The following is a 141,796-nucleotide window of genomic DNA, read 5'->3' as shown; positions in this document are numbered from 1 at the left end:
CAGTGGAGAGAGGTAAATAGCATTTTCCCCAAAGATCTGTGCTGGGACCAGTGCTGTTCACCATATTCATAATGGATCTGAAAAGGGGGTAAACAGTGAGGGGGCAAAATGTGCAGATATACAAAAGTATTTAAGATAGTTAAGTCCAAAGCTGACTGCAATGAGTTATAAAGGGATCTCACAAAACTGGGTGACTGGGCAACATGATTGATTTTATCAACATTGAATTTCAACTGACAAGTAATGCTGTGACATTTCCCAGGGTACAATCTGGACTGATGGACAGCTGTGTTCCCTCAATTTACCAACCTAGGGTGCCTCTCACACTGCTTCGCTGTGAGAGCAACCACTCCTGGTCTGCTCTCACACAGCCTCCAGCATGTAAATCACTCCTAGCTATATTGTATGAGTGCTATGGCCAGCCACTTATGAATTATACTGCAGAGCCACACCAGCAAATTCCCAGGCCCAGACTTCCCCCAGAAATGTGCATCTTGTACTGCCCAGTACCCTCCTGGACAACACAAGCTCATATAAAGTCTGTCATTTCATTAATATGCACAAATCTTCATATCCCAAATGGAGTTTTCCAAACACTTCAACCCAACCACATTGGTTTATCTAAACCAATAAAACAAGTTTATTAACTACAAAAAGTTAGATTTTAAGTGATTATAAGTAATGAGGCATAAAAGTCAGAATTGGTTACAAAGAAATAAAAAGTATAATACAACACACACCTAATTTAACAAGCTAAGCAAATTCAAAGCAAAGTTTCTCTCACCACATGGTCTAGTAGTCTTACTGTCTGGAATCCTTTCAGCCAGGATCTTCCCCCAATCTAATGATGCTTCCTTTGTCCTTCACGTGTTGTTGACACGGTGAGTAGAGATGATTTGGGGCCGCTGTTCCTCATTTTGATCCTTTTCCTCTTCTTTGAGAATCATCTCCAGCTGGGGTTCAGGAGACAAAGTCAGGGGAGATGGGAACTTCCAACTGCTTTTTTGCCAAGATGTAAACAATCACTCACACCCTTTTTCCTGCCAAAGAATGTCCGCTTAATCAGGTGATAGTCCATTGGATTTTGTTGACACCTGGCTGAGGCATCAGTTTGTCTTTTAGAAAACAGCTTTTCTAAACTTTGAATATATCTCAGTGTCATACAGTAAAATCTTATCACTTTACATACAATGTTGCCACACATTTTATCAGGATAACAAATATCGGCAAATTATTTGTTTTCAAAGGATACCTCAAAAGTAGGGCCTACCAAATTCATAGCCATGGAAAATGTGTCACGGACAATGAAATCTGGTCTTTTGTGTGCTTTTACCCTATACTATACAGATTTCACAGGAGAGACCAGCATTTCTCAAATTGAGGGTCCTGACCCAAAAGGGAGTTGCAGGGGGTCACAAGGTTATTTTTAGGGGGGTAGCAGTATTGCCATCCTTACTTCTGTGCTGCCTTCAGAGCTGGGTTGCCAGAGAGCGGCAGCTGTTGGCAGGGTGCCCAGATCTGAAGGCAGCGCCCCGCCAGCAGCAGCACAGAAGTAAGGGTGGCAATACCATACCATACCATGCTACCTTTACTTCTGCACTGCTGCCTTCTGTGCTGGGCGGCCAAAGAGTGGTGGCTGCTGACTGAGGGCCAGCTCTGCAGGCAGCAGCGCAGAAGTAAGGGTTTCAATACCATACTGTCCTATCCTTACTTCTGCGCTGCTGCTGGCAGCGGCTCTGCCTTCAGAGGTGGGCACCTGGCCAGCAGCTACCGCTTTCCAGATGCCCAGCTCTGAAGGCAGCACTGCCGCCAGCAGCAGCACAGAAGCAAGGGCAGCAATACTGCAACCTCCCCTACAATAACCCTGTGACCACCCCCACAACTCATTTTTGGGTCAGGACCCTTACAATTACAACACCATGAAATTTCAGATTTAAATAGCTGAAATCATGAAATTTACAATTTTTAAAATCCTATGACCGTGAAATTGACCAAAATGGACTGTGAATTTGGTAGGGCACTACTCACAAGACATACTTTGTGCAAAATCCATGATAGTTTTATTAAAAGGGTGAGTATAGGGATACAGACTGTAACAAATGCACATTAGAAAACATAATCCCAACTATACATAAAAAATGATGGGGTCTAAATTAGCTGTTACCACTTAGGAAAGAGATTTTGGAGTCATCATGTATAGCTCTCTGAAAACATCTGCCCAATGTGCGATGGCAGTCAAAAAAGTAAACAGAATGTTAGAAACCATTAGGAAAGGAATAGATAAGACAAAAAAACCATAATGCCGCTATATAAAGCCATAGTACGCTCACATCTTGACTACAGTATGCAGTTCTGGCTGCCCCATCTCAAAGATTTACTAGAATTGGAAAAAGTACAAAGAAGGGCAACAAAATTGATAAGGGGCATGGAACAGCTTCTATTTGAGGAGACATTAAAAAGACAGACTGTTCAGCTTAGAAAAGAGATGACTAAGGGGGGATATGATAGAGGTCTATAAAATCATGAATAGTGCGGAGAAAATGAATAAGGACGTGTTATTTACCCATTCACATAAGACAAGAACCAAGGGTCCCCCAATAAAATTAATAGGCAGCAGGTTTAAAACAACCAGAAGGAAGTACTACTTCACACAATGCATAGTCAACTTTTGGAATTCATCGCCAGGGGATGTTGTGAAGGCCACAAGTATAACTGGGTTCAAAAAAGAATTAGATAAGTTTGTGAAGATAGGTTCATCAATGGCTATTAGCCAAGACAGTCAGGGTTGTAACCCCATGCTCTGGGTGTCCCTAGCCTCTGACTGACAGAAGCTAGGAGTGGATGACAGGGGATGAATCACTCTATAATTGCCCTGTTCTGTTCATTCCTTCTGAAGCATTTGGCATTGGTGACTGTGGGAAGACAGAATACTGGGCTAGATGAACCATTGGTCTGACCCACTATGGCCATTCTTATGCAATACTTACCTAGAGGCTGGCTACTTTGCTATCGTATTTGTTGGGGTGGGAGGGGAAGTGTGTCCATTGAAAGGACTGGAAAATTCTTCACACTGAGGGCACTAATTTAAAAAAAAAAAATCCAATCAAATTCAGACCACAGGTGGAATCCTGGCCCCATTGAGCTCAATGGGAGTTTTTCCATTAACTTCAGTGGAGCTATGTGTAGGTAGGTGCAATTCCATTGACATCCTTTGTTATTTTCACTTTCTATGTTTGTCTGCTGTAGTTTATATTATCTTGAAGGCAGGTACTTTTTTATCTCTGTAAAATATACAAAGTTCTAGCATTTTATAAATACTTAATTGTAATATCAACCCAAGCGCTGACGCTGACTCACAATGAGACTGTGCAAAAGTTACTTCAACTTTTCTGTGCCTCTGTTTCTCCATCAGTAAAATGGAGATAATACTAATCCACTTCATAGGGTGTGATGAGTCTTTTTAATATATTGTGACAAAGTTCCTCCTCTATCTTGGTGGGTCCTGCGCTTATTGGCGGATTTTCTTGCCTCAGAGATTCACCATGTGGGTTGGGGAACAGCCCAGAGGCCTTCCCCTCTGGAAGAACCCACAGTCCAGGTCAATTGGGAGGAACCCAGGCCCGCCCTCTACTCCGGGTTCCAGCCCAGGGCCCTGTGGACTGCAGCTGTCTATAGTGCCTCCTGTAACAGCTGCATGACAGCTACAACTCCCTGGGCTACTTCCCCATGGCCTCCTCCAAACACCTTCCTTATTCTCACCACAGGACCTTTCTCCTGGTGTTTGATAATGCTTGTGCTCCTCAGTCCTCCAGCAGCACACCCTCTCACTCTCAGGTCCTTGCGCCTCTTGCTCCCAGCTCCTCACACTCGCACCACAAACTGAAGTGAGCTCCTTTTAAAACCCAGGTGCCCTGATTAGCCTGCCTTAATTGATTCTAGCAGCTTCTTCTTAATTGGCTCCAGGTGTCCTAATTAGCCTGCCTGCCTTAACTGGTTCTAGCAGGTTCCTGATTACTCTAGTGCAGCCCCTGCTCTGGTCACTCAGGGAACAGAAAACTACTCATCCAGTGACCAGTATATTTGCCCTCTACCAGACTCCTGTACCCCACTGGTCTGGGTCTGTCACAATATATAAAAGGTTTTGAGGGCCTCCAATGGAAAGCTCTGTCTGAGTGCTAAGTATTATTCACATTGTAACATGAACATTTAAATTAAGAACAAAATAACTTAACTTTGTTTGATATTTGATTGTTTTTATCTGAATTCTGTGACCAAGCATGTGGTGACATCACTGGTACCTGCAGTGAGATGGCTGCTTGTTGGATCGCTCTGCGGCCCCTTTGAGGGAGTACCGATGGCCTATACACGGTACAGCATACACATGAGAATGAGGGAGTTTGCACACACACAGAGGGAAATGAGTGTCTTGAACCTTAAGCTGAGGTTCTTGCTTGGGAAGTTCCTACATAAAAATAGCACCTTTTGAGTCAGGAGAGCTACTCCTAAGGGATGACGCACCTACACTTTTTGCAGCACACCGTACTGCTACATACTTTACTCAGCCGGAGCACTCAGGAGCACAGCTCCACATCTGCTCAGAAGAGAGGCAGCCCTCAGGGCTCCGTGGAAGGAAAATGTCAAACAGTGGGAAACACAGCAAAACGTGAAAGACTTGAGGGGGAGCAGGCAGAGAAAAGGTAGAAAAAAAATGAAAGAATGATAAACAACAGAAGAAAAAATGATTTGGAAAAAAGAAGAAAAAACACAGAAGGAAAAATGAAATAAAAAAAAACAACACAGAAAGCAAGAAAATTTCACTGATTCAAATTTCTATATTTATTGTTTTTCCAGTATTGCCAACCAGAAACATTAAAAAATCATGAGTTAGGTCCCAAGGATTCATTAGGTTGGCCTAAAATTCATGAGGGTTTTTTTAACTGTTATTTTGTTTGTCTTTTGGTTTTTGAGCCTTTGGAGGTATTCAGGGCATATTTTCAAGCTTTTCTCAGTAACCAGGCTGGCCAGAACCCACCCCCGCTTTCTTTTTTTTTTTTTTTTTTTACGTGAAAGCTGGGATTCTAATGAAACTGCTTGTTTTACCTAAAGCCCCTGCTTCTGAAGACATCAAACACTGCAAGACTCAAAGTACAATTTTGAGAGTTGGCAACACTGCATTTTCCTGGCAGACTAAGTCAGGGGAAAGGAGGAAATAGTTGATCTTGGGCTTCTGACCAGTTGCATCTGTAAGCATGAGTCCTCACCTCTAGGTGCCCCTTTCTGCCTGGATGCACTATTGTGAGGGACTTCATCTCTTCACCCATGGTGGCCAGTTCCTTGGCCTGCAATGATCTCTCTCAGCCTGCATCCTCTCCCAATTCCTCCTGTGGGTGTTCTATGGTTTGGCCCTCCTCCGATCAAGTCACATAAAAGTCTAAAACCCATCTGGGCATGTGGGGATGTAAAGTTCCATGAGAGGGTAAGGGTCACGATGGGACACTTGCCTGGCAATAAATCATGGCCTTATGTAAGGCCCCCTGGTGGTTATATAAGATAAGGCCTTATGTAAGCCCCCCTGGTGGTTATATAAGATGAGGCCTTATGTAAGGCCCCTGGTGGTTATATAAGATGAGGCCTTATGTAAGGCCCCCTGGTGGTTATATAAGATGAGGCCTTATGTAAGGAACAATTGAACCAATCGGTGTGGGGCTATACATGTGGTGAGCACATGATTCTCCTTCTTGTCCAATCGGTAGATGTGTAATTATAGCCTAATTATGTTATGTAATGTTAAGAAAGACTATAAAAAGAAAGCTTGTAATAAACAGAGTTGGAGTCAGCTTGCAACCACATTGGTCGTGTGCTTCATCCGCTCCCCACAAATGGTGACCCCGACGTGATTCGGCTTGGACATCAAGGCAGCCGATTAAAGCCTAAGAAAGAAAAGGAAGGTACTGAAGATGAAAATGAGGAAACTTCCAAAAGCAATAATGCAAAGAGGAAAAAGAAGAAGAAAAAGCATGAGAGGAATAATACAGCTCGGGTGGAAATAAATGGAAATGGTAATCATAATGAAGAAGAAAAACAAACACATATAAAGAAACAAAAATGTAAACATGCAGAAGAACCTTACACCAGAACAAAAAGAATGAAATATATAAAAACATCTGCAGCCACAGAAACTGAAAAAAGTGAGGATGCAGCCATGGAAACTAAAGAAATTGGGGATGCAAATAAGGACTGTCCAAATTCTCCTATCACGTATGCAAACACAGCCGACTGAAGCGTTCGGTGAGAAAAGGCGGAGGTGGCAGCCGCGGCAGGAGGTACCGGAGGATACCGGCTCCTGGTCGTCCGAGAGAGACGTTCGTGAGCTCACAGGTGAGCGGCTGCATTCGATGGCAGCCGCGGCAGGAGGTACCGGAGGATACCGGCTCCTGGTCGTCCGAGAGAGACGTTCGTGAGCTCACAGGTGAGCGGCTGCATTCCACAAAATGGGCTCTGCTTTGTCTGCAGAGGAGGAGACGGTGCATGATTTTATTATGCATCGCTGAAAAAAAAAGGGAGAGAAGCTTCCCTCTGACGCTTTGTCCCGTTTACTGAAATGGGGACAAAGACGCGGGTTTTTGTTATACCAGCAACTTATGAAGTGTATCTTGTAACAAATTTAATGGGTGCTGACTTGAATAACATTGTAAAGTGCCAGAAGCTAACAGATGACCATATACAGTTTCTCATCTACCAGTTAATTCACCAACCCGTTTGCCCCGAAGCCTCCGGCATACTCTTCGAACTATATCCCGGGCGGCTCGGGCCCCCCGGACCCCGTAAGGCGTTGGCACGAACTTATTAGGGAAGCCCATATAGATGGGAAATTTGCGCCCGAGGCTTATCCAGTAGTGACACCAGACCTGCACTTATTGTTTGTCACAGCCTAGACACCTAATAATGCTGTACTTCCTTATTTAAGAAAAAGGGGGGAGGTGTGGGGATGTAAAGTTCCATGAGAGGGTAAGGGTCACGATGGGACACTTGCCTGGCAATAAATCATGGCCTTATGTAAGGCCCCCTGGTGGTTATATAAGATGAGGCCTTATGTAAGGCCCCCTGGTGGTTATATAAGATGAGGCCTTATGTAAGGCCCCCTGGTGGTTATATAAGATGAGGCCTTATGTAAGGAACAATTGAACCAATCGGTGTGTGGCTATACATGTGGTGAGCACATGATTCTCCTTCTTGTCCAATCGGTGGATGGGTGATTGTAGCCTAATTGTGTTGTGTAATGTTTAGAAAGACTATAAAAGAAAGCTTGTAATAAACAGATTCAGAGTTCAGCTTGCAACCACATTGGTCGTGTGCTTTATCCGTTCCCCACATGGGCATAGCACAAACAAATCCTTAATGAAAGTCCAAGTTAATCGTCAAACTAATAGACCTTCTGCCCTTCTCAGGCTTCACTAAAGTTCCCTTACTGGCCCTACCTCTGGGCTTCCCCTACAGGAGCCTAACTTGCTGCTGTAGTGTTCTTTCTCCATTGTATCCAGCCTATTAAACCCTATTCCCGAGCTTCTCTCTGCGAGAGACATCTGTCTCCTCTTATCTCCCCCCACTTAGCTCCCTCGGTCGACTTATAAGGTTTAGCTGCACATCCTCTGGCCAGGAGACAATTGGTTAGTCATCCCCCAGGTGTAGAGCATGACTAAGTGGGTTCTTTCCTTTGCCTTGTAGATGATGGGGAATTAAAACCCACTAGAGAATCCTTTTGGATATGAATGGGAGAGCCTTATTTTTCTTCTCAAACCACGTACTTAAAGGAAATTCTTAGAAATGGCAACCATCAATTCCAAGGGAGAAATCTCACAGCTCAACAGCAGAACTCACTAGTATGCCTTCAAGAGAGAGAACAGGAGTAAAGACATTAAATGAAATCCTGAGGGGAGGGGGACATCACATGAGAAAGAGCACATATTCAGACCTACTGCATTAGAAGCTGTTCATAAAGGTAGCATGATACGAGACACTCATTAGTCAAGTAGCCTGCCCCACTACTTCTGAGTTTTGAAAGTCAAGCCTAAGTGAAAATATTTCTAACATCACAAACCATATCTTAGTCTCTGCCTTTTGGAGCTTGCATCAGCAAAACAGCCATTGTAACACAAGCAAAACAACCAGAAATAACAGTAATATTGTTCTTGGACATTAGAGATTAGGATCACAGTTTGTATCTCAGGCTATGTCTACACTACCGTGGTAAGTCGACCTACGCTACGCAACTCCAGCTACGTGAATAACGTAGCTGGAGTTGACGTACCTTAGGTCGAGTTACCGCGGGGTCGACGGAAGAAAATCTCCTGTTGACTTACCTTACTCTTCTCATCGGGGGTAGAGTACAGGGGTCAACAGGAGAGCGATCTGCAGTCGATTTGGTGGGTCTTTATTAAACCCGCTAAATAGACCTGGTGGATCGATGCGCGCATCAATCCCCGCTGTAGTGTAGACCTGCACTCAGTTTCCCCAGCTAGAATATGGAGATAGAACTCCTCTGAGGTAGAGAAGAATTATGAGGGCTAGTTTGTTTGTTTTAGCCTTTTGAAGATGTAAAGCTCTATTTATGTGCTAACTATATTTATTATTACATTGTAAGCTCTTTGGGGCAGGAACAGTTTCTTACTATGTGTCTGTACAGCACCCAACATGCTAAGGGCCCCTATCTCAGTTGCGGGCCCTTTATGTGCAATCACAACATTGATAAATAATCACGTACACAACGGATTCAGAAGTTATTGAGCTTGATGCAAAAATCACTGGGTGAAATTCTAGGGTCACTGTTATGCAGCTGAGACAAGGTGATCAAGATGGTTTCTTCTGTCTTTGAAATCTATGAATCTACAAAGTCTGTTCTCTTGGAACAAATGCTCAATATCTGAAGGTGGATTTTAACTGGGATTCTGATCTCTAGGTTACTCTAGTAACTGAGATCAGAATCTAGATCTTTTATTTTTACAACTTGACCAACGCTTCCTGCATGGGTTCAACCCAAGTCACAATTTTGGATCAAATCCCAGCCCCTAAGATTTCACCCCTAGGCTCTAGCATCTGCTTCCTGACCAGATCACAAATATCAGAGATTCAGCCATAGTTATCCAAGGAAAAACAGAAAGTGCCATGATACTAACAATAAATTAATAACTACAAATATATAATAAATAGGATATTGAATATTTAACCTACCTGAAGCTACTAATGTAATGCTAAGTTCCTTGCATCTTATATGCTGATGTGTGAGATGTTTTTAGTAAGTATCTCCAAAGGTACTCTTCCAAAGGTATGTGGATGCTATTACATAGAATACTTCAACTTCCTCAAAAATAAAAAAGCTCCCTATCCTGTTTCTAAAGGCAGATAACTTACAATCACATTTACAGATGCTAAACATGTATGCCAGAAAGACATATTCTTTGTTGTTTTATAGCAGTGTTAAGACCTTACAATCAAATATACTGAGCAAATACTGTAAAACAGCTAAAAAGGAGGCAAGCAAATTACCTCTACAGTATATGAAGAAACATGGCCTACATTTTCAAGTGATGAGATTCATAGTTCCTCAATTTTTGAGTTGTCCAATCTGAGACACATTAAAAAAGAGACTCATTTTCAGAAGGTGGCTACTCAACACTTCTGAAAAATCAAGCCACCTTTAAAGTCTGGCAAGTTCAATATCCAAAATCATTAAATTACTCTTGAAAATTTAGACCCACAGCACACTAGAATCTGAGTGTCTGGCTATGTCTACACTGCACACTAGCAGTGGTGGCAGCATATAGAGTATGTTTAGCTACATGAACCAGTGAAAAGCAAAATGCATCCACACTGCAGTGTGTAACTACATACGTCAGTGAAGGGCTCTGGTAGGGTGAGGCAGTGGGGAAAGCCTTCAATAGCTCCCCCCTCCCAGAGCCTCTCTCTGCTGCTGAAGTCTTTCCCACAGTGGGAAAAGGCTCCTGGAGCGGGGAGGCAGACGAGACACTGCCCTGCTAAAAGTAGCAGTGTAGATGGAGAGGCACTGCTTGAGGGAGTACAAAGCAGTGTAGGGTATATACACGGGTACGTACCCACAGGCTTCAGGCATGTCTTTACTATACTCATCTAAACTGTGCCTCACCTTCTAGGCTGCTATTTATAACTATGGTAGGGTGGCTACCCATGTATGTACTCCTCTACATGCTGCCAAAAGTAGTATGCATTGTAGACATACCTTCTGTGTGACTATCTAAGTTATATCTGTTTGGCAGTTCCTCACAAGACACTAGACCTGCATGTTAGGTTAGGGTGAAAAGTGACAAGGTAACAGATCAAAATAGTTTTCAAATTCAGATTGATATTTTCTGTATAAATATACACACATTCTTTCTCCTATGACATTTTAAAACATGGCCTTTTTCAGCCACACAAACAAGGCACAGTAGTTGGATAAAATAATTTCTACAAAGTCACTGCACATGATTGAAAATCTATGCTGCATTAGTTTCAGCATCCTCACTTAATTGTTTAGGTTATAGTGACATCTCATGGTAGTTTTATTGTTCTCTATTGAAGTCACAGAATATTCTGAAACAGAACATGTCATTGTTTCCCAGATTCAATAACTATCATTAAGGAACAGGTCTTTGTGCTTTTGAAAAGCTTTTGTTTTAAGATGACTCAAAAATGTGGTCTCATTCTGGTTTCTTCAGAATTGCCTACGATTTCTGTTTCACCCTCACCCTGGGGAAATGTTTCAAAGGGAAAATAGTCTTCCATACTGACGTCTGCCCATGATTATTAGAAAATTTATTTTAAGTAATGCAGGTGTAGTCCTCAATTCAAACCTACCCATAGCTGCTATTTGAAAATACAGGAAGTCAATTGAATGATTCACCAACCCCCTGTATATTAGTTCACTGTGTTCCTCCAATCCCAGATCTGGGTCTTTTAAAGTGTATATCATTGCAACAGCTATTGTAAAGCATCCATGTGATTTGAATGCTAGAGAAAAGAAAACCGTGATACACTCAAACAAAATCCCCAAACCAGCTATTGCATAAGGAAGTACGGCTAGCCCCAGGGTTAGGAAGTTTTATTGCAGTGAGACATTGTGGTTTGAATCCTGAACTGGCACCAAAACATAGTTTATAATGGAGGATTAAACTCAATGTTGTGTTAACAAATATGCTCCAGTTCACCCACACATTAAAATTGATACAGCAATCACTGGGTGAAATTCTATGCCGGGGTTCTGCAGGCAATCAGACTAGATCACCATCATGGTCTCATCTAGCCTTAAAAAAATCTAAGTACCATTGCAGAGTCTTTTGTTTGTGCAGCTCTGAAGCTATTCCTGGGCCAAGTTAGAAGTGGCACCGACTCTCCAAAAGGAGTATTAATCTAGTTCTTTTTCATTAAGGGAGTTCATAATGACAGGGGCTGAAGGTGGATTTAAAAAAAAATTTTTTTTTAAAATCAATGAGATTTTTTCATTTTATTTTTAATTTAAATTAAATACATTTCTCTTTTAAAAATCAGGCTATTGAAAATGAAATTTTAAATTCTGACAACCTATGTTAAGGCCTAAACTTATTATAATCTATCACAATCATTTAAATTAAACACAAAAAGTGAATATTCATGTGTGTCAGAGCCACAGGATCTGTGCTATGCCCCAGCATTGGAACAGTCTTTTGGAGGAACCCTTTTAGTGTGCCAGACTGCCAAGGGATCTCACTGTTACTTCAGGGTAGGCCACACAGCCTCACTGCCGCCTACATTGAGCTACTGGGCTCAAACGCTCCTGCTTCACATCATCAGCTCTCCTCAGCAAGTCCAACTGAGAGAATCTCCTGGTAGAGACTTGTACATTCTTCAGGGACTAATGGTCCCCAGGCAGTATTTGCAGCGACAACCCAAACATCATTTTCAAAACAGTAGGACTTACTGGTCAAGTGGAACACAGCAGTGGAATTCCTTAGGTTAGCCTAGAGTAATAAAGGTTAAGCACAGACCGTTCTGGTCAAGCCACAATTCACCAACCAAGTTGTAATGAACTTATTTTCAGGCTCTAGGCTTCTCTACACTTAAAACGCTGTGGCACAGCTGTAGTGCTTCAGTGAAGGCATTACATATGCCAACAAGAGGCCTCCTGAAGGCGTAGGTACCCCACCTCCTTGAGAGGCAATAGCTAAGTTGAAGGGAGAATTATCCTGTCATCTTAGTGCTGTCTACACTGGGGGTTGGGTCGGTTTATTAACTGCATTGCTCAGGAGTGTGGATTTTTCACATCCCTGAGCAACGTAGTTATAGTGACCTAATTACCTAGTGTAGACCAGGCCTCTGTGTCTCTCTGACTTTCTTCCTTAGGCCATGTCTACACTAACACTTATGTCGGCAAAATTTATGTCGCTCAGGAGTGTGAAAAACCCACACCCCTGAGCGACATAGTGACACTGGCATAAGTGGCAGTGTACACAGCTTCTCCTGCCGACATAGCTACTGCTGCTCATTGGTGGTTGTTTAATAATGTCGACAGGAGAGCTCTTGGCATAGAGCAGCTACATGAGAGATCTTACAGTGGTGCAGCTGCATTATGATAGCTGCGCCACTGTACGCTCTCTAGTGTAGACATAGCCTTAGTCGGTTTCCAGGTGAGAGAGCTCCCGCTTCTTCCAGAGCTCACACTTTATTCCCCCACCTTCACACCTCTCAGGCCCTTTTTCTCAAATTGGTGTCCCTGCTCAGCTTCCCTGCTGAGCATGTCAATCAATGAGTCATTAGAGCCTGCATTGTCTCTCTGGACCCCTTGTTAATCGGTTTCAGCCAGTTTTATTTATTCTATTAATTCCAACCAGACAGGGAAGTGACACACACATCTAGGTCTCTTAGACTTTGTCTACACTATGCACTGTTTAGCGACACAGCTGTGCTGCCAAAAGCCACGCAGTGTAGCCGCTGTTTGTCAGGAGGAGAGAGCTCTCCCACTGACAAAAATCTTCCACCGCCCAACTAGCAGCAGTAGCTTTGTTGGCAAGTGAGCACTCCTGCCGACAAAGCGCTGTTCACACCGGCACTTTTCGTTGGCAAAACTTTTGTCTTTCAGGGGGGCAGGGGTGTTTTATTCAGACCTCTGGATGACAAAAGTTTTGTCATTCAGTTGCCAGTGTAGACAAAGTCTTAGTCTGCCTTGAGAGCAAACCTGCCCCCCACCCCCACAACTGGGTTGCAATGCAAAGAGTAGGGGGAAACTGAAGCAAATGTAGGCCTCAAAAATAATATTAAAAATTCCCCACTTCATCACATCAAATAGCATATGTTTGCTGCCAAAATTTTAAAGAAAGTCAAACCATTAAACTGATGGAAGTCACTAGCTAAGCACCTAGAACCAGAGTTTGTTGAAGTGCTAAACCAGCTTTTGACAGCAGTAGTCTCTTCTGCAAGTGCAGAGAATATTTTCTTCATTTCAGTTTATTCAATTAGTTCAGTTCAAAGCCATGTCTACACTACAGAGTTAAATTGACTTAAGTTACATCAACGATCATAAACCACTGTAATCATATCACTTATGCATGTTCACACAACACTCCTTGTGTTGGCGGAGTGCGTCCACAGTTGGTGACCTTGCACTGACGGAGAGAGCAGTGCACCATGGGTAGCTATCCCACCGTGGAAATCGCCACCTTCCCCCACTAGGAGTTCTAGGAATGGATCACAGTGCATCATGGGGGCAGGATCACCGCCCCATGATGCAGTTTTATCTGTCCCATAATTCCAAGAGCCTCTGTGTTTTGTGCCATTTTTCAACTGCCCCTGTAAACTTTGTGCCTGCTATCTCTACCCAAAAGCATGGATCTTGCACTGCTCTCCAGTCCTATGATGAGTGTTATGAACACAATGCAGCTGATCCTGCAGTATTTCATGAGCTGCGAATCTGAACAGGAATCAACGGTGCCTGCCCTGCTGTGTACCATGGAAAGAAACAATGGTTGGCATTCATGGAGCAGCTGCACACGGTGGACCATCACTATTGGGCTTGGGAAACAAGCACTGAGTGGTGGGATCAGATTGTGATGCAGGTATGGGATGATGAGCAGTGGCTGCAGAACTTTTGTATGTGCGAAGCCACCTTCCTTGAACTCTATGTGGCGTTTGCCCCTGACCTGTGGTGCAAGGACACCAGAATGAGAGTTGGTCTAATGGTGGAGAAGTGAGTCCACTGGGGGAGTTGCGGTGATGCAAGTGTTCAGGGCCGTTAATCATTTTCTGCTACAAAGGACTGTGACTCTGGGCTATGTGAGGAAAACAGTGGATGGCTTTGAGGCAATGGGATTCCTTAACTGCAGTGAGGCGATAGATGGGGCACACATCCCAATTCTGGCCCCAGACCATCTTGCAACGGAGCACATCAACAGAAAGGGCTTTACAGCACTGCAGGCACTCATAAATCACTGGGGTCATTTCACTGACATGAATGCAGGGTAACCAGGGAAGGTGCATGATGCATCTTCAGGAACAGTGGCCTGTACAGAGAGCTGCATGCAGGGACTTTCTTTCCAGACCAGAAGATTCCAATAGGGGATGTGGAAATGTCCATAGTGATCCAAGGAGACCACCCTACCCCTTACTCTCCCAGCTCATGAATAAAGCTGAGTTTGCCATGGAGACCACCGAAGTCATGCACTGGCAGTGCCCCCGGAGCCCTCCCCACAGCACCTCCAGCACCCCCTGGGCCACCCGCTGAGCATTCACCCCCCCCACACACACACACACAGCACCGCCCAGGCCACCCACCCAAACACCCGCGGCACTCCCAAGATTTAGTCAGGGGTATAGTACAAGCCATGGACAGGTCACAGGCTGTGAATTTTTGTTTACTGCCTGTGACCTGTCCATGACTTTTACTAAAAATACCTGTGACTAAAACATGAAGCCTTACTCATGAAGCCTTACTCTGGAAACCTTGACAGCAGCAAGGAGCGCTTCAACAATAGGCTCAGCAGGTGCAGAATGATCATAGAATGTGTTTGGCAGATTAAAGGGTCACTGGCACTGCCTTTTTGGCAGGTCAGACCTCAGTGAGGAAAATATTCCCATGGCCATAGCAGCCTGCTGTGCTCTGCACAACATTTGTGAAGCCAAGGGGAAAAAGTATCCCCAGGGGTGGAGCATTGAGGTCGGTCGCCTGGTGGGAGATTTTGAGCAGCCAGACACCAGTGCTATTAGGGGGGGGTCAGTTGGGGGGGCTTATTCAAATCAGGGAGGCTTTGAAGCAGCATTTTGACAATAAGCCCCAGTAATGTGTTTTTCTGTAATGAATTGAGTCAGGCATTGTTTACTTGCCACATTGAAAGACCACTGTAATGATTCCTGCCTGAGCATTAATTGTAGTCAGCAAATGTGCCGACTGTCACTGTGTATGAATTTCTGTTGCAACCACCCTGTATAGGTCACAAATAAAGATTCACTGTCTTCATAAGACACAATTTTTATTAAAAAGCAATACACAGATTAACATTTCTTACAAGAGACATGACAGTGAGCAGCACTTGCTGAAGTGAGGCTCTCACAGCTGTGTGTAAGTTCAGTTGTTATGGAAAATGTCCCTGGGGTGAGTGCAAAGGGTACTGCGATGGGCCAGGAACATGAGAGGAATGTGTGTGGGGATCAGTACAAGCGTCTAGGGACACTATTCTGAATACTGGCACCGTTTTCCACAGTCGGGGTAATCAAAACTGAAATCACACTAGTCAGGGTAACTGAAGATGCAAGGGTGCATATCCTGCATGCATGTGGCTTCAGACCAGGTCCATATGCTGCTCGCTTGTGTGCTGCTTTGGTTCCTGCAGAAGTAATTGCTTATTGGTGGGGCAGTTTCCTACAATGGGGGAAGAAACAAAGCTGCTCTGCCAAGGAACCTTTGGCAGAGGATTGGAGAGTATCTGCAGGAAAGTTTCCTAGAGATCTCTGCAGGATTCTCGGAAGAGTTCAGTGTGCATTAATAAATTTTTCCGAAGGGCCTCCACTGTGTAGCTGCACGTGAACGTGAAGCAGACGCAAACAGTACCTAGTGTTGTTAATTTCAATCTCTTCTCCGACGTGCACCATGCAAACAAAATAAAGGACACTGCTACCTTATGCAACCGTGCACTATCAAAGCAAAATGAATACTTACCAGAGCTCCCCTCTCCTGCTTCAGTTATGCCAGAGACAGACTGCTGGCACTGGCTAGACCCCTCCGGAGTCAAAAAGATGTCCTGGCTTGCCATGCCACCGGACGAGACCGTCGCCTGTCCCACATCCTCCTCCAACTTGACCTCCTCTTTCACCACTTCGTCCTCGGGGTTGATTCTGCTGGCCACTGCCTCCAGACCCTCCCTCCCCCCGAAGTATCCACAGTGCTCTTGGCGGTGTAGGTGGGGGTCACTGCTGAGGATGGCGTGCTGCTCCTTGTAGAAGTGGCATGTTTTCAATGCCACACCAGAGCGACAGTTGGCTTCCCTTGTCTTCTGGTATGCCTGCCTCAGCTCCTTGATCTTAGCATAGTACTGCTGCATGTCCCTTTCAGGCCCCTTCTCATCCAAGCACTGAGCAATCTGCTCGAAGTTCCTACAGCTAGATTGGCATGGTCAGCTGGGAAGATGCAATGTGAGCTGTCCATGCCAAGCAAACAGGAAGTGGAATTTCAAAAATTCACAGGGCTTTAAAGTGGGAGGGGCACATGCCTGTGTACCTGGCTGCAGGGCAGGGGAGTAGAGTAGAAACTGCTTACCAGAGCGGTCATGATAGGTATTGTGGGATGTCTCCTGGAGACCACTTAGTAGTGTCTACATTGACACTGCATCACTCTGTCGCAAAAAAAACTCTATGCTGCTTGTTGATGTGGTTTATTATGTAGACGTAGCAGGAGCGTTAAAGCGGCAGGAGGAGTAGTGTGTGTGTATATATCTCCACTGTTTTGTCAATGAAACCTGACTTTTGTCAACAAAACTATGCAGCGTAGACAGGCCTAATTCATTTGAAGTTAAGAAACCAATCAGGAAGTTGAAAAGGCAGGAAAGCTTATTTTCCTCTTTCAATCTATGAATAAAAATGAGGTGGAGATGATGAGATCTATTAGTTCTAAAATCTTGAATGTCAGGGTGACCAGAAACCATTCACTTTACTAGAGCTAGGCAATATTTTTCAGCAAATAGTACTGAAACTATTCACAAATTCAAGTTGAACACAGCAAATAGTTTCTGTCACAAAGAACAGAAAACAAAAATTTCAGAAAATGTCAAAACAAACAGTTTGTTTTGACATTTTGATTTGGAAATTTTGGAAATTAAATGACTGAATTCACATTTTGAAATGTCAGTTCAAAAGTGACGTTCTAAATGTTTTGTTCAACTTGAACAAAGTGTTTTTGTTATTCAAAACACCCCACACTAAAAAATTCAGTTTTGGTTGTAAACTAACCAAATTTTCTCTCAGATTTTTAAAATCAATTATTTGCTTAGCTCTATGAACTACAGTTAATATTTCCTTTGGTTAATAAATCAATTAATTTTGAATGCAAAACATGGTTTAATAAACTTACTTCTCCCCCTTATATATCCAGCGCATTTAAGATAGTATTTCATAGTTTTATTAAATAAATCTATGAAATACTGTTATGTGCATTTTAATTTTAATCCAATTTCTATCCAACTGCAGCTGGACACAAAACATGCATAAAAAATTACTCATCTAGCAAATAAGAAATGTGTAATTCTCCTAACATAATAAATGTAAAAATTAGGAATTTGAATAAATATGTTAAGAAACATAATTGCTTACATAAATAGATCATAGAATCATAGGGTTGGAAGGGACCTCAGGAGGTCATCTAGTTCAACCCCCTGCTCAAAGCAGGACCAATCCCCAGACAGATTTTTACCCCAGTTTCCTAAATGGCCTCCTCAAGGATTGAACTCATAACCCTGGGTTGAGCAGGCCAATGCTCAAACCACTGAGCCATCCCTCCGCTATAATGCATCCCTCTGGTGAGCAGAAACTACCAAATTTAGTTTTTATGGTTACCAATCATTAAGAATCAACAATTCTTCAGAAATCTAACTACAAACAAGATTAAAATTGGTGATTTAAATCAATCCACCCTTCATGGGACATCAATGAAAGAAGTCCTCTATTATTGAGAGCACACAAAACCCAGAAACTGCATTTAATAAGAGTATACTTCAATTACAAAGATTAAAAATAAATAAATAAATAATAATAATAATAAAAAAAAATCAAGGGAATCATTTTGGCCAGGACATATAGCTCTTTATATGGCCAATGCCTACTATGTATCAGGAGCTTTACTGAATAACCCCATTTACCACCCACTAGTGGTTCTGATTCAGTAGGAATGTCTACACAACAAGCATTACAGCAGCACAGTTGCAGCTATGCCACCATAGCGCAGTAGCGTAGACACAACAACCAGGGAAGGGGGCTTTCCATTGTTGTCATAAATCCACCTCTGAGATACGTGCTAGTTAGGTCAGTGGAAAAATTCTTCTGTCAACCTAGCTGCACCTACAATGGGGATTTGTTTGACCAAACTCAGTCACACAGGGTGCAAAATTTTTCCACATCCTGAGCAATGTAGCTAGGTCGATAAAACGGTTACCTACCTTTTGTAACTGTTGTTCTTTGAGATGTGTTGCTCATGTCCATTTCATTCTAGGTGTGTGTACGCCCATGTGCACAGTCAGAGATTTTTGCCTTAGAAGTATTCATAGGGTCGGCTGTGGCACCCTCAAGTGCCACGCTCATGTGTCGATATAATAGGCACCACCAGTCCTGTACCCTCTCAGTTCCTTCTTGCTGGTAACTCCGACAGAGGGGCAGGATGGCAGGTAATGGAACGGACATGAGCAACACATCTCAAAGAACAACAGATGCAAAAGGTAGGTAACCGTTTTTTCTTCTTCGAGTGCTTGGTCATGTCTATTCCATTGTAGGTGACTCACAAGCAGTATCCCTCAAGGTGGGCTCAGAGTTCACGGTCACGTGGCTTGTAACTCTGCTGTACCCAAGCCAGCATAGTCTTGGGCCTGCTGGATAAGCGCATAATGAGACGTAATCAAACTATTTACAAGGCCCTAAGGCTTGAAGACCAGATAGAAAGAACCGCTAACCCTTGCTAGGCAAGGGAAAAGGTGCTCTGACCAACCACCACTGGTGGTAAGAAGGAACTGAGAGGGTGAAGGGCCGGCGGTGCCTAATATACTGACGCATGAGCGTGGCACTCAAGAGGGTGCCACAGCCAACCATATGGATACCACAAAGGCAAAAAACTCTTACGACTGCACACATGGGTGCACACACACCTAGAATAGAATCGACATGAGCAAGGACTCAAAGAACTAATATTTAGGTGTAGATTCCAAGGCCAGAAGGGGACCATTATGATCATCAATCCAGGGGTTCTCAAACTTCATTGCACCGTGACCCCCTTCTGACAATGAAAATTACTATATGACCCCAGGAGAGGGATCAAAGCCTGAGCCCTGCCACTCAGGGCTGAAGCCCTGGGGTAGTGGGGCTGGGGCTTGAGTCCCTGGCCCCAGCAAGTTTAACACCAGTCTTGGAGACTCCATTAAAACGAGGACACTATCCACAGTTTGAGAACCACTGAGTAGTCTGATTGCCTGCATAACACAGGCCATAGAACTTTTCCGAAATACTTCCTAGAGCATATCCTTTAGAAAAACATCTAATGTCGATTTAAAAACTGAGTGATGGAGAGTCCACCATGATTCTTGGAAAATTGTTGCAACGGTTAATTACCCTCACTTAAAAATTTACAGCTGATTTCCCATCTGAATTTGTCTAGCTTCAACTTCCAGCCATTGGATTGTTATAGATTGAAGACCCCATTATCAAGTAGTTTCCCCCATGTAGGCACTTATAACCTGTAATGAAGTCACCCCTTAAACTTTCTCCTTGTTAAGCTAAATAGATTGAATTTACTGAGTCTCTACTAAGCATGTTTTCTAATCCAATTTATTAACATCCTTCTTGAATTGCGAACATCAGAGTTGAACACAATATACCAGCAGTGGTTGCAGCTGTATGTGTAGACAATCCCTAAATAACAGGAGAAGAGAGGTTTTTCCTGAGGGCTGATTGCAAAGCCAGGGATTGTATACATGAGAAGCAGAGAGCCACCAGAAAAAGCCAGGAGACAGCCAGAGAAGCCCTGGGAGGAAGCTGCTGAGTGAGATTTTATTAGTCTGGAAAGAGACTTGGAATTGTAAGCAAGCAAATGGGCTCTTGTTTGTTTCTGCTGTGTTTAGGGAAATAGGACTTCGTTGGTGCAATCCTGTTATTTATAAAGAATATACTCAAATACCTGGACTTTCATTAATTTCTCCTGATAACAGAAAGAACCCCCAAGGACCCAAATACTGGCTACCTGCTCAGATCAAAAGGAGCAACAATATCAATAGAAATTTTGCATTGGGAAGACAGATGACAGAATATGGCTCTTATTAATATGCAGTGATGGCGAGAGGAGACAGAAAAATTAAATGCTAATTTTAAAGTTTTAATATTCGTGAATGTTTTCCAAAGATTGGCTGTGATTCTTCAAACTTCTCTGGCTCTTTGCTGCATCTCATGATGTCCGTTCTGTGCATGTGTGCAACATGTGCTCCAAATCCACAGATGCCTCAGCAGCAACCACTTGAAGGAAAACTGAATCCAGGACTAATCATCATTCCGTGGTTGTATTATGCCCTTCTTATTGGATCAATTGCAGTGCAAACAGAAGTGTGATAATTAAAGTTTTCAACACAGGTTAGCATTGCTTGCTTTTATGGAATGCTGGGAATAAAAATATTCACTTTTACTTCCAACATGAAAATATGAAAATTCATTTATTTTAGTAAGCAACCTCGTTCAGATTTCAAAACTACACCATTTTCATTCACAGTACAAAGTGGTATGAATTTCTTTAAACTCTCATTGTGCATTTTACATTTTTTTAAGATTACCAATCTAAAAGTTGATACAAGAATAAATTTATTGTTGAAGAACTGTGATGGCCAATAAACCAAAATACAATGTCATGCTATGACAGTTCTGCTGATCGTGAATTGCAGCTGACACTATAGTAACATCACTTTACACACTTCATGAGAATTTTAATGCTTTACAGTCTAAACATAAAACTGACACTAAATACAGACTGTACAATTAGACAAGTAAACAAATACTCTATTAAATATCCTGCCCAAGGCCCGAGTTCACTATAATACATTAAAGCAGTTTTGATTTACAACTTCAAGCCTGAAGATCTGTACAGTGGTTAGAACTGCCTGAATTTTAGCACTTATGAGAACAAACCACTTCCAATTCAATATCAGGGACCCATTTATTCTATTGATTTTTGTTGCAAGGACTGGAACGTTAAGGGGACTTGGGGGTACTAATCCTAGTCTCTAATGTCTCATGTGACTTCCTTGTACATCAGTCAAATCCTATTGGAATGAGAGGTACAAAGCAGAATCTCACTGCAAACCAGATAGTTTGGGAGAATTTACCCGGAAAGCTGTTTCAAAACAGAAATGATCAGTAAATAAAATGAATCTCACACTGCAGAGAACAAACATAAAATGGACACAGGGTTACAAACACACAAACATTTTTACAGGGCATTTCTTTAACCTTGAACTGCACAAGCCAATCAACTCAAAAACACCCACAAAGAAGTTACTTCTCAAGTCCAAGACTGAGATCAAGCGTTCATAAGCTTATTTTAGGAAGAAACTCTATTCCCTTTCTTCTGCAATTCAGGTAGATATTGGCATACTAAACACATTTACACACACAAATCGTAACACAGAGAAAGAAAATCATCCTTTTTTTTACCTGGAAGATGGGTGAAATTTGACTTCAATCTATACTCTCACATTTCATTTTTGATCTCACTGTGAAATGTAACCAAGACAAGTGGTATCATGGCATCTAAATACACGTACGTACAAAGTATGATACAAAATCATCAGCAAATGCATCTTTCCCTTGCCATATTTTCATTTCTTACTTAAAAAGACAAATGCAGTATTTAAGAAAGCTCCAAAATAATAACGTGTCACAACAGTGTAGGTCGCTAGGAAGACAAGACTTTAAAGAAAAAAAAAACCTGTGTTTCAATACAGAAATTGAAATATTTGACACCTATTTGTCCAAAGACCAAGCCTGCTGAGCCTCAGTATAAAGTACCTGTACTGTCAAACCCCTCAAGACCCAAGGACACACCTGTTTTGTTCACATTACCACATCTTCCCTCCCTCACAACAGCCAACTGTGCCCCCAATAGTCAACTGATACCCTACCCACTCCCCCAGTTAAATTTGCCCTCCTTTTCAATAATGGATGCTCAGTACCTTTCTGCAAGGCTCCTCTGATGCTACTACCCTTCTACATATGCAAGAGGTCCTTGGTCTTCCACATAGGCAGCTCCACTCCATAACCCCCACCCTTAGGGGAAAAGCAGCAGCAGCTCTATTCCCCACCTCCACTCTTGGATTCCAGAAAAAGATATCAGCTCAGGAGCTACTCAGCTCCCTCCCTCCCTCCCAGGAAAGGAGTCGGCAGTTCCATGGCCCCCACTCAGCTCACTTGCCCAGGCAAACTTTCTACCAGTCCTAGTCGAGCAAGTTCTTCAAGCCGTTAAATACTGTGGCCCCATTTAAAAGGCTAATTTGTTTTACTGATTTTGTTTGTTTTTCACAGAATTCTCCAGAGTACAAAAGGGTCTGAACCAGAAGCCTATGAATAGGCTTATAGTCACTAATTTATACTGCATGGCAGAACAGCAGGAGGATATCTAATGCTCGCACACAGAGGAAATGCATCTATATTTCCCCAGTGTTTATATTTTGTCTTTTACACTAAAAAAGTGGCAGTGAAGTGGATCAAAAGGAAACTTGCTTCCTCATCCCTTTTTTGCTTTGATATATTCAGTCCAGTTTTCAGTTCTAACAAATACGAGTTACGACACACCTGGACTGCAATCCTCGACTAAGGGCAGGTCTACACTAACCCCCTAATTCGAACTAAGGTACGCAACTTCAGCTACGTGAATAACGTAGCTGAAGTTCGAAGTACCTTAGTTCGAACTTACCTCGGTCCACACGCGGCAGGCAGGCTCCCCCGTCGACTCCGCGGTACTCCTCTCGTCTAGCTGGAGTACCGCAGTCGACGGCGAGCACTTCCTGGTTCGACTTATCGCGTCCAGACAAGACGCGATAAGTCGAACCCAGAAGTTCGATCGCTCGCTGCCGAACTACCGGGTAAGCGTAGACCTACCCTAAGAGCCAGACCCATGCAGAACTCTATTGCAGTCAATGGAGGTCTGATCGCACAGATTTAAGTGCAGGATTGGGGAGTTACATAAACAAATGTACTTGATGCACGCAATGTTTGCACATATTTTTTAAGTTCATTTCAGTGTGAAGGGCAGAAATGTAAAACCTGGATTAATTGTTCAAGGCAACACAACACCAGTGCATGATTATTTTGGTGAAACAAATATGAATATTTTCTACACATTGCCTAGAGCTAATATCAATTTCAAAGCAAATTTCCATTCTATTTGAGGGCTAAATGCATGGAGAGAGAGAGAGAGAGAGAGAAAAAAGCAGATACAGAAAATAAAGAAGGGGCAGTATAGGTGTGACCCATCTTCCCAACTTACCTTTGAACCATGGAAGTCCCTCCTTCACTAGGAAAATGGCAGGCCTGAGGCATGGCCATCTTCTGTAACATTGTCTCTGTATTTCTCCCCTATCCCTTCCTAATACCTCTGTGGATTCCAGATATATATGTTATTGCTGATCTAGTAGTATTAACTTAGACTGCATGCTATACTACTGTCTGCAGTTCAACCCATCATTGTGGCTTGGGGGTGAGCAAAAGCAGCTGGAGATAGAGTCAGCTTCGTAAACAATCCCTGTTACAGAGCGCAAGAAGCATTGCGGAGGCATAGAACTCTGGGGATTTTGGAAGCTATGCCTCATTTCACAGGGAAACAAATTTTGCACCAAAGTGTTGCACCAAAAAAATTTCAAATTATTCAAGTCAGAGAGAAACATTTATCCAGTATATTACCTCTGGTACAATCTCTCTCTCTTGAAAATAAACCCTACAGGGCATAAAAATAGTTTACAAAGAACTACCCTATACTTTGAATTGGAGATTGGCCCAACTAAAACCATGGACCCAAAATTCAAAAATTTGCAACTGTCCCCTCTCTCTAATAGGCTGAACCAAAATCCTAATGCCCTGAATGCCCCCAAACTCTATGTGTGGGATGGTCACGAGCACAGGAGTGGTCAAAATCCAGATTAGAATTTTTTGGCTTGAGTGCATCTCTACCATGGATATGAGATTTTACAATAAACTATATTAACAGTGGTAATTTTTTAACACTGTTTTATTTCCCACATAATTCAGGAGAATGCAGACTCAAGTAATTCTTCAAAGTCTTGCCTTAGATTGCCCTAATAAAGTACATCTCTCAGAAATCAGATGTGCAAGTTGATTTATATAAAAAAAGACATTAGGATCACCCACAGTATAGAATGTCATTAACCATATATGTATCAAAAACGTTCAGTAGTCCTAGTATCGCATTTAAATTATGCTGCTAATTCAATGTAACCTACAATATCTACCAAAAATATAACAGCACATACAATGTGCATTTAAAAAAAAAAAATTTTTCCCACTGGTCCCAGATATTTTAAAACAAAAGGACTAAGGCAGTAGTTATAATACACAGGTTTTTTTAAAAAGATACAGTTAATGTTTTTACTGCTTAAAACTGTGGAAATATAATTTAACAAAATACAAGTCACATTTACAGCATAAGGCCCTTTGGTTTCTTAAGCAGCAAATGAAAGAACAATTTCATCAGCGAAAGGCTTTGAAAAATAAAGTACAAGTTTTCTATAAAAAAAAAGTTAACTAGTTCTTTCCTTCTCAAAATAGCCAGTCTTCTAAATAGTCTTCTAAATATTACACAAGAAGGTTCCTGAATTTCCTAGGAAAGAGTTAAAACCAAACTGTAGTTAACTGTCAGACCAGAGATTCTATCATGGGCAAGCTGAACATCTACCTGTTTGGAAGCAGAAGAAACTACTGCTTAATTTTCTGGAGAACTTTATTAAATTTGGAGCAATACATTAAAAGGATTTAAAATAGTTATCTAGTCACCAAATCTAGTGCTTATAGTTTTGCTTGAGAATTCACTTCATATGCATTTGTCCTTCATAAGAGTTTGACAGCAAAAAATCTGAGTAATTGTTTATTTTAAATCAAGGCAATCATGGCAGACTGCTTTTTCACTAGTTTTGAGCAGTCCTCTTCAGTCTCCTCTAATATAGATGGAAAATGTTAAGTGACCCAAAATGTTTTCATGTAACCCAATGTTTTTTTCATGCAAAAAAAGCAAACATGATTCTGGGATGTACGTTAAGGTGTGTTGTGAGCAAGACACGAGAAGTCATTCTTCCGCTCTACTCTGCTCTGGTTAGGCCTCAGCTGGAGTATTGTGTCCAGTTCTGGGCACCGCATTTCAAGAAAGATGTGGAGAAATTGGAAAGGGTCCAGAGAAGAGCAACAAGAATGATTAAAGGTCTTGAGAACATGACCTATGAAGGAAGGCTGAAAGAATTGGGTTTGTTTAGTTTGGAAAAGAGAAGACTGAGAGGGGACATGATAGCAGTTTTCAGGTATCTAAAAGGGTGTCATAAGGAGGAGGGAGAAAACTTGTTCACCTTAGCCTCTGAGGATAGAACAAGAAGCAATGGGCTTAAACTGCAGCAAGGGAGGTCTAGGTTGGACATTAGGAAAAAGTTCCTAACTGTCAGGGTGGTTAAACACTGGAATAAATTGCCTAGGGAGGTTGTGGAATTTCCATCTCTGGAGATATTTAAGAGTAGGTTAGATAAATGTCTATCAGGGATGGTCTAGACAGTATTTGGTCCTGCCATGCGGGCAGGGGACTGGACTCGATGACCTCTCGAGGTCCCTTCCAGTCCTAGAATCTATGAATCTATAAAACTACGCAAACTATATCCAATTTTGAGGCAGATCGTCTTAGCCACTAAAGCACAGAAATATTTCACTTACAATATACATGATTGACTAAGTTACCCGCCATGTTTTAAGCAGGATTTAGAAAGGCTTAACATCAATGGTACATGGCTCTGACTGTGGTGCTGAAAATCGGGAATCAAAAATCATGGAGCAAGTTATAATCTAGCATGACTATTGGAGCAGTGCATTTCTGTGTCCTAAACTGGATATTGCTTAGGAGTTAATATCACAATTTCACTCCCAAAATCTCCATTCTGTTTTAGTGAGAATTAGAATGATTACCATTATCACTTTACTCTTGTTGAACACTACCGCTGTATTAATCCTTCTTACTCTCTAACAAGATAAAGTGAAAGCCAAAACATTTCCCTTCAAAACCTTAGTCTCTTATACATGATTAGAGACATTTTCATTCAACATGGCTAAAAAAACCAGACAATTGGATGCAGTGTAATCCCATGGTGTGTCATAGTACAACTCAGGGTCATGCCAAATGTAGGCTATCCAAATCAACACCACATCAGGATTTAGCACACATTGAACAGAGACTTGCATATTGTGGGGGCACTAAACAATATAAATTAGCTTATTACAACTTAACCATTTTTGTTCAATTTATGGAGTAACACTACACAAATCCAAAAGCTATTTGGAACAAATCTCTGAACAATTATGAAATATTTAGCTTCTGCTTTTGTGCATGGATGTATGCAGATTGATGTATCCTGACTTAAAACCCTGAAGTTGGGGGAAAAGGGCCAAGATTATTTATCACATAAGACAACTTGACAATTATGAGATTCTATTGCATTACCAGGTCAGCCTGAAAACAAAATCTTTTTCCAGTACAAGTCTTTATTTTGCTAGGTGGAAAGTTTCCCCAAGTCAAATTTTTACCAGTCATACAAAGATGTTAATCAGCTTACCCATCATTCAAATTGTATCAATCTTTGAAAAAGAAAGCAAGACATTTTACCCAAAAAGATCTTTTAAGTCATTGCTAGCTGAGCTGCTGTTTGTCATGGTGTTTGTTGGCTGTGCAAAGTTCTGAGGGTTAAAGAAAGGATTACCCTGCATACCAAAACCAGGTTGTCCTAGAGTGTTCATCTGTGGTCCCAAAACAGAACTGCTTGCACCCGGGGAACCTTGAGGGGGTACAAATTGAGTAAGCCACTGGTTTGGTTTTTGTTGTGACAATTGGTTCATACTAACTTTGGGTTTTTGAGGACCAAAAAGACTATCTAAAGCAGACAAGTCTGGGGATCTGTTGTGTTGTGTCGGCTGTGAGATTCCAGATGTAGCACTCACAGGGCTGTAGTTTGGCATGTTGGCAGTTGGTACCACGTTCATCTTGGCCATTCCAGTTGCAGTTGGACTACTGAAGAAATTCTGGTTTGTAGTACCTGCCCCAAGGCTGAATCCAGAAGTCTGAAATCCCATATTAGTATTTAGTCCATTTGCTATGTTTCTCTTTGTGCTGTCAACAGGTGATAAAAATCCCATTCCAACACCCATAGATGGGACAGAAGAGAAGCTACTTGAAGAAGCAACTTTAGGTTTGCTGATGGAATGGCTGGTCAAAGACGACATATTATCTATCAAGGTATCTGTCAAGTCCTTTGTCTGCAAAACATACAAGTGTAGTTACATGCTTTTGCTGCTTACACACACTAGCAACACTTTATTACATTGCTTCTGCAGTTAAGATACAGGTGGCACTCTTTTAAACCCCAAATTTCAGAAGCTGAAATTAATTCTATTCCATGTTCCACTCAAACTTGGCATAAAAGTTAATTTCTTTACCTTATACAAGGACAATTTGGTTATTTTGGTACTCAGGTGTTTGAGTTGTTCCACAGATTTGGCACCTGAGTCTGGCAAATACGGTTTTTCTAAACTAACACTTTTGAGACTGCTTGAGAAGAATTTTCAGCACAGCTTGAGGGAACTGAACACAATTGTTTCCACTAAAGTCAAAGTGAGTCACATGGCTAATGCTCACATACAGTATCATGCTGAAAAATATCTCTATGAAATATGTGCAGAGATCCTTTGATGTTTTGAAAAAGATGCATTAAGCATATGTTCAGTAAATCAATATTCTATACTATAAATTACACATTTTCTACATATATGGGTCTAAATTTAGCCTTCAGAAGTATGTGCAACTCTTGCTGAGGTCAGTGAAAGTTGCATGCTCCTATCTGAGGACAGGCATTTTGTCCTCTTCAAAATGCACTGGGCTGCACCAATATATATATTGGTCTGAAATCATAAAAGTTGCACACAGACTGCAAATATAAGAATAACTAAGATGTGGTTTTATGGCCTTTAACCATAGGTAAAGGAGCACTGAAACTCGTTGTTGTAAATATGGGAGACATTCACTGATCAGCAAAGTGGGTATACGCAGATCAAAGGGTGTAAAAACACAAGTCCATCCTAGTTTAGTGCTGCACAGAAAGGTTTTCAACAACAATATTATTTTTCTTTTTGTAATAGAGTGAGAAGGAAAAAATGATTTTTTCCTCACTACCTTCTTCTCCCCACTTGCCCCACAGGAAGGTGGTGTGCGTGGAGAAAGAAAGACAGTCTTCTCCCCTTCTTTTTCCCCTCTCTGCGCTCCTTCCCTCCCCCAGTTTAGAAAAAATGTTGAATGAAACAAGTCCTCCTGCCCCAAGTTTTTCTCTAAAGCTTTTCACGACCAGTTCTACTTTGAACAGAGTTTAAATTTATCTCACATAAGAGGCGAAGCTACGTGTAAATGAAATTACTGTAATAAGATTTATCAAACTTTTAAAGAAAATTAAGGCACACAAAATATTTACATTAATATGTAAATCATATTCTGACTATCCCACCAAAGTGAAGAAAAGGTTGCTGTAATATTCTTAAAGCAAGATGGTAGCCAGAAAACATCTTTTGTTTGTATCTACCATCAACAGCCACAAACAAATCAATGTAACTTTTTCAAATATCAATACTGCAAGCTCCTCTTGTACCTAAAAATCAAGCTGGATTTTTTCCCCTCTGTTGTACATAACCGGACAACAATAAATAAACTTTCTGGAGTCATGTGAACTGACAGGGGATGAAACAGCACCCCAGAACAGACTCCCCAAGCCAGAACCAGGCTAAGAATGGGACCCCAACTCCGGGTCCATGAATATTCTTCCAGGAGATACTGGAAGCACCCAGCAACCAGATTTCTGCGCCAGAAGAGGCTTTCACAATCCCTCAGGACATCAGTGATCAGGAGCGGATTTACCATGAAACAAACCGTGTGGTGGCATGGGGCCCCCAACGACAGGGGCCCCCCCAAAATGCAGGACAAATATCTGACAACCTGCCCCCAAATCCCAGCTGGCAGCGCAGCAGGGCTCAGGCGGGCAGGCTGCTTGCATGCGGTGGCTGCTCCTGGAAGTGGACGGCTGCTGGCACGTCTCTGCGCGCCCCTGGCAGAGGAAGGAAGGCAGCTCCGCTCACGCACAGAGACCCACTGTCCCCCTCCTGCCAAGGGGCATGCAGAGACGTGCCAGCAGCAGGGCTAAGGCAGCTCCCTGCCCGCTCTGCCTCCCTCCCTCCGTGCTGCTTCGCTCCCGTAAGCGGCCCGCATGTCCCTGTGGCGCGCGTGCGCGTGTGTGTGTTTGTGTGTCCCGCCCCGAGTGCAAACTCCGCAGCTCCCAGTGGCTGGGAACTGTGGCCAATGGGAGCTGCGGGGGCGGCACCTGCGGGTAGCAGTGCTCGGAGACCCACTGGCCCCTTCCCTCCCCTAGGAGCTGCTGCCGGAGGGGTGTGTGTGCTGGTCGCTTTGGGAGCCACGCCGCCCAAGGTAAGCACCGCTCCCCTCCCGCTTCCCAATCCCCTGCCCCAGCCCAGAGCCTGCACCCAAACTTCCTCCCAGAGCCCACCCCACGCAGCCCCTCCTGCACCCCAACCCCCTGCCCCAGTCAAGGTACCTCACTTTATTTTCATTTACTTCCCATTAATTATAATATAGGAGGAGTATGAAGAAAAAAAGAATGAAAAATGGGGGGGGGAGGGGAGAGAAGATAAGATAATGTTCTTTTTCTTGGCTGGGTCCTGAGGGGGAGGAGAGTGCGCCTGAAAATGAAGCTGTGCACAGGGCCCCATGAACTCTAAATCTGCCACTGTCAGTGATATCATCAGGCTTTGCTTTTGTAGGCTCAACTCCAGGCATTCTTTCCTTTACTGAGTGAATATTTGCTCCAATCTCATCTTCATCAGAATCCCTCTGATGCCAGCCTTGCTCTACCTACCCTCCATGCTCCTTGCCCTTCTGTCCTCCCTCTTTCCTAATCACCTTTTTGATCCTTTATCCTTAAATATCTCCCATCCTTCTATCCCTTCTCCTATTCCTTCACACTTGCTAACTCATTTCCTCCTACCTTACACAGACACGACTAAAAAAAGTGTAATGAACAGCATGCAAACCACCACTCTGCTTTGCTTATGTGCTGCATTCCTGTCCTCCTCCCTCCCTTTATCTTTATCTATTTAGGCTGTAAGCTCTTTGGGGCAGAGACTGTCTTCCTGTAAGCTTGTATTGTAACTAGAATAATGGGACTCCAAATCATGATGTTGCCTCTGGACACTACTGTGTCATAAATAATAAATATTGTTAATATTGCTATTTGGGCACTGGGCAGAACATAACACAATTTGTTATTATTTAGCTACATTGACTCTATAGTATTGACACCACTGAAAATGGGGAGTGGGGGATGTCAGTAAATCAAGAAGGTAAGACATAGAAAATGATCAGTTTTATAACACATACAGTACTTGCAAGGAGGTAGGGGCAAGGTTACCATGGAAACTGTTCAGTAGGGATCTTTTCTCACCTGTTTGACTGGAGCTGTGATTGCATGTGATTGAGGCTTAAGTGGTTGCTGGTTTTTCAATTTTTGTGCCTGTTCTTGTTCTTTTGCTAACTTTTGCTTCTCTTCAAGTGTAAGTGACACCTTTAAAAACACAAAGCATTAGCATTAACACTGGATAGTATGTCTCATGACTAGTTACCTAATTTATAATATATTAAATCTAAATGACAGTGTTAGCTATTTAATGATACAGTACATACTTTTTATTCCAAAAATAAACTTCATTTCAAAACTGGCTAATGTTGCTAAGTGACAGAAACTTATCATAAAAACCTATCACATTTAGAAAACCCAAGTAGTTAAAAAGCAAGGAAATGAATTGTTAAGGATATCATAAAATTAACACTGCTCACATAATTTCTTATTGAGTATGAAGAAATGGCTATTTCATCACAACACAACTGCCTTACCTCTGACCCATAATTTGCTGGGTTTTAAAAAAAATCAACATATTTTATGTAGGTATTCTATTTCAAGGAATAAATGAGAAATATCAACTAATATAATCTGACAAAAAAAAATATGAAGTCATTGTAATTGGTGTTTCTTGGAAGAATTGGTGTTTCTTGAGAATAATGTATGTGTAGTTGATAGCAAAATCTAAACTACCAATTTACTGTAAAATTAAGTTTGTATCTGTGGATTGTCATTTGAGTCTCATCAGTGTGTCATTAATATCAGGGCCGGCTTTAGGAAGTGCGGGGCCCGATTCGAATACCCGGCGGCAGTCCGGGTCTTCAGCGGCACTTCGGCGGTGGGTCCTTCACTCGCTCCGGGTCTTCCGCGGCACTGAAGGACCCGCCCCTGAAATGCCACCGAAGACCTGGAGCGAGTGAAGGACCTGCCGCCGAAGTGCCGCCGAAGACCCAGACCGCTGCCGAGTAAAAATTAAAAAGGCGCCTAAGTTAAGTGCTCTTCTTTAGGGCGCGGGGCTCTCTTAGGCGCAGGGCCCGAATCGGGGGAATCGGCCTAAAGCCGGCCCTGATTAATATAACAGAGACAAGGTAGGTAAGGTAATATCTTTTACTGGACCAACTTCTGTTGCTGGAAGGTACAAGTTTTTGACCTACACAGAGTTCTTCGGGTCTGATGAAAGAAATCAGAGTGTCTGAGGCCAAGAAATCAGAGCATCTGGGCAAAATATAAATTAACAGTTGGCACTCTGACTTCTTTCCCCAGACCTGAAAAGAACTCTGTAGTTTTTATTTTCTTCCCTACAGTAACTCCTCACTTAAAGTCGTCCCGGTTAACATTTTGTTGTTACATTGCTGATCAATTAGGGAACATGCTCGTTTAAAGTTGTGTAATGCTCCCTTCTAAGGTCGTTTGGCAGCTGCCTGCTTTGTCTACTGCTTGCAGGAAGAGCAGCCTATTGCAGCTAGCTGGTGGGGGCTTGGAACCAGGGTAGACTGGCAGCCCCCCCTATCAGCTCCCTGCTCCCCTAAGTTCCCTGTGCAGCAGCTGCCTGCAGTTCAGCTGTGTCCCTCCCCCCACTGCCATGTGCTGCTCCTGCCCTCTGCCTTGGAGCTGCTCCCCGAGACTCCTGCTTGCTGTGCCGGGGGGGAAGGAAGGAAGAGGGGGGCTAATGTCAGGGTGTCTCCCTCCCCCCTGCTCCTGCACCCTGCTTACCCCATCTTCCATAGAGCAGGGGGGACACACCAGGGCTGCAGTCTCAGCAAGCCGATCTAATTAACAAGGCAGTGTACTTAAGGGAAATGCGCATATCTCCCTCCATTCCTGCTGCCTTGCAGAGTGAGAGAGTTAACCCTTGAGGGTTCAGCCAATTGCTAGTTCATCATTTAGCAGGAAGGGAAATATCCCACCCTCTGACACCTCCACCTCAACCAAGCTTCACAATCATCATCACTGTGTACCAATATTAAATTGTTTGTTTAAAACTTTTACTGTGTGTTGTGTATATTTATAGATATATATTATATAAATAAAATAATATATAGTCTTTTGTCCGGTGAAAAAAATTTCCCTGGAACCTAACCGCCTCATTTACATTATTTCTTATGGGGAAACTGGATTCGCTTAACATCATTTCGCTTAAAGTCGCATTTTTCAGGAACATAAACTACAACGTTAAGTGAGGAGTTACTGTATCTTGTCTCTCTGTGACCAACATGGCTACTACAACACTACAAACAAATTAACAGAAGGCAGAGGGCAGGAGCAGCACATGGCAGTGCGGGGAGGGACACAGCTGAACTGCAGGCAGCTGCTGCACAGGGAACTTAGGGGAGCTGATAGGGGGCTGCCGGTCCACCCTGGTTCAAAGCCCCCACCAGCTAGCTGCAACGGGCTGCTCTTCCTGCAAGCAGTGGACAAAGCAGGCGGCTGCCAAACGACCTTAGAAGGGAGCATTACACAACTTTAAACGAGCATGTTCCCTAATTGATCAGCAACATAACAACGAAACAACATTAACTGGGACGACTTTAAGTGAGGAGTTACTGTAATAGAAAACGCAAATCAACTAACTACATTTTGCTATAAAGTTTTGTTGGTGGTGAAGTAGGAAAGAAACTAGTTGACAATATTACTTGCTGCCTATCCTGCTTGTGTCACAAACAATATCAGTTATCAACAAAACTGTTTCAAAGAGACTCAGGAACATAATGAAGAATTTAAACATTTTTCAATGCTCCTCACCATGTGGACATTCAGAGTGCAGTGCTGAGCACAACTGGTCAGTTATTCTTTTTAAGCATTAAAATATATAAGTGTTTACATGCATACTTTTTCGTACAACACAGGCCTTTGGCTTTCAACATATTTGCCTTTTACACAAGGTATTTACATAACAAAACACCTTCAGAAAAAGAGCTTACCTTTTTCTGTTTTGATGACAGCCCATTTTCTTTACTATCTGATCCACTAGTTGGAACGTCATTTCCAGTATTGTTAAACATCTTGTCAATCTGTTTAAATTGAAAAAGATTATCCATGAACAATTTTAAATTTTGTAATTTATGATTAAGATAAACCAAATATTGTAGAGATAATTTCAAATTTGATGCCTGTGGGTAACCAATGCAAAATATTGTCTCTTACCTGATTACCTGTACTATTAGATTTTGTCTCTTCAGATACGTTCATTTGATTAGTTATATCCAAAGATCTGTAGTACAGAGTACAAATATTACAAAAAGATGGCTCCCAGTCAAAGCAATGACCCTAATTCAGCAAAGTTCATAATTCTAAGAGAATTAACACAGAAGAAAACTTTTCTTCTTATCACAACAATGTTGTATTTAGAGTGAGCACGCATGCATGAGACAGCTTAGAAAAGGCAGTATTTAAAATTGTAGTGAGTTATTTAATGCCAATTTCAAATACTCTTTGTTTCTCTCCTAAACAGGAGTAGATATGTATAGCTAGTTTAGCTTAATTTGATTTAAACCCATGGCAAATCCCATACAATATCCCTAGAGTCTTCAGTAAGTTTTGTTTTTGAAAGAACTCAATTCTTCTCCAATGTAATTTTTCAGTCCTCAACAATTACTGAAAACCAACAGTTTAAGTATATTTTCATACTCCAGAACTATACTAAATAATGGAGCTCTATAGTGGGTTACCATATTGCATGAATAAGCTAAGAAACTGGGGGGGAAAAAAATCACATTAACAAATGTGGTTTATTTTTATTACAATACTTTGCAGTAAGTGTACAGTATTATATTTTATAAAACTAATTATTTTTTTAGTTATAATACAAGACCTCAATACAGGACTCAAATCTTTGCTGAGAAAGTGGTGGTGCGGGGATGGGGGGGGGGGGGGGGGGAGAAGAGATGGATAAGACTGCCCATTTGTGAGAGTGATCAAAGATTGAATTAGGAACTAGCGAGGCTCTACTGCAGGGATCAGCAACCTTTGGCACGCGGCTCGCCAGGGTAAGCACCCTGGCGGGCCGGACCGATTTGTTTACCTGCTGCATCCACAGGTTTGGCCGATTGTGGCTCCCACTGGCTGTGGTTCGCCGCTCCAGGCCAACTGGGGCTGCGGGAAGCGGCAGCCAGCACATCCCTCGGCCCGTGCCACTTCCCACAGCCCCCATTGGCCTGGAGCGGCAAACTGTGGCCAGTGGGAGCCGGGATCGGCCGAACCTGCGGACGCGGCAGGTAAACAAAGCAGCCCGGCCCGCCAGGGTGCTTACCCTGGCGAGCCATGTGCCAAAGGTTGCCTATCCCTGCTCTACTGCATGTGCTGCTACAGCTAGAGATGTTTCACATTTGCTCATACAGGTGGAACTGAAATTCATTACAACCCACACACTTACTTTTGCTGTTCTTGCATAATATGAAGTTGTTCAAGTTTGGTCTTATGTTCAACCTCCAATCTACTAAGCATATCTTTTATGACAGAAATGAAGGAATTGAACTATAAAGGAAATGGTGAAAAGTTAAGATTTTGCATTGTGATGGTAAATATATAAAAAAATGCATTGTGTTCTAACATTATTTATTGCTAGAAATCCAGTTATATAGAACTTTAAACAATTGTTCAGCATGTTTATAAAACCTGTATTAGGTATGCACAGATACAGTAATTTTTCTAAAAGCCTGTTAAGTTTATCTGTTTTTGCTACTTTGCATGTGGTATACCCCCACTATGAGCAGAGTAATGTGGTGCTGAAACTGAAATACATCACAGCAAGTAGACAGTGACAGGGTCTCTCAGGCAGCTCCAAGTAAAAGATGGGGTGTTACTTAGACAATTTACTTTCTAAAAATTTCCTCTTAGGAATTCATGTTTCTTTTTTTTTTTTTTACAGCAATATATTTGCATTGCTATACTACTGGCAACACTTGCAAACAAAGCTGCGAGTGGAAACATTAAGAATGCATTCTGGCCTTTGATTTGTATTGTATTAATATTAGGTGGTTAATTACATTACCAGGACATTTAGAAGACATTGCAATATTACTCCATGGCCTTTTTGTTTCTGATGCTTTGATTAAATCCCATTACATTTTGTCCTGAATATTTTTGTGGCATATTTGAATGCTATCATATGTTTGCTAATGTAAAATTTTCCATCAGCCTTATAGAGTTAATCTTGTTTAAATTTTTCCATAGTGTTTATAGTCTACATCAATCATCTGCAAACTCAGACAGGTTTGTAGTCAGTCTCTTGATTAAATCATTGTCTATAGTGTAAAAACAACAGATGAGTAGAAGGAGTATGGGTCAGGGAAGTGACATGCTGACTTCAGTTCCTCTATTTTTAGTCCCACGGTTTGAAATATTTACTTACTTTTTTGAGTGCTGACATTCTGGCTAGAAAACCAGGAATGCTCTAAAATGCCAGAAAGTAAACGTAGGTCTTTTAGCTGTTATTCTGAACTACGTACTCTCTCATGCTTCTATTAACTATAAGTCAAGACTGTCAGCTGACAATTTCTTACATTTGAAGGTATGTAATTCAGTTACTAAGCTATACTGGATTTTATTGGCAAATATTAGTGAAAATATTCTAGGAGAAACTTTAATTTAAGATAGAGTAAGAGGAAAACTGAAGATCTAGTGGTAACTAATGGATGCAACAGGTTTAAAGATGAAAACATCACATTTAGAATCTTAAATTAGAATTACTGACCAGATCCACTATACAAACACTGCTCTTTAAGCCTATCAATTCTGACAGTATCACGGGAAGCCTTTATCATTGATTGTAGTCACATTGAAATGCACTAACATATAAACTATTTTGTCAGAGAACTATGTTAATTTTGTATCTCCTTCTAGACCAGCTCATTAGGTAAAAGTGTGCAAAAACAATTAAAACTGAGTTCATACCTGATTGAAATTAAGATTGTTCTCAATACTAAGAGGAATAAGATGGGGTAATACTTTTCCCGCAAGTTGTTCTTTGGTAATTCCCAACTTCTTATGAGTAAATGTACATTTGTAAATACCTGATATAGAACATTAAAATAGCAAGATCAGTAGTTTAGTGGTTAATATTGTGAATGAGCTCCAAGAAAACTATACATACTGTATGTACTGATAATAAAACTGAACACAGGACTCAAAAGTCAGAGTACCAGGGAAAAATCTGTACATAAACTGATTCATTTGCAACTAAACACAAAACTAGAAAAAACAAAGGCGAAGGACTGAAGTATTGAACTCCAGTGTAATCTGGGCACAAAAAGACAGGGTTTCCTAACAGGGGCAGCATTTCAGATTTTGGTGGTGGTGAGGGGAGGGAGGAGGGAGGAAGAGGAGACGGGGACTTTAACCATGATTCCAGGGTCTATTTAGGCACCTGAAAACTCTAGGATTTGTGTGGGGTTTTGGGCAGATAATAACGTAGAAATTAGTGGATAGTAGCACTGTATCTAATGCCTATATAAAAAAAGAGAATTAAATAAATATTAGACCCACTCAGCTCTAATACTAACATGTTCTCACACCTTTTTTCAGGTCACTTAAGAGAGACTGGTTAGGTTTAAAATTTTAATACATATTCTTACTTTGTTACTAACTTTTGAATACAACAATTGAAACAATCGTAGAAAAATCTAGATTACTTTCTATCACTTTTTTGCAGTTCACCAAGCTTGGAATAGATCATTTAACTTTGGAAACAACCTACTAGGCCAAGGCCCTGTGAGTTTATACTGCACCTGCCTGGGGCTCTAGGGGTTCTACTTCCATTTAAAGGAGAGTTACTTTCCAGAAGGCTCTTAAACACAACACTACAGTGATTGAGTTGCAGTTCTCACAGGAGACTCCTTACTGAGGAGGTTAGACAGGCCTGTGACCAGGGCGGACCCAGAAAACAGAAGGGTGTGCTGTCTGCCGGGCGCTAAGATACGGGATGTGGACCTGCGGTTGAAAAGGATCCTAAAAGGAGCAGGTAAGAACCCCTTGATCATCCTTCACGTAGGAACGAATGACACGGCTAGGTTCTCGCTAGAGAGAATCAAGGGAGATTATGCCAGGCTGGGGAAGACGCTTAAGGAAGTAGAGGCTCAGATTATCTTCAGTGGGATTCTGCCTGTTCCTAGAGAAGGACAGCAAAGGGCAGACAGAATTGTGAGGATAAATAGCTGGCTAAGGGAGTGGTGCTATAAGGAGGGCTTTGGGATGTATGGCCACTGGGAGGCTTTCGGGGACAGACAGCTGTTCTCACGGGATGGACTTCACCTGAGTAGGGAAGGAAATAGACTTCTGGGAGGGAGGCTGGCTCATCTCATCAAAAGGGCTTTAAACTAGTAATTTGGGGGAGACGGTTGGGAGATGTCCAGTTAATCTCCACGCCAGATTCCAACACTGAAAAAGAGGGCGAAGAGATAAGCACAGATATAGGTAGGGGTAGGGAATTGGACATAAGAAGGAGGGGGCGGATGGACAGTACGGGGTCCATACCAAATTGCATAACTAATGGGAGAAAGGATAGACAGCATACAGTAAGATGTTTATACACGAATGCGAGAAGCCTAGGTAACAAAATGGAGGAATTGGAGCTCCTGGTCCAAGAAATGAAACCTGATATCATAGGAATAACCGAAACATGGTGGAACAGTAGTCATGACTGCAGTACAGGTATGGAAGGGTATGTGCTGTTTAGGAATGACCGGAAAAAAGGTAAAGGTGGGGGTGTGGCATTGTATGTCAATAATGAGCTAAAATGTAAAGAAATAATAAGTGATGGAATGGATAAGATGGAGTCTGTATGGGCAATAATTACACTGGGTAAAAGAACTACTAGAGCCTCCCCTGAGATAGTGCTTGGGGTGTGCTATAGACCGCCAGGATCTAGCCTGGATGCAGACAGAGAACTATTTAATGTTTTTAAGGAAGTAAAAACTAATAAGAGCTGTGTAATCATGGGGGACTTTAACTTCCCAGATATAGATTGGGGAACAAATGCTAGTAACAATAATAGGGCTCAGATGTTCCTAGATGTGCTAGCAGATGAATTCCTTCATCAAGTAGTAACTGAACCGACGAGGGGGGATGCCATTTTAGATTTGGTGCTGGTGAGTAGTGAGGACCTCGTTGAGGAAATGGTTGTAGGGGACAACCTTGGCTTGAGTGACCATGAGCTAATTCGGTTTAAACTAAATGGAAGGATTAACAGAAATAAAACTGTGACTAAGGTTTACAATTTCAAAAAGGCCAACTTTAATAAATTAAGGCAACTACTTAGGGAAGTGGATTGGGCTAACATACTTAGGGATCTAAAGGCAGATGACGCCTGGGATTATTTCAAGCTGAAGTTGCACGAGCTGTCCGAGGCCTGTATCCCGAGAAAGGGAAAACGGTTAGTAGGCAGGAGAATTAGACCTAGCTGGATGAGCGGGCGTCTCAAAGGGGCGATTAAGAAAAAACAGAAAGCGTACAAAGAATGGAAGAGGGGAGAGATCAGCAAGGAAACCTACCTTATTGAGGTCAGAGCATGTAGGGATGCAGTGAGAAAGGCCAAAAGCCGTGTAGAGTTGGACCTCGCGAGGGGAATTAAATCCAATAGTAAGAGGTTTTATAGCCATATAAATAGGAAGAAAACAAAGAAAGAGGAAGTGGGACCGCTGAAGAATGTAGATAGAGTGGAGATTAAGGATAATCTAGGCATGGCACAATATCTAAATGAATATTTTGCATCGGTCTTTAATAAGGCTAATGAAGGGCTTAGGAATAGAAGGAGCAGGACAGAGGGGAATAAAGGAGGGGCAATTGACATTACAGTATCAGAGGTGGAAGCCAAACTTGACCAGCTAAATGGGACTAAATCGGGCGGACCGGATGATCTTCATCCTAGAATATTGAAAGAACTGGCGCGAGAAATTGCAAGCCCCTTAGCGATAATTTTTAATGAATCTGTAAACTCGGGGGTGGTACCGTTGGACTGGAAAATAGCTAATGTGGTTCCTATTTTCAAGAAGGGGAAAAAAAGTGACCCGGGTAACTACAGGCCTGTTAGTTTAACTTCTGTAGTATGCAAGGTCTTGGAAAAAATTTTGAAGGAGAAAGTAGTTAAGGACCTTGAGGTGAATGGCAATTGGGACAAATTACAACATGGGTTTACGAAAGACAGATCGTGCCAAACCAACCTGATCTCCTTCTTTGAGAAAGTAACAGACCTTCTAGATAAAGGAAATGCGGTGGATCTAATATACCTCGATTTTAGTAAAGCGTTTGATACTGTGCCGCATGAGGAATTATTGGTTAAATTAGAAAAGATGGGGATCAATATGAAAATCCAGAGGTGGATAAAGAACTGGTTAAAGGGGAGACTGCAGCGGGTAGTACTGAAAGGTGAACTGTCAGGTTGGAGGGAGGTCACCAGGGGGGTTCCTCAAGGTTCGGTTTTGGGTCCGATTTTATTTAATCTATTCATTACTGACCTCGGAACCGAATGTAGGAGTGGGCTGATAAAGTTTGCGGATGACACAAAGTTGGGAGGTATTGCCAATTCGGAGAAGGATCGGGATATTCTGCAGGGAGACTTGGATGACCTTGTAAATTGGAGTAATAATAATAGGATGAGATTTAATAGTGAGAAGTGTAAGGTGATGCATTTAGGGATGACTAACAAGAATTTTAGTTATAAGCTGGGGACGCATCGGTTGGAAGTGACGGAGGAGGAGAAGGACCTCGGAGTCCTGGTTGATCGCAGGATGACTATGAGTCGGCAATGTGACTGTGAAAAAAGCTAATGCGATCTTGGGATGCATTAGGCGAGGTATTTCTAGTAGGGACAAGGAGGTGCTGCTTCCGTTATACAAGGCGCTGGTGAGACCTCATTTGGAGTACTGTGTGCAGTTCTGGTCTCCTATGTTTAAAAAGGATGAACTCAAACTGGAACGGGTACAGAGAAGGGCCACTAGGATGATCCGAGGAATGGAAAACCTTTCCTATGAAAGGAGACTCGAGGAGCTCGGTTTGTTTAGCCTAACCAAAAGAAGGCTGAGGGGGGATATGATTGCTCTCTTTAAATATATCAAAGGGATAAATACCAAGGAGGGAGAGGAATTATTTCAGCTCAGTACTAATGTGGACACGAGAACAAATGGATATAAACTGGCCGTGGGGAAGTTTAGGCTTGAAATTAGACGAAGGTTTCTAACCGTCAGAGGGGTGAAATTTTGGAACAGCCTTCCGAGGGAAACGGTGGGGGCGAAAGACCTCTCTGGCTTCAAGATTAGGCTAGATAAGTTTATGGAGGGAATGGTTTGATGGGATAACGTGATTTTAGTCAATTAGGCATTAACGTGCCATCGCTGGTAAAATGAGGGTCCGGCTGTAGAATCTTGCCTGTATGCTCGGGGTTCTACTGATCGCCATATTTGGGGTCGGGAAGGAATTTTCCTCCAGGGTAGATTGGCAGAGGCCCTGGAGGTTTTTCGCCTTCCTCCGCAGCATAGGGCAGGGGTCGCAGGCTGGAGGATTCTCTGCGACTTAATTTAAAGACTTCAAGGGAAAGTGGGTGGGTCAGCTTTTGTGGCCTGCATCATGCGGGAGGTCAGACTAGATGACCATATTGGTCCCTTATATAGGAGAATATTGGTCCCTTATATATTAAATAGGAGAATATTTAAAACCAAACACCAAGAAAATTCCACATTTTAAAGTTGAGAAAAAAATTGAGACTTCTGAGGTAGATCAGGGGCACTGCTGGCAGCAAAAGAAAATAAACAGGCACAGGAGCTCTGGGCAACTCTTCCTCTTGAAAGAAAGTTGGAGGGTCAAACCTTCTAGTCCTTAATCCAGTAAAACTTCTATTGCCACCAGTGCCTCCACTCATAGATATTAACATGTGCTTAATAACTATACACTTCATACTTAAATATCTAAGCCATCTTATCCAGGGCTACACATTTTATACACATTGGCTCAGGGACTACATTTTCTGGCATATTCTGAACACTGCTGAGCACACAGATGGTCCCCAGTGAATAATACAAAATCAACGTCATAACAATCGACTTTTTTGACTCTGTGGATGCAATTTCTGTTCTTTGTTCTGGAATTGGCCTGAATACAGCTGAAACCCTAAGAATTTGAGGCATAAACACATCTGATACTTATATGACACTTTCTGATTCCTTCCTTTTCTTGAACTCAGAACAAAAAATGACAGAACAAAATGGTTTTTCTTTAAAATGTAAAATTTCACAGCAGCCATTGCTCTACAACCCAGCATGGGGCAGAATCGGTCACCCCTTGGGAGTTAAGTGATCTCCTCTCATCTGACTCTCATTCTCCATCCTTCCTGACCTCAGTGCTGCTTTTTATGCTGTCAGCCATGACATCCATCCCAGCCACCTGGGACCATTTGCTGGAGTCTCATTGAACTGGCCACCTTGGTTTTGCTTCCATCTATCAGAGTCCTCTTTTTTTTGCAGCATGCAGGAAAGAGATAGGCTGGTCTGCTGGATAGGGAGCTATCCCTGAAAGACCTGGGTTCTAACTCCCCCCCCTAGACTTCCGGAATGATCTCAGGCCAGTGCCTTAGGGACAGAGTTTCAAAACCTTTTAGGCACCAAAGGTGCAGCTAGGCATCTAGTGGGGTTTACAAAGCACCTAACCTTCTAGGCACTTTTGAGAATCCCACTAGGTGCCTAAATACCTTTGAAAATCTGGCCTTTAGTCTTTGTGTGCCTCAGTGCCCCTTCTGTATAATGGGGATAACAGCACTGCTCTACCTCACCGAAGGGCTGTGAGGAGAACTAGGTTAGACATTGTGAGGTGCTCAGATACTATGGTGATGGAACCACATAAGTACCACAGGTAGAGTGGGAACTTCTCTATACCACTACTATCCCTTCCCTTGGGTTTGGGCCCTTCTTTTCACCTATGCCCCCAAATCTCCCCCCTTTCTGAATGTAACCTTGGCTCAGAGGGCTTGGCTATGTTCTCTCTAAAAACAACCCCTCCTCCTTCCCATCCACCCACTTTCCCAGGGACTCCTGTTTTACAAGCTAAACTTCCAGATCCTTAACTTAATCACCAGCCCTTTCTTATCTTTAATCACCCTGCCTCTGTAAACAAAATACTGACTCTCTGCCCCAGCTCTCCTCTGTAGAACTTACATTTCACACTAACTCAGGGGTGAAAGTAACATAAAAGGTTTACCAGTACAGGGGCCCAGCTCTGGGCCCCCGGAAGGGGCTGGGCCTCGGGCAGAAGGGGTGGGGCTGGGGGGTCAGCCTTCATCGCTGCCCGGCCCATGCTGCCTGGGGCTCCGGCGGCAATTTAAAGGGCCTGGGGCTCCGGCCACTACTGCGGTAGCAGTGGCCGGTAGCCCCGGACCCTTTTAAATTGCCGGGCCCTGGGGAAGCTGCCCCTTTCGCCCCCGCCCTGTGGTGGCCCTGCTGGTAGGGTCCCTATTATCAGGGCCACTGACAGCGGGGGGCAAAAGAGGCAGCTACGTTAAAGCGCTGTCGTCGGCTGTGTACGGGCCTGTACCAGTGGCCACTTCTTACCGGTATGCTGTACTGGCCCACTTTCACCTCTGTACTAACTGTAGTTAAGAGCTCCACCTGGGAGCTTGCACACCTCCGGTACAAAACTCGGGGGGGGGAGGGCTCCCAGCCCCACTCAAATGGTACCTTGACTGCCTAACATTCAGAACAAAAGAAAGGAGTAACTGGGTGGCTCAAGGTAACTTCTTGTGGCTGTTGAACCCAAGTGACACCCATATACTGAGAGTTCATGACCTGCCCTTGGCAACCGTGAAAGTGTTGTGATCTACTTGCTTTCTGGAGGGGTTCCTTCTGGAAGCTTAGGCCTGTATTAATCAAGAGGTCTGACTACATAATCCAAAAAATTTGCACAATTTATTTCTGCACACCACTCCAAAATTAAGGCTTTATTCTCCACGGTGTCTGAGCAGAGCTTGGGCACAGTGCAGATGGGACGTCAACTGGGAGAGAATCATGACTCCCTTATTCTCAGCCAGCCGAGATCAGTCATAGCCAAGCCTCATTATATGCCCCTCCAGATATGCCCCTGCTCGCCTGCCCCCTCCCCTTGCTGGGGGATATAAGTGGTGGAGCCACCCATGGCAATGGAGATTCCCCTCTGCAGAGGAGGAATTCTCCTGGAACATTTTCCAGTCAGTCAGTTTCAGCTCATTTTGTGTAACCTAAGTGTCACACAGTAAACTTGGTGGATCAGAGAACCCAGACCATTAGCATCCAGAAAGAAACTGCTTAAGAGAAATGCAACTGGGCGGTGTAAGGGGATTCTTTGCTGGACAGCAAAGCTATTTGGAAAGTCAGATTTTACAATTTAACTACTGAAGAGGAAACAGGAGGTGACAGTGATTTATAGTGCTCTCAGGCAGATTCAGATAGCCCCTGAAGCTGTGGAGACCAAAGGACCCATAGACACTCCATAGCTCAACAGCTGTCGAGGATACTTGTGACTGAACTGAGTCCATAGACTACAAATACATATAATAGAGAACAGAGGAGCATTGGGAATACAAAAAGGAAATCTCTGAGAAGTCAGAAACAGCTAATAGGCTTTTACATAAATTGTTAGCTATGGAACACATACAGCACTTCCAATATGCCATATAGAGATTACAACAACAAAACCGTAACAAGAAGGGAAATTAAATATTCATTACCTAAAATTCCCATAAGCACTGCAGGTTCCTTGGATGGAATTTGTTGTAGAAAGGGTAGAATGTCATCAAGTACAAACCACTTATCCAAATATTCCAAAATCTTTCCTAAGCACACTAAGGAGTTCACGCGGACCTATTAAATATGTAACAGAAGTTAAGTAACATCTCTAACCTCTATTTTTGACTAAAAATTAACACTTTAAAAGGCATGAATTTTAAATCTTTATAAAAACAGATTAAATACAAAAATCTTAAGTTCTATTTTAACAAAAGTGTTAAGACAGACTAAAATAACTGGACAAACTACATTTTTACAAGATTGAAATAGATAGGACCCAATACACAGTTATGATTAAACATTATTGTAAAAATGGTATCTTGAACCACAGAATCACAGAAATGCTAGAAGGGACCTTGAGAAGTCATCAAGTCCAGCCCCCATACTAAAACAGGACAAAATAAACCTGGACCATCCCTGACAGGTGTTTGTCCAACCAGTTCTTAAAAGCCTTCCACAACCTCTCTTGGAAGCTTATTCCACCGCTTAACTACTCTTATAGTTAATATGTTTTCCTAATAAGTATCCTAAATCTCCCTTGCTGCAGATTAAGCCCATCACTTCTTGTCCTCCTTTCAGTGGACATGGAGAACAATTGATCACAGTCCTCTTTTATAACAGCCTTTAACATGTCTGAAGACAGTTAAGATCCCCACTTCAGTCTTCTTTTCTCAAGACTAAACATGCCCAGGTTTTTTTTTAACCTTTCCTCATAGGTCAGGTTTTCTAAATCTTTTATCACTTTATTGTTCTTCACTGGACTTTCTTCAATTTGTTCACATCTTTCCTAAAGTGTGGCACCCAGAACTGGATGCTATACTCCAGCTGAGGCCTCAACAGTGCCGAGCAGAACACAACAGTTACCTCCCATGTCTTACGTACAACAGTCCTGTTAATATATCTCAAAATATTAGCTTTCATTCCACAACTGCATCACATTGTTGACTCATGGTCAATTTGTGCTCCACTATAACCTCCACATCCTTTTCAGCAATCCTACCACCTCACAAGTTATTCCCCATTTTGTAGTTGTGCGTTTGATTTTTCCTTCCTAAGTGAAATACTTTGCACTTGTCTTTATTGAATTTCTTTACTGAATTGTAGATTTCTGACTAATTCTCCAATTTGTCCACGTTGCATTTTGTAAGCACATTTTCTGCTCCATTATCCAAGTCATTAATGAAAATACTGAATAGTACTGGAACCCAGGATTGACTTTCCAGTGGGACTCCACTACATACGCCCTCCCAGTTTGACAGTGAATCACTGATAACTACTCTGAGTATGGTCTTTCAAACAGCTGTGCACCCACCATATAGTAATTTCATCTAGTCACGTTTCCCAAGTTTGCTTATAAGAATGTAATTTGAGACTGTCAAAAACCTTACTAAAAATCAAAATACATCATGTCTACTGCTTCTCTCCTGCACCTCAACCCACCCACTAGGTCAGTTACCCTGTCAAAGAAAGAAAGTAGGTTTTTAGCATGATTTGTTTTTGACAAATCCATTCATCCACCCATCTTATTTTATTCTAGGTGCTTACAAACTGATTGTTTAATAATTTGTTTCAGTATCTTTCCAGGTATCAAGGTTTGGCTGACTGGATTCCCTGTCTTCTTTACTCCCCATTTTAAAGATAGTTACTCTCTGTTTGCCCTTCTCCAAGTCTTCTAGGACCTCACCCATCATCCAGGAGTGTTCAAAAATAATTACTAATGGTTCAGAGATTTCTTCAGCTAGTTCCTGAAGTACTCTAAGTTGAATTTTATCAGGCCCTGCTAACTTGAATGCATCTAATTTATCTAAATATTCTTTAACCTGTTCATTCCCTATTTTGGCTTGCGTTCCTTCCTCCTTGTTGTTAATATTAATTGTGTTGAGTATCCAGTCAGCATTAAGATTGGCTGAGTTGTTTAATGCCTTCTTGATGTCATCAGTTATTAGCTCTCCTTCCCCGCTAGTAGAGAACTTACACTTTCCTTCATCTTTCTCTTGCTCCTAATGCATTTAAATAAGCTCTTCTTATTGCCTTTTTTGTCCCTTTCTAGGTGTAACTCATTTTGTGCGGCCTTTCTGATTTTGTTCCTACATCCTTATGCTATTCTTTTATACTACTCCTTATCAATTCATCCATGTTTCCACTTTTTGTGGAATTCCATTTTGATTTTCAAGTCATCCAAGAGCTTTTGATGGAGCCACATTCTTCCGATCTTTCCTTCGCATTGGGATAACTTGCAGTTGTGCCTTTAATAAAGTCTCCTTGAGAAACTGCCAACTCTTCTGAACTTCTGTATCCCTTAGATTTTCTTCCCTTGGGACCTTACCTACCAATTCTCTGAGTTTGTTAAAGTTTACTTTTTTGAAGTTCAATCTTCTTATTCTGTTGCTCTCAACTCCTTCCTTTCCTTAGAATCTTTAAATCTATCATTTCATGCTCATTTGCACCAAAATTGCCTTTCACCTTCAGATTCATACCCAATTCCTCCCTGTTGGTCACAATCAAGTCTAATATGGCTGTCTCCCTCATTACTTCTTCCACTTTCTGAAACAAAAACTTGTCCCCAATACATTCCAAGAACTTATTGGAAATTTTGTGTTTTGCCTTATTACTTTTCAACAGATGTGTGGGTGAAGTCCCCCATTACTACCAGGTCTTGTGTTTTGAATATTTCCATGTTCCATGCACTGTATATCCTCCACAACCCATTTGTTTTGCTGAAATGTCAGAACAAGTTTATTTTAATTTCCAGTATTAAACATAACCTGCTTGGGGAAAACCAACACATTGAAAACATTCCATTTTGCAAGAGACCGATTCTAATACTAGCTCTTTCATTATCAAAAATTTAGAGTAGGAAAATATAGACTGTACTACTCTTCAGTACAGTTCATTGACTTGTGTTTGATATAGTCCCCCAACAGAAAGTGTATTAGAATTAAACTAATTTTACACTTGATACTATGCACTAGACAAACGATGATAGAATTTAGTGTTCTGTTGTGATATTGCCTTTGCAGTGATCATGAACAATACACTCTTGCTGTAGTTTACTAAATTAAGCAGATGTCACTTAGAGTGATACAGAACCATAAGTGGTGCAACTCACAATGTAGAAACTGGAGGAACCTGCAGTATCCTGCAGGACTCCTTACCACACATCACAGCTTATGTCTTGGATTTCCTCAAAGAATAAGGGTACGTCTATACTACCCGCCGGATCGGCGGGTAGTGTGCAATGTATCGGGGATCGATTTATCACGTCTCGTCTAGACGCGATAAATCGATCCCCGAATCGACGCCCGTACACCACATCGGCAGGAGGAGTAAGCAGTCTCGACTCGCTGCCGTGAGGACGGCCAGGTAAGTCGAACTAAGATACTTCGACTTCAGCTACGAATAGCGTAGCTGAAGTTGCGTATCTTAGTTCGAAACCCCCCCCCCTTTCCCCCTCCTGCTAGTGTAGCCCAGGCCTAAGACATTTCCCATGGTTGCTAAGATGATTTAAACACTGCTGCTTTGCTTCAAAAACCTTTTCTGAACATAAATAAGGCTCAAGCAAATATTAATAAAGACAGGAATTTTTATAATTGGTGTCTAAAAGTTAGGATCCTAAGTCCATATTTAGGTACCTAAGTTACTTGATGGGTACTTCATTTTGAAAAATATCTCCATTCTAATCAGAGAATCAAATAAGGCTTAATGCAACTCAAAAAGTATGTGTGAAATCTACTTAACTGAAATGGCATATTACTTTATCAAACAGACTCAACTCTGAATGCAAGAATACCTAATCACTCCAATTAGTCACATTTTTGACAGGACATATCTAAAATGGGGAATTGGGGGGAGAAACCCAGAAAACTACTTTGAAAGTTTATAGAATTCATATCAAGGAGCACTAGACAATTACTTTTCACATTAGCTAGAGTTTTCATATAACAAAAAAGTATACAAAGGAAAAATCGAGAACAGTTCTTTTTAAAAAACACAAAAGAAAGTTTTGCATTACTGAAACACAAGTGATTGCATATTGGTTACTGAACAAACGGCAATACTTTTAGAAAAACCTGAAGTGAATGCACAGTATTATGGTAGGGGTTGCTCTGTTTTCTGTACAAGGCTCTTGCTTTCCTGCAGCATGTTGATAACAATTAAAGCAACAACAGAAAAGCCAAAATTATCTGAGCACTATTTTAATGTTTTGGGAGTAGGGGATGGAGAGATCAAGAACATTAGTTTACTTACAGCAAGAGAGGAAGTTTGCAAACATGCATTTTTAATTCTTGGTATTAATGCATTTTTCATTGATGGGTAGTCTATTAGGTTGGCAAACGTAGGAATTATGTTAAGGCAAAGTTCCTGTAAATAAACAACCATAGGAGTTTTTAAAAACTTCACTTTATAGTAAAATTAGTAATTATATATATATGTGTGTGTGTGTGTGTGTGTGTGTGTGTGTGTGTACGTACACACACACACACGCACATACTGTAAGAGCAAAAATATAGGATTAGTTAAAACATTCTCAATACATCCTCTTCAACAAACAATAAACGTGGTCACCTAATTGATCCCTAACTTATTTTTAAAAAGCTAGAACTTCAAATAGTCTGATTTACTAAAAACATATATTTTTATATTATTGATACACCATTCAGTTACTATTATTACATGCTATATTAATGAAAACCACACTGGTACTACTACTATTACTACTACTACTAATAAAGCATAATTTGAGGATTCATGCCTGGAAAGCACTTTGAATGAAAAGAGCTATATTCGTGTCATAACTACAAAATATCTGGATCAAAAAATGTCTTATATTTTCACAAAGCAGCACTTTACAGAGAGCTAGTTTTTAATCACAGAAAATCAAATAATTAAAATATATATTTCACTTGATTTGTTACATGAAAATTAAATTCACAACAACATATGTTACAGCACCTAAAATACCACCTGACTACTACAAAAAGTGTCTCCACAGTAAAGAAGTATCCAATTAGAATAATTACTTTGACTAAATTATGAATAGTAAAACTAACCTAAGATATAGAGACAGGTAAAACCTGGTTAATTTAACTCCAGTTATCCAAAATTCTAGTTAAGCCACAGGTCAGTTACTTTCCCCCATGACTTAAGCTTTGCAGGGCTGAAGCCCCCATTTATCCAAGGATTTTGTGGAGGCTTCTGGATAACTGGTGTTTGGCAGTACATAAAAAGTAAATTCCAAAAGGCAAAAGACAAAGCAATAAAAGCATTAAATACTTATTTAAGCAACAGGCCTGAGCAGAAAGTGTCACTCTGACAAAATTTTTCATACACTGGAAAACAGTGAATCAACAACATTTGGCATGATTAGGTGAACATCCATGTTTTATTAACTGATCTCTTTCTAGTCAGGTAGGGACAAAGTCCAACAACACACTCTGGAATTAATGCATAATCCTTCAGGTAGTTGCACAAGTTTTAACTTCCTCTTCTAAGGAGAGAAAAGTTGTAGGGTATACATAATTTGACAGTATCCCTTCACAGCAAAGAGGAAAGTTTTATACACTATTAAAGAAAAAACATAGTTACTACACCTGAATCTGAATTGAAGGTGCTTCTAAGGCTCTATAAACCATTGGAAGGACACTATTCTTTATTTCATCTGGTGGAGTCTTGGTTAGGAGCAAGTCCATTTTTTGCAAGAAAATCAACAAAATCTATAAAACAAGACAACAAAATGTTATGAATACCACAGATTTTAATTCTGCAATATTACACTTTCAATTTGAAGTTTATTATAGCAATATAGTTTTGAAACATTAAAAAAAAAGCTCTTATAACAGAGTCAATGGTATTTACACTCACCATGTTGCTAGCCTGAAGGCATGGAAGATAAAAAGACACTTAGACATGTTATAGTATTTTTGAAACAGCAAATAAAAATTAAAACAAATATACTGACCCTTTAAAAAAAAAAATCACAAGGCTTGTGGATTTTTGTCTTATAATTCCAAAATAGTCCATTATTAAACTTTAGCTATAGAAACATACTCTTGACATACATACCATTATGGAAATCACTAGTTTCCAAAGAAACCTGGAGTCAAATTCTGCTCTCAGATGTGTATGTGCAATTCCCAATTACTTCAACTGGAATTGTACATATGCGTCAGAAGTCAGAATTTGGACCTTACTGAAGGAGCACAGCATTACAGTGACAGTAGGTTTATTCCTAAAGTGAAACCACACTTGACATAAAAATGTGTAATTCCCCAAGCAAAATATGGTACTTCACCAAGGTAACTTCATTTCTTCTTTTGAAAAAAGCAACACTAGAACTTGTGATAAAAACCCCAAAACCCAACAGCTTTTCAAGAAGGCAGAAAGGGTTGAGGAAGTGTCTGTTTGGACATTTCACATACACCATCAGATTGCCAGACACACCGCCATCTAATCATCTGAAAATTCTTGAGAGGGGGAAAAAAACCCAACCTTTACCATAGATTCCTATGTTCCCTCTTTGGGCTTGTCAATACCAGGAAGAAAAGAAAAAAAAAAAAGGTGGTAGCAAATTTATCCAGTATTGTTTAGTCCTGCTCAGAACAGGTCTGATGGTAAATTACACATCTGATTTTTGTTATTCTAGACTCACCATATCAATACAATCAATACAATATTACGCTTAATGAAAGGTCTATTGCCCCTTTAGAGAGGGAATGGTCTGTCATGCTAAAATTGCATTCCAGACCAGTCAAGGGCAGGTGTGCTACAGAGGCAATGGGCTCAGTGCATTTCAGGTGACGAAATGCCTTGCTTCACTCAAGACTGATCTCTCTGGACAGCTACAGAGCAGAACTGAGGTTTGGAAGTTTGCGTTAGATTGGAACAAGGAAATGAATAGAAGATTAATTAGGATTTTGTCAGGAAAAACCTTGAAGGAAAAAAATGAGATTTACTTTTAAACAACATTAATCTACCTGGATTGGTTCTTGCTGTTTAAAAACAGGGCCAAGATCAGGCAGAATTAGCTTGATGTACTCTTCTTTGGTGCACTCCTCAGCGATCAGCAGAACATTAGGCAAAACAAAGGGTACCATATCAGGGTTCACAAACTCTGAGGTCAAGTAAGGCAAAATTCGCTGCACTATAACACGCTGAGAGAGAAAGACAAAGAGGTGTGGTTGCTTTGCATTGCAATAAAATACTATTTTCTAATTTTATTTCAGCAAAGATTTTTTCGTAAAAGTCAGGTTTATACAATAGTAGACAAATACATCAGTTCTGAACCTTACTTTAAGAGTAAACTTGAGTTTTATATACTACTGTGCTTTCTTTTCTGTTTGTATTTAAGACACAGTCTGTCCAAATGGACTCTCAATCATCTTAATTTAATGCCACTTAAAAGCTATTATAACTTAATGAGGCTGTATATGGGATTTAAAATCATGAATACAAATTAAGGAAGCCACATACGATAACTCTTTATCTAGTCTTTAGAAAAACAGTATTAGCATAAAATTCAGCTTTTGCAGGACTCCAAGGTTCACTAGCTTTGAAGCCTGTAATCACAATACAAAAGAAAAGTACTTCCTTCCTACAGCTGAACGCCACCTCCAACCTTTGGTTCTACTTCTGCTTGCAAGAATCTTGCAGACATATCTAGCCTGGACAAGCATATGATAAATGGCCACTGATGGTGATGATTCTAGAAAGCCTACTCATTGAGATGTATTTAACATTGATATACTACCACCAATAGAAATGGGGGGAAAATAAAAACTTAAGGCTGAATAGCTTCCCTGTGTCTTCCTGCCTTCTCTCATAACTCTTGGAAACTTTGTCCAACTCCAAAATGTCACAAAAATAATTAATCAATGGAGAAAATTGATAAGTAAAAAAAAAAAAAAAAAGACACTACTCAACATTAGATCTTCCTGCAGTAGGATTGTACTTGTATTTGTAAATTGTATTTGTAACTAGTATTGTATTTGTAAATAGTTCAAAAAGAAAGTTTAATTAAAGATGAAGAAATTTAATCACACGGGTCACAAATGTTATTCTATTATGTGGTAAACAAGTATTTTTTCCTTCTTATTTTCTTTGGGACTACAAAAACTAAGAGATTAACAAAAAAGAGAAGGGGATGGGGCCAGTGTTATCATAACATCTGCCTGCCATACAGGAGAAGAAATTTGGACTGACAGTCTCTAGCTTTCCAGGCTGTCTGAGAGCACGAAAAGCACAATGGGCCAAGTCCTCTTGGGGAAGAAAGCTTTGCATCATTCAGCAATAGAGAAGCACTGATTAGCTCTAAAAAAAGAGTTCAGTCGGTCCAACTGCACTGGAAGGATGGGGACTACTTCACAGAGCCTTGAAAGATGGGGATTGTAAAGCAATGGGAATGGGGAACATAGGGCGGAAGTGGGATGAACCCGGAGGAGGTAAGTGAACTCTTCAATGAAAATTTCGCTACCACGAGAGTTCAAGGTTGCCATTTTTTCTTATCTCCAGGAGTATCAGCAGCTGCAGGGTATTCCCACATAAAACAAGTTTATCATACCTCTTCTTCTTCCTTACTATGTTCTACCAATCCCACTGCAGTCCAGTATAGAATGGAGGTGCACAGACTTCAATACTCTTCATTTAAAAATATTAAAAGATAAAGGAAAACAAACCTTAGGCAGTTTTGGTAGAACCTTTGGTAGCCCTTTAAAAAACTGTGATTTCTGAAGATTATCCCTTTGGAATAAAGAATCAAAATATTGGAGTGTCATTGCCCCAACATCATCAAAGAATGGTATCTAAAAATAAAGGATAAAAATGTGTGATCTTGGAGAGAAACCACCACCAATGCTATTGTAAATGTAGCATATGTAAAATAATCTAATTTACCTTCTCAAATGCATTATAAAATCAACAAAACTTTTAGTAGTTAAGTGGCTAAATCTAATAAATAGAAAAGTACATTTTTACACAATAAGTAGTATTGTGACCGACAGGTAAACTTCATCATTAAAACAATTAACTGCTTGAGCCTAGCTTTTTAAAGGAAACAGATAATATTTGTATGGCTGATATGGTCTAACTTGGTTTATGTTATATGGAAGAGAATTATTTTTCGCATTACAAAAGCTCTAAGAATGAATACAAGTTTTAATAAAAGAGCAAGCTTACCAAGAAGTACTGTATACTTATTACTTCTACATTATTAGGCTACTTCCTAAACTACCCAGCCTTTGGTTACCTCCCTGGGAATTTACAGCCCTGCTTCGATACATAAAGTGAATGTGACAGTCATAAAACAAAAGGAAAAGTAGTATCTTTAAGGACAACTAACAGAAAATAACTAAACATTTTAAAATTTCAATTGACAAGAGCAACAGCTAAGTTCATGTTATTAGCCCTGTTTCTCGCAGCTACAGTATTTTCTAGGCACTCACCTTTGTCATTTGATCTGCATCTGGTCTGACTGCAGGAGCTACGTTTAATAGTAGTTTTACATGTTCACGTACTTCCTCTGGTATATTCTGAAGTGTAGTGGAGCCTAAGCGACTCAGCTGTACAAATAATTCAAGTACATGATCCATGAGTACAGAAAATTCTGCATACTCATTATTTTAAGACAACTGATTTGATGGCCTTTTAGTTCTACTTTAATTAGGCAAATTTTATAAAATGTAATTTTTATAAATGCGAGAAACTTCAGCTGTGGTCATTCCTATCTCTTTTCTTACAGTGTCACTGCATGCTGGCACTGGTTTAAAACTTGAGTTTACTAAGGCCATGCCTACACATACAGTGCTGCAGCTCTCCTGTCGGCATACTATAATATAATATATGGAGATATACCTATCTCATAGAACTGGAAGGGACCTTGAAAGGTCATCGAGTCCAGCCCCCTGCCTTCACTAGCAGGACCAAGTATTGATTTTGCCCCAGATCCCTAAATGGCCCCCTCAAGGATTGAACTCACAACCCTGGGTTTAGCAGGCCAATGCTCAAACCACTGAGCTATCCCTCCCCCCATCTCTGCGAGCAGCAAAAGCTATGCTGTCAGGAGAAGCTCTCCCACTGATATAGCGCTGTGCACGCTAGCGCTTATGTCAGTGTAACATGTCACTCATTGGGGTGGAATATTCATACCCCTGAGCAACGTAAGTGATAGTGTAGACATAGCTTAATTCTGTAGCGCTACGGAGCTCAACTATATGGCTGCCTGGCTCTTTAATAGTGCATTGTAATCTGTATGTCATGATAGAGCATTAAACGTGACTAAGGGCTTGTCTACACTGACAATTTACAACTCTGCAACTTTCTCGTTCAGGGGTGTGAAAAAACACCCCCTTGAGCGCAGCAAGTTTCAGTGCTGTAAAGCGCCAGTGTAAACAGTGCACAAGCGCTGGGAGCTACGCCTCTCGTGGAGGTGTGTTTTTTTTTTTTTTTTTTTTTAAGAGCGCTGGGAGAGCTCTGCCGTGACTACATAAGCCACATTATAGTGCTGCCGCGGCAGTGCTTTAGCGTTGCCAGTGTAGACAAGCCCTAAGGAACATCAGTATAACTCAGCATCTCTTTTCTTCCTCCAGCAGACAGGAGGTGGAGAAAGAAAAGTTAATCTCTTTCTCTGAAAGTAAGTGAGGGAGGGCATCCTTCCAACTCAACTGTTGGGATGGGAGGGAGGGAGGAGTCACCCACAATTTCTCACCTGTGGGTGATTTCATCACCTTTTATTTAAACTCAGCAATTCCCACATGGCTAACACAGTTGTTCATTGTCCTGTGGTTGATATCCTGTTTGCTCTACTCACAGTCAGAGTGGCACATCATATGTCTATCCCATATTAGCAGCATACGGAGGGAGACATAAGAAGCCCCAGGTAGAATGTCAGCACTAGTAGTCTATTCAGGCAATTTTAATTATGCATCTATTTTTATTCCAAGTATTTTGTAAAGACTGTTTTTAAAGAGGTAGCATGTATGATGTGACCTGTTATTGTAACTACATTTATATTGTAGCTCTCGATGTTGTGTACTACATTGAGATATCCATTTCTTTTCTTTTTTAAAGTAGCAATTGCTTTTAAACATTGAGACATTTAAAAAGTGAAACTCAAATTCAGAACATTATTGCTAAGTATAGCAGATACCTGATCCAGCTGTCTACTGAAACTTTTATAAATATCTTTCTTGTTGATCTCAAAAATAGGTTTCCCTTTATTAAATACTGCATACGTGACAGCTCCTAAAGAGTACATGTCACTGGCAGTCTCGCAGCTCACTGAAAGGATGTATTCTGGTGCCAAATACTCAGGATTTGGAAGACACAAGGATGGCAAGTTTGGGTCCCATTCTTTACATAGGAACTTCAGCTGTAAGAACAACAGTGAAAGAAAATATAGAGGTTGAAGATTTTAAATTGAAATTACTCAATAAGCAGCAAACAGTCAAATTCCTTCAAATTCACCATGAGTAAAATAACAGGGACAGAGTGAAGCAAAACTGACTAAGTGGCTATATAAGCTAAATGGGTATGCTTTGACTGTTGCAGATATCACACCAAGAGGATTTAGAATTATGAAACTTGATGAACATTTCAAAGAATGCTTTACATATTTAGGCACAAATTAATCTTTGGAATAAAGAGCTACAGAAAATATGTTACCCGTTTTACTTTAGGAAATTAAATGTATTTTTGGATAAGAATCGTCAGTAATCCCAGGAACACTGCACTCTGTGGCGGGAGGGTAGCCCTGTCCATTGGGCTGTTGTTGGTTCATCTTGGTGCCAAGACTGGTTGGTGACCTGCTGCCTCAAAAAAGTTTCACTAGGGGAAAAGGTGGCATCCTCCTGTACTGACCTACCAGTAGATGTATATGTTGTACTCTGCACAGACAAACTCCACATCCCGTTACTAATTCCCTGAACTATTTAGTCCCTGTTAATCCACTCTTAAGTTTCTTTTGAGCAACAACTATCAAGCATGTAGTAGTTCTGCAACAAATGTGCATGGGGCTCAAGAATGAAATCACACTCGTTTTCAAAGTACAAGGAATTTTTCACTGACCACTATACTAGGACTAGAACCCAATCCCTAGTCTAAGGAGGCAGCTCAAATTCATTTTCAGTTGTGACCCAAGGCAGAATTTGAACTCAGACCTCCAGAAATAAAGGGTTGATGACCTATCATGTCATATAGCCTCCCCACTACTACTAAAAAAAAAAAAAAAAAAAAAGAGGTGTAGAGAAATTAGTAGCACTAGATACAGCACTAAAATTAGTAGATCATGCAGCCTGTTTCAGACACTATCTGCATTTAAAGTAAAAATCAGACAAAAATAAAGTCTTATTACCTCTTGTTCAGATGGATTTGTTGACTGAATACAAAAATCAAATCCCATAATTTTCCATGCTCCACTTTTATTCAAAATTATATTTTCAGGAGTAATGTTTCCATGGACCATTTTCACACTGCTGTGCAGAAAGGACAAACCTTCAGAGACCTGTTAACAAGGAAAGATTATTTCAAGTTTTTTGCAAATATACTTTCAAGACACTTGCAAAATATTTACATCAATTATCACGTGTCATTTGTCACAGCAAAGTCTGACTTCCCATGCTCAACTGGCATGTGTTAGTTAAAAAACAGTCAAGCCAATCTACCACAAGGGAAGAAAATATTTCAGACTAAAATCTTTGAAAAAATTAAACATGTATCAAGCAAACCAAATTCAGGTTGAGAACTTGCTCATGGAGTTACTAATGCCAAGTTAACTATCACAGGGCTTGAAAAACCCACTTGCCCAGGATGAGTAGAACATTCACCAGATGAGTTGGCTGAATGGGGAGCCACTGGCTCCTTCTCTAGAAGAGAAGGAACAAAAAGATGCAGAGCAGCGTATGTGCTTGTGCTCCTTTAGCAGACGGGAAGGTGGGAACAAAATTGCCTACGCATAGCTAGTTTTTAAGGAGAAGAGGGGACAGGGCAGTTTGCTTTGTTCTTTTCACAGACCTGTGTGGGGAGAGGGAGTGCGAAAGAGCAGAGTGGTTGGAGGCTGCTTTAAAAAAAAAACACCTAACAAACAGAATGGGAGGCTGAAGCAAGGAGTAGTTACCTCTGTGCCAGGGCTCATTTACGACGGGAGAGGGAGATAGCAATAGAGTGCTCACAGACAGAAGGGCTCCTGAGCATCTATAAAGGTAGTAGCACAGGGGTGGACAAACTTTTTGGCCCTACGGCCACATCGGCATTGCAAAACTGTATGGAGGGCCGGGTAGGGAAGGCTGTGCCTCCCCAAACAGCCTGGCCCCCACCACCTATCCACCCCCTCCCACTTCCTGCCCCCTGACTACCCTCCTCAGAACCCCTGACCCATCCACTCCCCCTGCTCCTTGTCCCCTGACCGCCCCCTCCTGGGACTCCCCCATCCACACACACACACCCATGCTCTCTGTCCCCTGACTGCCCTGACCCTTATCCACACCCCCACCCCCAGACAGGCCCCCCGGGACTCCCACGCCTATCCAACCCCCGTTCCCCGACTGCCCCCCCAACCTCTGCCCCATCCAACCGCCCCCATGCTCCCTGTCCCGACTGCCCTGACCCCTATCCACACCTCCGCCCCCTGACAGCCCGCCCAGGACTCCCATGCCTATCCAACGCCCGCTGCTCCCTGTCCCCTGACTGCCCCCGGGACCCCCTGCCCCTTATCCAACCCCGCTTACCATGCTGCTCAGAGCAGCAGGAGCTCGCAGCCCCGCCACCCGGCCACAGCCAGCCATGCCACCCGCGCTGCCTGGCAGGAGAGGCGGACCAGAGCGCTGACGGCGCAACGCTCTGAGGCTGCGGGGGAGGGAGGACAGCAGGGGAGGGCCGGGGGCCAGCCTCCCCAGCCGGGAGCTCAGGGGCCAGGCAGGACGGTCCTGCGGGCCGGATGTGCCCCCCAGGCCGTAGTTTGCCCACCTCTGTAGTAGCAGGAGCAGCAACAGGTTGGGGGATAATCTATTCACTCAAAGACAGAGCCCTGACTGAATTATGTGGATGGCAGTGGTATGACTGGGGAAAGAAAAAGGCAAATTTAAGTTTGCCACCCATTTCAAATTTATTTTAAAAAGATAAGAGGCCACAAAGCTAAGACTCACAGGAACTGGCATCACTCTTCATTAAAAAGAAAGGCGGGGGGGAGGGGAGGGACTAGAAGGAAAATGGTGAAATGTACAATTCTAAATTCTCTAGTGAGATTGGGCAGAAACAGTAGCAATCCAGAGCATTCCATCAAGCATTCATCCTTTCCGCCACTCTGTTTATAAAAGGGTCTTCAAAGCTTTGCGGTCTCTCTCCTCATAATTATTTCATTTACTATATGCTCTTTTGAAGCTGGGACCTGCCATGCAGCAAAATATCCATGACTACTGTTTGCTCCAGTTTCTTTGGTTCATCTCTTACCCTTCTCTCAAATATTAATGCAGAGATGGCTCGAAAAATTATTGTTTTATGATCACCATCATTGGTCTTCAGATTACTTGTCAAAAGTTACGGCCCACGGGTGATTTTTTTTTTTTATTTCAAAAGGGTAACTGCAGGCTGAAACCTTGTCGGATAGTATTAAACCTAAAATCAACTATTATAAAAATATACAATCCCCTGAAAAACTGTATGTAATGGAAATGACAGCAAATCCTTGAATATCTCAGTGATAAGCAGCACCACTATAATGTAGTCTGTCTGAAATTAACACAGGGTTCTGTGCCCTCACCTCACCTTTCTCCTCCAAGAGATGGATTTACACTAAACAGTTCTCTCAAGGAGAAGAAAATAGATCAAATTTGCCAAGGATGGCAAGAGGAAAAAACAGTATGTGGTTAAGGCATTGGATAGACCCAGATTCAGGCTATGTTCTATTCTCAGCATCACCATAGACTTCCTGAGCAACCTGGAGCACGTTACTTAACTTCTTCATGCATCAGATCCCTATCTCCTACATAGGGAAAATAGTTCCCTACTCACAGGACTGTTGTAAGGATAGATTCATTAATGTATTTAAGGTGATCAGATTCTTTGGTGATGGCCTTTTAGAAAAACCTATAAGTAAAATAAAAAAAATTAACACTAATACAACTGGGTTTAACACCATAGACTTAAATGGAGTTGAATGCACTTACATCAGCTGTGAATTTTTAAAAAAAAAATCTTATCAGTCCTGAATGCTGTGGTAGAAAGGTCTTGTGCTTTTAGACAAATAATTCCAGAATTCCTAAGCAAACTGTTACACACATGCTTATCTTTACCCACAATTACTCACATAGGTAAACATGTGCATACCTGTTAGCAGGATCAGGGCTTAAGTTTGTAAGCCAATACTAGACGTGCAGAAAAAATATAAAGATAAAACCATTAACATACCTGAAGCAAGCCATATTTGGTTTCCACATCATAAAGTTTGTATTCCTTAATATCAGATGGTAAAGGAGAGGGTAGATTGTCCCAGTTGCCAAGAACATTAGCTAAACTTGCAAAGACTGGTTCTGTACAAAATGCCAGGCAATCTCTAAAAAGGGAAGAGGTACCCAATATATCCAGTAAATACATTTAATAAGCTCTTAGTCATGATTTTGAATGACAGAAAATAACTTTCACATGATACATCACCACAATAATCAATATTACTTAAAACTATGCTGTATGTCAGCTTTTGAAGAATAGATCTCAAATATTTTAATTCTGTAACAAGATGTCTTGGAAGCACACTGGAAGTCAGAAGGTGGTATTGGTCAGAGTAAGACATTTACTACTCTGTATATAGTACTAAAAGTGTGCATAGTGTTTGGTAAAGAATACGAATATTTTCCCTGTACTGAGCCAACACAACAAGGGGAGTAAAGTAGGCATTCATGTACAAGTTGCAGGATCAGGCTTTTAGTTAGGACCAGGATTGATTAGATTCTGAGTAAAGCAGCCTTTGTGTACACCAGTCAGCCATAAACCAGAACATTAGGGTCAAAGCCCATGAGACCAAAGTCAGCACCAAACTAGAGCCTTGTTCATAGTGGGAGGCAGAGAAAATAACAGAAAATAAAAAATTCAGTAGAGCGAAGAGTATATGCTGAACAACAATTAATGAAGCAATTGTTGAATATTTAGTGGCACTACAAAGTATACAATTTTTTTATGGCAAAAGGTGCTTGAGACACTCATCAGAACGACTGCACAATAAACAGTGTAACTGTGTCTTCCTTACTTTCTCCCTTCATCCCTCACCATGTCCCCACCTCCTCTTTCCCTCTGTGGTTTCATTTCTCCTCTAACATTGTGTTGTAATGTTCACGTCCTATCCTCTCAATAAATGAGGTTGCCTCCCTGTGACTATGCTCAAAGTGGCTCTTCATTTCGCCTCTTCCCGGTCTCCTCTCCCTTAGCGGCTGTAAGAGGAGTACACATGTATGTGTACGCAATTACAAGCCTTCCAGCTACTGTCAAGGAGCAGGGGATCATGGTGACTCTTAACTCTCCATATCAATCTCATGATGCCAGCAAGTTTGCTGTCCACACTGCCTCACAGGTATAGGCTTCAGGTAGCATAGTCATACCGTGCTTAAGACCCCTGGAACAGCCGTAGCAACTTAAGAGCTGTGGGTTAAGTCTCAATTGTTCTAAAGTCTACAGGAAAAAGCTTTAGCTAGTTGGTAACACTTGAGCCTGTTGTGAGAAAGAACTAGCAGGTTATATATGAGAAAATAAGAACACTGCCTCCACTTGAGCAAGGAAAATTGAGACGTAAGAAAACCAGTCAGAATATATTACTCAGGGTGATGAAGTCTCATGCAAGAAATTAAAAAACTAAATATTTGTTGAGTCATTCAAAGATATCACAGGGAACTCTATGTAGTAGGATACAACTTAATGGATTGTACACATCACAAGCCAACGAAATTGCTCTCTAAAGTACAATAAGGCCAAAGAAACAAAACTGATGAAACATGAAAGATCCTTGCTCATCACCCTCAAAGACTAAGAGTCATAGCTTCAGTTCTCCCTACCACTGCCTTTGTGAAGAAGCAAGAATCCTAAAGCAGAATACAAGTGTCAGAAAACCCAACTGAAGATGCTCAACCTTGGTGTTAGTCAGGCTTCCAATTAAACCAATGTGAAGTGGCTCCTCCTGACCCTGCACTTTTTTTTTTTTTTTTTTTTAAATATAACAAACAACTGCCTCTACAGAAACTCAGTTTTGTACTGACCCACTAGGTAAGACCAGAAATGGGGATAACAAAGTCACTCAATCTTTTATTCCTATTCACCAACAAAAATCAGATTTAAGTGCCTGGTGGTACTTAATACTGTTCCAAAACATCAACTTTAGCGAAACTCAAACTTATATAAACCAGGAAATACAGAGTTAAGGTACATGCCAATGGAAACTTAACTCTACTCTCGTTGAGCGAAGACCTATAAGCCCATAGCACACATTCTTTCATTGTACTGAACAAGAGCTATCTATACCTGCCTTACACTCAAACACCTAGCTTACTCCACAAAACACCATATCTGCTAAATTTTACAACCTTTACTCATATGCACAGGATGCCACCTAATACGATCGTTTCCTCTTACCCTTCACTGAAACCACAGACCACACTCATCTCCCACCTAATTGATGACAATTCCCACAGTCAGAAGACACCTGGGCCCTGCTACTGACACAACCTACACAATGCAGTGCTGAAATGAGGCATACTGGATCCCTCAGGGTACATAGGCACCTCTTTCCTTAGATCACAGTCAGGGGTCAGGCAAAGGGATTCACACACTTCCAGAAAGTCATGACTCCCACCCCAGATCTCCTATCATTATTACAGCTCTGCCAAGCTGCGCCAACATTTAAAACACCTACATCTACCCCTACTCTTGTAGTCCCAGGCCACCATTTCAAGTTCACCTTCCCCTTCCTGTCCCAGTAAGCCACTAGCACTTGGGAAGCCATTAGCATGTAAGACGTTGCTCCCTGCTGTCTGGTGACCTCGGAGGGTGCATATGTATCACAGGCAGCAGCTTACTGGAGGGATGCATGCTTCCTTGAATTATGTACCCTGTGCTGTACACCAAACCAGGCCCCATACTGCCACTATGCGCCGCCACCTAGCTGGACTCCCCATCTGCTTCAGCCAGGCTTCCCCAGCCATGCCTTTGACCCAACCAGTCTACTTCCCCTGCAAGTCAGCCTCCCCTCCCCTGCAAGATATGGCATATACCCTAACTTTGTATTTTCTGATTTTCAGAGGTTTAGATTTGTGTTACCTTAAGATCACAGCACAGACACAGCAGAGAAGGATGTGGGGCTGACAGGTCTGCCTCCCCCCCCACACCTTGGCACCCACCCCACATATCACCCTTCCCAGTGTTCCATCCCTCATCTCCATCATCTCCCCTGACCTGAACCTCCCAACCCCTCTTCCCTCACTTACCCCAATTTATCCCCGCCGCAAACCCAAGCCCCTTTCCCCCATTCCTTCTCTTTTCCTCTGCCCCCTAGCTCCACCTCCCAGCAAGTATTTGCATACATAATTATTTTCTTTTCAAAAATAGTCTGAGCACCTTCCGAATTTTTTGCTGTACTCAGACGACATTTCCCCAAAACAACAAAAGATCTCTTTGACAAAGGCAAATTGTAGCAACATGACTGTATTTCATTTCCAGATTTCCACCAAGGATGGGTTCCAGATTAAAATGCCTAGGTGTTGCTCATATTCAATAGCCATAGCATGTCCCATTCAGCCATCCAGATTATGTGAAAACTGGCTGACTAGTAACTCACTTGGGTACCATGCACATACACAAGATAATCAGTTTTGTGCATGAGTGTTAGGCTCAAGCCTGTAGAGATTAATTTTGTTAAACAACATTTTCAATACTGCTTCCCCAAAGGAGGCTACATCTCAGGAACGTTTTGGTGAAACGACCCCAAATTTATAACACTATCCCTACCCCAGCACCCCATGAGGCACACTAACTTTCAAGGGAAAGTGAGAAACTATGCAGATACAAGAGCACTTACAGGAATTGACCGCAAACCATAAAGTTTTCTCAACCTTAACTATCCGGGAGCTGGCACCTGCCTATAATTTTAACTTTTTTAAAGCCTGGGCGAGGTCTCTTGCTGTAGTTCAGGCAAAGGGAGTGGAAAAGGACTGGGGAACTGATGGTGGAAAAACATGGCTTCTACTTTGTAAAAATTCAGGAATAATGCTAAAACAAAATAAACCAAAACCAAGAAAAGCTCTTTGCTTCGGCAGTTACTGTGACTTCAGCCCTCTTTCAAGTGAAGTATAACTGCGCAAAACAAGGTTTTGTTTTAATGAATATTTTAGCAGTTGAAGTCAGTCACATACTATACCTTCAACATCTCTGTGAATAATATCAGAAAAAGTGACCGTTTGGGCAACAGTGCAACTAGAACATGGTGACATATGACCTACTTTTATTTATTTTCTCTAACTGCCAAGTCCATATCTTTTGTTATTATTTCTGCATGTTTTTCCAAATGCTCCAGACCTCCATGTCCAGCAAAAAAATACTTACAATTTTACTAAAATTTACCTGGATTCTTCTAATGGATGTTGGACGGTAACTAGTCGAGGGTGTCGAAGCCTTGTCAGTTGTTGAACTCCTCGCTTTAAAGAATCAATAATCTGATCCTTTTCAAATTTCTGATATTTGTCTATTAACTTTTTATCAAAGACGAAAACAGCAACTTCCTAAAAATAAGCAACAAAACTCAGTCAATATTACCTAAGCCACACAGTAAAGTTTATACAATATGATCCATCAAAGCAGAAAGTAGTTCATTATACATCCATAGCCAAATGCTATACTAACTTATTTCAGTTACAATCAACATGATTTTTTTAAATCTCAATTCAATAATATATTTTTCCTGAGCCAATAAACTACTGCTACATACTTTATAAAAAATAATGAATTGACTATTACCACAATGGAATAGGCGCCGACTCCGTGGGTGCTCTGGGGCTGGAGCACCCACGGGGAAAAAAAAAAAAAATGGTGAGTGCTGAGCACCCACCGGCTGCCCACCTAGCAGAACCTTCCATTCCACCCAGCACCTCCTGCCCACCCATGGCCCCACGGTGCAGCGCCTTTCCCTCCCTCCCTGTGCCTCTTGCAGATCAGCTGTTTTGTGGCATCAGGAGGCACTGGGGGAGAAGGGGGAAGGAGCGAGGGCGCAGCGCACTCGGGGATGGAACTGGGCGGGAAGAGGCAGGGCTGGGAAGAGGCGTGGTGGGGGCAGGGCAGGGGTGGGGCATTGGGGGAAGGGGTAGAGTGAGGGCACGGCCTGGGGGAGCACCGCCTGGCAGATTAGAAACTCGGTGCCTATGGTTAATGGTACCACGCTACTTATGCAATGACTAAGCAGCACATCTGAAGACAGCATCTGGCCGGATTTTAAATAAATGGGAGTTTTGGATACTCAGCACCTCAAAAATCAGCTCAGGTATTGGTAATTTAAATAGTTTGAGAATACACTTATTTTATTTGTTGGAATGATGCTTTGTTATGATTGACATTTGTATTTTTTCTTGAGCACATTGTAGAGAATGGAAAGAATAAATTCTTTCCCTAAACAATATTTTCCTCAGTGTTTTTTTTTTTACTCAACTCTTAAAAAATTACTCAGAAGAGAAAATGCAAGTTCTACTGATTTCAGAATGTTTTGCTGTCTCTTAAAAATTAATTTGGGGGAGGACTACCTAATTTGGTAGGTCATATTCAACAAAAAATTAAGGAGATTTATAAATTAGGATTTTTGCTAAGAATATTAAGGGGAAATAAGGAGGAGAACACATTATCTCTGGAACTTTTCTTGTGTTATCACATGGCCCGGACCTTGCTTCCAGCTGTGATGTATTCAGCAATTAAGAGGTGAGGGGGGTAATTAACCCTGAGCCTGTGCTTCCTGACTGCCAATATCCAAATAGAAGGTCAGTCAATGAATTTTTATTTTATATATGTCTGCTCCTTGTACAGAAGGAAATATGTTCATAAAATATAAACTAATATAAAGCTAGACTTTATATTATTTACCAATATTAATTTGTATCCAAAATGCTATGTTTCAGCCCAAAGACAAGACAAGGAGGCAACTGTTGGTGTAAATTTGGGCACAAGTGCTATTTTAATGAATATGCATATTCAGCATGTCAGCCTGCTATGCAGCAGGTCACACATGCAAACAGCACAATGCTAATACCAATTTTCACCTATATGTATATATATTTGTATATAGACAAAGCAAAAGCAGCAAAATGACCTTTGCAGTAAGTTATGTAAATAAATATTACATTTTATTTGTCCACATGGAAGTTATTTATAATGGATGAAATCCACCCCAGGTCAGAGGGCTCAAAAAAACCAAACCAAACCAAACCCAGTTTATGCTTAATTATATACTGCAGTAAAGACTTGTGATGTTGCACCCCCTCCCCCCCCCCCCCACTCCCAAAAGGGTCAACTTCACTCCAAGGAACTGCAGTGGGCACACAAACTAACCTGAGTTTTAGTGATATTACAGTTCAAGCAATATGCCCTATACTTAAAATGGGAAATACTACTAGAATTGCTAATATCTCTAAAACAAGCATGAACATTTTAGGTGCATCCATTGTTCAGATTATTTCAAGCAATTATTTCATTGGACTAAAGAGCACACAGTGTTGGTTATTTAAGATGAGATAGACTTTTCCATCTTCCTCTTCCATCCAGCAGGATTCTTTGAGATATCTAGTAAATTCATCTCAACATTCTGCCATTCTGAGTGCCTGGTAACTGTTATCATTAAACAAGAAAATGCACTCTATATATAGTTCTTTCTAAAGAAAATTGAAACATAGTTGTTTGGTCCCATAACAGTTTCTTCTCTTCATGAAAAGTTCTTATTAAAAAAATTAGTCAAGCTAAAAGACAAAAATAGTGCTATATTTATTTACAAAACTGAGTGTAACATCTTGCAAAGGCTTACATAGGGGTTTAACATTATGGACTACTTGGAGTCCAACTGAAACCATGAAGTCTTATTTCTTTTAATACTAAAAGAAATTCAAGAATATCCTTGTCAACTGCAAATCTTTGTATGCTAGCCACTTCTCATCTGCTACAGTATAATTGTTTTTCTGACTTTTCAGTTTACTTCCACTCAATCATGAATGATATCCCTCATTAGAAAACAGCCCTCAGTGCCACAAACAGCTCAGGATTTAAAGCATTTAAAGTAATTCCCACACCATTTGCCGCCTTCAATTTTTACATAGCAGAAGCCTTATATAGCATATTAAATCAATACTATTAATACTATGGTACCAGTCAGATTTGCCTAAAACTTCTTTTTAGAAGTTATTTTGTGTTTGCACTAGGATTTTTCATACCTGTAATTCCCTAACACATACAAGGTCCATCTACAGTAACAACAGCAGAAACTGCAGTGTACATAGAGCTTACAAGGTTCTAATCACTGTCAGAAAGAGCAGTAAACACACCCAAGCTCTGCCTAAACTGCAGATACCACCAGAAGAGTTTGCACACACCTGCTAAGAATGACAGATCTGTAGAAAATACCTTAGTTACTTTCTGACTGTCTCATCTTTTTACCTCATAAAGCAAAGGGACAGAAAACAACTGGGTTTTTTTCTGGAATACAGTTAAATAGCTTAGGCCTGGTCTACACTATGAGTTTAATTCGAATTTAGCAGCATTAAATCGAATTAACCCTGCACCCGTCCACACAACAAAGCCATTTATTTCGAAATAAAGAGCTCTTAAAATCGATTTCTGTACTCCTCCCCGACGAGCGGAGTAGCGCCAAAATCGATATTGTCATTTCGAATTAGGGTTAGTGTGGCCACAATTCGATGGTATTGGCCTCCGGGAGCTATCCCACAGTGCACCATTGTGACCGCTCTGGACAGCAATCTGAACTCGGATGCACTGGCCAGGTAGACAGGAAAAGCCCCGCGAACATTTGAATTTTATTTCCTGTTTGCCCAGCGTGGAGAGCACAGGTGACCACAGATAGCTCATCAGCACAGGTAACCATGCAGGCCGATAATCGAAAAAGAGCACCAGCATGGACCGTACGGGAGGTACTGGATCTGATCGCTATATGGGGAGAGGATTCAGTGCTAGCAGAACTTCGTTCGAAAAGAAGAAATGCCAAAACTTTTGAAAAAATCTCCAAGGGCATGATGGAGAAAGGCCACAATAGGGACTCAGATCAGTGCCGCGTGAAAGTCAAGGAGCTCAGACAAGCCTATCAAAAAACAAAGGAGGCAAACGGTCGCTCCGGGTCAGAGCCGCGGACATGCCGCTTCTACGCCGAGCTGCATGTAATTCTAGGGGGGGCCGCCACCACTACCCCACCTCTGACCGTGGATTCCGAGGCGGGGGTAATCTCATCAGCCACACCTGAGGATTCTGCGGATGGGGAAGGAGGAGGAGGAGGAGAGCACACAGCGCTCCGTTCTCCCCAACAGCCAGGATCTTTTTCTCAGCCTGACTGAAGTACCCTCCCAAGCCAGTATCCAAGACCATGACCCAATGGAAAGGACCTCAGGTGAGTTTACCTTTTAAAATATAAAACTTGTTTTAAAAGCAAGCGTTTTTTAATTATTACTTTGCCCTGAGGACTTGGGATGCATTCGCGGCCAGTACAGCTACTGGAAAAGTCTGTTAACATGTCTGGGGATGGAGCGGAAATCCTCTAGGGCAGTGTTTTTCAACCTTTTTTTGGGCAAAGGCACACTTGTTTCATGAAAAAAATCACGAGGCACACCACCATTAGAAAATGTTAAAAAATTTAACTCTGTGCCTATATTGACTATATATAAAGTAATTCTCTTGAATAGGAATCAAATAAACACAAAGAAAGTATTTTATAATTACTTTATTATGAAATAGTAAGTAAACAGAAATATGAAAAATTATAAAATACTTTATTCAGTGCGCAACCTGGGCCTGTTTGGCTGAACACAAAGCTGATATTCTGAGCTATTTATAGTCCTTAACATCAGTGGTGGGATTCAAAAATTTTAGTAACCAGTTCCGACATTCAAGCATGGTTTAATATTTTTTTCCCACGGCACACCAGGCAACATCTCGCGGCACACTAGTGTGCCGCGGAACAGTGGTTGAAAAACACTGCTCTAGGGACATCTCCATGAAGCTCTCCTGGAGGTATTCCAAAAGCCTTTCCACAAGGTTTCTGGGCAGTGCAGCCTTATTCCGTCCTCCATGGTAGGACACTTGACCACGCCATGCTAGTAGCAAGTAATCTGGTATCATTGCATGACAAAGCCTGGCGGCGTATGGTCCCGGTGTTTGCTGGCATTCAAGCAACATCCGTTCTTTATCTCACTGCGTAATCCTCAGGAGAGTGATATCGCTCATGGTAACCTGGTTGAAATACGGGAATTTAATTAAGGGGACAGAGGTGGCCGTTCCTACTGGGCTGTTTGCCTGTGGCTGAAAAGAAATCCTTCCCTGCAGTTAACCAAGCGCAGGGGGTGGGGGGAGGGAATTGGCCCTGAGCTTTTCGCATTTGGCTAGCAGGGATCTTCCCTGATACCAGCCACGCGGTGGGGGGAGGGGTAAAGCGATCATCCAGAGAATTGGATTGGGGGGGGGTTAGTTTCTTTTCTGCTGCTGAAGGTTAACAGGAAAACCGCAGCACTCAACGGGCTTTGCTTGGTACGTGGGAAAGGAGGGCGCAGAAGCCGAAAGACAATGGCTTACCATGGCCGCATGCAAGCCGAATTCTGTTGCCCGGACCTGCGTCTGTGATCTCTAGCAGCAAAGCCACAGGCACTCAATATTAAGAGGCAAAATGCGACCTTGCACAGAAATCACATGTGCTATGTAACGTGAATAGTGTTGGTAACCGTGAAAGAGTATAAGCATTGTTCTGTAAAATGTATCTTTTAAAAAAATTCTCTTTTTTCCCTCCCTCCAGCAGCTGCAAATTTTTCAAGCCTCCCTCCTCCGTCCCGAAGGCTATCTTAGCTAAGGCGTCGGAAAAAGACGACGCGAGACGAGATGTTCGCGGAAATCATGGAATCCACACGCAGTGAAAGAGCTCATCTGAATGAGTGGAAGGACACGGTTTCAAAGTATAGGAAAGATGCCAGTGAACGCGAGGACAGGAGGGACCAACGCGAGGACAGGAGGGACCAACGTGAGGACAGGAGGGACGCTCGAGATGAGAGGTGGTGGCAGGAAGATCAGAGGAGGCAGGATGCAACGCTGGGGCTGCTGCGTGAGCAAACAGACATGCTCCGGTGTCTGGTGGAGCTTCAGGAATGGCAGCAGGATAACAGAGTGCCGCTACAGCCCCTGTATAACCTCCCTCCCCATGTTCCATAGCCTCCTCACCCAGACGTGTAAGAACGCAGGGGGGGAGGCTCCGTGCACCCTCCCATTCCACCCCAGTGGACAGCCCAAGCAAAAGGCTGTAATTTTTTTAAACCTTTTTTTTTAATGGCCTTTTCCTTCCCGCCGATCCTCCTCCCAAACCCCACCCGGGTTCTCTCCCTCTTTTTATAATCAATTAATACAGAATAAATGATTTTTAAATGATAGTGACTTTATTTCCTTTGAAAGCAAGCTGTGATCGAAGGGGGAGGGTGGGTTCCTTACAGAGAATGAGTCAATAAAGGGGGCGGGTTTTCATCAAGGAGAAACAAACAAATTTCACACTGTAGCCTGGCCAGTCATGAAACTGGTTTTCAAAGCTTCTCTGATGCACAGCGCTTCCTGGTGTGCTCTTCTAATCGCCGTGGTGTCTGGCTGCGTGTAATCAGCAGCCAGGCGATTTGCCTCAGCCTCCCACCCTGCCATAAAGGTCTCCCCCTTACTTTCACAGAGATTGTGGAGCACACAGCAAACAGCAATAACAATGGGGATATTGGTTTGGCTGAGGTCTGAGCGAGTCAGTAACGATCGCCAGCGACCTTTTAAACGTCCAAATGCACATTCTACCACCATTCTGCACTTGCTCAGCCTATAGTTGAACAGCTCCCGACTCCTGTCCAGGCTGCCTGTCTATGGCTTCATGAGCCATGGCATTAAGGGGTAGGCTGGGTCCCCAAGAAAAACGATTGGCATTTCAACATCCCCAATGGTTATTTTCTGGTCCGGGAAGTAAGTCCCTTGCTGCAGCCGTTTAAACAGAGTACTGTTCCTGAAGACGCGAGCATCATGAACCCTTCCCGGCCAGCCCATATTGATGTTGGTGAAACGTCCCTTGTGATCCACCAGTGCTTGCAGCACCATTGAAAAGTACCCCTTGCGATTTATGTACTGGGTACCCTGGTGCTCCGGTGCCAAGATAGGGATATGGGTTCCATCTATCGCCCCACCACAGTTTGGGAAATGTGCAGGTCATAGTGGATGGCTTTGCTGCAATGGGATTCCCTGAGTCACTACCTTTCGTAGCAGCAGCTCAGTGATTGCTTTGGCTACTTGCATCACAGCAGCCCCCACAGTAGATTTGCCCACTCCAAATTGATTCCCGACTGACCGGTAGCTGTCTGGCGTGGCAAGCTTCCACAGGGCTATTGCCACTCGCTTCTCAACTGTGAGGGCTGCTCTCATCTTGGTATTCTGGTGCTTCAGGGCAGGGGACAGCAAGTCACAAAGTTCCATGAAAGTGCCCTTACGCATGCAAAAGTTTCGCAGCCACTGGGAATTGTCCCACACCTGCAACACTATGCGGTCCCACCAGTCTGTGCTTGTTTCCCGGGCCCAGAATCGGCGTTCCATGGATAGAACCTGCCCCATTAACAACATGATCTCCAAAGCACCGGGGCCCGCGGTTTGAGAGAATTCTGTGTCCATGTCCACATCACTCTTGTCGCTGCGCTGCCGTCGCCGCCTCCTCCTCGCCTCATTTTTCTGGTCCTGGTTCAGCATAAACTGCACGAGAATGCGCGAGGTGTTTACGATGTTCATGACTGCTGTCTTCAGCTGAGCGGGCTCCATGCTTGCCGTGGTATGAAGTCTGCAGTGTTCACCCAAGAAAAAAGGCATGAAATGGTTGTCTGCCGTTGCTTTCACGGAGGGAGGGGTAAGGCTGTACCCAGAACCACCTGCGACAATGTTTTTTCCCCATCAGGCACTGGGATCTCAACCCAGAATTCCAATGGGCGGGGGAGACTGCGGGAACTATGGGATAGCTATGGGATAACTACCCACAGTGCAACGCTCCGGAAATCGACGCTAGCCCCAGTACATGGACGCACACCGCCGAATTAATGTGCTTAGTGTGGCCGCATACATTCGACTTTATACAATCTGTTTCCAAAATTTGAATTCTGTAAATTCGGATTAATCCCGTAGTGTAGAAATACCCTTAGTGTCATTCAGAATGAAGACCAAAGACACTTGAGTTTCTCATAGCTGATCAAAGCAATTAACCCCTTCACAAAAGCGGTACAAGACATTCCTCTAAATCAGGGGTTCCCAAACTGCGGTATGCATATGTCTGGAGGTACTTGAGACATCTCCCAGGGGGGGGGGGGGGGAGATGTTACACAGGAAAAAATGTGTAATGGTTTTATTTATTGCATTTTTATAATAGGCTACTCAGACGAAGTTTTAAACTCTGTGGGAATTTGTTATATAAAATACAGTAGTTATTTTACTTCAAGATGTATCAATGAGAACACAGATACACAGAGACGCTGACTTATAGAGCCCCCTCACCTCCAATCATCACACTGCACAGGTTCAGTTACCCAGCAACTGTCCAGTCTAATTGAGCTCAGAACTTAGGGTTTTTTTTTTCAGTTGTATATGTCACACTATAACTATCTGTATGTAAAAATGAAACATGGTCAGGTTGTATTAAAAAGAACACAATGTATAAGTGATGAGAAGGGCAGGGGTATGTGGGCAGCTAGTAGATCTGGAATTATAATAGCAAGTTATTCATATAGTCCTTTTCGTGGACTCAAAATGAAAAGTTAAAAATGAACAGGAGCCTATCATCTTATATATTTGTAAAGTGCCTAACTTAAAGGATTATATCCTATATACATTCAGGGACAATTTCATCCACTACCAACATGCAATAACCATTGGAAAGGCACCATGATTGCTATACAATAGTTTAGGGATAGGAAGTGAATGGTATATTTTATGCAGTTATACAATTAAATAAACATGTAGGTAAGCAAAATATAACAGACTTCACTGAAATTTGGTCAGACACTGGAATAACATCAGTTAATCACAAAAGAAATTATAAACTGAATTTTATTTAATGGTCAGTCTAGGCCCCAAATAAAAATACAATTCTTTGATATTACTTTCTCTTCCTGTTATAAGAATTTCTGCATTTAGCAAAGGTGAATGGAAGACTTCAATTGGTTATTAAAAATTAAATGAGAAAATATAAGCAACAGGAAATTCAAGTTATGTCAAGTATACGTCTAAATAATAGACACCATGACACAGAGATGGATCATTCCTTAAAAGAAGACTCCTCTCTCTAATATAAAATTCTGTAATTCACAAAAACTTCAGTGATTATGGCAGAGTTAAAAACCAATGCCAATCTTCTTTCCAACCAGCAACAAATAAGAGGCGAGAGTGGGGAAAACAAATGGCTTCAGAAGTTTCCAAGGAGTTCAGATACTTATTCTAGGCCCATCATTTAAGTAACTAAGATGTCTATCTAATCTAGAATGCAAGCCATTAGAGAGAAGGTAATCAGTTTAGGTGCTTGGGAAACGATATTTAAAGAAAGGAGAAAAAAAAAACCAACAAAGGGGATGATAATCCAGGAAGATGACCAGCTTTTACCAGAGAGCCTTCAGAGAAAAAGAATTAAAGGCATTAAAGAATTTACTGTCAAGCAAAACTGGCAATCTGTCTTTTATTCTTATAACCATATTAGGAAAAGTAATAAAGCAGCCTACAGGCTAGAAGTGATGCAGCAAAGGCAAAAACAACTTACAATAGAAGATGGATATGTTTTAAGTCCCCACAGAAAGACTCTAATGTAGTTGCCAAATATTTTATAAGGGTCATTTTAAGTTAAATCTCCCAGGGTAGTTGCATGATGACTTAATTTTTAAGAGACAAGCAGTATACAAGCAGTAAATGGAAAGAAACCCAGTCCAACACATTAAAATAATAATTTCTAAGATTTTTTTTTGGCTGCTGTATAACTGCTTCATAAAAATTCAGCTTCTATGCCAGATACTCTTCTTCTGGAAGATTTCACTGAAATTTGACAAGTAATTGTCTTGAAAATTGTTCAAAGTGTTTGTTGAGGACTTCACTTTAACAAATTGTAAATACTAATGTTAAATATTTGTTTTTTCTTTTCTTGTATGTTGATTTTTACCCAATATTTTTAAATATAAGTAAATACAATAAAATAAATAGATGTGTGCCATTTTCCAGCACACAGCCAAGTGTGAACATATATAAGACGACTAGTGACTGACACCTGGATCTCCACACAAACCAGTACAACATTTCTGGGATTTTTTTGCCTGTTTAATGATGCCTTTAACATTATCTGAGCATTAATATTTTGAAGTAGTAACAACAAATGTGTTTTAAAAGGTAAAGAAGGAATTGTCCATAATATTTTGGGTATTCTCTGATTGCCAAAATAAGTCAATACTTGTTGCAGTCTTACATAATTTCTTTGCTGAAACGCTATAGAAAACATTTATCTTTATACAACTTTACAGGAACATAGGTTCATAGATTCTAGGACTGGAAGGGCCCTCGAGAGGTCATCGAGTCCAGTCCCCTGCCCTCATGGCAGGACCAAATACTGTCTAGACCATCCCGGATAGACATTTATCTAACCTACTCTTAAATATCTCCAGAGATGGAGATTCCACAACCTCCCTAGGCAGTTTATTCCAGTGTTTAACCACCCTGACAGTTAGGAACTTTTTCCTGATGTCCAACCTAGTTTAAGCCCATTGCTTCTTGTTCTATCCTTAGAGGCTAAGGTGAACTAGTTTTCTCCCTCCTCCTCATGACACCCTTTTAGATGCCTGAAAACTGCTATCATGTCCCCTCTCTGTCTTAAACACACAAAAAAACCAAACGCACACAGAGGAGTTCTCTCCTAAACCAATAAGGAAGTTTCTTTACAATAATAAAAACTATTACAGTTTTAGATCTGCAACTGTTGTTTCTACCATAGCATGGAGACGAAGACAACTGTGAATATTTTAAAGATTCATGGGAGGGAGGGAGGGGGGAAATAAAAAACCTGAACTTTATGGCATTTTGCTTTCAATCTGCATTTTAATCTAACCCCTTCATTACACAAAGTGGTGTATAATCACATTAATTGCAGACTGCACATGAGCACAGCTTTGTTTATGTCTGGATGCACATTAAAGTGCTAAATTTGTTTTTATTACTTATTTAAAATGAAGCACTCTTTGTCCAGAGTTCTTTAAATTTCATAATGGAAATTGATTTTTGAAGACATAACGTAACAGCATTGGCACAACGACTCAAGCAAAGTCAACCCCCAGATATTCTAGTAGAGAAGAGGAAATATTAGGCAAAAATATTTTGCTGAACCACAGGCCTCTAGAAAACGCTTCTCTTCACACAGACATATTAGTAAGCCCATAGGTGACCTGAAAATATTTTGAAAGAAAAGAAAATTTAAGATTATGTGCCAAATGCACCAATAACCTGGGGAAGAATACAAGATTCTCCCTGCAACTGTAGCTCTGGGCTGCTGCAGGCCCTGCTAGGTCCATGTTCAGGTCCAGGCACAGGCACCAGAACCGAGAACAGGAAGCGTCTCTCTCCTGTGCTCTTAACGAGTTCCCTCCTGGTCTCAGGCAGTTTGGAGGAGGAAGGTGCTTGATTCAGATGCAGAGATTACAAGAGCAGGACCTACTGAGTAGACTGGGATAAGGCGGGGGGGGGGGGGAGAAGTGGGGGGGCACGAGGGGATGGAGATGGTAGATTAAATTCCTCTCAGTAGGGTTCTAGTCTCAAACTGGCTCGGCAAGTAGACTGGGACAAAGAGATGGGTGGATAAATGCTGAGAGTGGATGAGGAGCCCAGGGTGGAAAACGGACAGGAAGCCAGAGGGGATAGGGAACTTGGGGAGAGAGGAGTTAACTGGGGAGATAGACAATCAGATGGAGAGCTGGGAGGAGGGAAAATTAGGACTGGGTGGGCAATGTGCTGGAACTGTGAGGAGTCCAGAGGGGTGAAACTAGGGATTGATAGGGCAAGAAGACTGGAGTGGGGATGAGAAGCCTGTGGAAAGTGGGACTGGCTCAGTGAAGCGAATGAGACCGGAAGAGGAGCCTGGTGTGGGAAAGAGACAGGACTGGGAAAGAGACAGGTTGGAAGGGATAGGGCAAAAGAGATGACACTTGAGGGGAATGGGCAGAAGAATCTGTGCCCACTGGAGCACACACCCTTCCTCCAAAGCCTGGAATGGAACCCAAGTCTCACCATTCTCTTATGCATGTGAAATCCAATGGCAAAGTTTTCTATCCCCCTCTAGAGCAGTGGTTCTCAACCAGGGGCCTGGGGCCCCCTGCGGGGCCGCAAGCAGGTTTCAGGGGGTCTGTCAAGCAGGGCCAGCAGACTCACTGGGGCCCAGAGCAGAAAGCCGAAGCCCCACTGCATGGGCCTGAAGCCCTAAGCCCCACCACCTGGGGCTGAAGCTGAAGCCTGACCAGCTTAGCTTCATGAGGCTCCCTATGGCATGGGGCCCCAAGCAATTGGCCTGTTTGCTACCCCCTAATGCTGATCCTGGCTTTTATATGCAGAAAATCAATTGTTGTGACACTGGTGGGCCGTGGAGGTTTTATAGCATGCTGGGGGGGCCTCAGAAAGATAAATGTTGAGAACCCCTGGTCTAGAGGTCATCCACACAGAAGAGAGAACGACTCCTAGGGGAATTCTGTGCCATTGTGCACGCGCAGAAGTCATGTGCCACACAGAATTTGTTTTCCTTAGCAGATAATGCATTTTGATGAGAAGTGCTGCAGTTACGCCTTTCCCTGAGCAGGGGCCGTTGTGGTGTCAGGACAGAGAGCAGATGATCCAAGTCGGGAGCAGCCTGAGCTGTGAATAGGGAAGAGAAAAGTCTGCGTTCCTCACAGAGCTCTGCCCATGGGGCCAGGTCAAGAGGCAAGGGATACGTGGGGTACACGGGGATACATGGGGCTACTGGAGGGGCGTACGCGAATGGGACGGGGGAGGAGGTGGCTGAGTGGGGGTGCAGGGCCACATGGGGATTGGGGAAGGGGCTGGCTAAGTGGGGGGGGACACATGGGGACAGTGGCAGATGTGCCTACCTCAGAGAGGCTAGGGGTCAGCATGGGGAAGGCACCCTAACAATCGATCTCCTCATTCCCCCCGCTCAAAAAACCAAACAACGAAACGTTCCATACTTCTACCACCCATACATAACAACCCTCTCAGTTCACACCCAGGCTCTTTCCCAGCAATTACTTCTATCTCCCTCAGCTCCTCCATTACCCCAGACTCCCCCAAGCCTTTGTACTGCTTCTGAGGGATGCAGGAAATACATTTCTGTATTGTAGTCTAAAGAATTATTACTCAAAGTTCTTTATTAATATGCCTAGTAAGGAATCTATTTGTCAAAAAACGTTTCCTGAATCTTTTTTGTTGTCTGTATTGCTACAGACATACTTGTTGGCGGGTATTTTGAAATAAATTACCAAAATAATTGAAACTGGCATGTTTATTTTGTGTTATTTTGACTAATAAAATATGCAGAATTTTAAAATACTGTGCACAGAATTTTTAATTTTTTTGGCACAGAATTCCCCGAGCAGTAACCTACTACAGCTATAAATTACTCCTTTTGCTCAAGAGGCAGAGTTCTGTGCGGTGGAGCTAAAGGTCACAACCCTGCTGACGACCCACATGACTGAATTTGTTCTTTCAGTTCATTTTTTTAAAAACCTTGGAAATTACATATAAAACACTAAATTAAGGTTGCAAAGTCAAGCATTCAAAAGTTAGGAAATGCCAGAATTAAGACTGCCCATGAATATAAAGTGCTTCTAATTTGCCCCCACCCCCACACTTATGCATGATAGTCTTTAATTACATGTTTCAGAGTAGCAGCCGTGTTAGTCTGTATCCGCAAAAATAACAGGAGTACTTGTGGCACCTTAGAGACTAACAAATTTATTAGAGCATAAGCTTTCGTGGGCTACAACCCACTTCTTCAGATGCATCCGAAGAAGTGGGTTGTAGCCCACGAAAGCTTATGCTCTAATAAATTTGTTAGTCTCTAAGGTGCCACAAGTACTCCTGTTATTTTTAATTACATGATAACATGCTATTTTTTCTTCCCCCACAGGACCCCTGCCTCATTCAGTGTACAGGATGAACCCTCTCTGAGGATGAATCAGGACTGTGTAGTGAAGAAGCCTTGACTGTGGGACCCCTGCTTCATTTGTTCTGAAAGTTGGAAGGTATGTAGAGAATGACAAGGGATTGCAGGAAGAGAAAGGATGGTCTCACTGTTAGGGCAGTTGAATGCTGCCCTAGAGAATGTTATTCTACCACTGACTTTGCCAGTTCCTATACGTTGCTGTGCAGGTCACTTAAACCAAACTTTTCACTAGTGGGCACTAATTGCGTGTTTCGCATTTTCTCAATGTTTGAGTTGACACCCCAGAATCTAGCGGCAGAAGTTTTGAGCACTTGGACACAATTGAAGTTGGTGGGACTGTGCTTTGAACATAACATGCTATATAATGCTAAAGACTCTGGAAAAAAAAAAATCAGATTCTAGGTCCCTCAAATTGGGCGTCCAAAATTAGTGGATACTTTTGACCTTAATCTCACTGTGCCTCAGTTCTCTATCTGTAAATGGCGATAATTATACAGTCTCATCTCAGAGGGGTGTTGTGAAAATAAACTCCTTACTCTTTATGAAGCACTCAGCTATGACCGTGACGAGTGCCAAAGAAGTCTATGAGGAAATTAATATTTCTGTCTTCAGAGAAAGGTTTGAATAGCACGCAGTGAATAAGGGCTAGGGCCACACATTGAACAATGAGGAGGAAAAAAATATTGATTATCTACTCTAAGTCTGAACTGTCCATCCTATGCACTGAATGAGGCAGGGGTCTTGTGAGAAAAAACAGTATGCCATAATGTAATTAAAGAATGTATCACAATGCATATACACATGGTGACCTGATTTCAGTTGTACAGGCCACCTTAATTCTGGCATTTCCTAACTTTCAAGTGCTTGACTTTGCAACTTTACTAATATTCTTTTAATCAATGTACTTTTTTGGGGGTGTAATAGATATAATTTGGCAAATCATTCCATTCAGTAACTGAACACATACCCAGCATGTGACTACATGATGTGCTACTAAGATTTTCTGGAACCTCAATTAAAGAGACTTCTCTACTTAAGACACAGGTTAGTATTCCAATACTCATCTGTTCTTTTTCCAAAAGAGATGCCCCATCCTCCCATTCTTTCACAAGTCTTTTTTAAAACTGGAGTCTTTTTTAAATTACATTTCCTTCCAGGTTGTTTTAGTAATAGCCTCATTCAACTGTGATTATTCTGAAACTAATCTCCCTTCCTCACTCGACTAGTTAAATAAATAAATTTTGATTCCAACAAGATTGTGAGAGTTAACGGATTCTCTGAACGAGGAACAGAAACCAAGTGTAGCAGGGATTCTAGTGCCCAGATGATCATCTCATTACACATTTTGCTAACCCTTGAGATGGAGGAGGTGGTTTGGTAAGAAAGTTCTCTCAAGTGCCCCCATCCCTATCTGTGCCTTCCTGAATGCATTTTAAGAAGGGGGAGGGAACTAGTGCTTCCTTAGGCCAGAAAAAACTAGATTAGATTAGATTAGATAGAGAAAGAAAAAGATGTTCAAGGCAATATGGAGTAAGTAAACAACAAATCCCAAAATGGACTGAACAAAAACAAAAAAAACGCTGGGGCCTAAATAATTTTTTGTATGTATGTATGTATGTATGTATGTACGTACGTACTACATAGGACAATTCATAATACATATACCCAAATATTCATACATGCGTACATATATTATCTCGCACATTTATTTGTGTAAACCAGACACCAAGCAAGCAAAAACCTGATAATCAAATATTAAAATATAAACATCCTTGTAAACCAGGACAGACAGCAGATCCAGAGGGCAGTAACAAGTTTCCTCCACTTAGAGTGCCACAATACCATTTCTAAAAGCATTCACCTTCCAGACGCCAGTGATGAGATTTTCAAGAGCGCTGAGTGTTAAGAGACAAACTCCCACTGACTTAAACTGAGAGCCGAGGTAGGTCAACACAGTTCAAAGCATAATCCTATCTCACCCACTTCCACAATATACCTTACTTCCACTTATCCAGGGAACAAGAGACTTTCGATCAGTTCTGCTTCTCCCATATGAAAACTCAAGAGTTCTGTGCAAAGGATTTTAAACTATGTAAAATGCTGCAAAGTAAATCTGTACCCAGATGGCCAAAGAATCTATATTTGAATACTGAATACCTATTTGTGGCGGAAAGAAAGGAATGCTGATACTGCTTACAAAAAAATTGGAGCTATTTGAAACAGGACACTCATGTAACATTTTGGGGAAGTTAGTGATGTCACTGGCACAGATGACAAACAGCCACTCACAAGTTGTCAGAAGGGTGGACTGGCAGAACAAAGGAATAAAATAGATTAGTAATGAACAGATAGCATGCAATATCATAACCATAATAGATCTTGCACTTCACTGTATATCTTAGCAATGTTTGGAAGGAGTCTACCAAAGAGTATAATTCCTCACAAACATCTGGAAAAAGACATCCTTCAAGAAATTATTCTTATATGAAAATAATTGTTGGAAGCCCTTTCACACACAAAGTACTTACCTCACTGATTAGTTTTGTTTTGCAGCATCAGATTGAATGCTGACGTGATGACTGGCCAAAATATGAACTACTGATAATCATGTCACTACTAGTCAAATACAACTAATCATCACGCAATAAAATGCTTGTAACATGGAACTGGCAGTGTACTTTTAGCCTTATCAGTGACAAAATAGTTTGCAGAAACATTAGTCAGGGTTTACTTTACCACATTTGGAGCCAAATCATGCAGACTCTACTGTGAGAAGACCCAATCAAAACTTGAAAAATGTACCTAAGCTTAATTCCCTGTCTGGAGTGGCTTATTAACCAGGTGAAAGATACCCATAGTGCCATAGCTCATGCCCCCACAGCCATATCCATATTGCCTTTCCCCATGCCCCCACAGCCGCATCTGTTGCAATTTAAAGAAATAGAACAGTTATTCCATCTATTAAGCACTGTAATTGTATTTTGAGGGTTATTGATCGAAGAGCGCTTGGTTGTTTCCATATTCAAAAGAGTATTAATAACATTGATATTCTTAGTTAAATAATTTTTCTTACAATAGTGATATTGTGCAATAGAGGGAAACTGTTAAATGCTTACAGTTTCCAGTCCATTTTTACATTATTTAAAAAAAAATATATCGGCTTACAAGGCAGCTGTGGGGGTGGGGCGGGACTTGGACCCATTCTGGGCACCACCAAAAATTATACAAACCTGCCGCCTCTGAGTGAATATAGTGTTTACAGGAATGAGGGGTTAACAGCAATGACCTGAAACAGGCATGGTGAAGGCAGTTAGCATGAGGCCATCCCCCACATACTTTTGGTCAACATACCTCATGCCTAACATTTCTTACTGCTCAATTTCTATTGACCCAGAAACTAAATTGTGCCAGTCTGTTGTGATTAAATGAGCAGCGGGAACCTTAAATCAATTAACACATTTGGATACCTTTTCTGTCTTCGTTTGACTTCACGAAGTGTTGTTGTAACACTAGCAACAGTTTACCAAACAAAATGTTCTTCTAAACCTTTCCTAACAAAAGATGCAATTGTTATCATTCCTCAAGTATGATTTTAATGTAACCACAGGCCTTCACCTGAGATCTCACCTGTTTTGTTGACTTTTTAGTTCCATTAAAGATCTTCCAAGCAAGCCCATTGCCACCACTGGCAATATGTCGGCCAACATCAAATTCCCTGGTAACAGGATTTCCCATGACCGCACTGGTGACATCAGCTGTTACCTTTGTAACGGTACTTTTCAACTTATTCAGCATGGACTCCATTGTCCCAACTATATGCTATCACGTTCGCCTACAAATGTGAAGGGGAAAAAAAAAATCACAATTCTTTCCATTTCTGTTAATGGAAGGTACTGAAAATGGTTAGTTTACATTAGTTCATATTATTAAAAACACAGAACACAAAGCCAGCTATGGGAAATTTATATTTTAAAATGGAAGAGTAAAGTTTAATTTTTTTCTTAAAAGAGAAAACCTGCCTAAGATCTCAAATTATCAACAGTATAAAAGTATATTTACACTGAAGACATTTTAAAAACGAGTTCTTGCTCTCTCACTGTACCTGCCAAAACCCACGCTCAAAATTCAGTGTTTTACCTGAAACAACTGCTGATGTTATTAACACTTTCTGTTCTAATGTGTTAATGAGTTCATCAGCTGCTGCACGGAAAGTGGAGAAACTGCTTTTTCTATGCTTTGCTTTAGAATTAGTGCTTCTGCATGGTGAATCAATTTAAGAGATGCAAGAGTCTGGTTTCCAATAAAGTTCATTTTCACCTGTACTATATATTACTGTACTATAATTTCCTCACTTAACTGAGGTAGTTAATTACAAACAACTGCTGCCAGAGACGCCAAGAAAACACTACCGTCCAGCAGCACAAACCATTAATACGAATATCTTTTTGCTGCTGGGTGTGCTATTGGAGGAATAGGACAAGAAACTTATACTGAAACAGGGAGAGAGACATACATACATCTTGTTCCCTACCTGCAGTAAGAAATTAGAGAAAGATGGAACACAAGGAGAAATTAATTGCTAGTAACAAGTATCAGAGGGGTAGCCGTGTTAGTCTGAATCTGTAAAAAGCAACAGAGGGTCCTGTGGCACCTTTAAGACTAACAGAAGTATTGGGAGCAGAAGCTTTCGTGGGTAAGAACCTCACTTCTTCAGATGCAAGTAATGGAAATCTCCAGAGGCAGGTATAAATCAGTATGGAGATAACGAGGTTATTTCAATCAAGGAGGGTGAGGTGCTCTGCTAGCAGTAGAGGTGTGAACACCAAGGGAGGAGAAACTGCTTCTGTAGTTGGATAGCCATTCACAGTCTTTGTTTAATCCTGATCTGATGGTGTCAAATTTGCAAATGAACTGGAGCTCAGCAGTTTCTCTTTGGAGTCTGGTCCTGAAGTTTTTTTGCTGTAAGATGGCTACCTTAACATCTGTTATTGTGTGGCCAGGGAGGTTGAAGTGTTCTCCTACAGGTTTTTGTATGTTGCCATTCCTGATATCTGACTTGTGTCCATTTATCCTCTTGCGTAGTGACTGTCCAGTTTGGCCAATGTACATAGCAGAGGGGCATTGCTGGCACATGATGGCATATATAACATTGGTGGACGTGCAGGTGAATGAGCCGGTGATGTTGTAGCTAATCTGGTTAGGTCCTGTGATGGTGTTGCTGGTGTAGATATGTGGGCAGAGTTGGCATCGAGGTTTGTTGCATGGGTTGGTTCCAGAGTTAGAGTTGTTATGGTGCGGTGCGTGGTTGCTGGTGAGAATATGCTTAAGGTTGGCGGGTTGTCTGTGGGCGAGGACTGGCCTGCCTCCCAAGGTCTGTGAAAGTGAGGGATCATTGTCCAGGATGGGTTTATGGAATACAAGCTGTCAGTATCCCTGATGATAACACAGCACAACTTATTGCTGAGCTCTGTGACTTTATCCTCACGCACAATTATTTCAAATTTGGTGACAATATATACCTCCAGACCAGTGGCACCGCTATGGGCACCCGCATGGCCCCACAATATGCCAACATCTTTATGGCTGACCTGGAACAATGCTTCCTCAGCTCTCGTCCACTCACGCCCCTTCTCTACCTACGCTACATTGATGACATCTTCATCATCTGGACCCCTGGGAAGGAGACCCTGGAAGAATTCCACCATGATTTCAACAGCTTCCACCCCATCATCAACCTCAGCCTGGATCAATCTACACGGGAGGTCCACTTCCTAGACACCACAGTACAAATAAGCAATGGCCACGTTAACACCACCCTATACCGAAAACCAACTGACCGCTATGCCTACCTTCATGCCTCCAGCTTCCACCCCGGACACACCACATGATCCATCGTCTACAGCCAAGCACTGAGGTACAACCGCATCTGCTCCAACCCCTCAGACAGAGACCAACACCTACAAGATCTGCACCAAGCATTCTCAAAACTACGATACCCACACAAGGAAATAAAGAAACAAATCAACAGAGCCAGACGTGTACCCAGAAGCCTCCTGCTACAAGACAGGCCCCAAAAAGAAACCAACAGAACTCCACTGGCCATCACCTACAGTCCTCAGCTTAAACCTCTCCAACGCATCATCAGTGATCTACAACCCATCCTGGACAATGATCCCTCACTTTCACAGACCTTGGGAGGCAGGCCAGTCCTCGCCCACAGACAACCCGCCAACCTTAAGCATATTCTCACCAGCAACCACGCACCGCACCATAACAACTCTAACTCAGGAACCAACCCATGCAACAAACCTCGATGCCAACTCTGCCCACATATCTACACCAGCAACACCATCACAGGACCTAACCAGATTAGCTACAACATCACCGGCTCATTCACCTGCACGTCCACCAATGTTATATATGCCATCATGTGCCAGCAATGCCCCTCTGCTATGTACATTGGCCAAACTGGACAGTCACTACGCAAGAGGATAAATGGACACAAGTCAGATATCAGGAATGGCAACATACAAAAACCTGTAGGAGAACACTTCAACCTCCCTGGCCACACAATAGCAGATGTTAAGGTAGCCATCTTACAGCAAAAAAACTTCAGGACCAGACTCCAAAGAGAAACTGCTGAGCTCCAGTTCATTTGCAAATTTGACACCATCAGATCAGGATTAAACAAAGACTGTGAATGGCTATCCAACTACAGAAGCAGTTTCCCCTCCCTTGGTGTTCACACCTCTATTGCTAGCAGAGCACCTCACCCTCCCTGACTGAAATAACCTCGTTATCGCCATACTGATTTATACCTGCCTCTGGAGATTTCCATTACTTGCATCTGAAGAAGTGAGGTTCTTACCCACGAAAGCTTATGCTCCCAATACTTCTGTTAGTCTTAAAGGTGCCACAGGACCCTCTGTTGCTTTTTGCTAGTAACAGTTAACATACATAGAACACCCAAAAACAAACTCTAAATTAAGGCCTGGTCTTCACTAGGAGTTTATGTCGAATTTAGCAGCGTTAAATCGAATTAACTCTGCACCCGTCCACACAAAGCTATTTAGTTCGACATAGAGGTCTCTTAAATCCGTTAGTGTGGACTCACAAAGTCGAATTACTGTCCTTAGTGTGGATACACACATTCGACTTTGTAATATCGATTCCACATATTCGATTTAAGTAAAATGGAACTACTCTCGTAGTGTAGACATACCCTTAGTTATTGTAAGAATAATATTGTGGTGACCTAGGTATGTGACCAATAAGAATATAAATTTAAACAATATGTTTGCACACACTTAAATATTCCCTGGTGCATTATTTTTCAAGTTTGTTTCACCTTTGTCTGGTGGAGAAATGAATATTCCTCCATACCCTCTCTTTGAGATGAAGTTGGAGGCTGTCTTAGGGTATGTCTACACTACGAGAGTGGGCCCGGGAAACAAGCACAGACTGGTGGGACCGCATAGTGCTGCAGGTCTGCGATGAATCACAGTGGCTGCGAAACTTTCGCATGCGGAAGGGGACTTTGTGAGTTGCTGTCCCCTGCCCTGAAGCGCAAGGAAACCCGGATGCGAGCAGCCTGACTGTCCAGAAGCGAGTGGCCATAGCCCTCTGGAAGCTTGCAACTCCAGACAGCTACCGGTCAGTCGCGAACCACTTTGGCGTGGGCAAATCTACCGTGGGGGTTGCTGTGATGCAAGTAGCCAACGCAATCATTGAGGTACTGCTGTCAAAGGTAGTGACCCTGGGAAATGTGCAGGTCATCATAGATGGCTTCGCTGCGATGGGATTCCCAAACTGCGGTGGGGCTATAGATGGAACTCACATCCCTATCCTGGGACCCGAGCACCAGGCCAGCCAGTACATTAACGAAAGGGGTACTTTTCAATGGTGCTGCAAGCACTGGTGGACCATAGGGGACGTTTTACCAACATCAACGTCGGATGGCCGGGCAAGGTTCATGACGCTCGTGTTTTCAGGAACTCTGGTCTGTTTAGACGGCTGCAGGAAGGTATTTACTTCCCGGACCACAAAATAACTCTTGGGGATGTGGAGATGCCTATAGTGATCCTCGGGGACCCAGCCTACCCGCTAATGCCCTGGCTCATGAAGCCCTATACAGGCGCCCTGGACAGTGAAAAAGAACTCTTCAACTTCCGGCTGAGCAAGTGCAGAATGGTGGTGGAGTGTGCTTTTGGACGTCTCAAGGGGAGATGGAGAAGCTTACTGACTCGCTCTGATCTCAGCGAAACCAATATCCCCATTGTTATTGCAGCTTGCTGTGTGCTCCACAATCTCTGTGAGAGCAAGGGGGAAGACCTTTATGGCGGGGTGGGAGGTTGAGGCAAATAGCCTGGCTGCTGATTACGCCCAACCAGACAGCCGTGCGATTAGAAGAGCCCAGCGGGACGCGCTGTGCATCCGGGAGGCTTTGAAAGCTAGGTTCCTCAGTGAGCAGGGTAACCTGTGACTTTTAAGTTTGTGTACAGAGAAGCTGAACCTGCCCCCGTTCCTTTACCCAGTGAATGTTCACTATCCTCTCCAGTTACATACCCCGTTCCCCACCCCTTCCAACACACGTTTAAAAATAAAATCACTGGAAATTTGTTAATGAACACCGTTTTCTTTATTACTGTTTTCGCGGTAAAGTGTTGAAACTGGGACGCAGACTGTGGTGGGGAGCAGGTGTAGTGTAGTGATGCAAAGGACGCTTCTAAACTCGAGGAATGACAGGCTCCTGCTCCTAGAGCGGTCCGCACTGGTGCACTGGTTGTTTCAACGGAGCCTGCCAGCCCTCCTGTTCGGGACTCTGTGTGTGGGGGCTATGTGACTTTGTGGCAGGGGGAGGACGGTTACAAATCCCCTGCTGCGTGGCTCTGTGATCCAGGATAAGGACTGCTGCATAAGATCTCCAACCGCCCTCCCCCGCCACAAAGTCACATAGCCCCCCCCCCACACACACACACAGAACATGAAAACCACCTCCCAGACTGTCCAGGGTGCCTAGTGACTGCAATGTGTGTGTGACCTGCTGCTGAACCTGCCCCCGCATCTGTACCCTGGTAAAGGTGACTGTCCTGTCCAATTACCAACCCCCTTCCCCCCCTTCACACAGACTGTCCTCTAAAAGAACATGATGGAAACAGTAATTAACAGAAACGTATTTTTTATTAGCAACTACACACTTAGGGGATGAAACTGGGACGGGGGCTTGGGTGAGGCGGGAAGGAAAGGACTTATCAAATTTTGGGGAATGACAGCCTTCTGCTACTTGAGCAGTCTGCAGGGGTGGAGTGAGAGTTTTCACGGACTCTGCCGCCCCTCCTTCTTGGGACTTTGTGGCGGGGGAGGGCGGTTAGAGAGAGACTGCAGCGGGGCTCTGTCCTCCTGCCTCCGGTCCTGCAGAACATCCACAAGGTGCCGGAGCATGTCCGTTTGCTCCGTCATTAGTCCAAGCAGCGTTTGAGTCACCTGCTGGTCTTCCTGCCGCCACCTCTCCTCCCGTTCAATGTGTGATCGATGGATTTGGGACAAGTTCTCCCTCCACTGGGTCTGCTGTGCTGCCGGGGCTCGGGAGCAGCCCATAAGTTCAGAGAACATGTCGTCCCGTGTCCTCTTCTTTCTACGCCTAATCTGCGCTAGCCTCTGGGAGTGTGATGCCAGGGTAGGTCGGGAGAGAGTCACAGCTGTGGGATGGGAAAAAGGGAGTGAATTCCTCAGAAAGATAAATGTAGTTGTGAACAAAGAACATAGTCTTTCTCTGTGAACAAGACCATGCACAGCACCTATCACATGCGCACTCAGGAGAAGGTCGAATTTTCGGCCTTCGCATTCAGTGCCTGGGGTCTTGCAGTGCAGATCAGACAAGCGGGGCAGGACAGCGGAATTCGGGTAGCAGGCTGACATGGTAAGCCGTAGACTTGTGGCTGCTTAAAACTTTAATAATAGCACTGGCCTCCTTTCACGTTCAAAGCAATGCCAGTTCCTGCTGCCAGCAATCCGGCAAGCATGAACTCTGCCCCTGTCCCACCCCCTCGCGGCTGTCCCAGGGAAAGATCCCTGTATGCTGCCCCTCTCCCGCCTCCACCGCGTGGCTGTAAACCGCCGGTTACAGTTCTGTAAAGGAACAGGCAAGCAGTCCCAATACTAACATTCCCCTACCTAATTCAAAGCAGGTCACCATGAGCGACATCACTCTGATGAGGATTTCAGAGACGGAGAAAGACAAGATGCTTCGGGAAAGCCTGCAAAGACCAGGGCCGTATGCCACCATGCTCTGCAAGGCAATGATCCCCGAGTACTTGCTTATCTCCTGGCGCGGAAACGTTTCCTACTACGGAGGACACAATAAGGCCGCTCTCCCAAGGAACCTCATGCAAAGGATTTCCAATTACCTCCAGGAGAGCTTCATGGAGATGTCCCATGAGGATTTCAGCTCTATCCCCGGACATATAGACCGAATTTTACTGTAGCTGCACTGGCAAGGACTAAACAGTAGAGCGCCCAGGGCAAACCAATCATGATAAACTGGACATTGTTAGATTTTTTTGCAGTAGTTGCACTGCCAAGGACTGAAACGTTAAGCGCCTAGGGCAAACTAATCATGAAAAACCCATTGTTAATATTGTTAATATTCCTGTTCTGTTCGAAATAAATATTTACATGTTTAAAACACTTACCGACTGATCCTTCCCCTGATTCTGGGTCCGGGTTAACGCCTGGGGACATTTGGTAGGGGATCTCTGTAAGGGTGATGAAGAGATCCTGGCTGTCTGGGAAATCAGCGTTGTAAGCGCTGTCGACTGCCTCGTCCTCCTCATCTCCTTCCTCATCTTCCCCGTCCGCTAACATGTCCGAGGAACCGGCCGTCGACAATATCCCATCCTCAGAGTCCACGGTCAGTGGTGGGGTAGTGGTGGCGGCCGCACCTAGGATGGAATGCAGTGCCTCGTAGAAACGGGATGTCTGGGGCTGGGATCCGGAGCGTCCGTTTGCCTCTTTGGTCTTCTGGTAGCCTTGTCTCAGCTCCTTGATTTTCACGCGGCACTGCGTTGCATCCCGGCTGTATCCTCTCTCTGTCATGGCTTTGGAGATCTTCTCGTAGATCTTTGCATTCCGTCTTTTCGATCGCAGCTCGGAAAGCCCGGACTCATCGCCCCACACAGCGATCAGATCCAAGACTTCCCGATCAGTCCGTGCTGGGGCCCTCTTTCTATTCTGAGATTGCATGGCCATCTCTGCTGGAGAGCTCTGCATCGTTGCCAATGCTGCTGAGCTCGCCATGATGTCCAAACAGGAAGTGAGATTCAAACTGGCCAGACAGGAAAAGGAATTCAAATTTTCCCGGGGCTTTTCCTGTGTGGCTGGTCAGAGCATCCGAGCTCGGACTGCTGTCCAGAGCGTCAACAGAGTGGTGCACTGTGGGATAGCTCCCGGAGCTATTACCGTTGATTTCCATCCACACCTAGCCTAATTCGACATGGCCATGTCGAATTTAGCGCTACTCCCCTCGTTGGGGAGGAGTACAGAAGTCGAATTTAAGAGACCTCTATGTCGAACTAAATAGCTTTGTTGTGTGGACGGGTGCAGAGTTAATTTGATTTAACGCTGCTAAATTCGACAAACTCCTAGTGTAGACCAGGCCTAAGTCATTACCTTCTGGCCAACTAGCCTCATGAGGTGGTTTAGTATATTTAGTTCCTACCATCTTCTTTGACATTTTAGACATATTTACATGGATTCGGAGTATCATTTCACCCACCACTCTAAAGAGTACCACTGTGTTTTCCAAATGGAAGAGAGGATGTTTTGGGGGTGATACAGCAGATGTTTTCAAAATTATGGAAAACGAGTGATAGAAATAAGCGGGGGACACAATATCTAAGAATGAGGTAACTAGGATTAAATTGAAAAATTTTAGCTGTTTCATGCAAGTTACATTTCATTTCGATCACCTGCAGGTAAGTAAGTTTAAGTAATTTGTTTTCAGAGGTTAGAATTGTGAGTGAGGGTACTGTGGGAAAAAACAAACAAACAACCCACACGCACCTGGGTGACAATACTCCCTAAATTTATAATTCTTATAAATTTATTGTTAAATATATTTATTGTTAAAATATATTGTTATATTTGTAATCCCTTTCAGTTTTTTAATTTCTGCTGAATACTTCACCCCACTTGTGCTGGTTGGAAAAAACATGTTGTAGAAAGGAAGGGCGCTGCCTACTTAGGTTCCAGTCCTATAAACATTTAGCTTTAAGCTCATGAGTATCCCCTGTGGCTTCAATGGGACTATCCATATGCATGAAGTTAGGCATGTGTGTAAGCATTTGCAGGACCAGGGCCTTAATTACTTAGGTATGAAGAGTTAAGTATTGGTAAATACATTTCATCTGAAGCAACTGAACTTCATGATATGGAACCATGCCAATGAAGCAGAAATTTCCTGTTCAACCAGCTACTGAACAGGAATAGAGAGACCAAGGAACGAGGTAGAGAATTATTTCAGAGTAATTTATGTATTAAAGTGTCGAGTATTCATGCTCTGTTGGAAGGGTTAGTGAAAATAAGCTAGAGAAATTTACTTATTATAAAAAATATATATAAACCTTGTGTATTGAGTTACGGTAATTATACAATTTGTACAAATTTTACAAATTGTAGTTGTGTCAGCCAAGATAAAGACTGATTTCTTATATCTAAACTCCCCAACCTAAGGAAAAGCAGTTGCCTACCTGATAAGTACGGAAAAACACCATGCCTCATAGATCATAGGACAGCCTGAAATAAAGAGATGCTGGTATCTGTAGTCCTTCAGGACCTTATTCTATAGCCATTCTGCATGGGTGCTCCACATGCAAAAGGACTACAGAATCAGGCCCCAAGCAGATACCAAGATAAAAATATATAGTACTGTATTTGATTTCCTGATATTGCTTTTTCTGTAACTGAAGATTTAATTCAGATAGGCAGAAACAATATATTCCAGTTTAATCCCTTCTAAGTGTCTCCACTTCTGAAATGCCTCAAGTAAATTTGGGCCCAAACATGCAAGGTCCTGAGCACACTCTATCCCCGCTGAGATCAACAGGGTGGCAGTGCTCACTACCCCACAGAACTTGACCCTTTACTAGTATAGCAATATCATAAGAGCTATACTGGTAACTTTTTAGCTGCACCCTGTTGGATTCTCACTGTGGAAGGACAGCATATAGGACTACATATTTACTGGTCTTGGCTCAAAAGCAGAGAAACTGTATCTCCCAAGGATGTGCAACACAGAATCTCAGGGTACAGAATGGGCATGGGGGCAAAGGACTAAGGTAAAACAAGTCTGTGACACTGGGATTAAATATTAAACGAATACTTATGTGTTACCTCAAGCTTGTTAAAACTAAAATAATTTAGGTCTAGTTTACTTTTTGCCATTTATATTACTTACTTTTGTATTTCATTCAGCATGGACAATGAAACTAGAACAGTCAGTTTCTTTTTCTGGTATTAACCCACTAGCACAGGGTCTTTGTGTTTGAAGTCACAACATGGGAGGGGCATCTTTAAAAACCTGACTACACTGGAAGTATGAAGTAAACAAGTTCCTGTTCATATTCCCCTTTACATGTTCAAATTCCTTATCCATACTTAAGTGTGGGGAAGAGTCTCTCTGTTGAGAGGTGGAAGAATGAATGAAATTGCTTTCAATTAAACTGGAGGAAGCATTCTCTGCTAGAGGTGGCAGTTCCATGTGGTAATTGTATTGAAAAGATTGGAGAAAGTAGTAAGGGAGGATACTAACAAAAAATGATTAAAAAAAGAGTGAGGATTTACAAATAGGCCTGGTATGCACAATCAAATCTGCTCCTTCCCAACTTGGCACTACACAAAGTTAAACCATTGACTAAGGCTTTGTCTTCACTACCCGCCGATTCGGCGGGTAGCAATCGGTCTATCGGGGATCGACTTACCGCGTCTAGTGAAGACGCGGTAAAATCGATCCCTGATCGCTCTGCCGTCGACTCCGGAAATCCACCTCGGCAGGAGGCGGCAGCGGAGTCGGCGGCAGCGGAGTCGGCGGCAGCGGTCGACTTTCCCGCGTCCTCACCGCTAGGTAAGCTGACCTAAAATACGCAACTTCAGCTACGGTATTCACGTAGCTGAAGTTGCGTATCTTAGGTCGGACCCCCGCTGTAGTGTAGACCTAGCCTATGTCAGCAGAGAAAAGAGATAGTGAGCCAATTTTATCTCTCAGCATGCAGATTGTTTTCATAAATTAATGTCTGTTAATACTGCTGGTATATTTTTATAAATCCTTGTGTAGACAATCTGACAAATCTAAAATGGGTTTTGTTCTATAAAAATAGTTTATTACCAGTTTCAATTACACCCTATTAAATGTCAGTTGAAATAATATATCTAGAGAGACAATCCACATGGAGCAAGTACATAAGAGATTTTAACTTGGGGAGTGACAATTTCAGTAACACAAATTACAGTCAAAACAGTGGTATATAAAATATGAAAGTTAACATCAGCTTCTTAAGCAGTATTTTCAAGACTAAAATTGAGCTACTATACATAGAAAAAGTAACAATCACAAGACAATGACGTAATAATGTCAAGCATCCACAAGGCATAAAGCATTTTACACTTTTAAATTAAAACGTAGAAGATACAAAAAGCAAGAAAACTCCAGTATCTTAGTAACTATAATACTCAAGGGAACAAGCAGTGGGAGCTCTAGAAATATTTAAGATAGAACTTTTCTTCTTCCCGTTTGACATTTGAGTACAATATCCATACAAAAACAGGCCCCCGATCCTATAAATTGGTGGGTGTGGGGGAGCCCTTATGCTTGCATGGAAGCCCATTGCAGTCAACAGGAGCTCCGTGCTGGTGTTTGCCTACACAGATCAGCTTGCAGAACTGGAGCTTTACAATTTTGCTAAGGCAACATGTGAATAAGTGGCACAAGATAGGGGAACATTAAGAATACTGAAAATAAGAATAAACCCAAAACAAATAAGCCCCCAACTCCTCCTCAGTTTTCATTTGAGTAATCACTTTGAGCTAGTTTATTCTCTTTTCTATTGTGGTAATGTAGGGGGGTGTTTGTGTGAAACCAATGCCACCCATCCCCCATGGCTGTATCAGTGCTCTACCTGGTTTGTGACCCCCAGGGCAAGGCTGATACTCCACTTGTGAGCAAGGGGGAAGAGCGCTGAAAGACCTATCTCCACCCTATCATAAGTGCCATTCCACAGAGCTGGCTAGATACACACAGTGGTGCACCCTACAAAAAGTAGATTACTCCCCACCAGCTCAACAGTGGAGCACAGGAGAAACTGGGCCCCAGTGAGGTATTTTTGATACCCAGTGGTTCCCAGTATTCTCCTTACAATCAAGCTTTCCTTTACTTGTAAAAACAATTCAAAGCACATTTTTGAAAAGTATAAATATTATGGATCATGGAAAGTACCAATGATAACAGGGCAAAACATATCCTGATTTCATCATGAGTTCTGTACCAGAGGGCAAGGCTGAAAACCCCAAACCCTGCAAGCTACCAAGTGGACAGACAACAGACCAAGTTACTTATTATAGGCTCCCAGCAGGGGGTTGGGAGAGAGCGGGGACAACCTGAACTGTCACACGAGCCACATGGGCACAAGAGCCCCTCGGGTGTTGAGAGGAAATAAATTACCCCCTTTAACGGGTCACGTGCTCTTCGCCGCCGTGTCCTGCCAACAAAGCCACGTATCGCTGTCCGCAGGGAGCGTCCCCCCAGCCCCTCCCTCCCCGGGAGCTCCTGTCAGTCGCCACCTCACCTGCACCCCCCAAGTCCTCCGCCCCCGCGAGGAGAGGCACAGTGAAGAGCAGCTCAGCACCCCCCGCCCCGCCCCCGGAGCCAAAGGTTTAGAGTGAGTGACTAGCCGCCCGGCCCGGCGCTCTGGCCCTGCACAAAACCCGGCCCGGCTGCCGGCCCTGCCCGGGAGCGGCTCCTGGGCGAGCGGGTCCCCGATGTCGCTAGGCCAGAGGCAGCCGCTGCCCCCCTCTCACCTGCGCCTAAGGGAAGCTGCGGGGGCCGTGTCCCGCCGTGTGTCCGTCCGCGTTGCGCTCTCCAGCCGCGGCTCAGCCCCGTCCCCCCTGCGGTTACTCCATGGCGACCGAACCAGCGCCCGGGCCACCAGCCCCCCCCGCCCTGCGCTGCCTCACTTCCGCCACGGGGCCAGGGTGGGGCCGGAAGTGACGGTGTGGGAGGCGGGACAGGAAGGTGGCTGGCGATGGCGGCACATTTGACTCCGCGGTTCAGGAGGGTTCACAGCCAGAGCGAGCTGGGCGCGCGGCGGCGGGGCGGAGGTGAGTGTGCCCCGGCCTGGAGCTGGCCGGCTTCCCGCCGCCGCCTGAGGGGAGCCCCACAGAGCGCGGGTTGCCAGTGCCTGTGGGCCCTGGGGAGGGTGTTGTGTGCCCCGGGCCGGGGCTCCCCCTGCGAACGGGCCGGTCGGTCTGGCCCCGCCCCGCAGCGGGCGGTTTAAAGCCGGCTGGGTTTTGCTGTTATCGCCCAGCCCCGGGTCACGTCCCCGACTAGTGTTGCCAACGTTCTAGTTCCCAACCGAACATCCCAGCCCCGCCCCTTCCCCGAGACCCCGCCCACTACATTCCTCCTCCCCCGGTGGCTCGCTCTTCCCCACTCTCACTGGGCTGGGGCAGGGGGTACGGACTGTGGGGTGGGGCCAGGGATGAGGGCGGGGGTTGGGGTGCAGAAGGGGGCTTTGGGTTTGGGGGTGCTAAGGGCTGTAGCGTGGCCTTACCTCAGGTGGCTCCCAGTCAGTGGTGCAGCGGAGGGGCTAAGGTGGGCTGCCTGCCTGTCCTGGCACCACACTGTGCACAAGAAGTAGCCAGCAGGTCTGGGTCCTGGGCGGGGGATCAGGAGACTCCATGCATTCCTCTCACCTGCGGGCACCAGCTCCGATTGGCTAGGAACCTCCCGGCCAATGGGAGGCGGAGCCAGAGCTTGGGGCTGGGGCAGCATGCAGAGCCCCGTGGTCCCCCTCCCTAGGAGTCGGATCTGCTGGCCGCTTCTGGGGCGCAGCACGGAGCCAGGAAAAGTAAGGACTAGCCTGCCTTAGCGCCACAGTACCGCCGACCGGACTTTTAACAGCCTGGTCGGCAGTGCTGACCCGAGCCGCCAGGGTTCCCTTTCAACTGGGTGTTCCAGTCGAAAACCAGCTACCTTGTCACCCTATCCCCGGCCCACCCTCTGAGAGCCTGGACAGCAGAGCCTGCCGGGGGGTGGCACCTTTGGGTGTGCACGTGGGGGCGTCTGAGCGCTGCTCAGGAAAAAGTGCAGGGAGATTCTGTGAGTCCTGGTCTTGGTCAGGCCTTTTGGTCTCACTGGGATAAGGAGAGACTCTCAGCAGTGGGGTGAGGGAGGTGAAGGCCACGTCTTTGGAACTGCCCTCCTGGGGCAAGGGTATTAGAACTAGGGATGCTGGAGGTGCGGCAGCACCCCCTGGTTTGAAGTGGTAATAACAACCAAATACATGGTTTCCGCTTTCAGCACCCCTGTCCTGAGGGAAATAATGTACCCCTTTCTGAGCTCCCTTTGTAACGCTGGGTGCAGCTGCCTGCTCTTGCAATGTCAGTACCTATACTGGTATTTTGATACTGTCATAGTAGGTGCTGGAACTAGGGGTGCTGTTGCACCCCCTGGTTTGAAGTGGTTTCCATCATATACAGGGTTTACAGTTTGGTTAAGTATCAGGGGGTAGCCGTGTTAGTCTGTATCTACAAAAACAACAAGGAGTTTGGTGGCACCTTAAAGATTAACAGATTTATTTGGGCATAAGCTTTCGTGGGTAAAAACCTCACTTCTATGCATCCGAAGAAGTGAGGTTTTTACCCACGAAAGCTTATGCCCAAATAAATCTGTTAGTCTTTAAGGTGCCACCAGACTCCTTGTTGTTTTTGTAGTTTGGTTAAATGGCTCTCAGCACCCCCACTATAAAAATTGTTCCAGAACCCCTGGATACTGTAGGGTATAAAGGGGTAAGATAGTTTAAGAAGAAAAATATTTTTGTAGGCCATATAAGGTGGCTCTGTTAGCAGTTGTGGAAAGGTCTTGAAAGAGTTCATTGCTAATATATGCCTAACCAAGTTGGAGCCAACCAACATGTGTCTAAGCATCCATGGATTTAGTTCTTTCCTGAGTATCTTGATCAAATACTTACGAATGTTTGTTACTGTTTGAATGTAGTAATTGCTTATGATTTAGGCTTTTACACATTTAGAGCAATTGTATAACTCCCCTTGGGCTTTTAGATTTAATAAAGGAATTTATGGTTAAACTAGTATCTGATGGTGCACTGTCTTACTTTTATCTAGAATAATAATTCCAGCAGATACATTGAGATTGTTTGGGTAAAATGAAAAGAAACTGATTTTTTTTATTTAGCATGTTCTTGTTTTCCTTTCCTGGTGTAAGCTTGCCTGCGTATGACCTAGTGTCAAATCACTGCAGGAATTAGTTTGCTATTTTGCTACCACTTATCTCTGGCTGTGCTTTGAAAAGTTAAATTTCACTTCTGGAGAACACAGCCAACGCACTTTCAATTTTGAAAAGGAAAATGTAAAAATAATACACTTAAATGTTACAGTAAGTGTTTACAGTATGCAAACGTAAATAATGTTTTAGTAACATGAATGCTTAAATATTTTTGCAGGAAGCAGTGGTCCTTTTCAAGCAACTCGGTTATGGAATGGTATTATTCATGCTCTTCAAAGCCAGGTGGAAATAAAAAGAAGACGACAACATCTAAGGACGTACAGAAACTGCTTTACTGGCTCCAATGCTGTTGATGTGGTGCTGAGCTATCTTATGCACAGTATGTACCTAAGTAGTAATGATCTTTCTCGACTGAAGGGAGTCCGTCTCTGCCAGGCTCTGATGGATCACAAGGTTTTTGAACCAGTTGGACCAAAACTATTCAAGAATGAGAGAGAGCTAGAGTTTGAAGACACAAGTAATAGTCTTTATAGATTTCTGGACAGCCATCTTTCTCCTCTTTTACTGAAACAGAAAGGATATGTTGAGAAGTTGTCCCCTGAGGAAATACTTGAACTTAAGACGAAAAAACTTTCACGGTTAGTAATGCAGATGTACACATTTAAAGATGCCATCTTACACAATCACGAATGAGAAGAGGTGCTCCATGAGACACTCTGTTTAGATGTCATCCATGCTATGAAAAAATCTGAGATGCAATTCAAAGGCAAGATATTAATTATGGAAGAATAAAAAACATTTCTTGATTGTTACCTTGTGAAAATACTAGGTGACTAAAATATTTACATTAGGACTAGAAAGACCCACTTGTTCAGACCCAGATTGGGGGAACTGTGATTTTTAGGGACCTAAAAATATAAATACTAATTCCAATTTTTATTTTTAATTATGTTTTTAGTGCTTTGTCTTCCAAAGAGATCCTTGAATGTGAATACACCAATTGCTAGTGCCAAACATTCTCTGATGCTTTTTTGTTTCCTAATAAGTTATTAACAATCTCCTCTATAGCCACCCTTACAATAGACCTTTGAGACCTGTGAAACGTGCTGCGACAAGTTCTTTGACACTGGGGAAACACCACACTTAATTCACAATGATACCACTGAGGATTTTACTGGTAATATTGGTCACTTCAAGCTCCCACCCTGCCGACTGCCTACTTCAATCTTTTCTTCTGAGCAGCCAATATGCCTTCTGGTAATGGGGCAGTTCAGTAATGCAGAAGGGAGTTGGGGTAGTTGGCTAAGCATGTTACCTGGACTCTTGTGTTCTGACACAGGCTCTAACACTGACCTCTGGCTTTAGTCAAATTACAGCCTCTCTTCCTCAGTTTCCGCACTTGAAATGTTAGTTGTTAATGTTCACAATGTGTTGTGATTATTTATATTTATAAAGCATTATGTAGGCAGTAATATTCACCAGGATTCTCCTGCAGCCCCGAGACTCCCATCCCATATACAAAATAATCCCTTGGAAGTGTTTTTAAAAAAAATTAAAAAGTTCACACTGATGCATAGGCTCCAGCACAAGCAGTTGGACTCCTCCCTCTCTTCCAGCAGCCACAAGAGAGCATGGAAAGGGAGTCAGCTTAACTATCCAGAGGCTAATAAAAATGCCCACAAGCAGGATTCAAAGTAGAGCTTGTCAGGAACTTCTTCATCAAGTGTTTTTCATTCAAAAATGCTGAATGGTCAAAACCCCAACTCTTTGCAGAAATGTATTAGTTTTGACTAATTTTCACTAGGAAAGTATTTCAGGTCCAGGGTGGAATGTCTAGAGAGAGACCTAAGAATTGCCAGTAGTCCAGTGGTTAGGGTACACGCAGGTACAGGTCCCTATTCTGCCTGAGCCAGACAGGGACTTGACCCTGTGTCTCCCACATCCCAGGGGAGTACCCTAACACTAGACTGTTGGCTATGCTGGGTTGGATTTCTGTGTGTCTGATTTTTTTACCAGAAATTTTATCCTGGAGAAAAAGTTTTGTCAGAACCAATAGAGGAGTTTTAAAAGGGGTGTACTGTCTGATTTGGCACAGGGATTTGAACTTTAGTCTCCTGCATTTCAAGTTAGTATCCTAACTACTGGGCTATTGGCTATTCTGAAGGTTGGGGCAGGGGTGTGTCTGCACGTGTGTGCCTTGCTCTCATTGTTTCATAAAAAACTTGGAAAGGCCTTGGTTTCAGTCTGCATCAGAACAGAAACAAATGTCAGAATTTTGCACAAAATGGAATTCTTGTTTTCCAACCTGTTCTAATCCAGACAGAGCACCGTTGGCTTTTCCTTGTGCTCCTCCGTCTGTCTGTATCCATCTGTTGTCTCTTGTCTTATACTTAGATAATCCCTGTCCCAAAAAGCTTAGAATCTGTGTTCTGTGTTTGTACTGTGCCTAACAAAATGAGCACCTAAGTGCTATAATAATACAAATAATAATTGCCGTTTATCAATACTTTTTTCATAACAGAGCAAAATGTGAAACAATTTCAAATCCCTTAGCACTAGAAGCTGCTGATAAAAGGATAGAGGAACTTCTACAAACTATAAATGTACATCCATCTTTACCTTTAAAGAACATAGTTGATGAACCAGTCTGTCTACTTTCAAAAAAAGGTGATTATATTTTATTTTATAAATATAATATATTTTGTGCTATTTAATATTACCACGAGGTATTTATGAACATTAAACTATAATTTGTTTATTGAAACAAGCAATGAATAATAGATGTTTTGAAAATTAGAAATATACCCTTTTCCAGCCTCTTAGAAAGAGTACTGGCACATATTGCAGAAATATCATTTCCTGGCATTATTATTTGACTTTTGTGTATCTTGTTACTTTTGTAGTTGAAACAAATCTTTTAAGTAGTGCCCAGGATGTTGCAGAAAGTGACATTTGCACCGAAACCAAGATTTTAAAAATGACTTGCACAGAATTCAGGGCTCAATCCTCGAGCCCTTATTCACACAGTCCTATTGAAATCACTGTAGCTATTTATGTAACTAGATTACTTCCATAAGAATTTCAGGATTGGGCCCTAGTTTAATAAATTACAAAAGCTTTAAACATAGTTTTTGTTTGCTTTAAATTAGAAGCATTTAAAATCCATATCACAAAGGCCCATCAAAGTTCTTGCTATATTAGGAAATAACAAATTACGATAACACCAACTAGATGTTTGTGAAACTCAACTATTCATTTAAAAAAGCAGATACTTAACCTATGTTTATCTGAAGCAACTATAACCACAATGCATAGAGTCTACAAAAGTTATCCCTACCAAGTAGATAGCTTTAGTGTGTTACACAATGTAATCTAGAAATGTTTTCCATTGAGGTCAAATGTTTTTGCTCTTCTTTATGTTTGAACCAGGCTTTCCCTGGTGAATGTGCTTATGCCCAGTCTTTTTCCAGGTTGTGCTTATTTGATCTCTGAGGTTGTAGCCTAGAACATAAAGGAACACTGTCAACCAGAACTTTTTAATTGACTAATTTGAAAATCAACATCCTTTCAATAACAAGTCTAGATGCTTTTTGAAAAAAAATTGTTTTTTTCCCCCACACTTTTCTGATCAACCTGCTGTTTCTGAAGGATCTTCCATGGTGAATAATGGACAAACTTGAGAGAGACAACAAAAAATGTGGTCAGGAGCTGTCCTCGCAACTTCCTGCAATTGATGCTTGTCAAGCCACTTCCCTTTCAGTGTCCTTGAAGTTAGCAGTAAGCAACTGTCCTCGCGTGTTCCTAACATGAAGGAAACTGAGGATCCCTGCAGATTCTCAGTTTCCTCCATGTTAGGAACACTCGAGGACAGGGGAAGCCAGGCCAGTGGATTCCCACAGCTCCTCCCAGACTCAGTGATTCCTATCTCCTGCCTGGACTGCTATTTCCCTCTTGGCCCCAGGTTGTTCCTACCTCTGAGGAGAGGGTTACAGACAGAGGATGCTGCTATTTTCCTGGACCTGCTCCTGTATAGGTGATCCTCACTATTTCCCAGCCTAAATCCAGACAGAGGGTTTTGTTGGGGAATTTCCTCTGGCTCCTATTCCTACTGTCTCCAGTCTTGGGCGCAAGGGATAAGGTGGGTGCTATCACTTCCTTCTCTCTGGTCCAGCTGAGGGACCATGTACTCCTGAATCCTATTGTGTAGTCTGGCTGTGAAAGAGGCTTTCCTGGCCTCCCTGCCTGGCTCCCAGCCCCATCCAGAAGTCTTGGGATTGAGGGGAGACTCTTCTGCCCTAACAAATGTTGCCTCCATGCACATATCCCAGGCTTCTTTGTGCAGGAGTCCAGGAAGAAAGAGCCCAAGTCACAGTCCTAAAGCCACACACCAGCAGTTCTTGCAGAGCCTGGGGAAGAACATTCATGTGAACTCCTCTCAAAAGCATACAAGACTACAGTGCAACTATCATCAAAATGGTGAAACTGATTCTATGCAGACTAGTCCTGCACACAGCAATCAAACTGAAAAAAACTAAAAAGAATATTCTCTCTAATTACCTTAGGGGCTCATGTAAAATAGCCTATATCAAATTTTCAGATGGATATATGATTTGCAGGCTTACATTGCCCTTCTTAAAAACACAATCTGTTGGGAGATTTTTTTGGTTATAAGGGTCTTTCCTTTTTTTTTAATGTATTTATTCTCATGTATTTTGTTACTGTATATATTAAATGTTATTAGAGCAGGTAGTTATAAGAAGTAATAACTTAGAAACAAAAATATTTAAAAGCTTTTTGCCCAGTTTCCTTAAGACACTCTCCCCCTAAAAAACAAAATAACATAATTTACATCTAATGAATATATTGTATATGTAAGATGGGCTGATTTTATTTCAAATCAATCAAAATTCCTCTTTTTGATATTTACATATATGCTATGTGTACCTTCTCTTGTTCCCAGTAACCTTGACTTCTGTGTTTTTGTTTGTTTGTTTTTCCATCTTCCTGTTTGTACTCCCAGTTATAGATGATGTCTGGAAACAACAGACTCTGTTACGGCTACTGCAGTTAATTGATCTTCCAGTCCTGGAAAATATTTTGGAGTTTCCAGATAAGAGGAAAAATGATCATCTTGGCACAGAGGAAGATCTGATTATCTCAAATACTTTCCTTGACAGAGAGGTCACGTGCAGCCTAAATTTGCCCGAGTTAGTTACAAAAATATATATTTTATAAAAACTTGAATAATTTAGCATTTCACTGTTTTTGATCACACATTAATTTCACTCTGGCTTTCAAGACTTCTACTCTACGTGGCCAGGGTAGGCTTTGTGGGTGAGGCAATACCTTTAGATTGGAATAGGATGAGCATGGATTTCTCTCTACTGCCTTTCAGAAGTAGCAAGGGAATTCACTGAGACTGCAGCTCTGAGAGCACTCAGAAGCTAAGAGGTGTTTAAATAAGCAAAAATTACATTTTTAACTTGAGAGGATGGGTGAACACTTCCCTCTCTTCTAGACTGGATATTTCACAGCTAAATGCTTCTTTCTTATACAAATATGGGGAGTGAATTATGTGAATTTTGGTCTTATTTTAGGGCTTTCATAACTGAGGTATCCCAAAGGGGTTTATACAGTCCTTTTCTTGGTGGTTTTAAGTGGAGGTGCAGTGAGTGTGTAAAGCAAATGGAGCAGCCATTGTTACAGATAGCAAGGGAAAGCCCCTGCTGTGACAAAAGGGTCATTGTACCACAGAAAGAAAGATGTGGCAATTTGGTGCCAGCCTGTTTGCCTTTCCAAACCTTCCAGTATCTCTAAACTATTCCTGTTGATCACATCTGGGTTAATGTCATGTTTTACCATATGGCAGTACAGCTAAAGAAAAGTTTCATTTTGTAACATGGAATGGTGTGTTGACGTGCAGCCTCTTGCATGTGGGTAGCCTGAGGTCAACTCATAAGAGGAATTACTCTGCCATTATGCTAGCATTTATCCTGAGCCATGTTTTAAAAAGTTAGTGTGGTTTCACTTCAGGAGAATTCATCCAATTTTTGATAAATTTTGGTCAGTCTGTGTACCCGCAAAAAAGCATTTGCATTACAATAGTCTGTTCACATGGAAAATGTTTGAGAATCAAAGCAGAATACATTGAGAGTTAGTTAACCAGTGAAGCTCCAGTTGCTGCTAATTTCTAACTGGTATAGCTGTTCGAATTAGTTTTAGGTGGTTGAAGGTGGCCTGAATTGATTCTAAGAAACACCTCTGGTCTTGAAGCCAGTTTTGTAAAAATGTGTGTCTTCAACCATCTAAAACCCATTAAAGCTGTAGCATAGATCCAGTTTTAAAATCAAATTAAGCTGAGCTATTTTTCTCTTTCAGCAACAGTTCCATTTGAGAACTCATGGTATATTCAAACAATTGATTACAGTTCCAGTATCGATATCCCTGAACCCACTAACCAAGGGTATTTTCCAGATTCATACTGCAATGAAGTGGTGTCTCAGGATATTAGAGAGAATGGACTGAAATCAGGATCTCAGCTGCACCTTTTCAATTCTGTGGCTCTCTGGGTTGCATGCTTTCTGGCAGCCTACCGTGAGGTTTACTTTATGCCTGGAAAAAATTACTGGTATTCCCTTTGCTTATGCTGCCATGTGGGATGTGTGCACCCACACTTGGCCATGAACCATCTAGAATGGGTTCTCAAATTTCAGTGCACGGTGACCTCCTTCTAACAACAAAAATTACTACACGACCCCAGGAGGGGGGACTGAAGCCAGAGCCCAAGGGCTTCAGCCCCAGGCAGTGGGGCTTGGGCTTCAGCTCTGGGCCCCAGAAAGTCTAAGCCAGCCCTGGCGACCCCATTAAAATGGGGTCGCGACCCACTTTGGGGTCCCAACCCACAGTTTGAGAACTGCTGATCTAGAAGAATATTTCCTGTTGGAGCCATAAATGTCCCCTTGTGGGACCTAACATTACAAGAAGAGAGTTGCTACCATTCTTACCGCATGAAGTGTTGTTGTAGCTGTGTTAGTACCAGGGTATTAAAGAGACAAGGTGGGTGAGGTAATATCTCTTATTTGACCAACTTCTTTTGGTGAGAGAGAGAGAGAGTATTTTGAGCTTACATAGAGCTCTTCAGGTCTGGGCTGCAGAAGAGCTCTGTGTAAGCTCAAAAGCTTGTCTCACCAACAGAAGTTGGTCCAATAAGAGAGATTACCTCGCCTTGTGAGGTAACTCCCTTCTCTCCATGTGTCATTATATAATGCCTGCATCTGTAATTTTCACTCCATGCATCAGAAGAAGTGGTTTTTTACCCACAAAAGCTTATGCCCAAATAAATCGGTTAGTCTTTAAGGTGCCACCGGACTCCTTGTTGTTTTTGTGGATACAGACTAACACGGCTACCCCTTGATACCTCGCCCACCTTATCTCTCCTTTTGCCCCAGGCAGTTGACAGTGTTGGCTCCATCTGTGTGCAGTGCCTTTGCCTGCAGTAGCAATCTTTAGTGCTTATTTCTTGTTCTTTCCTAGTTAGTTGTTGGCTTCCTTTCATTTGTCAGGGTTTTAAGTGTTTGTTTTTTGTTTTTAAATTGAATGTCTAGTTTCTTTGCTCCTTTAAAGTTTCAGCCCCTGTGTTTGGTTGTGTAGCTGGATATCTATTTTTCCCTTGTGACGGCTGAAACTGATACGGCAGGACTGTACTGTTACAACTTGCATTTCTGAAGTGTTTGTGACAGACCGCACCATTGTGGCTTCCTTTGTCTGAAGGAAGGCAAACCTCAGCCATATTGTTGTAGTCCAGGGAGGCGAGAGTTAGTTGTTAATTGCAGCAGTAGTTCAGTGGACTTATAGCTACAGCATCCAACTACATTCTTTAATTGCTTATTAAGTAAGATGTATGATGCTATTGTTCAAACATGCATGTAGTTGTAGGTGTCTGGTTAATTCTTTCTGAATTTTAGTTTAAATAAAGTGTTTTGCCTAGCATTAAATGTAAGTACTAAAACGAACGTTCTCTCCCCAGGCTTGACAATTGGCTTTGTGCAGCAATTGAATGCTTGGAGTATTTTCCAGACCAGCTAATAGTGATGGTTGGTCAGCAGTTACTTCAAATCAGTAACGAATCAAGTCACTTGAATATGCACAAGAAGATACTTTTTGATGTGATAGCAAAATATTATAATCAAGTGAGAGCCCCCCTTTTCAACAATCATGATCTTGATATTCATTCAGGAATTGTTGAACTTATAGGTAAGTGCATAATCTTTATTTACACATTAAGGAAATTAAAACTCTTTTATTAACTTAATACCCTAATACAGACATCTTATGAGTAGAATCACCTTATGATACAGTTTCCCTGTCTCCCAAAAGAGGGATTCATAGCTTATGGACTCACATTTCCATTAATAGCGAATAAACTAACAAGATAAGGGACCAGAAAAGTTCTCTTAATTCTAAGATTCAGTTCAGGCTATGATAAGTTCTTCCTGATTCTGCAACCTTTGTGGCAAACAACTAAATCTTCCCAAAACAAAGTAACAGCAAGGGTTACCTTAAACTTGGATTTAAATGAAACTCTAGTGTGAGTGTGTCTTTTCTGTACACCTTAGGTCTTGCAGAATGTATGAAATGTTACCTGAATGCTCAGTTTTCAGAGATGCTTCAGAGCTTAGTGCCACAGGAGCTCAGTGATGATACTGAAGACATTGAGCATGTTCCTGTCTAGGACTGACACTTGGCAAAGAGACCCTTTTAAATTAAAATAAATAAAGGGAGCATAAAAAGGAATCTGTGGTAAAACTACAGTACATTCCCAACCCATGATTACTAATTTGAAATCATTGGTTTACTTAAAAAGGAATTCTACCCTACCATTCTTTCACATAAAGGGAGGTGGGGGAAAGGCTCATGACATAAATCACTGAAAGAACTCTGCTTTCCATGCTGTAGCTCCCTCATTATTCCCCATTTATTTAAAATCTCTTCTTAAGCTGAACAGTATGTTCTATGAACATGCCACGCTAATTTGTGCCAGTCCTGTGTCACTTCCCAAACTTTTGTCAGCTAAAATCTGCCTGGGGAACAGTTTCTAATGTAGGTCCAGCTTAGTTTCAACTTCATTTTGGACAGGTGGTGGTTCTAACTTCATAATTAAACAGAGGTCCACTTCTAAATATATTAAGCATTCCACAGTTCTTTAGGTTTGATTGTCTCCTGCTGCTCATCAGTCTACACAAGAGGCACAGCTCATACATACATTAGGAGGAGATTATACTTATTTTACCACTGGTTGCAAAGTGCAGGCTATAGAGTTGCCTGTATATTAATCTTTATTCTGCTGGGTGATGCTTTTGAACAAAGGGCCCTGTGCTGTAACTTCAGTAGGACTGCAGGACCTGGCCTAATTTAGTTGTTGGCTATTCCAGATGGCAAATTTGGCGTGGAGCTGGGGCGGGATTGTTACATGCTCACACAATCACTGTTGCAGCCAATTGAACACAATCTACTCTTGCTGTGTGTGTACTGCAGATGCTGAAACTTGTATCTTCATGAACTCACAGCCAGCTTGATTTCAAAAAAATTTTGCACTGTCAACAGAAAGCTGAAATAATCTTTTTTTTTTTTAAATGAAACTATAACAAACACAAATAAATCAACCCCACCCCTCCCCACCACTACCACTATTACCCCTAAAATAAAAAGGGCACCATGGTTAGTGTGTGCATGCAGGTGCAAGTAGTCAAGTGCGTCAGACTTTTTAAGACCATAGACTTTAATATCACATGTCCCTTACTGCTTTTAACACACACACACACACACTCCTTTCACTTTCCTCCAACTCACTTAAAGTATCCCAATAAAGCTTTTAAGCTTTTACTACCGTGTGTTGTTTTTTTACAACTCCTCCTGATCTGTGATTAAACCAGCTGGAAACTGCCCTTTATCAGTTATCTAATCTGTCAGCTTCTCCATATTTTCCTTCACCTTGGTCTTCTGATGCGCTTCTCTTTTCTACATTTGCTCACTCTCTTCTTTTGGCTTTCTGCCCTCATTCATACTTTCTTCTTTTCCAAGTCTCAATGCGCTTACATATCAATTCTAGTTGCTTTTATTCTTTCAAAGAAAATAATTGGGCCAGTCTCCTTTTAATTATAGTTTGTATTTTGCTAGACATAATTATCTGGACCAGTGACTAGAGGCAGAGGACTGGGAATCAGAGATTGGTGGCTCTGCTGCTGACCTGCTGTGACTTTAATCTCTCTTCCAGTTTCCCCCTCTGTTAAATGGGGATAAAGATACTTACCTTTGTAAATGCTTTGAGATCTACAGATGAAGAATGCTATATAAGAGTTTGATTCCTGCCTTGTCCCTTTACCACACAAAAGATGTAGCTTGGTGGTTTAAAAAGCTCATCAGCAATGGGAATGGTGCGACAGTGAGGCACACTGGTCATATTGCATCACATCATATAAAGGAGCAGTTAAGGATTCAGTCAAAGGTAGGGAAACACAAACTGTATGCAATGGTAAAATGGAGGTTCTGCATCTGGTACATTTAAGACTTCATGATATCCAGAGGATGTTATTTTAAAAATGTTACTTGCCTAGCTCTAAGACAAAGGCTATATGGTTTTAAGCCTAGAATCAGAAATTGACTCCTATTTAAATACATTTTCTTGATTCTGTTCAAACCAGTAGACTGCACTATATACAATATTTCACTAACATTGCAGATAATGGAAAAACAGCACAAGCCCTGGAGGCATCGCAGCTTTACTTAAGATTACTAGTGCCGAACATCCGAGAAGAACTGCGTAGGCTACTGATGTTTATGGCTGTTGCGTCAGAACCTGAGGGCTACAAGTTACAAAAACAAGTAAGTATTGCATTGAAACGTAGTGTATAAATTATCACTCCCCCATAGTAACATTAATAGATTAATTTTTTTAACAGCCATAGAAACTGACCCGTTACAACATTTCAATCTGATGCTTTTAAAACTAACTGAAATGGATTTTTTTCAGTGTAGATTTTGTCACCTGTTTATAACGATCATTTAGCTAACACCTAGAATAACTGCAAGCAAATCTAATCCAGGTCATTATTCTTCTGTTTTATAGTTTGATAATAGATCAGTGATCATCAAGACTTTTACCAAGGCCATTTTACAAAATAAAGGATTGTCAAAAACACAGACTGAACAGCTAATCCAGTTACTGATGAAGAATCATACTGAACTCTTCAAGGTATTTCCTTCTCATCTGACACACTTTGACCTTGTCATTTTAGATATTAATTGTCCAAAAGCAGCTTTATATGAATGTGCTTTTTTGTATATGTCATGGCAACCTGTAAAAGCTACACAGTCTTGTAGGACCAGAAAGTGTTCCAGACTAATTCAGTTTTTCTGGACTACAGGGGAAATCTTCTGAAATCATTGGCCTCTCTACTTCCATTGTCCCCACCCTCAAATTCTCAGGGTCATTGTAGCACTTCTCTCTCTAGCAAAGCAGTGTTGGAAACAGCTCACTGCAGAAGCCAGCTAATGTACTTTGAGTGCTAACTAGAGGGAGTCATTCAAAGGTGAAATTCTGTAGAGGCTGAGTACACACTGGCAGCGTCTCTCAGCCCCAGGAATTAACTTAGTATTTTAAAATCTTTCTTACTTTTGGCAGTTAATATAAACCCAGTAGGTAAATCAAATGTTTCCCATTCGTCAATGATAAATCCATTATGAATAAGCAGAAATACTTGTATAGCTTTTTCAGTTACATTCAACTATCTCTTGCCTATGAAAAGATGTACTTTTTCTAGCTATTTAATTTAAGTTTTTAGCTAACGCACATTAAAACTACAGTATCTGTTTTAGTTATTTTTCCAGTTGCAAAACTAATTAAAAAAGACAAGTAGGAAAATGTCTGGTAGTTCCAACTCCATCTCAGCTGCCTGAAAATGGTGAAAATCAAATGGTAAATATTCTCTGGATAGTGTATATTGGAAAAAAAATCCTCATATTAAACCAACCCCCTGTCTGAGGCACACAAATATTCACGTCCCTTTTTATTTCGTATCAGCTGGGGTCAGAAATGGAAGCATTAAAATAGCACAGGAAAAGCTGCTATTGCACTATTTCTGGTTCAGTTGAAATTATCAAGTATTAGAAATAGGGAAAGACTGTCTGTTTCTCAGGTAAATAATTAGATAAACATCAGAGGTTTGGGATGTTTACTAGAACTTTCAAACCTTGTGAGTTTTGCCAGAAGGGCACAAGCAAGGAATCTATTCCCCTTGAAGGGAAATGCATGTGGATGATGATCAATACTTATCTCCCAAACCCTCTTTTCTTCCCCCATACATATAGAATCACTTACTTTGGCACATCCCTTGCTTTTCTAGGACGCTGCAATTATGCGAACTTGGACTCCAGTTCTGCAAAGAGCTGCACACAGATGGACCTCTGCACCCACAAAGAGCCCTTTTAAAGTCAAATGGGCCTGCCCCCATACATTTCATTGAAGTATTGAGGCCTTAAGCAGCTGACTCAATGCAATCTTGAAATGTTGCCAAACTGAATTAGTCTATTTTAAAAAAATGAACTTTTTTAGTGTAAGGTTATGTACAGAGAGGTTGAAGCTACTTTTCCATGATAAGCTGAGTTAAAAACCACACTTCTCAAGCTTTCGCCAAAAAGAACCAACTTGCTTGTAATTTCTCTTGCAGGATCTTAGCCCAGGATAGAATATTTCTGGATACCTTGGGAGAAATTTAAAAAAAGCTGCTTGGGAGATAATGTGTTTCAGTTCTGGGATACTTTCCAGATATTTATTTGGTTTGTCATACCTCCAGAATGGTTTGGCTTTGAAACTTCACCTTTGATTTATTATCTTGGCCTGTGTGTGTGTGTGTGTGGGGGGGGGGGGGGGTTAGCTAGTTTAGACATTTCCACATTTCTTAAAGCTACTGAAGCCTAATACAGATGGCCAGAATGGAAGTGTGACACTAGCAGATAGGGTTGCTCTGACGTGACAGTTCCCATCCAGCTTGCTATCTCTAAGGATACTTGTCACCCGACATTTAAATCTTTAATCAAGAAAGATTTTTAGTTTCTTTAACTTAAGTTGTAGATAAGACTGAGCAGATGAACTTTAAGAACAGCTTTCCTTAAAAGAATCTTGCAGTTTTATAATCAGTCTGAACTTTTGACAGTCTGGAAATATAAAGTTAATAGTATCTGAACAAAAAAAAAAGTCACCCAAACAATTTGTATTTTTATCACCACTCCTAAAACAACCAGAAATGTAATTAGTGCAATATAGGCTCACTTATTAATGATTCCAACTAACAAGTCATCTTACTAGGAATCCAAACTCTGAAATTGCTGTTAATTTACAGCTTAGGCCCTGATCCTGAAAACATTTTATGCGCATGCTTAACTTTATTATAAAGAGTAGACCTCTTGAAGCCAATGAGATAGTGAAGTTAAGCATATGAATGTTTGCAGGATCAGAGCCTAAGGTTTCATTTAAAACAAAACTACACTGGTCCTTCTGTCACTAATTTTCATGACCTTTACTTTGTTTAAAAGTACAGTAGAACCTTAGTTACGAACCACCTCGGGAATAGAGGTTGGTTGTAACTTTGAACAAAATGTTATGGTTGTTCTTTCAAAAGTTTACAGCTGTAAATTGACTAAATACAGCTTTGAAACTTTTCTATGCAGAAGAAAAATACTGCTTTTAACCATCTTAATTTAAATGAAACAAGCACAAACAGTGTCCTTGCTTAGTAAAATCTTTAAAACTTTCCCTTTATTTTTTAGTAGTTTAACACAGGACTATGCTGTATAGCAGGGGTTCTCAGCCTTTCTTTCGGAGGCCCCACAACATGCTATAAAAACTCCACAGCCCACCTGTGCCACAACAACTGATTTTCTGCATATAAAAGCCAGGGCCAGCGTTAGGGGGTAGCAAGCAGGGCAATTGCCTGGGGCCCAATACCACAGGGGCCCCTGCAAAGCTCAGGCTTTGGCTTCAGTCCCGGGTGGCAGGGCTCAGGGCCCCAGGCTTCAGCCCCATGTGGTGGGGCTTTGGCTTTCTACCCTGGACCCCAGGGAGTCTAACACTGGCCCTGCTCGAAGGACCCCCTGAAACCTGCTCATGGCCTCTCATGGGGCCCTGGTCAAGAACCACTGCTGTACAGTGTTTGCTTTTTTTGTCTCTGCTGCCTGATTGTGTACTTCCGGTTCCAAATGAGGTATGTGGGGTTGACTGGTCAGTTCATAACTCTGAGGTTCTACTGTACATTACTACTTTTTGAATTAAAAAACCCTAACAATTTACTTTGGGTTTTTAAAAACATATGTACCAGGAGTGCCCATTTACATACTCAACTTTAACTCCATCTTTAAAGGGTTTTGACTATTGTGTAAGTATGCATTTTATAATGAACTGTATAAACACCAACTAAATATCTGAAAATTCTGTTCTTGTGCAGACCCCTTTAATTCTGTTGGAACTAATCAGCAAGAAACTTACGAGCTTGCTGGAAGGACAAGATCCTGATGCCAGTTCAGGTAGAAAGTCTGATATTGTGCATTTTGATATGAGTAGTTGCATGCAAATGAGTTTAATGCACTACATATCAAATTATTGTGAAATGCTTTTCCTGATTGCCTCATCCTCTCTGTTATACTGATAGTAGCACTTTAAGTGGTTTAATTCATTAACTTATTTAACCCACCTAAAACAAAGCATAAATTAAATGGGGACCGAGGCCATATTCTATCTAACTTCTCTTCAGTCCTGTAATTGATTATGTAATTTCCTTCACAAAGTTAAATTCAGAAAATAGTGTAAAATATGATTTGGCTAAAGACACAAACTATTACTTTGGTAGAATTTTTTGTTCTCTTTTCTACTTAGCATACATTATTAAAAGGGAAAATTACTTGCCTGTAATTTGGTTTCTCTGAAGATTTCATTTGGCTGTGTTCCTGTTGTGCTTCTACCATGAGGCATGCACAAATTACCCTAGCACTCAAAGGTTTTGGGGGTTTTGCTGCACCAGTAGATGTCTCATGCAAAGACCAGTCAATTCCTTTTTGCTTGCAAGAACATTGTCCTTCAATTCCTTGATGAGCAGGAAGCAAAGAGTTCCTTAATTCCTAAGCATAATTTAGGCTAGAGTATGTATGAAAAAAATATTTTAATCAATATTTGTCTGGGAATAGATTTTTTTTTTTTTTCCAGTTAAGTCCTTTGCTTCTGGCCCTGCTTCTAAAAATGTCCTCCTCCAGAATTGTCTTTTAACCACTTTGCTATTTCTATCATCTGGTTATAAGTGGCCCTATCTTGTTCTATACATTTGTTAGACGTTTAATAAAACTATTAGATTGTACTAACACTACTAACCAAATCCTCTTGGCCTGTATGAAGCTGCAATTAAATGGACTTTGTACAGGGAGAACAAAAGGAACTCTTCTTTTCTGTGGGTCTTAGGCCCCTGAGTATCCACCTAGCAGATCCAGACTCGCCTTCTGCCCATATATTATAACTAGTATCTTGACATAGATGAGCACTGGCCTTATCCTATGCCGGGGTTGGCAAACTATGGTCTGAGGGCCGCTTCCGGCCTGTCGTACATTTTTATCTTGCCCTTGAGCTCCCATCGGGGGCTTGCCTGCTCCATCCACTGCTCCCGCTGGGGAGCGGGGTTGGGGGCTTGCTCTGGTCCACCCGGCCGGCGCTCCCAGCAGGGAGCGTGTTCGAGGGCTTGCCCTGCTCCAGTGCTCTAGCTGGGGAATGGCGTCGGGGGTTTATCCTGCTCTGCCCGCCTGGTGCTACCCAGCCCCCGGCTCACAATTCCAGCATCTTCCGGCACATGCAGAGCCACACTGCGCAGGTGCAACTTCACCACGCTGTTTCCAGGATCGGAACCCCGCCCCTACGTGACAACTCCCCTCCCCCCAACGGCAGAGTGCCCAATCCCCTCCCGGTCTCCTACGGCCCCACCCTCGAGAACCTCAAAACCACCCAGGAGCCGCACCTGTCCCAGCTAGGGGGTGCCTCCGCCTGTGGCAGTGCCTGGTACAGCTGCCTTGGTGTCACTGCCACTAGGTCCCCAGGAGTCCCTGGTACTGCCCCTGTAGGGTCCCCCACCCCATGAGTCCATCCTCCCCTGACTTCAGTAACATCCCTTATAGAGCTCCCCCCATGCTACACCCCATAAAGTCCCCCCCACCAGGCATTCATGGCCTGCCATACAATTTTCATACCCAGATGTGGCCCTCAGGCCAAAAAGTTTGCCTACCCCTGTCCTATGCAAAACTCCTCTGCCCAGTGGTGAGGCCAGAGCCGCACTCTACAGCATGTCAAAATGAGAAGTTAAGAACTGTCTAGTGTAGCTCTCTTCAGCTTTGTACAAATACAAAATGGGAAATAACTGGCTAAGCAGCAGTGCTGCAGAAAAGGATCTGGGAGTTATAGTGGGTCACAAATTGAATATAAGTCAACAGTGTGGTGCTGCTGCAAAAAAGGCAAATGTCATTCTGGGATGTATTAACAGGAGGGTCATATGTAAGACACACAAGGTAATTGTTCAGCCCTGCTTGGCACTGGTGAGGCCTCAGGTGGAGTGCTGTGTCCAGTTCTGGGCAGCACACTTTAAGAAAGATGTGAACAAATGGTAAAGAATCCAGAGGAGAGCAACAAAACTAAGAGGAAAATATAAGGAACGTCTAAAAGAATTGGGCATGTTTAGTCTAGAGCAGAGAATACTGCGGGCAGGGTGGGAGACATAGGTCTTCAAATATACAAATGGTTGTTATAAAGAGGGTGCTGATCAATTTCTCCACCTCCACCAAAGGTAGGACAAGCAGTAATTAGCTTAGTTTGCAGTAATGGAGATTCAGGTTTGATTTTAAGAAACACTTTCTAACTATAATGATTAAGCACTGGAACATACAGGGAGGTTATGGAATTCCTATCACTGGAAGTTTTTAAGAACTGGTTAGACAAATACCTGTTGGTATATTTAATCCTGCCACAGCATCAGGGGTTGGACTAGATGATCTCTTGAGGTCCCTTCCAGCCCTACATTTTATATAAAAGTGTAACATCTGTAAAATAATCCTAACCTTTTTTCCTATTAAGGCTTCACCTTTTGTCAGCGTTTGACTCCTGAAGAATTTGAAGACCAGAAGCAACAAACAAGGCACCATCTTCAAGAGTTGATTCAAGAGATGGACAGTAATCCCACCATTTCTCTTAAGCAGAAAAAGAAGCTATTTAAAGAATTCCAAAAGCATCATTCTGTAGCACTATTGTAGTGATTTTGAAACTGAATGCGGTTTTGCACTGTAGCGGAATGTTTAAATGAGCCTTATCAACTATCATTTTTAGAATGCTGACATGCTTATGAAGGACTCCTTTTCATAAGCATTAATTGTTAAAGTTGTATTGTTTTTCTACAGTAGATAAGAACGCTGGGCCTCTATTGCTGCTCTAAGTTTAGGGTCTGGTGACATTTCTATTGTGAAAGTTGTCTGGGTTTTATAGTCTGACTGAAATTCTGCGTTCAAAGCACTTTTACTCTGACCTAAGTTAGTTACTAAAATTCTAGGTATTTAAAATTTTCTCTGTCTGTAGTTCATAATTTTAGTCTAGTTCTAGGACTTATCTACATGGTGAGTTGGTGTGCATACAGTGCATTAGGTGGGGAGTATGTCAAAGTGGACTATGGAACTTTTAATGCACCATAGCAGCATCCACATGGAAAATTAGTGTGCAGCAATCTAGTGTGCTGTCTGTTCACATCCTAGCTTGCCACATGGACAAGCCTCATGGATCTATAGGGCACAGATATAACAGTAAGTGTGTGCTGCAGGAAACTGACTTATGCTGGTGTACACTAGAGCCCTGCATGGACTTTTTTTTTTTTTTAAATCCTGCTCCCGTCCCACCCTGCAATTCCCACTCCCCCATTGTTTCTTGCATTTTTATCCCACTCCTACCTTAAAACCCACAAGAGAGACAGATTCCTCTATTCTACTGGGGTGAAAAAACCTGTCAACTATATTATATAAAAAAATATGAAATTCAGCCACAATTTTACCACCAAAGGAATAAAACAAATCTTGCTTAAACTATGTAAAAATACTTTAACTCCTGGTATAATAAACATCAAATCTTTCTATCCCTCACTTAAATTTAAGTATTAAAAGTTTTAAAGTGTTTTCTTGCAAATTACCACAGTTGTGTGGATTTGTTTTTTTGTCCACACAATCTCACTTACAACAAAGCTATTATGGCAGCGGGACCCTTGGATCCCAGTCCCACTGCAGGACTCTGGTCTACACCATAGATACAGGGATGGGCAGGTTTGTGTAGTAAACATCTGATACAGAAATATTTGATTCCTGATTATAGCTGTGTATGTGTATAGTACGTTACCATAATGGTTCTTTGAGTAATTCTTAAATTATAGTGTCCTATTAAGACTTAAATAATTGCCTTAACTGATATATTTAAAGTGTACATGTACCAGTTAAACACTTTAGTATGAGGCAATAATTCTTACCTGTGGAAATGCCTTACACACCCTTCGTGTTAGATTCTTGTTACCTCAGATTTTTCATCAGTTTAACTTTCTTCAGTTATTTTAGATTTGGCTATGGCAGCTGAGTCCTTACTATTTGCGGCTGCAAACATAGCCTGAGTAATACCTTCTATGCACAGTTTGTGCTTTGTAAAATCCTGAGTTAAAAACTTGCATAATGTTGAGTAAAAGTTGAGGAATGGATTACTTTATCTATGATCACCTGAGAAGTAGTCTGAGGGGAGGAGGGCAAGTGTGTGTGAGGTATAGCTTCAGTTCTTTATCTTCTCTCTACCTGCTACTATAATGCTGTGAAACATCAATTTTTGGAAAAAATAGGATTTAGACACATCAACTTTGAAATATACATTATAACAATGGCTAAAATTTATGAAGAGACAGCCTAACATTTTGAGCTGCAGCACAGATGTTTTTGAGGAAAGTTTTGGAACTGGAGTAGACTGCATATGTGCACTTTTAAAAAATTTTTATCCTTGAAGTGGTTGATCTACTGGAATAATCTTGCATTAGGAATTTAAAAATTAAGTGTCAATGTATCACTGTTATAAAGAATTGTATAAGAGGATTGGGAAAAATCTGTTTTATATTATGACTTAAATTTCACATTAAATAAGTTTTAATGATTATCTACTTAGTACTAGTACAAATAAGCCTCTGTAGATGATTAACACCTTTCAAGAATAGATGACAAATTTTAAGGACAGTGTCAAAAAATCGTGATACTGGAAAAAGCTTACACTGTCAGCTGACTCAAATCCAAACCAACAAGTAGTGTCTACACATTTGGAAGAGGAGGTGGCACATCCCACTTATTTAAGGGGCTGACATACTACACAGTGCATTAAACTTTCTACAGCGAAAAAAATCTAGGAAGAGTTGCCAGAGCTGCTCAAGTACATTGTTTCCAAGACACTTCAAACACTGCAAATTCCAAAAGCACATTAAGCTACTTTAAAAAGGGGTTGGAGCATTTAAGTTGCCATTTACTTAAATCACTACTTATGAGCAAGATTACTACTGTATACTGAAGGGTCTATAGTTTACTAATTCAGTAAAACAATAACGCCATGAAATAAATCTCTTCCCTTAAACTATTGCAGTGGCTTTCCTTTGACACTTAATTTCAAAAGTGTCTGCTTTACCTTGGTAGGAACTTACTGTTTCTACCAAGCAGTCGGTTGAACAAATCTTACGTAACATCTTGGCCAATGAGAATGTTATATTAGTGGGGCCTCATTTTTCAGAGGTGTTGAGCTCCTACAGCTCCTGTTTACTCTTTTATAGTACAGTTTTGGTGTTCAGCCTGTGAAACATCAGGCCCTTACCCACTTGGGTACTTAGCAGAGTCATGTCCTCTATGAGGGAGGAAAAAGCAGTCTCTCCATGTTAACCGTGAGGCTTTCTTCTAAATGAAGTATGAAGATGGGTTCTATTAGGGGAAGGGAGCCTGGCAAGAAATAAGTTACTACACTTCCAGTTTTTCACAGTCAGTTATAATTTCAACCATACACCAGCATTCAAGGGAAATATATTCGACTTCTAAAAGTGCTCGTTTATCAACTATCTTTACCAATATTTGTGGCAGCACTATCTAGTTAAGGAATACTGCCTTTGCATCTCTTTATTGAGAATGTACTCCCACCATGGCAGCTACCAAATATGTAAATTAGAATAAAGTAATTATCCCAGGACCTTTTAATCGTCTGCAGTTTTGTGGTGGTGGTAGGGAAAGAATGAGATTGAACTGACCTTAATGCAGAAGAACAGCTTCTCTCGATAGTGATGGATAAGGCTACGATTATGTCATGGAGGTTTTGGAATCCGTGACTTCCATTGACCTCTGACACATTTTCTGCCCTGGGGCTGGAGCTCCCAGCCAGCCCCGCCCTCGCCCTGAACCTGGTGGGGGGACCCGGCACAGCTGCCAATGGCAGGCGGACCCCCTGCATCTGCCCAGGGGGGGACTCCCCCAAGCTGCCCAGCCACAGCTGCAGCCAGAGCCAACGGCTGGGGGACCCTGCAGCTACCAGCTGCTAAGGCAAGGGGACCCCCGCAGCAGCCCAGCCCAGCCCCAGGGGCAGGGGGACTCCAGAGCTCCCAGGCACCACATTGGTGGGGGACCTGGGAGCCCTAGCAGCAGTGGGTGCTGAACTCACCTATCCCTTTTGTCAGGGATATTTTTAGTGAAAGTCAGGGACAGGTCACAGGGTGCCATGAATTTTTGTTAATTTCCCATGACCGGTCCATGACTTTTACTAAAAATATCCATGACAAAAAACTTAGCCTTAGTGATGGATAATGTTCTGCTGCTAGCAAGAGGGCTGAGTACCTATTGCTATGGAAACAGTATCTTTACATTTCCTAATTATTAAAAGTCTCAGCTAAAACTCATTTCTGCCACTCCTGACATTATCAGCTTACAAATGCAGATCATACCAGATATCCACAAACTACAAACTTTAAAATTTCACATATCTAGTGTATGTACCATTTTTAAGATCTTAAGTGAGACTGTGTTCTATGACTACTTGGTAGAAGAAAGTATTCTCACATGCAGAGTTTAACCTTCACCTTGTAACCAGATTTGTTAATTCAGAACTGAATGAAGTCTTAGGCTGCACACAAAATGGAGCTGTGGAAGAGACTTTAAAATGGAATCTAATGTTCCTGCCTAGATTCCCACTTTCCTTTGGGAAATAGAGGTTTTGCTACTCGTCTTGCCATTGTTTTGTCCCCAAGTGCCTGCTCTTAAATAGCATTAGCTACAACTTGTATAAAGTAGCAATTCTGAATGAAGGCACAATGAAACTCTACGGAGTATGTAGACACCTAACCCAGATCTTCAGCCCCAGCTAGTGGCCCAGGAGTTGCTCTGCCACGTCATTTCCATCTTTTGGAGAGCCCTGCCCCCTCCCTTTAAAGGGTCAAGAGCCAAAAAACATTTTGCCATCCAGAGGCAGTGCATCAAATATGACAAATTCTGGCCTTTGTATCAATACTTTAAGACTTTTTAATTTTGATAGGAAATCACTGTCACTTAACCCCTGCTCCTCTCCCTACGTTATAGTTCTTGGCTGACGCTTCTGGACTTTAGGTTTGCTTGCCTTGTTAATCCACCTAGTTGCAATTGTCTGTCATTGAGTGGTAGCCACATGCTTCCTTGTAATTGATGTAGTCTAATTTTTTGAATGCTTATATGACCATCTGTGATTCCTACCCATTTGATTTTTTTTTTTGCTAACTGATCTAGCCTCACTGGCTAATCATTCATAGTGCCTTGTCACTTAATTCATTAATCATAGTCTGATGCTACTCAGAGCTCTCTTGAATTATTTAGTTACTTCCCTTTTACCTGCCCAGCAGCCGGTACCATGGGTGAGAAATGAACAGCAGCTTCCTGTGCAGGAGGTGGAGATGGAATAACCGTCCAGGCCTACCATGGCTGTTGTGGTTCACACCTCCTGCACCCCACGTGGGTGCTTGACTGTTTCAAGTCTCGTGAGAAGTAGGGAGAACTGCCCTGGACTTGTTAGTGCTGTGCCTTTCCGGGGTTTGTGTCCAGCATTCATGCTGGCTGCTGCAGCATTAGATCTGGCTCACAACTGCCTATGCCCTGGCCTTCAATGTCAGTTTATTTCAATGGTAAATATATCTTCAATTCAAAATAAAACTCTACCTTTTCTTCTTCTCACTCTTTCCCCTCCACTCCAGTCTTAAAACTCTGCCACCTCATTTCCACCAACAGCCAGCCAACCCTTTCACCACCTCAAATGGACCATATCTCTGAAGATCAGAGTCCAGCTTAGTGACATTTATGTTCTTTACATAGAATTAAATTAGTAGAACTCACTCTAAATTATCTAATTCTACCATTACTGGATTGTTCCATAAATCACTTCTAGTATTTTGTTGTAAAGTCACACGCACTTTGTTCAGTAACCAAGGATCCTCTTCCTTTCTGGTACATACAATACTCAAGAGATCGGGTAAGGAAAGAATGCTACAATATATTGCATGCGAAATGCAAAGGTGTAGCCTAGCCCAGGCAGTTTCTTTTTTTTTTTTTTAAAAGGAAACAGGATATACATTTCAAATTAATTAAATTATTTATTACATGAGAAAGTTAGATTAAGATGTTTTCCAAAGGCCAATTGGAAGTACGTTTAATTTTAATACATATATAACAGATATTAATGGCACTTGACGGGTCTATATCTGAAGGTTTACTATCTAAATTAAGTACAGCAGCAAGGGAGAACAAAGGGGGAAAGTATGGAAGGACAAGGATTAAAATAGAGACCTGAGATGTTGGTGTACTATACACAACTAACTTTTTTTTTAATCATTTCATATTCAAATGCGAGTCCGGTACTCAAAATAAAGGGCAGAGGCTAACAAAGAAGTTAATCTGGAGACTTAATTGGTTTTTTTTAAACTATGTGTGGGAGCTGTGCAAAGGGGTAATCTCTGTTGTATAGATTTAGCCTAAATTTATAAAAAAGAAAAGTATTCAGAAAGTTGGGATACATTCCACACTGGAATAATTACACTTTGAGTTTAACCATTGTTTAACCATTCACTGAGATAATTACAAGAAGTCAGAGTAAGCCTTTTATAGGATTTTTTTCTCCCAGGACATGTTAAAATGAGCTCCAGGTTAAAGAGTATTTGATGCAAATTATTCTGCATACTATTTCAGTAAAAGACAATAGCATTCATGTTGGAAGAGAAAATAAAGTTTAGACTAACGCTTCATTTCTATACAATTGTTTTACACTAATCTTCAAATATTTTTGTTTCATGCCATTAATAGGTAATTCGCTTTTTTAAAGTAAAACAACACAATTATTGAAAATTTTTAGTAAGGATGGAATACAATAAGATAAAATGACAAAGGCCAATATATAACATATTAGTCTTCAGTGTAGTTTAAAATCTGTGAAAATAAAGTTATTTACACTAATTCATTGTACATTCCTAATTATAGGAAAGAAAGTTAGAACACAGTTCTAATTTACATAAAATAGTTTGTAGTTCAAATAAGTTCCATTCAAAGTAAAATAGTGGAGTATCACTATGTCTCCAAATGTGCCACTTAAATATCAAATTTCTCTTCACAAATACAGTGTCCATTTTCTTCATAATCTTCTCTAGTTACTACCATATCCTCAAAATCATCATTTTCAGAAATCAACTTTCCACCTTCCCAAGAATAAGTAATAGGGCTGGGGGGGAAAAAAAAGTTACCACACAAGTTAGTTTTAAATACTTCCAATTATGTAGTAATTTGAAAAAGTGAGACCTTCATTTTAGGGCTTTTATTTAGAAATTAGCCACAGCCATTAATAAAATATAAAACAAGACATTATGCCTATACATTAGGACAATCTGCTGAAAAACTGCATTCATTAGAAAGATGCCAGGGGGGCCTGGCTCAGAGTATTCCAGATCTTTTTAGTGGGTTTATGAAAATTTTAAATTGGTAATCATGTATTTTTTAGGAATGGTAAGTGAGTCCTGCATTGAGCTTCAGCAACAAATATTTGATGAAAACTTTTACAAGTTCATCGTTGGTGCTATACCTCACCCAAGTTATATTTTCAAAATGACAGTGTCCATTTAAGGAAATCAGAACAACTTAATTGGGCCAAAGAATGGTGGTGAATTGGTATCAGAACTTATGAGATGACAGCGAGAGCAGGATTTCTATTAAACAGAAGAAACTTTATATAGCTAGATCACAGATCTATATAGAAGAGTGATCATAGGTTTAGCAGAAATACAGAGGCTTCAGTTTAAAACTGTGTTATTACATGAGGCATGTACCAGTTATTTGATTATCATGTTTTGAGGTTCCTCAAAGAGGCCAAATAACTAATTTCCATGGGTAGAGACTGCTTTCCTCTTAAAAAAAAAAAAATTATATTATATATCACACTTCACATTTACAAGGCTAACTAAAAAAAAAAATCTGATTAAGTTATTCTTCAAAGGTGAATGGCTTGTACTAACAAAACTGGTTTGGAGCCAGCGGGAATGATACAGTGGTCTAAGCATTTGGTTCAAATTTGAGCTGGACTGTCCAGTCTTCCATCCTTCTACAGTAGATAAAATTCCCATACAATGTATTTATTTGGTGGGGGAGTCTTTAGGATGAGACTTTGAACCTACATTCTCGCTACTCTGCATAGACATTAATGATTCCATAATAATTTTAAGAGAGGTGAATATCTGTCCTGGCACTCCTGACACTGTCAGTGATCCACCCTGCTGCTACTCTCCAAATCCCAGAAGTGCTGCAGGTATCAGTGATATGGTATGTATAATGTTTATAATACTCAGGAATTCTTCAGAATAAGAGATGTGAAAATAATCCCTCTGATCTTGCAAACACATATGCAACAACTGGTTAACTTTGCTGCTGTGAATGGTTTCATTAATTTCAATGGAACTGCTCACAGAAGTAAACTTAGCACACGTGTAAGTGTCTGCAGGATTGCAGCAAGCACAATATAGCTCTGCAAATGCACTTTAAGTACTGAGTTACAACATCCTTCCGGTCCAGTTTTGGGCCACTTGAACAGATTAAGTTAAATGATGGAATATAAAGATGACACAGATAAGCATATTTAATTAGCAGAAGGAATCCTACTTTACAATTTCTATTCTGTTAGGAGAACCAAACAGTAAAATAGATGCATTTTTATTTATATTGTTTAGGACTTACTTTTCTGGCAGAACAACAGAAACGTCATAATCAGTTGGAGTGAGGCATCGAACTTCAGAGTAGACTCGATCCCTGAAGCCTGGGAAAAGGGTATTTCCCCCAGTCAGAACAATATTCTTGAAGAAGTGAGGCTGCATTTCTTTAAACAAAACCAAAATAGATGTATTTAGCTTAAGATTCTCCAATTTCTTCATGAACATTAAGTTAAAGTGGACAAGAATTAAAACTAATGTTTTTAACTACACTTTAGATAATGTTTTAAATATATTAAATACATACTGGTTATATTTAGATAAAGGGTATTTCATGGATAACTGTAAGCCATAGGATGTGCACATACCAAGAGGCTCCACTAATTAACTGATAATCACAAGTGTGAAACTAGTTTTCTTGTGTGACAGGTGAATTTGATGAACGGCACCCTTTTAAAATAAGAAAACTTTCATTAGTGTCCCTCCAGTTTGTGTGGCTTTCAAAATTTGTCTTTTAGAAAGTTATTTAAAAATGTTGGATTTCATGAATGCTCTCAAACAGCCCAGTTTAGGGGAAAGAAATAGTATCATCGTACAAGAGATTTTAATTTTCATATTTTTAGAATGAATGTAGTTTTGTGGCTCTGATGCTACAGCTGTGAAGTGACATAGTCATGAAAATGTTCCCCTGCGGAAGTTTGGCCATATTCATTAGAAATGTATGTACATACCTAGTAACATGACAATGCACATGTTACAATTGTTACTTCCACAATACAACACAGCCAGAAGGGTGATTAGTTTTCATTTTTAAGATTCAGTGGCCTCATTTGCCAGCATATTGTGGCCAGCATGAATTCCCTCCTCTCCCAACACTAAAAGACATTTTAAAATAAAAATGAAATTAAGTTCAAGTGCAGTCATGAGGATTCCATCCTCAGAGGAAAGAATTCAATGTGGTTGTGTTTTGTATTGGAAAATGAACTCATGAGGTTTCCATCCATACTGTTATACTTTATCTGAAGCACAAATAGAAACCAATCAGCTTACCAGAGTAAGCAAGCATTTCCACAACAGGAAATATTAAAGGAAACTGCAAAAGAGCTCTGGAGTAACTGACATTCACAAGGAGTTAAAACTGTTGCACTTTTAATCAATTTTTAGTTCCTTAATGCCTGGCACATAAAGTATGCTAGGCTTCTGATACACTTTGGATTCTAACAAAAATATTCAGACTTCAAGAATACATTTCAAAACATTGCTACCACTATACCTTCAGGCAAGTTCTGAATTGAATAAACAATGGCTTCAGGAATTCCCATTTCTTGAATGCCAATATCTGAAGGATGGAAGATAATTTCTGGAACAGCAAATCTCTCGTTTGCTAGACGAAGTATTTGTTCCCCAGTCTTGTATTTTCCACTTAACACCATTTCTTCCCTTGGCTAAATTAGGCAGACATGAATAATAACTACGTCTTAAAAAGGGAAGAACACACACAAGAGTAACAAGTTTATCTGATCTCACTGTTTACATATTATTCACCTGTTATGGATGTTTTGAAGGAAGTATCTTCTATATATTAAGTCACGTATCATGCACAAGTCTTAGGGAGCTGACATCTGTTCCAGAATGCTTTGTAATCCCTTACTCTATAGTCTTTAAGCATGAGAATTGTGTCCGATGTTTACTTTTTACTGCCATACTGAGCAGACAGTGGTATCAATTTGAATAGCATATGAAAGCATTTTGGTGCTGCATTTTTGAAGGAGCCCCATTCCAGCCTCTGCACTGACACCTGCAGTTTTGCCTATGCAAGATTAGTGCACACTTAGGTACTTTTGAAAATTTTACCCTACTTCTCTAAATGACACTTTTACCAATAAGCAATTTTTAAAAGTCTGAGTATTGGATTTGTGTTATTCTAGCAGGAGAATATTTTTTCACCCTCGTAACTCAAAAAAAGATATTTGATCCTTGCAAAAAAATATATTGCCTTAGGATGGAGTACAGGCATAGAAAATTTCAGCCCCAAAAGGTGAGTTATTAACAAAAGAAACAGGAAACTATAATGGAAGACAGTATCCCATTCTTAATTATCGCAATTTCTATTGGTAACCATGCTAATAAAATTTATCCACAACACTTATTGACTATAACGTAAGTGTCTGAGTTCCAGGAAGTAGCAAAACTTCTCAGGATAGCATGTGAAAACAGCTGAAAGATACCAGAATCAGAATTGTGCCTTATGACTACACTTTGATATAGAGCTATTAAATTACAGCAAAGGAAGTTATATTTAACTAGGCTTGGCAGCATTCGATTTTAAAATTGATAAATGTCAGCAAACATCATTTCAACTGATACACTGAAATCAACAAAAAAATAGTCACTAATAGTTGGGGTGCCTGCAAAGATCAGTTGTCACTAGCCATGAGGAGAGCCTTTTGCAGCCCTGCTGTAATAGGAGTGAGTGAGTGGGTTCCCTGTGCTGTCTCAAGGCTGGTGACACCTGATTCCTGCAGGCACAACGTGCAGTGGTGAGGCTGCAGTCCTGGCTAGGCAGAGCAGAGGCTCCTAGCCACAACGACTGCAAGGAGGAGGAGGCCAAGCCCCCAGCTGTGTGGGAGGCCACACAGCTGCTGAATGGCTTCTGGGGCAGTGAAGGGAGCCCTCTGCAGCCCTGATGGCACAGACCCCTCTCACTTACAAGCTGGGAGTCTGCTCTGCCCTGCCAGGACTACAGCCTTCCCCACACTGGACCCACAATCATGCAGGGAGTCCTCTGCAGCTCCACTATCATGGGAGTGAGGGAGGAGAGCCATGACAGCAGAACTGCAGAGGGTTCCCTGCACAGCAGTGGGGCCGGTGAGACCTGATCCCTGCATGCTCAAGGTGCGTGGGAGGGTGCAGTTGTCCTGGCTTAATGGAGCAGAGACCCCTGGCTAGGACTGCAAGGAGTATGATGAGCTGGCGGCTGCGGGGGAGCAGTTTCTGCCTGGTGAGTGAGTGGGGCCAGTGACACGGGATCCCTGCAGGCACAAGGTTCAGGGAAAACTGTGGTCCTGGCTCCACATAGCAGAGATGCCCAGCCAGGACTGCAAGGAGGAGGAGGGGGAGGAGTTGTTGTCATCCCCAGCCACAAGGGAGGTCACCCTGATGCTGAATGGCTCCGTCCCCAGGAAGGAGCCATTCAATAGCAGATGGCCTCCCCTGCGGCCAGGGACATGTCCTCCTCCTTGAAGCCCTGTGCAAGGGTGTCTGCTATGCCCCACCAGGAGCCTTCCCTACACCATGTGCCTGCAGGGATCCAATGTCACTGGCTCCACAGCTGTGCAGCAAGCCCTCTGCAGTTCCACTGTCATAGCCCCACTTGCTCACTCACCAGCCAGGAGTGTGGGCAGGAACTACAGAGCAGTGGGGCGGTCTCCCACACAGTCAGAGCCTCATCCTCCTACTTATAGTTATGGGCAGGAGTTCCTGCTCCATCAGGCCAGGCCGACCACAGTTTCCCCCGCACCTTGCGCTCTGGTGTCTTGGGCCCTTTGGCTGCACAGGGAGCCCTGTGCAGCCCTGCTGTCAGCACTGCCTGGAGGTCCTGGAAAATCACGGAATCTGTGACCTCTGTGACTTCTGCAGTGGCCGGTGTGGCTGACCCCAGGGCCACCTGAGCAGCTGAGGCAGCCCTGAGACCAGCCGCACCAGCCACTGGTCAGCTGGCCCCAAGCAGCTGGTCCGGGGCTGGGCCCCAGGGCGCCCCGTCCCCTGGAGAAGCAGTGGTGGGAGTCCCTGCCCCAAGCACCTAAGTTTTAATTAGGAGTATTTATATAGTGCAAGTCATGGACAAGTCAGGAGCTGTAACTTTTTGTTTATTGCTCGTGACCTCTCCATGACTTTTATTAAAAATACCCGTGACTAAATCATAGCCTTAATTATAACCATATAACAAGCAACAGGTAAGACAGTTTTGAGAAGGTGATCAAAATTAGGACATAACATACTTCATATTTTACACTGGAATGAGAAATACAGGGCTAGATTGAGATACTGAGCCTATGGTATTATAGCTGATTTTCAGATGTTGGATAAAATATCTAGGAATACCTACGTGACTTTGAAAATTAGTTAAACCTGAACCCCTATGTCACTTACATTTTTTTTTTGAAAATTTTACCAATTAATTCCTAATGCAGAAAATATTACCAGTCAGTATCACAAAAAAAAAAAAAAAAAAATCCACCCCTCCTCCCTCACTACCAAGGAAGATGAAAAGAGAGTATTCCAGAAAAGACTGACAGTCATAATTACCTTACAAAACCCTTTTTTGATTGAGCTGAAGTCTGGCAAAACATAGTCTATCATTACTGTATTTTCTTCCCCTTTTAACCTGGAAAAGACAACAAACTTAGAATAGAACATAGCTAAAGTATGCCAAATCCTGGAGGCCGTACTCAGGTAACAGTCTCTTTCACTTAAGGGGGAGTTTTGCCTGAATAAGGATGGTAGTATTTGGCTCTACACAATTAGATTATTTGGAACTACCTCCTTTCAAATTTGGCAATATAGTAAACTTACTTAGCAATCTCCATATCTTTGTAAAAATCCTGAGACACATAACATACATCTTCTTTCACTTGATTAATTACATGAGTTTCATCCATAACGTGTAGCTGCCTATAAAAAAATAAAAAAGTTAAAAAACAGATCATCCTGAACATACATTTATAATTATTCTTTTTCACTATTGATCAGTTCTTACAGTTTTCAAATTGCAAGAAGTTGACATTTTAATATGTAGAGGTTTACATTAATTTATATATAAGCAGTTTTGACATCTAGAAATGAGAGGGTATTTTTACTCTTTAATCCAAACAACGTAAAACTGTCAACACTAAGAACCGTGGCCACAATCTTGCATCCAGTTCTGCTAGCAAAGACGCCTGCACAGGGTCAATTATAGGGGATCCCAATACAGGATGAGAGCCTTAGTGCAGTGGTTCCCAAACTTTTTACTAAGGTGACTCACCAACTGCCTTTTGTCTTTTTTTGTGACTCACCATTATATATAAACATCTCCGCCTCATCACCATAACCCTAATCCCCACCCAGTGCGGAAGGGAGACGCCAAAAGAGGAGAGGTTGGAGAATGAGCCTGCCACACACACTCTGCAGCATCAGCTCCTGCCTTGTGGGACTGTGCTACACTCTGGATTGCCAGGCCAATTGGTATTTGAGCGAGTGTTATGGATGAGGGACAGCTGAGCCAGACCTGAGTGGCACTGCAACCCCATGCGCCTGGTCGCAACACCCAGAACGGGGAGTCACGCCCAGCCCAGTGGGACAGAAGCCACTACTATGGGGTGACTGCAAGGCAGGCTCACTCGCTGACTGCACCCCTTCCTCCCAGGGCATCTCCTCCACACTGGGCTGAGGAAGTGTACGTTTACCTAGGGCCCCACGACCCATCTAGAACCTTCCTGCAAACACTGCCTTAGTGAGTTCTACTCACTGTTCAGGTGGAATTAAACTGTCAATTTCTCAGAGCTGTGCCATCTTATTGGTCAAGTGGAAATCTGGCTACAGCTTTATTACTATAATGACATTTCAAAAAAAAAAAATCATAGGGCCTGATTCTGTAAGGTACTTAAGCATATGTGTAACTTGAAGCAGGCAAGTAATCCCAGTGAATGGGACTACTGACATCCTTAATATTATGCAACTGCTTTAAGTACTTTACTAAACTAGAGTCTTAAGGTGTTAAAATGGTAGCTGAAGCTCAAGATGTCATTTTACATGCTTTCCTCTTCCTCAAAGAGGGCTTAATCCTAAACTTAACTTAATTAAAAGACGTCCATTGACTTTAATTGGTTTCTAACCAGGCCTCAAGTGTCTACAGTTAGCACAATTTTACCTGTAAGAGATTATCTCCTTTAGATGATTGGTTAAGAGCTTTCCTCCAACATTAATCCTAAAAAGAAAAATATTTTTTGTCATTATTCACTTCAGACATATCAAAAAAGCCACCTGTAAAGAAATAAGGCAATTTACCTAATAATTGCCTCTTTCTTCTTTTTACTTCTGCAGTAAGGTACAATATGTGTAAAGGAGTAGCCACTGTCCACAATGATACAACATAGCTCGGATGGATTGTCCCGGAAATATCTATGTGCACTGAGAGCCCCAGCTGAAACACAAAAATGCCAACCCATATTTATATATAAATCTAAAATATATCTAAATAGATATAGTACCTATCCCATATTTTAGGTGCCTTTGGTAGATCTTCGGTAACTCAATACAGAATAGCTCCAGCAGCATAATTTCATCCACAGCCAAAATTAATCAAACATAATACCCCACCTTCTCTCAAGAAAACTGACTTTATTCAGCTCTGTCCTTCCCAAAAGCCCAAGTAGATGGATTTTGCAGTGTGCCCAGGTGATTCATAGATTCCAAGGCCAAAAGGGACCGTTTTGACCATCTAGTCTGACCTCCTGTCAGAACTTCCCCAAAATAATTCTTAGAGCATATCTTTTAGAAAAAGATCAAACCTTGATATAAAGGTTGTCCGTGATGGAGAATCCACCACAACATTTAGTAAATTGTTCTAATGGTTAATTACCTCACTGTTAAAAATGTATGTCATTTTTCTAGTCTCAATTTGTCTAGCTAGTCAATTTTCAGGTTATTTTTGACCAATTATATAACATCTTTCACTCCCACAGTACTTTATATAAAGGAGTAACTTAATCAGGCATTGAAATACAGTCACTGCTGGGGTGGAATGTGACAACAATTCTAATAGAAACAATACACAAACTCAAGGGGGGATGTTGGAAGGGAAGCATACCTTTTAAAATGCTTGTTGTACAACAATTATACAGCTTTCCACACATACTCCTCGACCAAGAAGCTACATTTTCAGTTAGAACTAGTATTTGAACATTATAATTATTTACCTCATTAATCTAAAAAAATTCTGAAAAAGTGAGATTACAACTGCTCTTCACTATGTATACAACAAGATTCTTCTTTGCATTTATTTAAACTAAAAAACATCAAGATAAGGAAATACATCTTTAGGCCATCTTTTAATTGTGGTATTCCATTTGGCATTTTAAGATCTTGTTTAAAGCTCTTAACAGTTCAATTGCATTCCCTTGTTAAAATACATGTAAAGAAATCCATTTGAGAGCATGCAAAACAAAATATTATTTTTCCCACTTGAAAGAACTGACAATCTCAAGATGACATTTTCAAAAAAAGAGGAATTAAAAGTGGTTTGAGGAACCACGCTGCCCGTCCCTTAAGTCTCCACTGGGTATTTGTGATTTGACAGTCTCAGAGGAATTTAAATACTGGGTAAAACAAACTGGAAAAAGGGAAATAGTTCTCCTTCTCCACTAGCTTTCTAGTTACACTAGTGTGAATATTAACTTTGTGCCCCTTTAATTATAAATTATAGCTGTACTGATTTCTTAGTTTTGGCTATAAACATCACAAACAGACACAATATCCCTGAAAAGAAAGAGAATCCACTCTAATTCTAATTATGCTGGGTATTCTGTAGAACTATAGGAGCAAGAAACTTTACAAACTCACAAATGGATTAAAGGAGCTTCTAAAAAAGACAACAGAGTGCATCATAACCTGAAGTTATCTTTATGAGAAAGACTGTCTTCTGAACCATAATTTTCCTTAGTACTTTTATACCTTAAAAAGTACAGTAGAACCTCAGAGTTACGAACACCAGAGTTACGAACTGACCAGTCAACCACACAACTTATTTGGAACCGGAAGTATGCAATCAGGCAGCAAAGACCCCCCCTCCCCGAGTTACAAACATTTCAGAATTATGAACAACTTTCATTCCCAAGATGTTCGTAATTCTGAGGTTCTACTGTACTTCCAAAGAGGAAACATACAAACACAGGACCCATTTATATATTCTGCTCCCATTTATATCAATAAAAGCATGATCAGGCCCACTGTGTCCAATGTGTAATAAAAAATTCACATAAATAGTTTATATTAAGTCTATGTTCAGTGACTTGAATTTTTGAAATATTTTTCAAAAACAAAGAAAATTGCGACTATAAAACGTTCCCCAGAAAAAGGTAAAAAAATTATTTTATATGTTTAAGTCTAAGATAGATGATGACTATTATTTCAAGGCCAGTTTTAAAAAAAGAAACCAACACATCTTTCCTGTAATTTCAGCATAACACTACCAGTACTGAAATTTGTTTAGAGTTCATCTAAAACGTGACTGAAGAGCTTGCAAAGACCCTCCCCACATGCACTGAAAAGTCATCCCTCCCCTACTTTTATATCATCATCAGAAAGGGCACTGTATGATGATTCATGTCACTAATTTCATGTGTTCTGCGGAATAGGATGTATTATATAATTGTAGCACTATATTTCATGGGCCACTTCAAAAAGTGAATGAGAACTGTCAGAAACTCCATACAAATATAGCCAAGAAACAAGTAGTAGTGCAGTCTCTTTCACATACTACCTCATCTCAAGAAGTCTCAAACATTCCTGTCATCAAAAGCCAACTTAAAAACAGAACCTTGACAGAAAGGAGCTTCAAGACAAAAGTGACTTTCTGCCTACACTGATTTCCCCCCATTTCACTTTGTGTTTCTTGCTGTTACATATCAGAATCCTCACACTAAATTATTATAAATATAGAGGAATATAGAAGAAACATTAGATGTGTATGCACAACTGAATATAGGTTAGAGAAATAAAAAGTTACATACTACTCTATAGAGTCAGGGAAAGAAATGAAGTAATTTCCTTGGCACATTATTTTTAAATTGGGAAGTTAGCCTGGAGCACATTAATGCAAAGCAACAAAATATATACTCACCATTTACTCTAAGAACTGCTTGAAACTGATATTCTTCAAATAAAATTTCATTCATTGAGTCTTGTATTGAACTGAAGTTAAAATAAGGTTCAGTAATAATAATATTTGTATCTACAAAGTCCACCTAGGAGAAAAAATAAAGTTCTGTTCCCAAACAACATTTTAGTAACCACTATCCATATTACTTACATTTTGTGGTATGTAACAACCACCATGCTGTATAAAATTGCCCCCAGGTCTATTATAGATATCAGTGCTACCAGCTACTTGTGGCACATGGGTTTTGGAAAAAAAAAATTAACAAGAAACAGTATGTGCACTGTCACTGCTACACCACACAATGTGTTAACATTTTTCAGGGCAGAGTAGAATTCCTTCATTTCCCTGTCCTATGCCCCTATTTTTAATGTTGTGGCTCTTAAGAACAACCTATCCCTTTATCTTTCCTCTACACTTCAATGGGTAATAATACAAGAATATTTAACGTGTATACAAGAAACTTTACCCTAGTCCTACTAACTACAGAAGAGAATTTCTCTTCAGAACTCTGTCACTTGTATAGAAGCTTAGCTCTTCTAGTAACATGGGTAATATCCTGGCCCCAATGAAGTCAATGGCAAAACTCACACTGACTTCAGTAAGGCCAGGATTTCATCCCTGCTCTTTCTGCACGTACTCAGTTCTCAGACTTTCTAAAACAGGCCTTCACTCAGGTGTTTTCACCATAATGGGACTCAATGAGAACTAGAACACACAGGTCAACAGTTCCTTTCTTTGGTGCTCATTCTGCAAACCAGTACCAAAACCATGGCAATAATGAGTTTCTTTAATGAACCCAATAGTTTAAAATCTTAAACCAGCCCAATTTCCCCACCCAAATCTATACAAAGAGATATCTGTATAGTTATTTTGGCTCCCAACATGTTCCCCTTTAAGTACTGTAAAGACCAGTTTTATAAGTTAACATCATATTTATTTCTTATGACAAAAATTTAAGGCTAGAGCCGCCAACGCTCTTTTCATGCTAAACCATGTTGGTGAGGTGAGCAAAATAATATTCTATTAGTACACTTTATAAATTCAACTTATTCGTCATAAAAATGAGAAATTCATGCAGAAAATGACTACTTGATCCCATAAGACTGTCACAATGTAAATCTCAGCCCTTCTTCCACTTTTGTAACTGTCTCCTTCATGCAACAAAACCTGGTTCTTCAAATAAGTTATACTAATTAAGTCTATGAAAACAATTATCAAGTAACTTTTACTAGCTGAAGCGCCAATCTTGCAAACACATGTTTAACTTTACTCAGGTGACTAGTCCTACTCAAGTCTCCAAAACTACTTGTGTGAGTAAAGTTAAACATGGGCTCTAGTTTGCAAAGTCATAGCCTGAGTGAACTGAGCTCAAAATCATAGGTAACTCAATTTCCTAAATTTTAGATGCGAGTCCTTGTTGAATTACTCCTGCAAAATTCATAAATTGGTGAATTCACCATTATACCCATGATTTGGAGTATTTTTGTATTACCTCTAGTAATTGTTTTAAATCTGTATTTATAGATTTTTGTTTCTTAAGTGTTTTAGTTACCTGATACATTTCCTTTCCAAAAAGGTAATCCCAAACCTGTCTCTGAACATCCCAGTTCACCAAGTAACCCTATGGAAGTTTGGGGGGAAAAAAGACATTATTTATAAGACAACACTGCATATTTATGAACTACTCCACATCTGCAGAATTTCAGGCTTCCATCAGTAATTGTTAGATGGACTGATAACCTAACAAAAATCAGAAATAAGAGCTTCTTCTTTAAGATTATGGAAGCCCTTCCAAACCTATTTAAATGGGTAAATGTTGTGCAGCTACAAGCAAGAAGATCCAAAGTTAAGTGATATTGTACCTCTGTTGTTCCCTATCATTTAGTTTAAATTATTGCATAGTAAGTTTACCATAACATGAATCATGCTTCCTAAATCAGTATCTGGTGGCAGGTTATGGAAGCCACACTTCAGACTTGATACTGAAGTTACACTGCTGTATCTGAAGTTTGTTTTAAATATTGTTTATGCCTCTACAGTTGTAGCATATTGCATATATTAAACAAACATTCATAGAATATTAGGGTTGGAAGAGACCTCAGGAGGTCATCTAGTCCAATCCCCAGCTCAAAGCAGGACCAACACCAACTAAATCATCCCAGCCAAGGCTTTGTCAAGCCGGGCCGTTTGAGCATTGGCCTGCTAAACCCAGGGTTGTGAGTTCAATCCTTGAGGGGGCCATTTACGGATCTGGGGCAAAAATCTGTCTGGGGATTGGACCTGCTTTGAGCAGGGGGTTGGACGAGATGACCTCCTAAGGTCCCTTCCAACCCTGATATTCTATGATTGAGATTCGACCACCTCTCTAGGTAACCCATTCCAGTGTTTTACCACCCTCCTAGTGAAATAGTGTTTCCTAATATCCAACCTAGACCTCCCCCATTGCAACTTGAGACCATTGCTTCTTGTTCTGTCATCTGCCACCACTGAGAACAGCCTAGCTCCATCCTCTTCGGAACCCCCCTTCAGGTAGTTGAAGGCTGCTATCAAAGCCCCCCTCACTCTTCTCTTCTGCAGACTAAATAACCCCAGTTCCCTCAGCCTCTCCTCATAAGTCATGTGCCTCAGCCCTCTAATCATTTTCGTTGCCCTCCGCTGGACTCTCTCCAATTTGTCCACATCACTTCTGTAGTGGGGGGACCAAAACTGGACGCAATAATCCAGGTGTGGCCTCATCAGTGCCGAATAGAGGGGAATAATCACTTCCCTCGATCTGCTGGCAATGCTCCTGCTAATACAGCCCAATATGTCGTTGGCCTTCTTGGCAACAAGGGCGCACTGCTGACTCATATCCAGCTTCTCATCCACTGTAACCCCTAGGTCCTTTTCTGCAGAACTGCTGCCTAGCCACTCGGTCCCTAGTCTGTAGCAGTGCATGGGATTCTTCCGTCCTAAGTGCAGGACTCTGCACTTGTCCTTGTTGAACCTCATCAGATTTCTTTTGGCCCAATCCTCCAATTTGTCTAGGTCACTCTGGATCCTATCCCTACCCTCCAGCATATCTACCTCTCCCCCCACCTTAGTGTCATCTGCAAACTTGCTGAAGGTGCAATTAATTCCATCATCCAGACCATTAATAAAGATGTTGAACAAAACCAGCCCCAGGACCGACCCACCACCTGTAATAGACTGTAACAGACCCTTAACCCACAGCCTGTAATAGACTGCATTGCTAAATCTATAAAGCATCTTAATTACCTTTTGAAAAGGGAGAATGTAAAAGAGTCCGGAGGGATCTTTAATTTCATCCAGTTGATTGGCTGTAAAAGTTTTCAAACGTGCTGTTTTTGATCTAAACTGGCAGTTGGGAATAACACTGAAAAAAGTTAAGAATGTTTTCCTGTACATCATATCATATATGAAATTAAAAAAAAAATCATATTGTGCATTTTCACATCAATTCCATAAATACTTCCTTTTCCATAATATTCTGTGACAGTATTTTTTAGAAAGTAGCGGTTACCCTGGTTACTGCAAAACCACAAGATTGTTTTATTGTCTTGCCAATGATTCAACATTCAGAATCAAACAGTAAAGTGCTAAAAGAAATTACAGAAACTTCCAACCACAGGTTAAGAACATTTTCCTTCCTTAACAATCACATTTTTTTGGTTGCAAACTGGCCTGAGACAGTTGCCCAACACTAAATGGTCTGGGCCTAGGATACATGAAAAGATCACTTAAGGCTATAAGATAAGGACCATAATCAATAACATGAAGTTAAAGCAAGAAAAAAATCAAATTAGAAATAAATTCCCCCCACTTTTTTTTTTTTTTTTTTTTTTTTAAACAGCGTGGGTGATTAACCATTGGAACAAACTGCCAAGGAAATGGTGGAATCTCCATCTCCTGTCGTCTTCAAAACTGGATGCCTTTTTCTGGAAGATATGTTTTAGTTGGCAAGGTTCAGGGTTAACTAACTGAAGCTTTGCCGGTGCAGCTCTCTGGTACCGGGATGAGAATACTGTTGCTACACTGTGTGTGAAATCTAAGCAGAAGGGAGCCCCCCCACTTTGAAAATTACCTCAGCCTTCCCTAGGGTTGCCAACTTTCTATTGGCTCAAAACCGAACACCCTAGCCCCACCTCTTCCCCAAGGCCCCACCCCCCATTCACTACATCCCCCCTGACTCAGTGGCTCACTCCCCCCCTCACTCACTTTCACTGGGCTGGGGCAGGGGGTTGGGGTGTGGGAGGGGATGAGGGCGCTAAATGGGGGTGCGGGCTGTGGGGTGGGGCCAGAAATGAGGGGTTCAGGGTTTGGGTGGGGGCTCCGGGCTGGGGCAGGGAATTGGGGTGCGGAGGGGGTGAGGGCTCCAGCTGGGGGTGTGGGCTCTGGGGTGCAAGAGGGGGCTCCAGGCTGGGGGTGGGGCTGTGGGATTCGGAATGTGGGAGGGGGCTGTGGGTTGAGGCAGGGGATTGGGAGGTGGGAGGTGTGAAGACTCTGGGCTGGGGGTGCTGGCTCTGTGCTGGGGCTGGGCATGAGGGGTTTGGAGTGCAAGGGGGGTGCAAGAGGGGGCTCCAGGCTGGGGGTGGGGCCGAGCGATTCAGATTGCGGGGGGGGCCCTCTGGGCTGGGGGTTGGGGTGCAAGGGGTGGGGCCAGGGATGAGGGTTTTGGGGTGTAGGAGGGGGCTCTGGGTTTGGGGGGGCTCAGAGTTGGGGCAGAGGGTTGGGGCACAGGCTTACCTCCGGTGGCTCCTGGTTAGCAGCGCAGCAGGGCTAAGGCAGGCTGCCTGCCTGTCCTGGGGCACCGCGCTGCGCCCTGGAAGTGGCCAGCAGGTCCGGCTCCTAAGCGGGGGAAGGGGGAGGCAGGAGGCTCCACAGTGTGCGCTGCACTTCCCAGCAGGGACCGCCCCCCAGGTCCCACTGGCCGATCTGGTGCTTGGGGCGGGTGCAGCGCGTGGAGCCCTGTGCATCCCCCCGCCTAGGAGCCGGACCTGCTGGCTGCTTCAGGGGCACAACGCCGTGCCCCAGGACAGGTAGGGACTAGCCTGCCTTAGCTCTGCAACACTACCAACCGGATTTTTAGCAGCGTGGTTGGCTGTGCTGACCAGAGCCGCCAGGGTCCCTTTTCAACCAGGTGTTCTGCTCAAAAACCGGACACCTGGTCACCCTAGCCTTCCTGCTCCTGGGCTGCCCCACCCGCAGCACTTGTTCCCCTTGCAATGCAGGCAGCAGCGGTATTGCCAACTTCACAAGATCAAAAATCATGAGTTGAACCCTCAAAAATAATGAGATTGGCCCAAAAATCATGAGGTTTTTTTAAAAAAGATTACATTATGTTTTTAGGTGAGTCTCTTGATTTTTGAACTCCCCCTACCCATCCCCAGGGTGTGTGCAGGTGACAATTAGTAGTGTTGCCCACTCTTCCACATGTATTGGATAAGGTGATTTTGGCCCCTGCTGCAGGAGCTCTCACCCCCACATATCCCTCTCCTGCCCAGCAATTAATCCCGCCCCCACCCAACCCACCTCACTTCAATTCAACCTCCCAGCCCCCATCATCACCACCCCATTAGATCAGCCCCCCTAACCAATCAACCCTCACTGCCCTCAGTTCACCTTCCCGACACTCACCCCACCTGCTCAGAACCACCATTAATACAGCCCTCCAACCCCATCAGCCCTCACCCTCCTCACTTCAGCGCCCCTGAAGCCACCAGGCCATAATTCAACCCTCCCAGCCTGACCCCTGCTCCTCTTTGGGTTCTTTTCCCTCCCCAGGCCTGGGGAGGCTACAGTGGGGTCCCCTCTCTCACTTCCCAGGCTGACATTGGGGGCTCCAATCAACCAGGGCTGGTTGACAGTGGGAGCCCCGGGTGGCTGTAACTCCTGCTGTCATCCCTGGTTGGCTGCCAAAGGGAGCACCAATCAGGGCAGGCTGACAGCGGGAGCCTCACCACATGGTGGACGGAGCTCCTGCTGTCAGCCCGCCCTGTCCCGGGGCAGGCTGACGGCAGGCGCCTCACCTCACAGGGACTCCCCCAAGTGGCTGTGGCTCCTGGTGTCACGCTGACAGCAGGCGATCCGGACACCAGAGGTAGACTAAGGACCAGGGCTGGCTGACAGCAGGAGCCCCAGCGGCCACAGCACTTTCTAGGTACAATTAATCCTGACTAATGACCTGGGGCACCGGCTCAGCACCCACCAGCCACAGCTGTTTGGGGGCAGGGTCTCCGATCAGCTGTTTGGCAGCTGGGGAAGGTGCTTAGGGGAGGGCAAAGAGCAGGAAGTGGGGAGTCTCGAGGGAGGGGACAGGGCTTTGGGGAAGGCGGGCGGGGTGGGGCCACCGGGAAACACAAACGTCAGCGGCTGGGATGTGGGGAGTCTGGGGACTGTTCCCCGACCGTGAGTCAGGTTCAGTTTTACTCCGAAATCGAATCTATCGCGCTTAACTCCGGGGAGGCAGCATGTCCGCAGCGGCAGGACCGGGGCGGGGCTGGCTGTAACGGGCTCACAGACTCCCCATGCGGGGCCGAGCGGCAGCCCGCAGCGCAGGGAGCCGGAGCCGGGGCCGGGCCTGCAGCAGGAGCCGCCTCACCACCTTTCGGAGCTAGAGCCGATAAACCAACGGAGCCTGAGAGGCACGGGCCGCCTCACGGGCTCTCTCGGGAGCAGGGACCCGGCAGCGGCTCTCTACCGTGCGTGGCGCCGAGCACCGCAGGGAAGCCGCGCGGGGACCGGGCTCTTGCCGGGTGCGGGGGCCTCACCTGACGTGCGCGTGGCTGTAGCCGATCTTGCCATTATAGGCGCCGTTATCCAGCACCAGCGTCGCCATCTTCCTTCCGGCCCTAGCCCCGCCTCCACCTCCTCGGCGGGCAACTCATCTGTGCTTACCATAGAGTCTGAGCGGCGGGACGTGTGCGCGCTGCATGATGGGGAGGGGGAGGACTCCGGGCGAGCGCCGGCCACAGCCCTAGGGCTGCCCCGGGGACGCAGCGCGCATGGCGCGAGAGGGCTGATCACACGTGGTGTTCAGTCCTGCCCTCGGCTTTCCGCCATGACACTGGAGGCAAAGTCCTGAGAGGACCGGTCTGGGGGGAGGAGGGGAAGAGTCGCCCCCTCCGGTTCTGATGCGTCTTGCGCGAGGCCGCGGCTCTGCACCTGCTGGATCTTTCCCTGGGGGATGAGGCGCTGCGTCCCCAGGGCGGGGAGGCACAACGGGGTCAGGGATGCAGAGCATAGGTGTGCGCAGCCCATTTCATTAGGGTGTGCACCCAGGGAATTTTTTTTTTTTTAATGGCGAACATCATAAAGGGCGGGGTGTGGGAGGGGGTGTTGTGTGCAGGGAGGGCCTCAGGGCAAGGGATTGGGGCAGAGGAGGGGTGTATGAGGGGGCTCAGGGCAGGGGGTTGGGGTGCAGGAGGGGTGTGGGGTGCGATGGGGGCTCAGGGCAGGGGGCTGGGGTTCAGGAGGGGTGCAGTGTGCAGGAAGGGGCTCAGGGCAAGGGATTGGGACAGAAGGGGTGTATGAGGGGGCTCAGGGAAGGGGGTTGGGGTGCAGGAGGGGTGCAGAGTGCAGGAGGGGGCTCAGGGCAGGGGATTGGGGTGCAGGGTGTGGCGGGGGCTTAGGACAGGGAGTTGGGGTGCAGGAGGGTAGGCTGTTTGCAGGCAGGCCCGGGGCTGGGTATCTGGGCTCGCCCGGCAGGCAGGCAAGGGGTCCGGGCAGAGGGGGCCGGGCTGGGCGCTTGGGGCCAGGCCGGGTAGAGGCAGCCGGGGCAGATTGCAGCGGGGCTGGGGTGGATCGCAGAGGGGCCGGGCTGCTCCCAGGGCTGGACTCAAGGCCGAGGGTGCCGGGCCGGAGCCCCCAAACAGCGCCGGGGAGCTGAGCTCGCAGCCGGGCTGCGGGGGGGCCTGTGGGCCGGGCTCGCTCCCTGCCCCGGGCCTGCTGGCTCCCGGGCCCCACTTAAGGTGGGCTGGGCTCAGGGGCGGCCTGACCCCCCAGGTGGTGCCTGGGCCCACGGCCAGCACAGGGGGCCTTGGGCGCTTGAGGGGGGGCAGCTGCCTGGGGGGGAGGGCTGTGGCAGCACCCCCCGCGGGCCGTGGCAGCACCCCCCGCGGGCCACCTTAAGCGGCTGTGTTGGTGCTGCCGGGTGGGAGGCTGCCAGGGAGCACATGGGGATGTTAAAGCAGCCAGCCCGGCCCTGGGGAAGAGGAGCCCAGCTCAACAGGGTGAAGGGAGGGGGGATGTAGGAGGGGTTGGGGCTCCGGCCCGGTGCCACTTACCCGCAGGCACACTCCCTGCCTGCCAGTGCCCCACGCCGCGCCGCTCACCACGTCCCCGCGCAGCCCCGGGGGACGGGAGGGGAGGGGCGGCACAGGGCTCTGCACACTGCCCTTGCCATGCCTCCAGGTATCTCCCCTGAAGCTCCCATTGGCCGCGGTTCCCCATTCCCAGCCAATGGGAGCTTCGGGAGGCGGTGCCTGGAGCAAGCCCCCGGCCCCAGAGACATGGTGCCCTGATGGCTGCTTCTGAAAGCAGCGCGGGGCCTGTGGCACCACGGGGGGCAAATCCCGCGGGCCGGATCCGGCCCATGGGCATTAGGGTGTGCCCGGGCACACCCAGCACACCCCGTGCGCACGCCTATGATGCAGAGTCTCTCCACCCGAGCCTGGGTCTCGCCGCCCAGCCCCTGCTAGCAAAGCTGGGACGTACCTGGCAGGTCAGCCCCGCGAGCTGTGCCGCCGCCGCCTGCAGCTTGTGGGCTCTGGCGGGGACTTAGTTCTGGGATTTCTAGTGGCAGCAAGAGCAGCACCGGGTCGCCCCTCTGCCCGCTCCCTTCTTCCCTGGGGGTCCCTGATATAAACGTGTCTGTGGTGAAATCTCTGTGCTACGCTTCAGGCGTGCTCAGGTGGGGAGAGGCAAATCCCTCTCCACAGCTGCGAAGAGGAAATTATTGGTTCAGCCACAAAACAGCCTAGGGAAACACAACCAAGTAACCACATCCGTTGCATTAAGGAGAAAACAATTGAGAATCGCTGCTCTGTGGTATAGCATCAAAGATACTAGAGTAACTCAGCCAAGGGTCAGGGTGAGTAAGGTAGCAGGCACTTGAGAAATTCTGAAAATAAGATTTAAAAAAATTGCTTCTGCAGCAGTTTAGATACAGGACAGGTGATAGAATTTAATATCTTAAATGAAACTACTGTTATCACGAACTACAAGGTAAGAAATATGTAGTTGTTAAACTTACAAACTAGAATAGCTTTAAAGGAGAGCTGTAAAGGGTAAAGTGAGTTTCAGCTATTATTGCTTTGCTTTTCTTAATGGAAAAAAATAATGATTGAAAGGTTTCTGTTAATTCCCCCCCCCCCCCTTTGCTTTTTTTTTTTTACAAGAGAAATTCAAGTCTTGTTTATCCTGGCAGATTTTGGCTAGTGGAGTGCTACTGACATTGACATATCGAGACAAGGATCAGAGCTGTGGAAAGAGAAAGGAACTTTGAGTCAGATTGTTAACAAAACAAATATGAAGCAAAATTTTAAATACCTATTTAACTTGTATTCTGAAGTAACTCATGGGGGAAAGGATTCAATATCGATATGCTTTCAATTAAGATCTGATTGCTCATAATATACATCTCCTTTGACAACAACAACAAAATCAGGAAAACCAGGAAAGATCAGTCTTGCCTTTCTGAGTTTTTTTTTTTTTTTTTTTTTTTTTAAAAGAGGAACATACTCAACTACATGCATCCGAAGAAGTGGGTATTCACCCATGAAAGCTCATGCTCCTATACATCTGTTAGTCTATAAGGTGCCACAGGACTCTCTGCTGCTTTTACAGATCCAGACTAACATGGCTACCCCTCTTATACTTGATACTCAACTTTAAAATCCCTTATAGGTTTTATTTCACTTGAGTGGAAACCTTACTATTGCTATTTTTTGCACTTCTTTTTTTGGTCCGTCTGCTATTAAAGTCAGTGAGAATTTTGCCATTTATTACATACAGTGGGGTCAATATTGATCCCTCTGTCTTCCCACTTGATTTCAACAGAGAGACAAGGTGCGTGAGGTAATTGGACCAGAAGTTGGTCCAGTAAAATATATTATCTCACCCACCTTGTTGTTCTAGTATCCTGGGACCAACAAGGCTACAACAATACTGCAAACAACATTGATTTTAATGGAAGTTAGGAGCCTGAATATCTTTGAGGATCTGTGTTTTAAAGCCATCCAGGCTATCAAGCTGTTCTGCAGTAGCTCAAGAGCATGGATTCCAACCTCAGTGCAGACTGTTAAGCAACAGGACACAGACCCCAAATTGGTTGTGAGTTCTATACTTAGACTTCACCAACAAATTATCAAGTGTAAACTCTCTTTATGTACTATAACAGCCTTAACATGGAATCACGGATAGTTTCCCCTTGGGTACTCTGATCTATTTTGCCACCCAGGTAAGTTTGTCTTTGTGATAGATGGTCCCTTACACCAAAAATCACAAAAATATTCAGGTTACTCCCAGTCCCAAAGTTACTTACCCCAGGTCAACTGCACCTGAGATCTCGCACCAAAAACAGTGCTTGTGGTTATTATAGGATTGGCTATCTAAAGCTTTATTAACTAGGAAAAGAAAATAAGAGAATTTATTTACAAGGTTAAAGACGGTAAACATGTATAAAACACAAAAAGTAATAGACGCTTCTCTAATAAGCAAGCTCTATATGTCCTTTAGGGCTATTCCAGGCCAAGCATTGGGGATCTTTTGCTTATGCTTAGTAATCCTGGCTCCCCAGAGTTCAAGCAGCATACAAGATAGTTGCTGCTTGTTAGGGCCTTTTATTCCTTCCCTTCTTCTGCTTCACATTGCAAGCTCAGTTACTGGG

At 42.5% G+C, this 141,796-nt stretch overlaps 3 protein-coding genes across 4 annotated transcripts; 1 reads left to right on the top strand and 2 right to left on the bottom strand.

Moving 5' to 3' along the window:
• Positions 1 to 27,091: 27,091 nt before the first annotated feature.
• Positions 27,092 to 81,959, bottom strand: SCYL2 (SCY1 like pseudokinase 2). Its single transcript, XM_065408091.1, has 17 exons — positions 81,783 to 81,959; positions 64,307 to 64,464; positions 60,116 to 60,260; positions 57,066 to 57,215; positions 55,863 to 56,084; positions 54,160 to 54,276; positions 53,395 to 53,520; positions 51,697 to 51,873; positions 50,314 to 50,436; positions 48,971 to 49,084; positions 44,665 to 44,797; positions 36,876 to 36,994; positions 35,356 to 35,456; positions 34,128 to 34,194; positions 33,905 to 33,994; positions 31,029 to 31,148; positions 27,092 to 27,786 (listed from the first exon to the last, which is right to left on the bottom strand). Exons 1-17 carry the CDS (start codon positions 81,957 to 81,959, stop codon positions 27,136 to 27,138), a joined length of 2,790 nt encoding a protein of 929 aa, XP_065264163.1. The 3' UTR covers positions 27,092 to 27,135.
• A 12,488-nt stretch (positions 81,960 to 94,447) lies between these two features.
• On the top strand, positions 94,448 to 114,000 carry DEPDC4 (DEP domain containing 4). Its single transcript, XM_065422807.1, has 9 exons — positions 94,448 to 94,523; positions 96,887 to 97,307; positions 99,191 to 99,336; positions 101,690 to 101,876; positions 104,696 to 104,922; positions 107,408 to 107,550; positions 107,795 to 107,920; positions 111,168 to 111,246; positions 113,825 to 114,000. Exons 1-9 carry the CDS (start codon positions 94,448 to 94,450, stop codon positions 113,998 to 114,000), a joined length of 1,581 nt encoding a protein of 526 aa, XP_065278879.1.
• A 5,385-nt stretch (positions 114,001 to 119,385) lies between these two features.
• ACTR6 (actin related protein 6) lies at positions 119,386 to 137,773 on the bottom strand. 2 transcript variants are annotated; one of them, XM_065413321.1, is made up of 11 exons: positions 137,679 to 137,773; positions 134,167 to 134,284; positions 132,461 to 132,529; positions 130,870 to 130,993; positions 128,037 to 128,172; positions 127,900 to 127,956; positions 126,564 to 126,662; positions 126,297 to 126,375; positions 123,262 to 123,433; positions 122,017 to 122,155; positions 119,386 to 120,514 (listed from the first exon to the last, which is right to left on the bottom strand). In XM_065413321.1, exons 1-11 carry the CDS (start codon positions 137,744 to 137,746, stop codon positions 120,385 to 120,387), a joined length of 1,191 nt encoding a protein of 396 aa, XP_065269393.1. In that variant the 5' UTR covers positions 137,747 to 137,773; the 3' UTR covers positions 119,386 to 120,384. The 2 variants fall into 2 exon arrangements, with proteins under 2 accessions (XP_065269393.1, XP_065269403.1); XM_065413331.1 differs by lacking the exon at positions 132,461 to 132,529.
• Positions 137,774 to 141,796: the final 4,023 nt, after the last annotated feature.

This window comes from Emys orbicularis, chromosome 1 (genome assembly GCF_028017835.1).
Source record: "Emys orbicularis isolate rEmyOrb1 chromosome 1, rEmyOrb1.hap1, whole genome shotgun sequence".
In the NCBI taxonomy this organism is placed as follows: Eukaryota; Metazoa; Chordata; order Testudines; family Emydidae; genus Emys; species Emys orbicularis.
The sequence above is the reverse complement of the archived record's forward strand: the minus strand, read 5'-3'. Positions and strand labels throughout refer to the sequence as shown.

What these genes read in the sequence shown, in the direction of transcription:
- SCYL2 (XM_065408091.1), bottom strand. Translation starts at nt 81,959, where the DNA reads ATGGAGTCCATGCTGAATAAGTTGAAAAGTACCGTTACAAAGGTAACA. An exon ending in AACAGCAAGAACCAATCCAG is followed by an intron (nt 50,437 to 51,696) that starts GTAGATTAATGT and finishes CTTGTTTTATAG; the next exon opens with ATTTTGTTGATTTTCTTGCA. An exon ending in CTAATAGTACAGGTAATCAG is followed by an intron (nt 33,995 to 34,127) that starts GTAAGAGACAAT and finishes CAATTTAAACAG; the next exon opens with ATTGACAAGATGTTTAACAA.
- DEPDC4 (XM_065422807.1), top strand. Translation starts at nt 94,448, where the DNA reads ATGGCGGCACATTTGACTCCGCGGTTCAGGAGGGTTCACAGCCAGAGC. An exon ending in CGCGCGGCGGCGGGGCGGAG is followed by an intron (nt 94,524 to 96,886) that starts GTGAGTGTGCCC and finishes ATATTTTTGCAG; the next exon opens with GAAGCAGTGGTCCTTTTCAA. An exon ending in AAGACGAAAAAACTTTCACG is followed by an intron (nt 97,308 to 99,190) that starts GTTAGTAATGCA and finishes TTTTCATAACAG; the next exon opens with AGCAAAATGTGAAACAATTT.
- ACTR6 (XM_065413321.1), bottom strand. Translation starts at nt 137,746, where the DNA reads ATGGCGACGCTGGTGCTGGATAACGGCGCCTATAATGGCAAGATCGGC. An exon ending in ACATTCTCCCTTTTCAAAAG is followed by an intron (nt 132,530 to 134,166) that starts GTAATTAAGATG and finishes AAACTTCCATAG; the next exon opens with GGTTACTTGGTGAACTGGGA. An exon ending in AAGGAGATAATCTCTTACAG is followed by an intron (nt 126,663 to 127,899) that starts GTAAAATTGTGC and finishes ATTTTTTTATAG; the next exon opens with GCAGCTACACGTTATGGATG.